Here is a 142,664-nt window from a genome sequence, read left to right on the forward strand (position 1 = left end):
GCGTGGATGCCGATTGTGCACTCGCCGGAAACCGACACCGGAAGGGAATGATGGAAGCTCGACATGGTGGGGACGCGGAAAAAGCCCAAAACAGTGGATGGAGGGTGGCGAAACCGATCGCTAGCTGGCTGGAGAACCATCGCAGCAGGGGACGTTGAAGCTCATCACTGGAGGGGCACGAGGAAAGACCCAACAGCGGACGGTTAACGGCAGAGCGGGCGGAGGAGATCGGCAACGAATACAAAACAAAAACTGTGGGGAGTTTGAAAGAAACTCTCAAAATCAGCACCCACATCGAATGGCACACAAGCAAGCCTACAAGAACATCACACCAAAAACACAGCAAAAAAACAAAAAGGAAATGAGCATAAACAACTAGAGAGCCCCGCCAAGGACAAAAGCGGAACAAAGAGGAAGGGGCGGCAGAGAAAGGGTAAGTAGGAGGCAACCCGGGCCAGGGACATCAAGTAATTACTAGCACCCGGTGCAAGGGTAGGCGAGGGGGAGGAGGGAGGCAGCAAATGGCCATCCCTCCTCCCCTCACCATGGGGGAGGGGGCTTACCTGTGGCTGCGGCGCTAGAGAGAATTTCCCGCAAATACCAAGAAAGGTTTTCTGGTGTGAAAAAACTGTAATCTGACTTTACAAAAAAGGAAATTGGTTGCAGTGCGCCGCCTTGTCAGAGTATAGGTGTATCATGTTACTAGAATAGGCTTGATCTTGGGCTTGGCAGACAGGACTTTAAGCAGATGGGTTTTATGTGCTCATCGATAGTGGAGGGTCCAGTTACGCTTGAGCCCAAAGGGCCCTTGGATAGACCGGACAGGCCTTATGGCCTAGCGAGAGGTCCGTAAAATTAATGTAATTGAATTAAACTTTGGTCCAAATGCTCTGCAAAAGGCCCCTTTTCTAGCCCCCAATCAACAATTGTCACATCAGTTAAATCACAACAATTGCATATAGTTAAAATGGAACCACATTCACTGGATGATGAAAAAAGAAAGAAGAAAATAGGGTCTTGCACAAACGGCCATGGCTGTGGGTCATGGGTCTGGCCGTGACCCATGGCTGGCCAGGCTAGCCACCCACGGCGTGGCTCACCTCTCTTCGGCGCCGGTTTCCGGCCTTTAGGGTGATAAAATCCATAAGGGTTAACTTTTCATCTCTAAGTTTTAGTTTTGAATAAAAAAATGAGTTTTTAGGCACTAAAAACGAGTTTTGAAGCATTAAAAACGGATTTTGAGGCATTAAAAACGAATTTTGGAGTATTAAATACGGGTTTTGAGGCGGGTCATTGCAGATTTGAATCGGGTCACGGCAGATTTGAGGCTCAGACCAGTGGGTCATGCCCCACGACATGGGTTTCTATCGTCGTGGTGTGGGTCTTTGGGTTTGCCGAGTATGATTTTTTTTTTAGAAATGCTATAATCTAATAAAAACTCCACATTTTGTCCATAAAAGTCCACGTGACAAAATGCCACATCATATTTTTGGTGGAGGGAAAAAGACAACTAAAAGAAGATGTGGGATCTTGCCACGTTGACTTTTATAAACAAAATGTGGAGTTTTTATTAGATTCTAGTATATCTTTTTTTATTATTATTCTTCTTTTTTTTTTTCGTTTTGATTCGGTGCAGATGATCTCAATTTTATTTTTTGCATTTTTGTTAAATGGATGATGTGGCAATTGTTGATTGGGGGCGTAAAGGGGGCTTTTTGCATAGCATATGGACCATATGGGCTCTCAATGTAATTAGTTGGCCGTCTGTACATCATTCTTTAAGTAAAAACCATTATGTATTTGGAAACTTGGCACCCTTCTACGCAAAAAGGACTATATATATATATATATAATAGTATTTCTAGTACTTCAAAGTTACCCCATTTTGTGAAGTGGGGACGGATATGACTATGAGAAATGGACAAAGGAAGAGCAACTCGTGAGGAAAACTAAGATGTGATAGATATTGGGTGGCTATGAGAATTAATGCATATATAGGGATATTAGTTATAAGCTTCGATGTTACGAAATATAATGAAATGGAAAAACTCATTTTCACACGAAAAATCATGGGAAAATTAAATCATTGTCCCATTAGCTTGAGCAATGGCCTTCCAAGCTAGAAAAGACAGTTAGCTTGGAAGAGAAGTCTTGGTAACTATCTCCCCCGCAAGAAAGGTACCCCGGCCCACGAGAGCTGCGTAGAAGGTCCTCGATCGTATAACGCCATCGATCGCCAACTTCTCTTAAAATTCCAAGGATACCCTATCTTGTGTTTTGCGTTAATTAACATAGAACAAGTACCATCCACAATTAACCTTATTATCTTCTTAGACAGAATATTAAGAATACTCCACTACTCTTATAAATTCCTAGATCGATTTATCCGGTGTTTATGTGAGCTAGGAACAGTTCAAGTATGCACTCGGGATTTACTTGTGCCTTAATTAGCATGATGCAAATTTAATTAAACTGATTATATTAATTAAGGCCTAATTTATGTACTTTTGTCACTTGTGTTGCAGCTCCTGACATATATATATATATATATAAGCATTATAATTTTATCATATATATGATAAAATACTGAGCATATGAGCTTTCTCTCCCCCCCAAGTAGGCAGAAATCTCTCTTTGTCAAAATTTGACAATAAAAACTTAATTTTGTAACTAAAAACTAGAAAAGATGATCAATAGTATAAGCAGTAACCTCCTTATTATCGATCTTATATTTCTACACATTGGAGATCAAGTGAAAACTATATTAATAATTTAATACCAATAAAAATAAACACACCCTAATGACCACATAATGAAAATTGAAGAGAATCTTTTTTCCTCTTCAATATTTCTTTTTCCTTACTAAGAAAGAAATAAGAATAAAAAATATTATAAATTGAAAATCCTTGTACACAATCACAAACCAAGTTAACGGAGTTAATATTTAGTGAAATAGATTTCAGGTCAACCTACTTAACTCACTGTCTCACGGATAGCCGGCATAACCCGTATAAAGTAAAACATTTTTATTTTTACCATTTCATTTTCATGTTCTAGCTATAATTATGTTTATATAAAAATGACATTGTCATAGTTTTGAGGGTCATGCCCCAAGCCTCCCTTCGGCTCCGCCATTGTGCCCCAAATACTAGGTTTGTTGTAAGACAATCGAACCTCCACAACTAGGGAACATTCCCGGCCAGTTGGCCTCCCAGAAGAGGCCACCACCTTCAGGCTTCAGGTTCAACTACCTTCATCATCATTCTCACATGCACACCTACATGTACATACACGCATACATGCAAGCCCATGCGAGCATTGGCTTTCTATTACACAAGCCACTCCCCCGCGCTTCTTCAACAGTCAGCTAGCTTTCACTATAAGAAAGGTGCTGCGCGCGTTTCATGCATGTATGTAGTTAAAGCCAAAAACATTCATACATACATAAATTAAGAAATAACACCACAAAAGAAAAGGCCATATAAGCTACGATGAACAAGAAAGCATTAAAGGATTTCGATCTCATGGGGTTTTTCTCCAAAGTTACATACTGCAGTTTAAACTGCAACAGAGATACAAAACTAACACACAAGGGGAGAGAGAGAGAGAGAGAGAGAGAGAGAGAGAGAGAACGACGTCGGACTATAACAACATTCCAAGATTCCCGGAAACTTAATGCTTTCACCGGGTTTTGGTGCCGACACAGGACTCACCCCCACCTCCAGATAGAAGACGCAAAGTACATTCACGCGCTTAAGGCATGAACTTCCTCTGACGTGGACGATACTGTGCCGCCAATCAAAGGTTGACACGTCCGCGAACCCACGTAGCCGCACCCATCGCGGGTCACATCTGAATCCACCGAGCGAGTTGAGTGGGGTTGACAATCCCTGGAATGTGGGCCCCATCCGTCTTCAGTACGCTCGCCACCACAGCGTAGCTCTGGTGCTCCTTCTTGACGCTCAGCTCGGCTTCCGGCTTCGACCTCTTCGACTCGGCTGAGGAGCTCGCCAGGGGCTCGGCCGAGGCTCGATCCGGGTCGTACTTCTGCCCAAATAGGGTACCCTTGGTCAAGAATTCGTACGCCATGTACCCGGCTAACAGCCGGTTTGACGAGAGCGGTTCATCGGGCTTCGGAGCTGTTGTTGGAGCAGCGGCTTGAGCCGAAGCGGGAGCAGCCGACGATTTTTTTGAGAATAAAGATTCTCTCTCTTTACGCTTTCTTGACGCGCCAGGCGTCAAAATCCGACGGGGATTGAAACTCATCCTAGCCTTTAAAGTTTAAATCATACCACGTCACCAGCCAAAGCAACTTCCACAATGGGGGGTAAAAACTAAACAAGTTGGTTTCTAATGGGGGGCAAAAGCGTCTAGTAGTTTCGGTTTCGCAAGGCTAAAAGCGTGAAAGAAAATTGTTGATGATTTGGGTAAAAGTGTCAAATCAGTTTCATCGGGGGGATAAGCAGAAGAAAAAGGTCGATAAAAGAGGCTAAAAAGACTCATTGGTTGGTTGGGTTAAATGGTAAATGAAAACAAGTAACGTAGGGATGACAAAAAAAGGCAAAATGACGAAAATGGAAAAACATTTTTAATAGAATAAAAGACAAAGAGAAAAGGAAAAAAGAAAAAGAAAAAGAAAAAGAAAAAGTGGGGTGCGTTAGGTTGGGGGTGGTTTAAATCGTATCCAAGGAGCGGTGGGCGAAGGCAGACGAGATGGAGAGATCTAGGTCTAGAGAGGTGGCCTGAAAGAGCCCGCCGCGAATCCAGTCGTCGGTGAGATAGGGAGGGAGTGTGTGTGTGAGGGATTAGATTGAAGAAATGACTTTGCAGAGAGAGAGAGAGAGAGAGAAGACAGAGAGAGAGAGAGATTTCTAGGGATATATACAGGTTGGGGAGGAATGAGCAAGCGGCGTGGTTCGTTTATTTAAAGGATAGGTTGTTTCTAATAGAACCCCTTCTGTTTAGAAAAATATCTGGAATGCCATCCTTATCAGCAAATTACGAAACTACCCTTTTTGTTATCTTTATTTCACTCTAATTTCAGTATTTCACTGAATCGATGCCACAGTTGTCCAACTCTTGTTAAAAAAAAAGTTGATCAGTACTGTAATAGCATAATAGGATTGACCTTATATGCTGGTATTAAGATTCAATCTTGACCGTTAATTAAATTACAGTATATATGTTATTTTTAAAATAACAACATGTAAGCCAAATTTGTGTAATAAGTATTAATAATGTATTGTTATATCATTACAGTAAATTAAAGGTAAAATAAAGATGTAATATGTAATATGAGATAAACTTGTATATGCAAAGGAGGCAAATTTATTGGCTAGTTTAGTTTAGTTCTGCCTTATACATTACTGTACTTTTATTTTACTGTCATTTTATTGGGACGATGTGTTGATAGGTTTGGTCATATTACCTCCGATAGAATAGGATGAGATGAAAATATGTATAATGTTATAAGTTATTTTTGTATTATTCTAAAAATAATGTGGCTGTTAAAATTACCATTGGGTTTGTGATCGATCACTATTGAATTTTGATCAAATGATAATTTTAAAAGTCATCTCATTTTTTGAATGACACAAAAGAGATTTTTAGAATTACTTTGAAAATATAGTGTGTGCTATTACTCTATAAAATATGCGAGCAATATTTAATTGAAATGATAAGTGAATTAAGAAGAGAGGGTTCGAACTCAAAAACCTTTGCTCCCATATTATGTTAAATCATCATTTATCATAAAAAAAATTATTTAATCTAAACTGATAAAAAAATTATTTATTAATATTATGACATGTAAAGTATGGTTTTATCATATTTTCAACAGTGATATGAGAGGGACTCAACTAAACTCCATCTAAAACCCAACTTTTACTTATGTGACACAGAGTTACATAAGAGTTGTGTCGTTCAAAATTAAAGAGGTATGCTACAGTGCAATATAATGCTCACATTTGGCTCATATTTAGTGAGGAAGAGAGAATTGAGATTGAAATTTTCCTCTCTTTCATGTGATTGTTCATCTGTCACGTCACTAAAAATAGGCCAAATGTGAGTAGTATATTGCACTAAAACATTTCTCAAAATTAAAATTTCAAGAAAGAGACAAAAATCAAAACATATGTCTACAAAAGTTAGGTCTTAGATAGAGCTCAATTGAGCTCTTATCATATCTCTTTTGAAAATTTTTCTATTTCAAGACAAATACGACCAAACTTTGTAATCTAAACACACCTATTTGTATAATGAGTATGAATATAGTTCACTTCATAAAATTTGTTGTGTATTAAAAATAAATAAATAAATAAAAACTGGGATTATAATGTACTCTGTTCTTAGTAAATAAAAACAGGGTTGATCTACATTGCATTTTCTTTTTTTTTTTCTTTTTTCTGAGCACATTGCTTGTTATTTAGATATGAAATAAATTGGAGCTTAATATTTCTCATTTTAAATTATATTTTCAATGTAACGTTTCTTTCAGTTTACTTCATCTTTCTCATTTGTGAGTCACGTTTCTTTCAATTTCAAAGTCATTTTTGAAGAGCTTTTGGGCTGGGTAGAAGAAATGAGAGTCACGCCCAATAATGCTTGTCTTTTAGGTGGAGCCCAGAATGGACGTTGTGGGAAATGACAGGGTCCATATGTGATATATGTCCCCAACTCGGGTGAGATTTGGAAGTACTGTTTCAATGACAAAAATCCTTCAAAACCACCCAAATGGATATTGTACTTCCTTAAAACATGACAGTCTTCTGCTCCACTATATTCGTGTTCACCCGAATGGAAAGTTTTTCTGTTTTTGATATTATGTGAAATTATTATTTATCTTGAAAGTATGGATGCTAATTTGTATTTGTGTGCCGGGTTCGAGTCGTGTAAATACTAAATGCATATGTACAAGACTCCATATATTAACCATAATACGACCCATTAATCAAACGGGTAAAATTCTTCAACCATAACCTCCTAATTTTGAATTGAATTCGTATTAGATTCGCGGGTCATATTAAAAATTATTTGTCATTATGTTGCATGTCGAGTTCGGGTTGCGTCAAAACATAGGTATAAAACTATACAGATCAACCGTAACCTAACACATTTAATTAAATTGGTCAAACTCTTTAACCTAAATCATTTAATTTCGTGTTGGGTTCATGTCGGATTTACGGGTTATGTCAAGAATTGACAATCCTACCTGAAAGTTTAAGTTGATAGAAAATGTAAATTTAATTATTTAATCAACATTTGAACATAGTATAAGACTATATATGTCAACCCTAATCATTCACGTATATAAAACAATCTTGTAAATGGTGTGATTCAAAAGTATTGTTGATATTTTCAAAACAAATCAAAACTTTATGCAAGCGATTTGATACCAATCTTTGAATACGAAATGTCATGCATCCAATTTTAGCAATTGTGCTATTAATCGTTAGTGGGAATAAAGCTTTGGAGATTCCTATATATCTTCGCAAAATCAGCCCATTGAAGAATAAAGGCATGGTGAAGCCTAGCAGCACCTACCATATATGTGAATTTAGATTCACCCAATTTCTTTCACTAACCTTTTCCTTGATATAATGAGATTTAAACTTACAAATTTACATAAATCCCCACCTAAAATTTACACACACACACACTATATATATATATATATATATATATATATATATATATATATATATATATATTTCACATATCTGTATTATTACACAAGTAGTAGCTAAAAATTGTATGATTTCTTAATGGTATCTGAACTTATATATATAAAGATCCGCAGATTCGAGAGAGTTGACAAAATCAATTAATACAGAAACACATAGAGCTCTTTGAATTGTAGAATCCATGCGGTTCAAAGCACTCTGATATCTCACTGCATGTTTCTATGGTTTGAAGAAGTTTGTTGGAAGGAAATGAAAATCACGTACTTGAACTCTATTATTCCCATGATTTTGACCAAAGTCTTCACGTGTTAATTAGACTAAAAAGCAACATTAGAAGCAACAATTGTCTAAGAGGGTGTTGCATCTGAGGGTCATTTCACATGTCTGCTGCATATTATATTATTTTGTCTTTTTGATGATGAAATGATTCATTTATGTGGACAACTTCTCGATCGGACTTCCATGGTTCCCTGCCCTACAAGGCTACAATATTCCCTTTGTTAGATTGTTTTTTTTTACATGAGATGAAACCATAAACATTAGAGATATATGTACATAATAACTAGAAATGTTCCTGATAAACCATAACAGTAAAAACACAAGAAAATCCTGTAATGTCCAATTCTTTTTGCATCCTCAAAAGAATTTAGAAAACAATTGAAATTAAGTACAATTATTCATCTGTATTATTAACAATTCGAACAGTAAATCGAGATTTTTAATAGGACAAAACTGATAAGACCTGTTAAATGTAATTGGCGCTGTATATGTGGTTTTATTACATGTAGGTAGATGTGAGTTGTCCCCCTCAAGTGCTTTTCTCACAGGTTGGAATTTTGGAAATAAACAAAACATTAATGTATTTATTTATTTCCTTTTGCTAGTCAAAGTATTATTGTAATTTGCACATCACGGTTAGGTTTGCAGTCCATATCAGTGCCAGGACTGGAAAAAAAAAAAAAAAAAAAAAAAAATTCTATCCCTTCATATAATTATTTTGACTAGGGAAGAAGTGGACCCATTGATACAAGACTAGAGGTGATATTCCACGTAGGTGATGATGATCATGGAAAATGTTAGCGAACTTTTTTTCAAAAAGCTGCTCATTGCTACTCGAATTGTTAAGTATTTCTGTTGGTGACGCAACAAAAAATTAAATTAAATTAAATAAAAAATTATTTTTCTTGCAAAAAAGCAAATTTGCAGGGTACGAAAATACTTTTTAATGTTTTAATATATATATATATATAAGACATTTTTTTAAAAATAAAAATGTAAGACGTTTTTTGTTAGAAAGCTATCTGTCTATGTGGGCAGCCCAAATTTGAGTAGGGTTTGAGTTTGGACTGTTGGCCCATTGATCAGGTTGATGTCTAAGCAACAGGCCTTGTCAGTGTTCTCGGCCGAGGTACGACCAAAACTACTTGCTCGCTTAAATATCTTCCAACTTTTACGTATGTACAAGTTTTTAGGGGACATCATGATAGAAGAGTATTTGCAATATAATTGTAAAAGTGGGCGGCAATTAACCGCGGTTGCATATGGATGTGGTTACTAAAAATCACTAATCGTCTATGTAGATGTTGTTAGCAATTTTAAGGTAAGCGGATGTGGTTAATAACTTCATCTGTATGCCTTTACATGTATATCAAAACAACGTCATATATATACCTAAAAAATTAAAACAGGCTTAAAGCAATTTCAAAATCGTTTAAAATATGCCTTTAAAAGAAGTTTAGTAAAGGCTCAAAACACTCAAATAAGCCCCTAAAAGCTCATTACTTGATAGGCGGTTAGCAGTGTGATTTTTCATTTAATTACCGCACAAATAACAGCTAGTAACCGCATACCTAGATAGGAGATGTAGTTACTTAAAGATGATAACTGCATAATGCGAATTCGGATTTGGTTATAGGTAATCCGCATGGAAAACCCAAATTTGCAAGAAACATTATAAGTTATTGCTATTTAAAAGAGGACGAAAAGTACAGTAATATCATAGTATAAGGTTTAATGGAGTGTGAAAACTCTACGTATTGATGTCAATGATGTGCCTTTTTTTTTTGTTTTTTTGAAATGGAATTCCAGGCTTATATTAAACAAACTGACTTTTGCTTAGCAAGTACAACCTCCTGGATACAGGGAGGGCAATCAACAAGCCACGTACACTTAGAGTTACAACTCAATGCATATCTGGCTAGGCGGTGAGCTGCTTCATTCCCAGTTCTTTTGACATGGCTTGCCTCTCAATTGCATGAGCTATTCAGGATGCTTCTCGTGTCGTCCACTAGGTGCCTGTAGTTACTCTTGCACACTTCCTTGTTGTAAAATTAAATGGATGGTGCAAAAATTCTTATTGATGCTAAATAATATTAATCCAAATAATTAACAATAAGATAAATATAATACAATAAATAAATAAAATAGAGCAAGGAAAAATCTCACAAAGCTATAGAATCACGCAAGAGCGTTGTCCTTAAAGGTTGATTTCGTGCCTCCCGGAGTGTATAACTCGGTGCGATCGGATTTCTTGACACGCAACCTCCCAGGATTAGACTATAGCGTCTACCTTCGTTAAGAACGCACTTTCAAGTAACGAAGATCAAATGAACAACCCTTTCTCAAGTTGAAGAGGATGAAAAATTGAGTAGCAAATAACTCTAATTTTTCTCTTTGGTAACAAAGAAAAAATTCTGGAGCATGAAAATGAAATCTCACTAAAAGTAATATTTTTGATGATATATTTTTTGTCAAATGAAGACTTGCTTATATAGACATGGGGAAACTTTTTTCTTTTAAAACACATTATTATGCAATCTATTTATTAAAGAACAAACGGTCATGAGATTAATGTATAAAAGCAACGGTCAACATATTTAAGATAAACGGTCAACAAATCATCAAACGGTCAAAAAGGCTTAAAGACAAATGGGTTATAATCTAAGAAAACCAATGGTAAAGAATTAAAGCCAACAGCTAAAAGAATTGTAAATATTGAAGACAAATGCTTTTAACAAAATAAAACCAACGGGTAAAGGAATTAAAACCAATAGTTAAAAACTTGTAAAAGGTTTTATTACCCAACGGTCAAAACTCATGAATATATTTTATGTTGAATGGTCAAAAATTAATAGGTAAATAAAATCAATATTTGTAACATTACAACAATCCCCCACATGTTACAAATATTAGAATAGAAGGAGATTGAAAGCATGCATCGATGTGGTACCCGAAAGTTTTAACCACAACTAGGATAAATAAGTAGGAACTTAATGAACTGTGGTAGAGTTAGACTCTTTTAACCAAATTCATAAAGTAAGCAAACTTATCACCCACATAACTTTCTCCAAAAGAAAATTGATAAATAAATAAGAATTAACAAAAAATAAAAAATCGGGTTGTTCTGCGGGTTGGCGCCTTATACAGGCCATGCGCCCCTGGGTTTCATGAGTGCTCTAGAGACCTACCCAAGTCTCATAGGAAGCGGCACCACCTCCACACTCACATAGGTGGTATCCATCAAGAGTGTGTGCAGGTACACCCCATCCCAACAGGTAGGGACTATGGAACCATTAAGAGTTTTAAACTCATCCTTAATCACCCTGCATCTTTGTACTGTCTTACACCATAGGGATGGACTCATCAACAATCTTATCAACAAGATAGTGAAATAACATAGAATGACAGTACCACACCATGATCACTTGTGACTTCGTTTCCCATTAAACCTCATTCATGGGATCTCCAATCACAGAGGTTGGGTATCCATCACAGTGTCATCATTTGGGTATCAGTCCTATCCCCCTCGATGTTTCACTCACCAGCCTTCTTGCTAGTGGCTTGGTCAAAAGATCTGCCAAATTCCTTTCTGACCTCACAAAATCCATGGATATTACACCGGTCTCAATAAGCTGCCTCACAATATTGTGCCTTAATCGGATATGTCAACTTTTCCCATTATAGATCTTGCTCTTGGCTCGAGCTATGGCAGCCTGACAATCACAATGAATACAAACAGGTGGAACTGGGTTAGCATATAAAGGCAAATCAATCAAAAGGCTCCTTAGCCATTCAGCTTCAGTTCCAGCCTTCTCCAAGGCAACTAACTCTGCCTCCATTGTGGATCTTGCTATGCAAGTTTGTTTGGAGGACTTCCAAGATATAGCTCCTCCTGCTAATGTGAACACATAGCCACTGGTAGGCTTTAGTTCATCTGAATCAGAAATCCAGTTAGCATCACAATATCCTTCTAATATAGCAGGAAAACCATAATATGACAAACCATAATTAATTGTGCCCTTTAAATATCTCAACAATTTAGAGATTGCATCCCAATGCTCAATACTAGGATTATGAGTATATCTACTCAATCTACCGACAGCATATGCAATATCAGGGCGTGTACAGTTTGTCAAGAACATTAAACTACCAATGATTTGTGCATATTTCTCTTGTGAAACACTATCACCATGATTCTTAACCAAATGTATTTTAGAATCATATGGTGTAGACATAGGTGAATAATCAAAGTGCTCAAATCTTTTTAGCATCTTTTCAACATAATGTGACTGAGATAAAGTAATACAATTATTATCTCTAAGAACTTTAATGCCCAATATAACATTAGCTTCACCCATGTCTTTCATATCAAAATTAGATGAAAGAAATCTTTTAGCTTCATGCACAACATTCATGTTGGTTCCAAAAATAAGCAAATCATCAACATATAAACAAATAATGACACCTTCATTATTACTAAACTTGCTATAAATGCATTTATCTCCACCATTAATAGAATAAGCATTAGACAACATCACTTTGTCAAATTTTTCATGCCATTGTTTAGGAGCTTGTTTTAATCCATACAAAGATTTCACCAATTTACAAACTTTGTGTTCTTGACCGGGGATTACAAGTCCCTCGGGTTGTTCCATATAAATTTCTTCTTCTAAATCACCATTTAAAAAGGCAGTCTTGACATCCATTTGATGTACCACAAGTTTATAAATAGAAGCAATAGCAAACAATATTCTAATAGATGCAATTCTAGTAACCGGAGAATAAGTGTCAAAATAATCAATATTTTGTTTTTGCTTGTAGCCTTTAGCCACCAAGCGTGCCTTGTATTTATCTATTGTACCATCTGGTTTGAGTTTCTTCTTGAACACCCACTTACAACCAATTGGTTTGGTCTTAGGAGGTAACTCAACAAGTTCCCATGTATGGTTAGACATAATTGAATCTAATTCATTATTAATAGCTTCTAACCAAAAAGGTGCATCAATAGATTTGATTGCTTCATTATAACATATCGGATCATCATCAACAATATAAGTAATAAAATCATTACCGAAATTCCTTTCCGTTCTAGCTCGCTTGCTCCTCCTCAATTCTTGCACATCATCAACAATTTCATTAGAAGTAAAAGAAGGTTCATGCAATAATTTTTCCTTATTTTTCAAAGGAAACACATTCTCAAAGAAAATAGCATTTTCAGATTCAATAATAGTATTGTAATCTAAAACATCACTCTTAATAACAAGAAATCTATAACATGAACTATTGCAAGCATAACCAATAAAAACACAATCACAAGTTCTAGAGCCAAGTTTCCTCTTTTTAGGCTCGGGTAGCATAACCTTTGCCAAACACCCCCACACTTTGAGGTATTTCAAACTAGGCTTACGACCTTCCCAAAGTTCGTAAGGAGTTTTACAGGTTTTCTTATGAGGCACTTTATTTTGAATGTGACAAGCCGAAAGAATGGCTTCCCCCCACATGTTAGTGGGTAGCCCAGAACTAACAAGCATAGCATTCATCATTTCTTTCAAAGTTTTATTCTTTCTTTCGGCTACTCCATTAGATTCCGGTGAATAAGGAGGTGTAACTTCATGTATTATGCTATTTTGTTCACAAAATTCCTTAAAAGGATTAGACTCATATTCACCACCCCAATCGGTCCTTAGTCTTTTAATCCTTTTATTCTTTTGATTTTCAATTTCAATTTTGTATTTTATGAACATTTCTAAGGCTTCATCTTTGGATCTTAATAAATAAAGTTTAGTAAATCTAGAGTAATCATCAACAAATATCACATAATATTTTTTACCACCTCTAGTCATTGTGTGCTTTAAATCACCCAAATCACTATGTATTAACCCAAGAAGTTCAGTTTCTCTTGTAATAGATTTACAAGGTTTTTTTAGTGATTTTAGTCTCAGAACATACTTCACATTTATTCATATTGGTTTTACTTAGTGAATTAATAATTCCAGTTTCTTTCATTTTCTTGATGTACCCAAGATTTACATGTCCAAGTCTACCATGCCAAATATAAATAGAATCAACCAAGTAAGCACAAGAAGATGAATTTTCATTAATAATATTAGCAACATTTAATACAAAAAGACCTTGATCTTCATAGCCTTTACCAACAAATGCATCATGCTTAGTTAATGTAACAATGCCACCATCAAATAAAACCTTAAGTCCTGCCTTACCAAGCAAGTGTACCGAAACAAGATTGTGTCGGAAATGAGGAACATGTAGAACATCGGAGAGTGAAAGGGTTTTACCCGAAGTCAGCTTTAAGAGAGCTTTCCCTTTGCCTACCACAGGCACAGATCTATTGTCTCCAACAATTACCCGCTCAGTATTTTCCTTTATTGGTGTCACTACAAAAAAAAAGGGGTTTTCTGACGTGTGCTACAGTATAATTTTTTTGCCACCTCAGCAATTTTCTGTCGTGTTATATATAAAACGTCAGAAAAATTTTTCCTGACGTGTGAATAGTAACACGTCAGAATTTTCTGACGTGTCTGTTCAGACACGTCAGAAAATTCTGACGTTTTAAATGTTGGAGCGTCAGAAAAATATTACAAATTTGAAAAATTTAAAAATAATATAATTTCTGACGTTGCAAAATTTGCCACGTCAGAAATTTTCTGACGTGGCAGATCGCCACGTCAGAATTTTCTGACGTGGCAGACCGCCACGTCAGAATTTTCTGACGTTGCAGACCGCCACGTCAGAATTTTCTGACGTGGCAAACTGCCACGTCAGAATGCTATATATATGTATATATATATATATATATATATAATCAGATATGTATATTTATAAATATAAACTAATATATATATATATATATTTTTATATTTTTTTTCTGACGTGCGACACCTGGCACGTCAGGAAATTACCTCGATCGGCCCCCTTTGGGCGGGATTTTGAACTTCTTTCCCTCTTTTTATTTTCCCCCTCAACTTTTTCCCACTTATTATTTTTTACCTCTTCATTTTTTTTTCCCAGCACATTCGATCTCTCTCTTGTCTCAATCTCCCTGCAGATTTTTTTTTCCCAGCTGCTTCTCTGCATTCGATCTCTCTCCTGTCTCAATCTCCCTGCAGATTTTTTTTTCCCAGCTGCTTCTCTGCAGTCTGCACGCGCAGCAGATGGAAATGATGAGAAGCAAAAGGTGAAGGGGAAATGATGAGAAGCATGCGCGCAGCAGATGGAAGAAAAAGAAAAGGAGAAGAGAAGAAGAAGAAAAAAAAAGAAAAAAAAAAAAGGAGAAGAGAAGAAGAAGAAGAAGAGGAGAAGATCGATTTTGAAGAGAGAGAGAGAAAAATGAGAGCTGGAGAAAATTTTCTCCAGCTCTCACCATGGTGCAGTGGTGCAGATCTGCACGTACGGCAGCGTGAGGGAGCTGCCGTACGTGCAGAGGAATTCAAAAGAAAAAAAAAAAATAATTTAATTAATTAATAATTAAAAATTCCAGAAAAAAATTAAAAAAAAAAGTATTTAATTTTTATTTAATTTTTTAATTTTCTGACGTGTGTCAGAACTACCACGTCAGAAAATTTTCTGACGTGGCAGAAATGACACGTCAGAAAATTTTCTGACGTGTTACCCACTCACACGTCAGAAAATTTTTGACGTGTCTAAAATGCAACGTCAGAAAAAATTTACTGACGTGTTAGTGGGTAACACGTCAGAATTTTCTGACGTGTTGCCTAGTCACACGTCAGGAAATTTTTTTTCCTGACACCTACGTTTCTGACACTCGACACGCGTCAGAAACGACCCATCAGAAAAATTTTCTGACGTGTCGGCCACTAGAACACGTCAGGAAACTCATGTCAGGAAAAAATGGTTTTTTTGTAGTGTGTGTAGGAGGATAAGTCTTCTTTATTTCCACAAATGTGCCTAGTAGATGCGGAATCAATCACCCATCCTTTTACTTCCGTGGTCATGTTAGCTTCAGATACGACAGCTGCAATGATCTCTTCCACTTCCGTCACATTTGCCTTGTTTTTTGATATTGATCCTTTGTAGTTGTTGGTGGTCCTCTGTTTACATGCCGCTGCATAATGACCTGATTTGCCACAAGCAAAACAAATGACCTTTTTCTTTTGTATTAGAGAATGAGATGTGTTGAATCTTTTCTTATCATTCCAAAGTTTTCTTTTTGGCTTATGGTCAAATTTCTTGTAGTGTTGTGGAGGCCTAATAGATCTCTCTTCTACTAAATTAGCTTTGGAAATAATTTCCTTAGCTTTGTTAACCTTTTCCAAAGACCTATTCCTTTCTTCTATTTTAATATGCACTATGGTTTGTTGAAGACTCATGAAAGTCTTCTTTTGTTTGAAATGGAGTTTATACTCCTTCCAAGAGTCGGGTAATTTTCAACAAGACACTGAGTCATAAAACTTTCGGGTAGACCATTACCCTCTTTGGTTAATTCAGCAACTATGTTATGAAACTCATGAATTTGAGAAGTAATACTCTTTTCATCAGTCATTTGAAAATGTAAGAAATTGCTTGCAGCAAATTTCTTAGTACCCTCATCCTCAATCACATATCTACCAACTAATTCATCCCATAAATCTCTAGCAATAGTAAAATGGCAATAAACATCAAACAATTCATTAGATAAAGAATTTAATATAGTATTCACACATAATGTATTAGCCATTTCCCAATCTCTTAATTCTTTGGATTGTTCTTCAGATTCCTCATCCGGTCTAGGCTCAGTTAGAACACTAGAAATTTTTGTAAAATCTAAAACTGCAAGAACCTTTTGTTGCCAACGTTTAAAATTATTTCCATCAAAAGATTCAATTTTTGTAGCATCTGGAAGAACTTTAGCAGCAGCAAGAATTTGTGCATCCATAGTCAACCTTTAAGATTGTTGTAAAATTAAATGGATGGTGCAAAAATTCTTATTGATGCTAAATAATATTAATCCAAACAATTAACAATAAGATAAATATAATACAATAAATAAATAAAATAGAGCAAGGAAAAATCTCACAAAGCTATAGAATCACGCAAGAGCGTTGTCCTTAAAGGTTGATTTCGTGCCTCCCGGAGTGTATAACTCGGTGCGATCGGATTTCTTGACACGCAACCTCCCAGGATTAGACTATAGCGTCTACCTTCGTTAAGAACGCACTTTCAAGTAACGAAGATCAAATGAACAACCCTTTCTCAAGTTGAAGAGGATGAAAAATTGAGTAGCAAATAACTCTAATTTTTCTCTTTGGTAACAAAGAAAAAATTCTGGAGCATGAAAATGAAATCTCACTAAAAGTAATATTTTTGATGATATATTTTTTGTCAAATGAAGACTTGCTTATATAGACATGGGGAAACTTTTTTCTTTTAAAACACATTATTATGCAATCTATTTATTAAAGAACAAACGGTCATGAGATTAATGTATAAAAGCAACGGTCAACATATTTAAGATAAACGGTCAACAAATCATCAAACGGTCAAAAAGGCTTAAAGACAAATGGGTTATAATCTAAGAAAACCAATGGTAAAGAATTAAAGCCAACAGCTAAAAGAATTGTAAATATTGAAGACAAATGCTTTTAACAAAAGAAAACCAACGGGTAAAGGAATTAAAACCAATAGTTAAAAACTTGTAAAAGGTTTTATTACCCAACGGTCAAAACTCATGAATATATTTTATGTTGAATGGTCAAAAATTAATAGGTAAATAAAATCAATATTTGTAACATTACAACATTCCTCTCTCCAAAGAGCTTTTATAATCTCCAGAGAATCACCTTCCACTATTATGTTACGGAAACCCATCTTCATATTGAAATCTATCATCTTCCATGTTGCGTACGCTTCTGCTGAGGTAGAGTCCAGATTAGCGAATAATGAACAATTAAGTGTCGCTATTAGTGAGCCCTCATGGTCACGAACAATGATCCCAATGCCCACTATTCCCCTGTCTCTGTCAATTCCCGCGTCCCAATTGATCTTTAGCAAACCCAAAGCTAGCAGCTTCCAACTAACATCCACCACCACTCGGGATTTGAGCAACTGAGCTCTACATGCTTGGTCCGTTGATAGATAAGCTTTTAGTTGATCTTTTGCTTTTCTAACAATTGACGAAGGGGCTAAGAATTCTCCTCAAAAAACAACCGCATTACGCCTCAACCAAATAGATCTTGCAGTTATGGCAACTAGAAGCATCTCCTCCTCCTCCAGTCTCTCCTGCAGCTTCATGAAAATATTCACGAAGTTATCATCATCCACGGTACACTTACGTATTCTCGCTGAACAATCGTGCCAGACATCCCTGGTGGCCAGACAAGTCCACAAAGAGTGTTCCACTGTCTCATGTACCAAACCCCATATAGGGCACAAGGGGTCTTGTGTGATTCCTCTCTTAAGCTAGGATATTATTGCATGATTTCCACAAAAAAGAATTAACCACTTTAGGTCCCTTCAACTTCTAAAACCTTGCTCCATACCCTAGCCTTGAACTAGAATCCATATTTGAGCAACTCCCCTTTGACTCCTCCATCATGCCTTTTGCAAGGTGATAGTCACTCCGAACGGAAAAATCACCATTCTTGGTACCTGTCCATACCAACCGGTCACTCTCTAATCTTGGACAAATAGCCATATTATAGATAAGATCAGCTTCCTCCTTCCTAAAAATAGCCTCGATCAACTGTGTATTCCACCATTTGGAGTCATCATCTATGAGGGAGCAAACTCGAGCCTCAGTACTCTAGTATGCTAACTGCGGATTGAACAGCATATGTGGAAAAAGATGGAATCCACTTATTATGCCATATTTTAATATTCTGTCCGTTTCCCACCTGCCACATCCTACTTGCCTGTAATAATTTTTTGACATTCATACACTCCTCTACGCATAAAATGGGCGGCTACCGAGATTTGAAAAGATAAAATCTGCATCAAGGTACGTAATACTTCTCTTTAAAAATTCTTGCCATTAGAGTATCAGGATTGGAGTCAATGATGTGCCTTAGACGCATTACATTGAATACATTTTTGGTTATTACGTGTAGTGTATAGATATAATCCTTAATGCTATATGAGATAATGAAATAACTGAAATTGAAATCTAAACAAATATTTTTGTCAAGGATATCTCATCTGAAAAAATGTTCATGATATTACCAAGTTAACTATAATAAGCATACAAATTGAAATGACAAGCCTCCATGTCACATCCTTTATAGGATTTTTATTTTATTTTTTGGGAAATTAAAACCCGTAATGCTCTTAACAGTACCCTTCAACCTCTCCTTATCAAAGATGAGAAATGAGACATACCACTTTTTTTTTTTTTTACATGTCTGCATAAGAGGAAAAGGGAGATTCGAACTAATAATTTTTACTTTATTAGGCATAGTCTCAACCGATTAAACTACCTCTAGTTAACAGACATTCCACATTTTTAACCTATAATGTAAGACGTTTTGGTCTCAACCGACTTTTAAATTTTGTTTTTTAAAAGGTTGATCATTTAGTGGTTGCTTGGAAGTTGGATCTACCATTCCAACATTTTGTTGAGCCAATTAATGTGAGTGCTCTTAATTACTGACATTTGATTTTGACATTTGATTTTTATATGATTTAAAATTGAGCGGTACTTTTTGATTTACATTTGATTTTTTTTTTTTTTTTTTAATGAGATTTACTTAAGAAAAATGATTGGTGAACTTTTTTAAAAGTGAATTATATTTTCAAAGAAATAAATACTAAAAAAAATGTTTTTTTTTTTTAAAAAAAAAAAGATAAACAGATGTAGAACTAAATTATTATTTAACAAATTTTAAAATGGGAAATCTAATTCTGAAAAAAATATATTTGATTTTAAAAAGAGGAAAAACGTTTTGAAACGGGTACCAAAGCGGGTCGTTGTGTTGTGTTCTTTTCTCTTTCTTTAGAAAAATGGAAGGGGTTGGTATTGGGTTGTTGGATGGGACTTTAAGACTTGTACTCTCTAATTAAACTAGGAGGGACTTGGTCTACTCTTCATTCTCCTCATATTATTCAAAATGACTGACTAAGGCAAAATTGTCCTTTTTTTTCTTAGATATATTTTTGAGTGAGGTTAGGACTATCTTTTTTTTTTTTTTTTTTTATCTTTTTATAGTTGATGTGATTTTTAAAATCACCATTAAATTTCAAATGAATCATACTTAAATTTGATTAAATGATAATTTTGAAAACTACATAAGCTTTAGGAAGATAAAAAGATAGTCCCTAGTATTACTCTATATTTTTTAGGGTATTTGCTGTGGCAATTAGCGGTTATTGTTTATAATTGTTAATTGCACCGCTTTAAACAATTAGTAATTTTGAGTAACTACCAATTAACGATTATTTTTGCTAACATCACACCGTGTCAAGTATATATTGTTTTTTTGGGTATATTTTTGTGTTTTTAGCCTTTCTAAGATGGTTTTTGGTATGCATTTGAATTTTGGTATGAAACCCTAAACCAAAGCGACATCGTTTTGGTATTAAACCACAAAACCATGCTGTTTTGCTCTACTATTTATATATATAAAGGTTATTAATCGCCTCCGTCTATCCTACCTCCGCTAATTAACCACACCACCCTAGGCGATTAGTTATAAAAATTCATCGCTAACCACACTGTTCTAGACAAACTAAGGTGAAACAAGCTATAGCCACCGAGAATTCAAGAGAGAAAATTCCACAAATTGCGATTCCACACTTACCAATGTTGGCTAAGTTGATAGTTGAAATATAAAAATCATTCATTATCACATTATATATTTTCATATGTTATCTTGTGGAGCAGTCTAAGAGTAATACAAATATAAGCTTTGCAATAGGTAGAAAAGATTCACTACAAAAAAAAAAGGTAGAAAATATATGAATATGGCTGAGAACCCACTTTATTCAATTACTGGTTAGATCTACAGCTAGTCATGATTGACCCTTATCAGCAAGTCATTATCAACTGGGGTGGCACCTCTACATAAAGCACCATATACATATATAGGGCTGTGCTTTCAAGCTTATCTCTATTAAGATGATAAGAAAAACCAAATCCAAAGTATCTCAATCGAGGAACATTGCATGTTCTCACATAATATAAAACAGATAGTTTCCAGAAATTAGGCCACAGCTGGTTTGATGGGAATTGAATGCCAAACAAATTAATCTACCAGTTTTTCAACATACATTTAAAGTCTTTATCTACCGACCACGTGAAATCGTGCAAGAAGGACCATCTCTTGAAGAACATCATAAATCCCTTGCATTTTTTTTCTTCTTCATCTCCGAATTGGTTGCACCATGGATGGCCCATGTGCACATTGCAATACTAGAATTGTTTATCAAGGGCCAGAGATTATATTATTTTTCTTAATTAATTAATGCCATTGTGCATGCATGCCCTTAGATCTTAAACATATATTTTTATTTTCTAGTGACAAGCAAGATGTGCTTACCATTCCTTGAGGTAGGATTTGATGAGTTTTCGGTGGTTGCTATAATCGGAAAAGAAAAACGAGGAAAAAAAGGACTTTTCATTAATTATTTGTCGGCCATATATAAAATTTGAGTACTGCCAACTATTTAGCATATTGTTATACGATTGTTATACAATTTGAATGATGAATAGTGAAAATCAACTGTTGATTCTTCTTTTTAGAAGATCTGATTCAATAACTGATTTTCACATCCCATCAACAAGTTGTATAGCAGTGGTATAACAATTTACTAAATAACATTACTCATAAAATTTTGCAAAATCGTACTTTAATTAATCGAGGGAGAGAGAGAGAGAGAAGATATATATATGTATAGGCCGGCCAAGATTAGACCTACGTACCCCAATGCATCTCTCTAAACTATATATCACGTAGTTTGCTTTGAATTTCCTATAACATGCTAATCATTTTACTTACAAGCCTTTATTGATCCAATTGTGTAGTAGTCCATTAAATAACATTTATTTTTCTTTATATGTCATGCAATGCTTAAATATCTAACAAATTTGAGTCAATGTATGCTTGAATGCTTCATATCATGGTGGCCGGTCCTCACAATATGTCTTTAATTACATCTTTTTCTCTAGCCTCTAGCAAATAGGACTTCGGTTATGGCCAGCTAGCTCTTCTATTAGGCGACTTAGGCAGTTGCTTAAGACCCTCAATGAAATAAAGCCCCTTAAATAGTACCAGTATAATTAAGGCCCCCATCTTTTTTTAAGGCCTCAGTTATGGTAAAAATATTAGCCAATATCTCTAATTAAGGCCCTAATTATGACCCCAGTTATAGTAAAAATGTTAATCAATGATATCTAATTAATAACCCAATTGTGATAAACTTATTTATTACTTTCAAGAAATTAAAATCACGATGATAGTTTGCAAAAAAATTGCCCTAATCTTGAATTTTTTCTTAAAAAGAGAATTAAAATACTCAAATTGATGTACAAAAGTATATAAACATACTAGATTCTTTTTCAAATGCATGTATCACTTACAAAATTTTATTGACAATACTTGTTATTTACCGTTGTTTCTACATAAAGAATTTTTTCAAAATTAAAATTGACAAAATCCTACCTATAAGATAGACGTACAATATACTATCACATAAAAGAGTAAGTGAACTAGGCACATTACAAATTGAACATAAAAACTTAATTAATAATTATGTATCCTATATATATATATATATATTATCAGATGAAAAAGATATATGTTTACCTATTTATTTTTTTATTTTTCTGAGTTTGCATGTGTTCGCCTAGACTGGACGATCGGAGTGCATGTATGGTGTATATCAGATGGACAAGATCCAAATATTCCAGTAGTTTGATTTGTACCTTTCTAGAAAGTAGGAAGATTGTATTGTACCTTATGTGATGCACCCAGAGCCAGAGGCCGCATGTGGTGGGGTGCTGCAAATGGGTGCATTTGTCAGAGTTGCGCACCTACAGGATTTGCATGTTAGGGTTTTCTTTATGTGAATGGCAGTGAGAAGAAAAAAGTGTAGGCGTAAAAGACAAATGCACCAAAAGCATGGTGATACGTGTGGGGTGCATTTATCCATTATTGTGGCGATCGGTTAGTAGTTGAAAGGCATTTAATACAAAGACAAACGGATCCCTCTAATATAAAAACCCTTGTGCCTGTAAAGCTTTCATCAACAAAGAGTTTACACTCCTAGCTAGAGAAACTGCTGATCGAGATGGGTCGAGGCCCTAGGAGAGTTGCTCTATTATCCCTACTTTGTCTTTATGTTCTTGTAGTTAGTGTGGTTGCTCGGAATGTGGTGAGCGTGGAGAAGAATGAGGAAGAACAGAAGTTTTTAAGTGGAGGGAAGGGAGGAGGGTTTGGAGGTGGGTTTGGTGGGGGAGGTGGAGCTGGTGGTGGTGGTGGTGTTGGCGGGGGTGCTGGTGGCGGATTTGGTGGTGGTGCTGGTGGTGGTGCTGGAGGTGGTGGAGGTTTAGGTGGTGGGCATGGGATTGGTGGTGGTGTTGGCGGGGGCGCTGGCGGTGGAGCTGGTGGTGGTGCTGGAGGTGGTGGAGGTTTAGGTGGTGGGCATGGGATTGGTGGTGGTGTTGGCGGGGGCGCTGGCGGTGGTGGAGGTTTAGGTGGTGGGCATGGAATTGGTGGTGGTGCTGGTGGGGGATTTGGTGGTGGAGCTGGTGGTGGTGGAGGCTTAGGTGGCGGGCATGGGATTGGTGGTGGTGCTGGTGGAGGGTTTGGCAAGGGTGGTGGCATTGGCGGTGGGATTGGTAAAGGTGGTGGAGTAGGAGGTGGTGCTGGTGGTGGTTTCGGCAAGGGTGGTGGGCATGGAATTGGTGGAGGTGCTGGTGGAGGTTTTGGTAAGGGCGGTGGAATTGGTGGTGGGATTGGTAAAGGTGGTGGAGTAGGAGGTGGTGCTGGTGGTGGCTTCGGCAAGGGTGGTGGGCATGGGATTGGTGGTGGTGCTGGTGGAGGGTTTGGCAAGGGTGGTGGCATTGGTGGTGGCATTGGTAAAGGTGGAGGAGTAGGAGGTGGAGCTGGTGGAGGCATCGGCAAGGGTGGTGGTGTTGGTGGTGGTGCCGGTGGTGGTCATGGTGGCGGATTTGGAAAAGGTGGTGGAGTAGGTGGTGGGATTGGTAAAGGCGGTGGAGTTGGAGGGGGAGCTGGTGGAGGCTTTGGGAAAGGTGGCGGTGTTGGAGGTGGTATTGGTAAAGGAGGCGGGGGAGGCTTTGGTGGAGGCATTGGGAAAGGTGGTGGCATTGGAGGCGGGATTGGCAAAGGTGGTGGATTTGGTGGCGGAGTTGGAGGTGGATCAGGTGGTGGTGTTGGTGGGGGATACGGCTCAGGTGGTGGCGTTGGGGGAGGGGTAGGAGGAGGCTCCGGAGGCGGGTTTGGTGGTGGATTTGGTGGAGGAGGAGGAGGAGGCGGAGGGGGTGGATTTGGCGGTGGTAGCGGCGGCGGCTTTGGCGGGGGAGGCGGTGGTGGTATTGGACACCACTAAGCTTCACGTTGCATGGGGTCTCGTCCTAAGAATGAAACAAAATAATCATCAATTAAAGTCATGTATTTCTATCATTATAATCTATATATAGAAGTGTTTTTGTGGAAGATTTTATTGTTATGTTAATTACAGTAATCTATTACCGATGATGGTAAGTCTGTTTTCTCTTGCTAGCGGATGAGTTATTTTGGCTCAAATGTTAAAAAAAATTAAAAATTAAAAATTATTAAAAAGGAGTATTATTCGCACGCTTTATTCACGTATCTTTAACGAATATATTTATGTATACTTATTATTAATATTATATTCAGTTATCGTATTTAATAATTTCAATTTTTTTTTTTTTTTGGTATGTCCACATAAGAGAGGGGATTCGAACTAGTGATCTCCGCTTCATAAGGCGTGGTCCCTAGCCGATTGAGTTACTCCTTAGGGACTTAATAATTTCAATATTAACTACATATAAAAGATGTAGAAATTAATTAACGATGATGGATAGCAATTAATATAACAAAATATTAAATCTTTGTATTGAGTCTATTGACCAATTTAACTTATACAAAGGCTACGTCGATCTTTTAATTAATGCATTATATATGCTTATATACTCATAAAAAATAAAAATAAAAAAGAAAAAAGAAAAAAAACATCGATGCCTCAATGCCAGATGGCTATATATGCTATTACATGCAATATTGTTTTTTAGTGCAAATATAATATAATCAGACGTGATAGAAATTAAAATCCATTATTTTGGGATCGATTGTCACGTAATTATCATATCTTTTAAGACTTTTATAACAAGAAACCAATTTCGCCTACTTATCAGTCAATTCTTTAATGAACCATAAGTTGACAGCGCGCTAGCTAGCCAGTACTATTATTTAGACGACTCAGAAGCTACTAAAATCAAACTCCTCGTAGGACTAGGACAAGGATCATAAATGGGTCTTTCAACTGTAGTTCTAGGCTTCTAGCCCAAGTATAATTAAGTTTTAATAAAGATTTGTATTATTTAGTATTATAAGTGACGATGTCGGATCTATGCTTGAATCATGTGGAGCATGCAGCAGTTGGCCAACCATGGCCAGCTTTTTAATTTTAAGCGTTTGTTGAAGCAGCTAGACGAATTCACTACTAGCTAGATCTCTAATGGTGCATGCATGCATGGCAGCCTATCACTTGGAGGAGGCCAGGGGGTGACATACATGGGATGGTTTCAAATTAATGTGCCCTCAAAGTCAGAGACGGATTTAGGAGGGGACCGGCAGTGATTTTAGTTTTTCCCCAAATGACAAGAAAAAAAAAAATCAAGGCAAAAAAATAAACAATTTTAAGGTTAAAAACCATAATAATTTAAGGTATTTTTTGTTAATTGATCTCTCTACAAAATTTTTTTTGACTCTGAGTCCCTTTCAAATTTAAAGCTGACTCTATCCCTGCTAAAGGTACAATATAGGCCAACATTGTTTGAATTGGCATGTGCAATTGGTGTATCCCAGTTATTAGTTGTCTCAACTCTAAAGGAGCTAGAATATCCGAGTGGATGTGCTGGCAGTACACACCCAACATGTCTCACTGATGCCATGGGGCTAGCTTGCTAGCCGGCTTAATTATAGGAAGCTAGAAATGGGGCCTCAATTAAGCCTAAAAGAGTCGGTAGATCGAGGATGAACATAAGTTTTCTCCATCATCAGTCCATCTCGAGCAAAGGATCCAGTATACTGAGAAGTTATAGGTTATGTCTCTCCTATTACGCTAATTAATTAATACGAAAATGGATTTAATTTTAAAGAGAATAAGCGTAATTTAACAGAAAATTCATGTTTTAATACATGCATAAACCAGGTTAACACGATATTTAAAACATAATCATATAGTGTAATCATAACTTTTTTTCATATGGTCTATCCGAGATTTTAACTCATTTGTCAACAAGGTTGGCATTATCTCGAGAGATACGTAGTACAACATTAGTACCTCAATAGTGCTACATACTGTCCATCAAAACCTGCTTGACTGTGTTCTATTCCATGTGATTTGCATCACTAATGGCATCCGTCCGTAGTGACCGTCAATCAAACATGGTTGTACATGTCATAGTATAAACCATTGGTACAAAGGCAACTTCGAACTGAATTTGACCATAGAGTAAAGTGTATATATTGTATCAGTACCCGCCACCCGTGCATGAAGATCCACAGTATATTGCCCAACTATCCAAAATAAAATTATATCATTCGATGGAAACGTTAAGCTCATAACATAAATCAATTAGATATTTTAGAAACATTTCATCATTTATATATGACTGAAAAATATCACATATGCATAAGTAAAGAGTTTATCTGTTTCGTAAGCATTTACTTATCTTGGTCGATTATTCACATTCTCAGATATTTCAACTCCTCAATATATACTGCAATCACACACTAATATAGCAGACACATTATACTCTACAATATTGTCTAATCCTACGCGTAAAACCTTATCATGCGAATAACATTCTAATTAAACCCTTATTGCCAATGTCGATCATTTGGTGCTCGAAAACTGAATGCTCGGGCCTCTACGACAACAATTAAAACTTAGATTTAATTATAAATCATAATCTCATGCAATAATCTAACTCTTAACCTTTACAGAAATCCTAAAATCACATTATCTAGCATACGTGCATGTTTAAACCAAGCATATTCAATCATAACCCTGATTTGTATTTAAAACGCTCAAAGATGATAGATTTATGTTTCCAGAATAACAACCCATTGTTAATCGATCGGCTAATAGAAATTAAACTCATTGTAATTGTTCAAGGAGACACATTGCAATGGTTAAAACAATGGGAAAGATCGGAAAAAGGTAAGCAACAAAAGGTATACAACAAAATATATTGTGAATTTGCACAGAGAAAATCACATGAGAAGAAAAGATTTAAATGGAAACCATGGAAAAATTTAAAAGGATCTTTTTCCCCAAAGAAAAAGTATAGTATATTAGAAAAAGAAGGAATAAGAACTACACAAATAGGAGAAAAACTTGGAAGTGTTATATTAGTAACGAAGAAGACCATTATGCTCCTCAATGCCCTAGAAAAGGAAAAGAATGAAAGAAAATGAAAAAATTTATTGAAGAACAAGAATTTAAAGAATTAACTTTCATGGTATAAGAAAAATAGTCTATTGATCGAATCACGATCTTTGTACAAGAAATATAAAATTTAAAATTAATAGACGTTCAAAATTCAAAATTTCTTAGCAAGAGTTTTTGAACAATTCAGTAGAAACACCACAACAAAACTATCAAGTGAATGAAAGGTAGATCTTACTTTCTTTGATAAAGTTAAAAGTAGCTAGATGGGAGAAGAAAAATCATGAAACTGGCCTACTTCCAATAGGAATTATGTCACTTTTTAGAGAAAGAATAGATTTTCCAATTTTTGGAGTGGTCTTAGACAAAATGTGACCTTTTTTAAGCAATAATTTTTTTTTTTTTTTTTTTTGAAGCAAATATGGGAAAAATGATATCATACTCAAAATACCGAAAAATGGGTGGATTTCTTAACAACATATCCAAAACGAAAATTATAATGTAAAAAAATCTAAGATAATCTAGAAGAAGGGTCCAAAGGTTAGATTCTACCGAAGCCTAATGTTAGATTCTGGGGAGCCTAATGTAAGAGCTTGATAAGTGCTAAATTTTGTGTTTAATCAGAATGGACCCATTGACCCAAGTTGGTTCATGACAACATTGACAAATAATAATAATAATAAAACTATTTAAAAATAAAGGGTCCAACAGTTTTGTATTACATTAGCATCTCTCACCCTTTCCAGCAGGAAAAGCCGAAAAGTCTTGGATTTGATTCTTTTATTTTATTTTTTATTTTTTGAGAGAGAGAGATTTGATTCCTTGATGAATGAAGATTCGTGGGTTTAGGACCTATAAAACTTCAAAATAAAAAAACATGGCTTTAAAAATAGGACAAAAATTTTCTCGAAGTGGGATTGAAAGAACTTTCTCAAACTTAATTTGTAAAAGTATTATGTATTTTTTTAATATCTAAAAAATTACATATGTTTTTAATAACATGAACAAATTTTTTTATATACTATTAAAATAATTTATTTCTCACATTATATTTTATAAATTTGGTTGGAACTTGGAAGAACCCACGAAGGAAATCTTTTATCCTTAAAAATAAATATATTTTGAGAGAGAGAGAGAGAGAGAGAGAGAGAGAGTTTAGGGATTACCTTAAATGGAGTGGCCAGCAGTTGACCAAAAGGGAGGGGGTAGATTTCAAACTGGGCCAGGGACATTCTTTCCAGTAATATCACAATATTTTAATATTAAAAATGCCAGCAAATATTAGAATAAGGAAAGTGTCACATACCCATTCGATTTAGTCTTTAAGAAGGATTAAACAAATAAACAAAATCTTGCTTCTGTTCCCACCTTGACTGTTCACACCTTGGAAGGAAGGCAGGACAAGAAAGTAGATCATAATTTAATGCACGAACTCTGACTTCCCCATATTGTTTGTTTGAACCTTCAACAACAGTGGCGCAGAAGCAAAATAGCAGTGACTTCCGGGGAAAACACGGAAGGCATGAAAAAGAGAGGAAAAAGGTTATTGCAGCTTTGGATTCTTGTTTAGCAAGAGAATATCAAGGGACCTTTTTTGTTTTTTTTTGGAGGAATTAGAGAAATGCACGGTGGAGTTGATGGCTTGTGGGCTCGGTCAATGCTTTTTTTCAACCAAAAGGTACTTTCTTGAGAAGGTGTTTTGATCTCATTTGCGCTTTCTCCCTCAATGCTGTAATGGGTTTCTTTTTCTTTCACTTTAGCTTCCAAAATCATACTACTTAGCTGTCTAGTGGTCTGGCTTGTGTTTAATTCATCTGGGTTGTTGAACTATCTTGTTCTCTTCATCTTTGATGGGCTATTGGGGTTGCTTTGGGCTGCTTGTAGGTGGATTGGGATGGATATTGAAGTAAAATGTGCCTATAGCATAACAAAATTTAAAAAGCAAAAACTTTTCGAAAATTGGAAGTTTGGGATAGCATTTTTAATTTCGGTTTTTTACTTCTTAAACGTATGGAATCTAATAGTCAAAGAATTTCACTGGTTGAGCACTCCACATTTTTCCCATGATCTAAGAAATTAAGAGCACTTATATGAGCTGGGGTGTTGTGTTATCTATGTTCTTAGAGGGGTTCTGATTTTGAAGTTTCTGTGGTTGATGCTAATTTAGAAGAAGTTCAATTGGATTGATCCGGTATGAGAACTAAGAATTGGCTGATTAAGCGAGTATTCAGCTTTCGAGAGAAGTGGAGGAAGATGATGAAGTGTATTTGCTCTGGGGAGCAATTGAGGGTAGATGAAATGGTTCATTCATCGGACTCACTGGCAACTCGTGACTATTCAGCAAGTGGCTATTCATCCCGAGCTGGTGAGAAAGAAACAAAGGTGGACAATAGCAACATTGAAGAAGCAGAGTCGTCTCTTCGTGAGAGTGGTTATCTGAACTATGAGGTTAGTTGCATCTGATTTGTGCTGATCTCTTGCATTTTATTGCAACTTTTTGTTTATCTGTTATACATAAATTGATGTTTACTTATTTTACTAGCAAATGTTGACTACTTGAACAAATCTGAACTTCTTTATCATGTTGTCATACATAATCTACTAGTACATAAGTGCAGCAAGGACCTGTATTTGAATAGATGCTTCTACATAGAAGACAAATGTGAATGTCTTAAAATATTTGATTGCTTGATGGTGGAGCTGTGCTTGAGTGGTTTAAAAACTTGTGGTAAAGTAAGCGCCGGTTTGGTCGCCCCACAAAATTTGATGGGTCCGTATGCATTTCATATAGTTTTCAATGAACAAAACCAACAATAAGAACAGGACAATTTGAAAATAGCAAAAGTTGAGATGAGGGTATTTCATGAATTGATAAAAGTGATGTATCCCACCCATTATAGTGATGGCTCCAACTTTTTGTGATTCTCCCATTTAGGACGATGGAATTTTGTTAAATGCTAATAAAAAATAGGGATTGGCTAGGCATAACCAAACAGGCCCTAGGTCTTTGTTTTGCGGTTATTTAGCTCTAGTCATTTCCAGGGGGGAGTGGCTTTGGCAATGGGAATGCCTTTGTTGGTTTACTCTACTTACTAATAGACTCCTTTCTTTCTGGATGGTCATTGGTTATAAGTATATTAAGGGCAGTATCTTCTGCTACTAAACCTAATTAATTTGTTTATTTTATTTGGTAATTTCAATATAGCTCTCCAACAATGCTTCAGACTGTACTACATGCCTATTTTAAAAAGGCTATGAACACCAAAGTCTGTAACTCTGATGGAAACTTTATTAAATGATTGAAAAATGGGTTTATTCTGCTCCATGAATGTCACGCTTTTTCCATCACTACAACACGTTGAACGCTTAGAACCCTGCTCCTTTGCTACTCAACCAACTGCCAAAATTCTTGCATCAGTACTTTTGGCTGTTGGTTGAGTTGCACGAGAGAGTGGTTTGGGATTCCACTAATTCAAGACGTGCTATTTTTCCTTGTAATTTATCTGAATTGATAAATGTCCTTTTGCCAAATTGCTCGTGGATGTAGCCAAAGCTAGGTGGTGGAATGTGTTACAATTGTGATGTACCCTAAAGAGTATGCAACAAACAATTGAATATTTTCCATGAGATTTACTTCCACACAATTTATTCTTGGTAAAACAGATCAAACTGATTATTATCAAAATGATTTGAACATTTTCACACGGGTTACCATACTGAGGAACTAGTTATTTAGGGTATTTTAGTTCCCTAGAACCAGGACTTACGAGTGGACTGGTGTTGCTGTAAGTAATTTCTTTAACTGATACTGATCATGTAACAAGTTAGTTTTCAACAAATTCTTCTAACAGCCATTCATACACAACAGGGATGTGAAAGTATTTGACTAAATTTCTCATGTTAATTGATTGAGGTACATTGTATTTATCAAGGATCTACCAATGTTTATATGTTTTTCTTTGAGACTCATTTTAAGGCTCCCCGCAACTGAACAATTATGGTGCAATCTGGGGTTTCCTTGAAGCTTTCTCAAAATCTTCTTCACAAATGTTATAAAGCTAAGAGAAAGTTTAATTTTTTAGGAAGCAAGAGCTTTATTAGGAAGGCTTGAGTATCAAAAAGGAAACACAGAAGCTGCTCTTCATGTATTTGAAGGAATAGACATTGTTGCTGTGACCCCAAAGATGAAAGTGTCAATTTCTAGACGATGTGAACACAATAGACGCCATTCACAAAGTGATGCCGCCCCGCCCATGTCTATGCATGCTGTTAGTTTACTCCTTGAAGCTATTTTCCTCAAAGCAAAATCATTGCAGGGTCTTGGGAGGTTTGGAGGTATTCCCTCCAACTCAATTGCACTTCCCAATCTTGTTTGTCTTATATCTGTTTGTATTGTTTCAGTTATCTTTCAAGGTCTCTTGTATGCTTTTGTCGTCATGAGCTTGTTTGAAACACTATAAATTATGAAACATTTAAGGTTTCTGGATAGTGTACTTATAACATTGCTGCATGACTAATCTTCCTTCCTGACACATTTTTGCAGAAGCTGCTCAATCTTGCAAAGTTATTTTGGACACTGTTGAATCTGCATTACCAGAAGGCTTGTCTGAAAACTTTGGATCAGATTGTAAATTACAAGAGACTCTAATGAAGGCTGTTGAATTGCTTCCGGAGCTATGGAAGCTTGCTGGGGCTCCCCAAGAAGCTATCTTATCATACCGACGGGCCCTCCTTTATCACTGGAATCTTGACACAGAAACTACTGCAAGAATAGAAAAGGATTTTGCCATTTTTCTTCTGTATAGCGGTTGTGATGCAAACCCTCCTAATCTTCGTTCACAGATGGAAGGCTCCTTTGTGCCAAGAAACAATATAGAAGAGGCTGTTCTTCTGTTACTGATTCTACTTAAAAAATATGTTCTTAAAAGGGTTGGATGGGACCCATCAATCATTGATCACCTTTCTTTTGCCCTCTCTATTTCGGGAGGATTAAGGGCCCTAGCCCATCAGGTTGAAGAATTGGTTCCTAGAATCTTGGATAGAAAAGAAAGATATTGCACTCTTGCTCTCTGTTACTATGCAGAAGGTGAGGATCAGGTTGCTTTGAATCTTCTGAGGAATTTTTTGCATAATAGGGAGAACCATGACTCCTCCATATTGGAACTATTACTGGCTTCAAAACTTTGTGTAGAGAATTTGGTTTGCATTGACGAAGGGATTGATTATGCTTGCAAAGCGCTTTCTGAATTGCATGGAAAATGCAGCCAAGTGGCAGGTGTTGCAAACTTCTTACTGGGTGTTTTACAGTCAGCTAAATCCAGATTGGTTGCTTCTGATTCTGAGAGGATTTTGAAGCAGTCTGATGCACTTGAGGCACTAGAAACTGCTGAGAGAACAATGAGAGAAAGAGATCCACAAATTGTTTTTCATCTTTGCCTAGAATATGCTGAGCAACGAAAGTTGGATATTGCACTTCATTATGCAAAGCAGCTGTTGAAACTTGAGGCTGGGTCTAGTGTTAAAGGGTATATCCTTTTGGCACGAATATTGTCTGCTCAAAAACGTTTTATTGATGCAGAGACTGTAATTAATGCTGCTTTGGATCAGACTGGGAAGTGGGACCAAGGAGAACTCTTGCGAACTAAAGCTAAACTCCAGATTGCACAAGGTCGGTTAAAGAATGCTGTAGAGACATATACTCATCTTCTTGCAGTTCTTCAAGTTCGTACTAAAAGTTTTGGTGCTCGGAAGAAACTTCTAAAGGTATGGTGCTTAATGGGCAAGCATTTTAGATTTGTTCTTATGGCATTGTAATTATGAGTCAAAATGGACAAATATGTTTTGAAAATGTGTCTATCTGAAACTTCTTTTGCACAATTGAAGCAAGATTGCTCGATTTCCTTTCGTAACTGATTATTATTATCCTGGTTCGACGGCAAAGGTGGTTTGAACATAAATTTTAAAGCATTTATAACCTATCAATTTTAAAGCATATTATTGTTGTAGATGTTATATTATTGTTATCATCATAATCATAATAAATTAGGAATTTTGGACAAATTTTAAAGCATATTATTGTTATAGATGTTATTATTTTTGTTATCATCATAATTTACTATTCGTCCCTTCTTTTTTGGTTATGAATTTTGTTTTGCTATTCAGAATACATTAGGAGTATGTTATGGTGAAGCTTAAAAGCTTTCTTTCTAAAAAGAATAGTTGACTGGGTTAACTTTGAGCCATGCGCCCAATTAGTATTTCCAGAAGACTCTTTTGAGGCAACAAATGGCCTACTTTAGTTACATTTTCCTCTTACAGAATAGGAGAAACCATGACAGAAGCTTGGAAATGGAAACATGGCATGATTTAGCTAATGTATATACAAGCTTATCACAGTGGCGGGATGCTGAGGTTTGTCTTTCAAAATCCCAGGCAATCAATCCTTATTCTGCTTCTAGATGGCATGCTACAGGTATACTCTGCTTCATGCATTGCTTTTATGTCCTTGCAGAATTAGAACCTTACTTCTTAAAAAGTTTATGGCTTTGTTTATCTTGCTTGTTTAAAATTAATCATGTCTTGACACCTACTTGAGGAAACACTTTTTATATCCACTAGATTAGTCCTCCCCCTCTCTTCCAGATATGTCAACTATAATGGAAGATTGTCCAGAGTCAAACTGGGATACTTCACTATGTAACTTCTGGAAGCATTTCTCTGGGATACTTCCCTGTGTAACTTCTGGAAGGTATTTTTTCTGGATAAGTGATAATCTATTGAAAAAGAAGAAAGAACGAATACAATAGCTCAGGGGCATACCCCAGAATAAAAACCACTTTAAAAACAAAGCGGGAGGAGGAGGAAACAACAAAACAAGAGCTAAGATTTTAGGATGGACTCAGAGAAGCCTCACATCCTAAAGAGCTGCCTGTTCTGGTCAAAGTGTAAACGTAACTTTTCTGTCAGCCTCTAAAGTGCACTGTGGGCCTTTCTAAACCTCTATAAAACATGTGGCCGTTCCTTCGTTCCTTCGATTCATAATGGAACCAAAAACTGAAGTGAATGTATTTTAATCTATATCTCATGAATACCTAGCGTCAAAATTTGTTTGAGTCTCTCTTCCTTGAGTCATTTTACACACACCTCCCAGTATTTTAAAAATTTTGTCTATGTTGCAAGGTCATGAAATTTTTTCTACCCAGATCTAAGGAACTGAAAACTTGGTGACTTGTTAGGTTTACTCTATGAAGCTAAGGGTCTCCACCAAGAAGCCCTGAAAGCATTCAGAAAAGCATTAGATGTTGAACCCAACCATGTCCCAAGCTTGATATCCACTGCCTGTGTGCTCCGAGATCTCGGCGGCCAATCATTGCCAATTGTGAGAAGCCTTCTCACTGATGCACTTCGACTCGACAAAACAAACCCTTCTGCTTGGTACAATCTTGGGCTGCTCTACAAAGCTGATGTTGGAGCAACAGAACTAGAGGCTGCTGAATGCTTTGAGGCTGCAGCTGTTCTTGAAGAATCTTCACCTGTTGAACCCTACAGATGATCAACCCTACATGCACACTTCGTCTCTTTGTATGAGCCTTGTGATTGTAGATTACAAATGTCCTTGTTAATGTGCACTTTTTGGACATAAATGTAAATTGATGACCCTCTCCCACTGAAAAAAAAAAAAAAAGTTTTGAGAGAGAAGAAAATAGAAGATGATGCATAATTTATTTGCTTCACTTTGAATGCTATTTACATCTTTTTACCTAGCTTCTTTTCAAGTTTTATTGATGAACAGACTAATGGATTTTGTATAATTAATATTATATCAAGGACATTTAGGAGTGAATATTTTTGCATGTCCACATTCTGGGGTTGAGGGAATTGGTGGACACAGTTCCAATGGATCTTATATCACTTTAACCAGATTCTTCTAATTGGCCAATGCAATACAGCTTCGTGGCACTGGCATCTAACAGTTTTCGGCCCATTCAATAAAATTACAATGGAAGAAAAAACCAGGAAATTCCACCTGCACTAGATGATTTCTAACCAACAGAAGCTATAATATCAATCAAACTTGGCCCCTCTACGGCCAAATTAAAGGTGATCAGTCTAGAGGCAGGATTTATGCATCCCTCTCATAATTGGTGAGTTCTTAAAATAAATTTCTACAGGATCCACACCAATAGATTAGAACAGTCCAACAAGCCAAGGCTTGCCTTTGTGAGCCTAATACGGTCTTGGGCAAATATCACCAAATTAAGATCAATAAAATTGGATTAATATCTATCATTAATCCAAAGGTCAGTTGAGAATGGCGCATCAATCTTGTTGGATGAATGTTAAATAGAATTAGAGTATAGCATTTATCTTTCTATCAAGTTTAACCTAAACAGTCCACACCAATAAAATTCTAGTAAAATTTTACACAATCTTTCAACAATTTTCATGGAGTGATGATGTAATTAAGATCATTCACAACTTCTTTCAACAATTCATATATAGGTGTATTTGTGGCGTTTTTAAAATGCCAGGAATCACTTAATAAAAGCCAAAAAATATGATCATGGAGTTTATTTCCTTAGTTTATTCTTTGTGCTTGCAATTTAGTATCCAGAAATTTTTACTAATAGATTTATCTTTCCGCCATTAAGTTTAACACGCGCCAGAAAATTGAAACTTTAATGGCACATGCTCATGCGCTAGGAAGAGTGCGCTAGGAAGACACTTTTGCTAGCACAAGAGCATGCGCAAGGAAGAGTCCATCTTCCCTGGCACATGAGGCATATGATTAAATTTTTCATCTCCTATTAGTTAAACTTTTAGGATAAGTAGTAATTTAACAATAACCACCAAAAGCTCTTAATCGGGCTTCAACCAAGTAATTAATCATTCTCAATATCTTATTTTCAATCTGGTCCCAATTGTTGCATAGCATAGCATGATAAGAGAGAGAGAGAGAGATGATGTAACTAAGATAATAGAGGATATGAACTTCTATATAACTAGGTAAGGAGAGGTAGAAAATACAAAGTACTTCCAATACTCTTCTATTCCGAAGCTCAAGTATAGGACTCCCATCGGATACACGTTACTTATATTCTATATACCACAAGTCCTTAAAAGAGTAAAAAACACACACACAAAATACATCAAACAGACTAGTAATTAATAGATACGAACCATACATCTTCACTAACCCACCACACAGAAATGGGGTGTCACGTTTCGTAGAAAAAACGACCCTCTTCATCCATGATAGTAGTACTTGACTTCTGATCTGTAGATGACACGGAAAGTTTGGGCCGCAATGTTGCTGCTTGGCTGCATGTTGCTTTTGTTAATACTTTCTTTCATTTGAGGAACCTCGCTCTCCTGATAAATTATTTTGTTACCATGCCTCTTGGGTCGCCCAAAGCATTTGTCTATGATGCCAAAACCTTCCTTCCCAATCTTCTGGAGCTCCGCCGGCTGATAATATGCCATGCTCGAATGATCAATACCACAACAAATCTACAAATCAATTACCTTTCTCTTCCCTTCTTGCTACAAAACTTACAACCCAAGCCCCATTATATAGCACAGGAATCACGGGATATGCCATCTAGCTTTCCCCCCCTCATGATATGCATGGATGGACCCAAATAGTTTGGCCGGTGATTCTTTATAGATTTTTATTTTCTGATCAGATTTCTTTCAAGAGCCAATGGCTAGCTAGTACTCTTTTTCTTTCTGCCCCGAATATATGTTACGATCCTAAGTATTATACATTACTCAAGTATAATTTTAACTACGTATATATAAACTCATGTTGAGCAAGTAATCAATCAAATGTAGTAAAGGGATTGCGATCAATACCTTGGTACTATATAGGAGCATAGTGAAAATGGCTATTTTTGGGTTAGTATCTATACAGTAAGCCGCTGTGGATATTGGTTCCAAAATATGATAATATGTGATTATTGTTAGAACAGTTTTAATATGATAATATGTGATTATTGTTAGAACAGTTTTTAACACGGTGGACGCGCTTTCTTCGGGATCTTCAATACGTCGTCGTGCACTCCAAATCACTACAAAACTGGGGACACTCCGATGCCAAAGTCAGAAAATTCCTTAGAGAAATATTATGCTTCGGCGCACAATAATTCAATACATTTATAGGCTTGAGGAGCTGAAATAGACTTAGACTGGATCTTCTTATTTGAATTGGTTTGAGAGTCCAGAGTTGACATAGAACTCAACAGCTATCATGTAGAGATAAACCTTCAACAGATATCATGTAGAGATAATTTTGAGTAGTCATCTTGTAGAGATAAGTATGACGTCTTTATTCCAGTATTATCCTAATTGGAATATAAGACTATTAATTAATTAAATAATCCTTGTTATTTAATCAATATCTTCATAGGCCTATCTTTGGCTATTGGGCCTAAAATTTGATGGGCTTGTAGTGTGAATTTATTTCCAACAATTATAATTGTCTCACATTGCTTAAGTACAATCTTAACAAATCTTTTAGCCGATTTTTAAGAGTGTATTCTAGCCGAAGTCTATATCGGTATTTTATTTTCTTGGGGGACAATCTAGCCATGATAATCGCAAGTGGATCTTTTCACGCCTAGCATACGTAATGCTGCTGAGCTCATGCTTCTGATACTGAGCTTAATTAAGAAGCAAAAATATTCGAGTCTATGGCTATAGGCCGCAAGGGTAGGCAGTGTTCGATGCGTATTTAGGTAAAAATCAGAAACGAAAAGAGAAGAGGTGGCATGATAAGACGTTTATTAATGCGCTAGTCCAAGCCAAATTGGAAGCATATTCACCCCAATTATCGAGATTCAGAATATGAATAAAGGATGCTTGAATGCCCTAGGCTCCTAGCCCACTGCCCACATGGTATATCATGTCTTTTCTGGACTCAATAATGATCAGAGCAAAATATTCCTGCTTTTGCTTTCTTATCTAGCTGGCCTGGCAGAGTATATTTTCTCCTAGTGGGTTTAGCAAGTTAACACGTCGCCTAATTTTGTCCTGATCTATCCAATTGCTAGAAAGTTTAAATCCTTGTACTCTTTAATCATATTATACAATGAAACCAGAAAGTTTTGTGCATACAAATCGTATCTCTATCGTTAATTTTAGACCATAATTTTGTTCGAGAATTTTCAAAATCAGTATCTATGTATATATTAATATATATCTACTTCGTGGTTTAAAAACGTTTTTAATGGAATGTTTGAAAGAGTCTTGAAAGAAAGAGAGTTTCACACCCAACTCACACCAAGCATGTGTAAGTGTACACACTTGTATGTATGCTCTAATATAGTGCGAAGCCTCAAGCGTGCACTTATGTGTATGTTGGTTAGATTAGCGGCTTTTGTAGCCGGTGCATACCAATTCGCTCCTTAGAAGCATTTCATTGCCAATTTTATCTTTTATGTTCTTTGATTACCTCATTGATAATACTGATTACGATTCGAGATTACTTCAAACCTGTTCAATTCTTCCCGTGTGACAATAGATTAGAGTAGTTGCCCATTTTATGTATTATTTTAAGATACTAGAATATGGTTTGCAAAGGAAAATAACAAATAAAATGGAAAAACAATCATGAATGACATGGCTTCTTTCCCGCTTTGTTTTGGGTTTCCAAAACAGAGCTTCTTTCCATGTGTGAAGAAACAGGACTTAACATTTCCGGCCATGGTTGCCAAAACGGGACTTAACATACATGTTAAAAGCAGAGATGTTAATGGAAATTGATTTTATTGTCAATGTGTTGAACTGAGATTTTACTCCTGCGTGCAATTGCTTATTTATGAAATATTAGCTTCGGCTTCTTTGGTTTTTTGGGTGTCAAGTTGTAGTCATGAATACTTTTGCAGGAATGAGTGGTAGCATGTCCATATGTTCAATGAAACGACAATTTTACATTCACAATAAACATGCTATTTTCCAATGTCATGCAATTTAAAGAAACCCACAAAGGATGTCATCCATGACAGAAGAATTTCTTTTGAAATCAGGGGAAGCTAATATCCCTAAACTTTTTTTTGTTTCTTACAATTTCCATTTTCTCCACTATCTTGGTTTGGCATCAGCAACAAGGGGAAATTCAAGAGGGCATTACCAATAAAAAAATCTTCACAGGAAACAAATAAACTTGTAGGCTTATAGCAATGAAACTTTCATTTAAACAGAAGATCCAACAGGAAAGAAACACAAAATTAAAAAAGTATAACAAGGATGAAGTAACTAAACATGCTTTACCAACACATCCAAAGGCTTGTACCAATGGCCGCTTTACTCCTTGCGGAGATCTATCCCTGCCTTCTTAGCAACAGCATCCAGACCATTCTTCTCTATGGTCTTCAATGCCTTGGTTGATAACCGCAGTTTGACATAGCGCTTACCAGCCTCCCACCAAATCCTCTTGTATTGTAGGTTCACAAACTGCAACTTCTTGGTCTTATGGGCTGAGAAAGAAATTTTGTTTGCTCTGTTCGCCTTCTTCCCAGTGAAGGGACAGATCCTACCTGAAAAAACAAACCATATTATGAGATTAGTTCTAACAAAAGCCACTGCAATGGTTATCAATGGTACCAACCAATCACTTTATAAAGCATAGGAAGCTAGATAAGCAAGGACAACAATCATTGGAAAGAAAGCAAAGAGGGCAACAACTGCTCACACATTTAAATATTACGTCTTCAATTAACGTTAAAATGAACATTCCTCATGTTTCTTCATTGGATCAATTTGTAGACTTATGTTCTTCTTTTTATCTTTAAAGGGGTGCCTTTGTATACTTCCTGTGTACTTGGGTTACGTTCCTCTGCGCTTTTCAATGATATTCTTGATTATTTATCAAAAAAAAAAAAAAATGAAGTTACCCAACTCATCTCAACCTCAATCCCAGCCAAATCAGGGTTGGCTTCATGTATCCTTTTTTAACTAATAAGGGTAGACTTATACCCTTTTCGCCATTCTATCGTATCTAAGATTACACTCTCCATCACCTCTTAGTCAATTGTATCCTTTTCACCACTTCCCTATGTTATTTCACCCTCTAGCCTCTTTCCACTCCAATTAAAATTAGATCACTTTTTTCCAGTGCCACATTCATCGGTCTTTCTTGCAATTATTCAAACAACTCTCCCTTATTTTTCTTTAAAAAGAGGCCACCCCATCCCACCTCTGAACAAATAATTAGTTCCTTATCTTTCCCAGCATTTACATTTATCGAAAATCTAATATGGTAACAAAATGATGCAATGCACGCTACAAACATATACTAGAGCACTAATTTTACATAAAAACTACTTTCAGCACAACACCCTCAAGCTCACACATTTTCCCATTTTCACAATTAACCCATAAACTATCAGCTCATACATGAACTGACAAACACAGGGCTTATTCAAATTTACCCTTCAATCTGACCCACAACAAGTAGATATTATTCCAACCCACATTCCAGCACATATATTTGTATACTAAAAACATGGAAACAAAGAAAGAGAAATTTTTTATTACGGGCAACAATAGGCTGAATACGAGGAGTGAGTGGGGCAGAGAGGGCTCCGATAACATCACATTGGTTGCAGGAGATTTTGATGCCGCTCAATTGCGAGGTCACGAACCCTAGCTCCGACACGGCCCTGGTCCTCAACGACGATCTCTTTGAGAAATCTGTATTGCGGAAGCACAGACTGGAAGCGTTTGTCAAAAACACTCCCGAAGTTGCGGACGCTGCCATTGCTGCTTCACTGTCCCTTCAAAACAATTTCTGATTGTTTTTGTGTTCGAAGAAAATGTTTTCGGGGAATAAGAGGTGAGTGCCGTTGTTGGATAACGACTGTCAGATTACATTGTGGCCTCTGGTTTTTTCTCCGCTTGAGTGCTGACTAGGGCACTGCATTTTACTGCGTCTACTTCCAAACAGACGTGGCACTGCCACGTGGCAATTACTACAACTTAAAAATTAAACTTACGACTAGCGGTGCAAAGATGATGGGAAGTTTTTCTTAGGTTTTGGGAGTTTGGTTTCTTTGTGGTACTGTGTTTTGTTCTTGTAGTGTAGACCAGTGTTACCGGAGATAATACACCTTCATTCTTTAGTGTTTCAATTTTTTTAACAGTGTCTTTTAAGTTTCAGCTACCTTTTCGATATTTGTTACAGTCTATTAACCAAAATTCGAAAGGGGTTTTTGTCCATTTTTGTGTTCATTTTGTTCCAGTAACCACTCAAGATGATTCTTTAGAGAGGACTGGACCATTTGTTTAGTCTATTTCTTACTATTTGTTTGTATATTCCCACGTTTTGACTATGTTGTTGAAAATCCATCCTTTTTTTGGTATTTTTGATTCACTTTTCTAATTTGCTTAGAAAAAGAGAAGATGAAGAGTTATCATAGAATGAATGTATTGGTCAATGCAAGTCAAAAAGCAGAACCAATATTCTTAAGCTAAAATCAATGGTGAGAATGGGGTGCAAAACCAAGATTAATGCACTAATGTCCTGATAGAAGAAGGTTTACATTGCCCTTTCGTTGTACTTGACCGTAACATGCTTTAATCCCACACAAAACAAGATATTATTATTATATTTCAGTCTCATTTCCATCAAACCAGCGAAAACCCCCCAACAAATTATCCTTTGAACCAACTGAAAGGTTGAGCATGATGCTCTTACAATGGCAGGAAGCCTTTAGATTTAACCCAAGTACATTACACTGTTGGTTGCCACGCAAACAAGCAAAATGGCCATTCCCTCAACACAAGTCATGCAAAAATCCAAATTAAATTGAAGTTTCCAAAAGCATCAAGGAAGTGGGTTTTCTTTTATCAAGAAAATATGATGTCATTTTTGCACTGGAAGACAACCAAGATAATTGGGTGTAAAATCGCACCTACGCTCATTGAAAGTAGTGCAATTAAAATTAAATAAATCCCAGGATCCACATCGTTTCATTTGGATTACAATATCCCAAATCCAACATGATCATCCTTTCTAAATGGTAACAAAGAAACTCAGCATGTAAATCATCTCAGATTCTCAGATGCTCAAGCAGCATCCAGCAACTAGCTAAAGCCAAGCACCCCACTAGACAAGGCCAATATGAAGCATTTTCATAAGATTTCACTTGATTGGCATTCCTATGCATGTGCTTGGGGCCACGGTCAAGATTTACATGTCTAAGTAGCTGGCTTCCAAAATTTTGAAATTGTTTTATAAACTGAAACCAATGACTGAGCCCTACCCCGAATCATTAACAAATGTGTGCTGAGGACCCAGTTGTCAGATTCGTATTTTTGTGGAAATTTAAGGCACTGGAAATCGTAACCAGTACCAGCTATTCAAATGGATTCATTTCGGGAACTTTCCCCAGTAAAGATCAAGAGAAACATACTCCACCGTCACAATCCGGTTATCAAAAAGGCGCCCATGCAGACAATGTGCTGCTGTGCAAGCGGCTTCTGTTCTTCCAAACTCCACAAAAACACACAATGGCTCAAACACATGTCCAAGATCACAATCCTGTTTCTCATTGTCACCCCTCACCGTAACATCTGATTCCATAGCCAAATTGACATCCAATCCAGCAGAAGCCTCCTTCGACTTGCTATCAGCTTCCTCCAAAGTTGACCAATCTTCGCCCATCAACTCGTTATCCAAAGTTATGACCTTCGCTTGAATAATATCAGCAACCTTGTGGCATTCCGATTGATCTTTCTGACCGCCGTTCAGCTGGTTCGGGAGTTCTTCGGAGACACTCTCTAATACATTCTCACAGCCTAGATCTTCAACAACCATGTTACTATCAAGCTGACCCATTTGGCATGACTTATCCTCTCCAAGATCATCAGCAGGTTTATTATCACTAAAGCAATTCTCCTTCACAGCTTCATATTCTTTAAGTTCTTTGACATCACTTGGAAAATCTACGTCGCTAATATGCCTGGGCTCATAGTCAACATCTTTTCTTGAAGAAGCATCCGTCTCTGCCCTTTTGTCATCACACGGCAAGTCTTGCCAGGTCCCAGCAGATTCCAAATTGTTGATAACTTCACATGCTTCTGATGTGGTGATATGACTGTTGCTGTGCTTGACAACATTAACAGATTTAACAGTGCCAAATCTGCAGGACAGTTAAATTTGACATAAATATGAGTCTATCTAAAAAACCAAAAGAAAAGGAAGTGTTTCATGGTAAAGAAGAAAAACTAGAAACATTGCTTTGGGCTTTCCCTAAACGGAGAAGAATAGCCAGCAATTGATAACATCATTTTGATATTATCTGAAAGTATGCTGTTCTGAAGGAACTCTCTGAAATCTTAAGCCACTTCAGCACTACTTTCTGTGGTATGAATCTGATAATAGAAGACTGTTTTTGAAAAATAACCGAACAGGCCCTAAATTCAAATAAAAAAAAAGTTTTCTCAAAGACCTTGCACACTCCAACCGTATATCTTCCAGAACTTCTTCCACATCTTGCTCGGACAGTGGTAACAGACCATCTGGATTGAACTGAATCATATAGAAAAAAATGATAATTAATTTGACCCAGAATAAATTTGTTTGAAAGATATTTGGCAAAAGATAACAGATTAGATTAGATTAGACAACACCTCACCCAAACCCCCCCCCCCCCCCCCCAAAAAAAAAAAAAAATGTTGACTCAACCACAAATGCCATACCACGTTTTTAAGCTTTAGGACTTGTGTGGGCTGTTTGAGAAGTGGCAATGCATGCTCGGGGATTCCATAGCAAAGAGAATATCCAGCATTTTCCTGGTAACACATCTCAAGGTAGAATATTGTAAATAGAAAATATACTGGGAGTGGACTAGCTCAGGAGAAGAAAGGGTGGTGATAAAGTACCGAGAATGATGCATTAGGAATAGCTTGAACTACAGTCAGTACTCGCCCTCCCAACTTCATACCACTCAAACCGGCACAAGCTTTGAGAGTAACTGATTGGTCTACATACTGATACAGTATAAACAAGTCATAAGAAACTGAAAAGGTCAGAAGAGAAGGTTTTTTTACTAATATAAAGGAAAGCCAAAACTTGAAGAGAGTAATTATAACAAAAAGAGTATAACGGTCAATTTTTGACATACATCAAGTTTCTAGTGGTCCTGATGCTCAACTAGCATATGTTTGTCATAGACATGAAACCCAATGTACTAAATATAGACTCAAGTGATGAAGAGTTAATTCAAGCTTAAATACAGTTCATATAATATTGAGTGAATTCCTTCATCAGACTTACCAACAAGTGAAGTAAAGGACAGTATATAACAAGCACATGAAGTCACTGACATGGACATTGAAAAGAGAGACCATGGCAAATTCAAAATTTAAAAAAAAAAAATTGAAACTTGAACAATAAAGAAGAAAAAAAAACCTTCAATGCAGGTTCTGCAGCTTAAAACTATCTCTAATGAGCATGCATATCAGTGTTTGACACACAAAATGGAAGTGTACTTGTTACATAGACAGGACACAAAGAACAGAGATCAAAATAATTATTTTCCGAGTGAAAAGGCAACCATTCTTTTTTTGATGATGGGGAACCTCGATAAGGCAAGGCTCTTTAGACCTACCCCTGCAGAGTAAACCTCGGACCCGTGCACCGCACCCTCAGAAGTTTCCCTACACGAAGAGTTTGCACGTTGCAAGTCTCGAACTTGAGATCTATGGAGTGATACTCCTTAAGACCACAAGCCTCAACCACTAGGCAACCATTCTTATGGGCAATCAACCAGAGATAGAATTAAGATGAATGCCAACTCTTTTGATGGGTAAATAACACATACAAGCATAATGACACATCCAACAAACATACTAACAGATTTTCATAAAGGCAAGTAGGCAACACCACTTCACATAATTTTCGAGTCTAAAGACGCTATTAGCTCTTTTTTTCCAATAAATATGAGCTCTTCTGGAGGTATTACAGCTTATCAGGAACTAGTACAAGATCTCTTTGTAAGATCTAGAATGATGAATTTAGAAGTACTCTAGAGGTCACCGGTTTTGAGATATTTCAATCCAAATGTCACTCAGGTCTAAACTAAAATTCGGACTTAGTTATTCACTTTAACAAGAAACACTATTTGATAACAACTTATCTATCCTGCCCCTTCTGTTGCGGTGACAGAGTTGGCCTAGTCCCAAAAGTGGCCAATTGGATGCAGTCTGCCTTCGGAGTTGGTGGATAGTGAAAAGGAGGACAGAGATTTTTGGGGTGGGAAAGACGGAGAATTTCCTTACCCTTTGGCTGATTTCACCCCTGCCACCCTTTTGGACTGGCTTTGATGGGGGATCCATGTGAGGGTCTGTTGATACCTTAGAGGATATTCCTCAGAAGGTAAAGAGTAGAAGGGAGCTTTTGAATTTAGAATGCTCCATCAACTATGATGCTAAGGGAGCATCCTCTAGGAGGAGGAAAGACAAGACTCACACTCTCTAGCATTGAGTGCCCAGGGGCTTTGTTGTTTGGTGGGTTTTGGGTTTGAGGGCTTTTTGGGTTGTGTGGGTTATGGGTGTTCCTTGCTGTCTCGTTTGGTTTCTTTTGCTTGTTAGGAGCCTCTTATGTATACTCCTAGAGGAGGAAAGGCAAGACTCACACTCTCTAGCGTTGAGTGCCTGGGGGCTTTGTTGTTTGGTGGGTTTTGGGTTTGAGGGCTTTTTGGGTTGTGTGGGTTATGGGTGTTCCTTGCTGTCTTGTTTGGTTTCTTTTGCTTGTTAGGAGCCTCTTATGTATACTGCCAGTATACTTAGGGGCGCCTTATGCTTTTCTAATAAATTACATTACTTATCAAAAATAACGTCTCTATCCTAACCATAATAATAATAATAGTAATAATGATGATGATAACTTCTCTTCCTGAAAGTCAACTATAAAATGAGATTTGACCAGGTTGGGCACCCTAAATCATAGGCCTTTTGCATAATTAGCCCTCTCACAAATGGCATTGCAACATAAAAAGGGGGAAGGGATGGGGGGACAAAGAGAGCACAATGTTAAATCAAAGGATTGAGCTATCATATAGTTGTAAATGTAGAAAATATCAAATAATTCAGAACAATTTTCAATAGTTATAGTAAATACTGGACATGTCAATTTATTCAGAAACAATGATTATAGATAATCAATCATCAAGATCCAATTTACATTATGAGAAACTCGACTAAATGGTATTATAGCATGTCTGCAATACACCACAAGGACAAACAAATCTCATTCAAAGTAAGAAACAAATTTGTGCAAGCAAACACTAGCTTAACCTCTTATTGCAAAGCATTTATCAGAAACAAAACTATAGAGGTACATGCTGATGCTGGCTGTATTACCTCCAGAAAAGCACACGGTTCACCAAGCTCTTCTTTTACCTCAAAGTGGTAGGCCTTCAAAGGTCCAAAGGCACTAACAATGTCCATAAGCTGGAAAGCAGGATAAAGGCCCAATCACTAAAGGGATCCCATTTATAAAGGAAAATGAAAACCAAAAAAGGAACAAAGAAAGAGGGCTTGATTGGAAGTGAGGATATAAAAAAGAGCATGTATATAAGGAAATGCTATCTATAATGAATCAAAGATACAAATATTTGAAACATATTACCATTTTTGATGAAATAGCCTTTGAAATTCCACTAATGAATATCTGTAGCAACACAAAAAAGAAAAAGGATAGTAAGAAACATATCAACAATATTAACCAGGGAAAGTAGCATATCACACCATGAAACAAAAAGTTCAGATTCAGACAAATTAAGGGCAAAAAAAAAAAATGAAACTAAGTGAAATCCCAAGGAAACTAAGACATAAAATGGAAAGTAGAACAGATTAAAAAAATTAAGATAAGCGATTCCCTCTTGAAATTTAAAACATGTATATCATTGTCAACTAAAAACCTTAGTTGTAATTTGGGCAACAGGTAATGCTATTAATACTTTTCCCAATTCTAATGATAATGGTGACGACCCTAGGTAAAACTGACATGTGTGAAGAGATAAAGAAAAGACATCACCTACCTTCAAATTACAGGGAAAGGAGTCTGCTCTTGGGTAGAAACATAAATCATTAGAGTACCTTGGACAACTACATCAAGCAGAATCATTCCACAACAAATACGTGACCCCAAAAATACACAGAGAAAGAGGATAAAAGTCCCAACTCAAACTATAAAGTAACAGGATTCATTTGAAGGTGACTATTTATTGAATTACATTTATTTAGTGCCAATGATATGGGCAAACAAAAAACAAAAATACATACACAAAAGTTAAACCAAGGAAAATTTCGGTTCAAAACTTTGAAAAAAGACATTACGCAATTACATCACTTCAGTATGAAAGTCTCAACTGTGACCCTCAGGTATATTAACATTAATTTATTATTAACACATGTTGGCATATACAAACTGGACTATGTGATATGAAGTTGGTAACCAATACTTCACCGCACATATATACATAATAGCTGTTCACAATAATAAGGTCAGAAAAGAATTAAAAAAAATAAAAACCTACAGACAGAACCAAGTTACGAAACTCTTCTGGTTCAGAACCAAAAGCTTCACTAAAAATGAAACTTTGTGCAATGACTCCAATGGATTCCCATATTATTTTGCATGCACTTTTAGAAAAGTAGTTCACAAGTATCCATCACCCTTAAGCCTGCTTGGTCCAGCAAACATCTGGCTTGTCTATCATTTTTTGTCTTATGTCTGTTTACTACAGTAACACTAGATTAAACTTCCTCTTGCTCAAAACCCTAGTGAGGCTCTGATGCACTCCATCTTGGAAAAATCCCCAAAGAAACGAAGATATGTGGTCAAAATCCAAAATACTTCATTAGTGTAAACAAAGCCCCCACAAACAAAGGGCCTATAGACTCGGTCTGACCCACCTCATTTAACCCTTCATCAAAGACTGAAAAATCATCTCACTATCTCCTAAAGAAAGAGCGAAAGAGCAGTTTCTTTTTTTTGGTATTTAAGAAATTCTTAAAAAGTGGGGAGGGGTAGCCTTTGTAACATGGGAAATATACAAAGAGAAACCAAAAAGAAACAACCGGAACGCTCAACCTAACTTCCAAAATCCAGAATGTCTAAGAAATCAATCAATAATGTGAAGGCAAGCAGTCAGTCACAGCCATCTCATACTTCAGCTTTATTCATTTTTCCATCATGAACATCCTGAATAATAGAATGGAAAATATGAAGAAGAACTCAAGCACTAGAATAGAATTTGTGAAAATACATATTTTTTAATAAGCAGAATGTGTGAAAATATATATTTTTTAATAAGTAGAATTTGTGAAAACACATATTTTTTTAATAAGTATAACTTGTGAAAATACATATAATCTCTTAAGTGGAAGAGGATCCAAATTAAAACTACAAAAACAGACGAAACAAGGCCTGGAAGATACTGGCGAGGACAAATGCACTACTTACCAGGAAAATGACGCCTACAGTGACATGAGATCGTGAGGAAATGCAAGCAGGTCTTTTTCATGTGCAAGCAAAGTAATAGACAAAACTGTACACACAACAATTTAAACAGTAATCTTCCCAAAATGCCCTTAGCTCTAGATTAACAGTAGGCATGATTTTTAATGAAAATCTCGTTTGATTCTTTTAAAGACAACGGTAATATAGGAAAATTAAGAAGTGCTTCCACTTTTGGAAAGTGGAAACTTACTTTTAGACATCCCAAAAAAAGAAAGGAAGAAGCTTATCTTGGCATGGAGTGAATAATATATTTTTTTTAATGAATAATTGAAATATCATTAAAAGCGTAAGGTGCTCCAAGCATGCGGAAAGTATACAATAGAAAACACCTAGCTAACAAGAAGGATAAATAAGAACAAGAAAATCATGATAACTAAGCACTAAGGGAGAAATAAATGAAGTCCAAAGAAAAATAGTATAGAAGAAAAAGGATTCAAGCTCCTCCAACGTTCTTTTGCCTCAAAATTTCTATTGTTTATTTCCCTTCAAAAGCACCTTCTTCCACACAATAGCACTCCGAGTTCTACCAACAGTCTACCAAGCAAGCAAGTCAACTACTCGGCTAGGTATAACCCAAGACAACCCAAAGTACCTGAAGAAAAAAAAATTCCATAAGGCACAAGCACCCTCACAATGAAGAAGATGGTCCACATACTCCCCATTCCTCATACACATACAACACCATTTTTTGGAGGGAGTCCACCAGAGCTTGTCTTCACCTACCCATCTCCTGCTAGCTAAAGAACAAGACAAAGATATCCACCTCCCAATGACTGATTGGAGCCACCAGAAAGCTCCAGGTGGGCCACTACAAAGGCATCCTTCTGCAAGCAATACCATATAAATTTGGAAATGCTTCCTTTAGGGCCTTATCCCCACACCACAGGTCATGCTAGTCTTGCTAGAATCTAATCTTGGGGCCAACTCCCACTTCAAATCTAGTATGAGTAGAAAACTTCCCCCAACCCTTCATAATATTCTTCTATAACCCCACTCCATACACCCCAACAGGCTCATTTGAACACCACCCACTCTACGCACATCCAAATTTAATATCCACCACAACTCTCTACCAAGCCTCTCTCTAATGTGCATAGCACCATAACCATTCCCCCTAGGAGAGCACAGTTGAACATCTGCAAGTTATGAACCCCCAATCCTCCTTCAAAGATCAAAGAGCAAGCCTTGAACCAACTTAAGCAAATTGGAAAGGGTGCTCTTGATAAGGGTAATCATGCCCCCCTTAGACAAGTACATCATTTTCCAACTAGCCAGCAGCCACTCTATCTTTTCAATAAAACCATCCCAAATAAACTTGGTTTTAAAGGAGGCCCCCAACAAGAGACCAAGATACTTCATAGGTAAAGAAGAAACCCCATAGCCCAAAATGCCAGCCAACCCATCTACATTCTCAACATTACCCATGGGAACCAATTCCAATTTAGCTAGATTAATCTTCAATCCGGAGACAACTTCGAAGCATAAAATTAATGCAGATACTCCATCTGAAAAGAAGGGCATAGACACTCTCCCACTATCTAACAAAAAGCTAATTAACACCAAAAGATAGTAAGTACAGCCAGAATGGGAAACAAAAGAAATCCTAAAAGAGACAATGATATTTAGGCAGTGAATCAATATAAAGTAACATAAAGATGCCTTACTTTACAGCTGTCTTAATACAAAAGCAGTTATTTTGAAATTACTAGCATCATACTCATACCTTGTTAGGTGAATCCTTCACAGCATCACTTATTGCCTCAACTGCAGCCACTGATTTCTCCAGGTGACCAGTCTGCATAAAATAGCAACTGTCTGAAAACCTGCTACATGGATAATAAGCACAATATACCTCAGAAACTGTAAAGCAGCAGTAGAAAGTGCTAGTTGAACCAATAATAGCTTCTGTTTATGGAATAGAATAACTTAATCATATACAATCATGCTAAATTTATGAAGATTGAAAAGAAAAGGAAGAGTAATAAAATCTGAAACAGTTAGCACGATGTGTTGATTTAAAGTTTAAGGAGGGAGGGGACCCTACTATGGTAATCTCATAGTACAGATTCCATGATGAAATGTTATGAATTAACACCTAAAACTTAAAATAAAATGGTGAAAATGGGTGTTTGATGTCCAAAATCTGCCCTTTTATTTAAGGGCTTCCCTTATTCGTATTATTCAATACCATGATTTCATCAATCATCCTATGTATTTAAGAGTATGTCCAACAAGGATAAAAAACCAACAACATATCATGGTTATTATTTGAAGCAAATATGACAGAAATGAAGCTGTGGAAAAGAAAAAATAAAAGAATACTAATAAATTAAGAAAGATTGAAAGGTTGGTACACATGTTAAAAACTAACTGTCAACTTCCAAAAATTAAAATGACAACTAAAAGCATGAATCTTGTGACAGATTCCCTAAATAATGAAATGCATGTACAACCGGATGAACGCATTGAAACATTCTGTACCAATCAGCACTATGGCAATAGAGCAATAATTATGGTAACATAAGGTCCCTGATTAGCATATGGAGTTATGAATGTTACTTGTCTATACCGATCATCAAGTCAATGCATTACACTACGAATATTTACTCTGAGCAGAACTAGAAGAAAACTACCATTTCTCACTACATTACATTGACGAATCATTTTGCTCCATTTAAATGTTTCCAAGCATCATTATAATTTGATATGAAGCTTCTTCATCAAAGTTGACAGATATGGGGCTAGCTTCTCTATAATAAGTGCCAGGCCACATTTTGCAGCAGGGTAAACTGAAATCCAATATCTGCCATTAGGAAGTTTAAATATCTGAAGTAAGAGAAGTTACCGAAACATATAGAATAAGCTTTATGGGATAAGGTATTCCCACAAAAACTTAGCATATTGGCAGTGATGGTGCAATCCAGTTAACAATATTGTTCCACAAGAACATATGAACAAAATTCAAATGAACATGGAATAAAAGGGGGTAGGTGCCAAGTACTTACAAGTAGTTCAGTGGCTTATCAAAATCAAAAGGAGAATCAACCACATATATTGACATGAAGAAGAGCATTTAAATGGAGTGGTCAGGGGTGTATGAACAGAAACAGAGGAGAATTGTAACCGGAATCGCGAAATGGTGTGGGAAAAGTTACATAGAAAGAGTTCTGGATTATAATAGGCATGTATTAAATATTGAAGGTGAGTGTTAACCAGTAAGGCTATAATTGTATTCACAGATAAACTAATTGACCATGGTCCAAAAGAAACCCAAAGGTGCCTAAAATTCGTAGAAGACTATGCTTAGGCAGCAAAACTAAAGTAAATTTAACCTAGTACTGATGGAGGATGCATTAAAGTCTGATGAAGGAAAGCCAAGAAATGAAACCACAAATGATGAAAGCAGCTATTCTGAAAAGAAAACAAAGCCATTTTTTTTCCTTCAGGTTCCGGTTAGCTAGTGGTAGACTTGGGTTAGATAACAGTAAGCTATGGGTTAGGGGTTCAAACCAAGGAACAGATAACAACACCAAAACAAACAAAGAACTGGAGGAACAACTAATGCATCTCAAGTCATTCAAACAAGGAGTCATACTTCTTGGTCTAGGTTTAGTTGGCATCTCACCATATTACTGAGGTACTTCACCTCACATAAAGCAAATTGGCTGCAACACATTCCTTCAAATTCATTCCTCAGACAAAGACCCTATAAATATCCTCACTAGGGATTATAAGGGCTACATAAGAAGGTTGCTTTAATGCATTCATGAGATATAGAGGAGACACCATATCATGAAACAACAAATCTCGTCAAGATGGTTTGTTAACATGCAAGCATGCTACAAATACAGTAGACAGCAGAAACAAGGACAAGTGATTTGGTTAAAATTGAAGGCAGTACAAGAACAAGAGAAATGACACCAGAATTTAGGTTGAGCCTGAGAAAACAGAAAGGCCTGCAATTGATTCATTTGTAAAAATTGAATGGAGTTACACAGAGTTGAATACATAGAATAGTTTATCTGGACTACCTTGTGCAGTTAGGGTAAGGCTTCATTGACCAGAGAACATTGGATCACTTCCATCTTTTCATCTTAAACACATTAATGTGAGATGAAAAAGGAGGTCATCATTAAATTTCGTTCAGGCCATTAATATGCCAACTAAACAAGAGAAGGATATAAAGAACCTAGCCTCCTTTCCTAGGACTTCCATTATGCATTTAATTTCCTTTTGTGCTATGCTCCTTCTAGATAGGTGCTTCCTTTTGTGTACTTCCTATGTACCTAAGGGCAGCTTACGCTTTTGCTGATATGCGTCGATTACTTATCAAAAAAAATATATATTCTTGGGTGCTATGTGGAGAAGAATATTCCACCCACATAACAGATATTTCAAGAAAAATAGAAGATTACAAGGTTTGTAAAAGGGAGGCTAACTTATAAACTTTGGGTGCAACCACATAACTGCCAGAAGGATGATAACCTATGGGCACACAACAGTCACTGGTGTTAGCAAAAAGGGGAACTAGAAGTCACACACCGCAATGCAGAAATTCAGAGTGCAGATATCTCCACTGAGAATGAGAGCAGATACCCTAAAAGAACTATATCTCATAAGCAAAATTGTATTGCAAGTTACTAATTTAATAGCTGAGATTAATTACCCAACCAACCAGAAAAGAAAAGGCTGCAAGCACATCAAATTTGTCACTACACCTGGAAATCTTCTTATTTAGGAGTCAGCTTCATCACCATCCTGAACGTGAATTACGATATACGCAACATAAACACCCTATTTAAGAGATTCCAACATGGCAGTCAGAAAAGGCTTACATAACGGGAGAAATAGATCATTCCATGTGCAATAGAAAACTCTTGAAGCTACAGTAACAGTTCCTAGTGTTAAATTTTACAAGCAATCTGAATTTGCTTACAAGATGCAAGCATAAATAAGGAACCTATCAAAATTAACCATGCATCATATAAAAAGTCAAAATGATCAGACCTTTCCCTAGTTTCAAGGATCAGTAATTAACCCCCCTCCCCAAACACATAAAAGGCCACTAGCCGGGTCTTAGGTGAGGAGATTTCAATAAGCTTTGGCATTTTGCACGAAATTGCTGTACTGTCGTCGACAGCTTTGCCCATTTGCATCATCTGTGGATCAATCTTTCACACATCCAGAAAGAGGAGGGGAAAGAGACAGACAGAGAGAGAGAGAGAGATGGTGAGAGACCTTTATGTTAAAGTTCCAAAGTTAGACAGTCTTGATATGTTTCTATTTGGCTCCTAAGGAATAAGATACAAAATGAAGTTATACCTAATCATACATGACATTCTGATCTTGAACTTTCAAATTTTCAAACACAACAAATCGTAGCAGCTAAGGTTACTGGAAGTGATATAAGTGAGGATGATGCTGGGGTCAAAGTTTCATACACCATTGACCAAAAAAAATAAAAAATTTGCCAGGCAAAATAGTCAAAGAAGCTCGTAAGGGATCATAATTCTATAATGATGAAAACAGTTCACTATCTTATGAAACTTCTTCTAAACTTGTTAGTAAGAAAAAATTTTGCTTGTGCTCGAAAAAAGAAAATTTTTTGCTAACACTTGAGGTTCACACCTTAAAGTAGCTTAAAGTCGCAATCAGATATAGTGCACATTGCTGCAAGAGGCAGTGGTACAACCTATTTCTAGGTAATGGTTTCCTCAATTAATTGATAGCTAACAATATACATTTTTAGCCCCAAAGGTTACATGCAGTACAAATGCATACATACCTGCATACATGAGCTGTATATTGTTTAGTGTCAAGAACACCAATATACGCAGAAAGACATGAATTATGCAATATATGTTTTTTTATAAGCAATAAATGGAATAACGCAATATTATGAATTTATAAGAAAGATTAATGAATACTATATCCCTATGTCTGGTAGACATGCACCACATCAACAAGACCATTCCACCAATGCACAAGATCTAAGAAACTGACTAATGGTAACATTGTGAACCGCCCATGGAAATGTTACAGCCCTATATTCCAAATAATTTGCCTTTTGAATCAGTTATGTAATGAATAACAATTTTTCTTTATTTGGTGAATATTTGACATCATAACACTCGCATACCAGTGTCATTCACAGACATGACTTTGTCATCAGATATTTTTCCTTATACACATATTGGCACTAATTTCCACTCAGTTTCTGACAAATGTATTTTTCAATTAAAAAAAAAAAAAAAAAAAATTGAGTCCTTCACTACCAAATATTCCAGCCTAAATTTTGGCTAAAAAAGGCAAGAACCACAGGTAATTAATTCCTATTCAGTTAGTTCTCAAAAGTCTTTGAAAAAAGCAATTGTGGTTCACTGCAAAATACATCAGGCTGAAGGGCCAGACGCCAAAACTTAGTACACAGTTGAGTTGCTTACAAGGCTGTAGACTTACAATTAGCCTTTGACCCTTCTTCCAAGCTCCATGTCAGTTTGGCTTAAGCTCAAGATTGATTGATTAGACATTGCCAAGCCTCCTCCAAACAACCACACCACACCACAATTCTAATGCTTGGGTGTGCTTGGCTCAGTTTTGGACTTTTGGTCATCCTTGAGCTCACGCTTTTTTAAAATTAGAGATGAACTTGGTTGTTAAATTGGCTTCTCTTCCCTTGCAGCCATTGAAGATTATAGTTCAACCAACAATAGTGGGTCCACACCTCGTTAAGCATTGGCATGCTCTTAGATTAGGGAATGTTAAAATGTAAGATTCGCAAATAAGAAAACTCCGATATAGCTCACATAACCATCCAGAGGACATTTATGAGGCCAATAAACAATGCTTTAGCAAGAACAATTGACAATACGCAACAATGAATTAGAAAACTTCTTCTAAGTAAAACCATCAAGCAATTATTTACACTTCAATAGATTCAACAGATAAGATAAAACAAGCAACCAAAAGAAAAAGGCGAGGAAAATGAGAAAGAGATGGTAGGATAGTCATTCTTACTGCCACTTCAACATAATCTTTGGGGCGTCTAATTTTTAGAATGGAGCCAGAGAAGGAACTGCCATCAAAATAAAGGGCTGCAGAGGCATCCTCAGGTGTAAGAAACTCCACAAGAGCTTGGCCTTTCTCTTTGTTTATCTGCAATTAAATATGGTAAGGCAAGAGTTCTTTATCATAAAAACCTGCATGAAATGTTATATCCAAAAAATATATATATATAGTGACACTTACAACACAATTGAAACATGGCTGGGTTCCTTGGACACGATTAGCACCATAAGACAGCAAAAAATTATTAAAGCATTCCATTACAGCTTTCTCAGAGGCTGAAGATGGTATATTATCTACATAAAGCCTCCTCATAGGCCGTGTAGCTTGAGTTAGTTGAACAGAGTCAATGGAGACATTTGTCTTTGTTGGCAAAGCAGTAGACACCCCAGAAAGAGACAACATTGCCGTTGAAGAAACAGAAACAGAAACAGCACTGGCAATCTCATTTACAGTTGACACTACATCCTGGCTTGATGACTGAAAATTAGAAGTAACTGGACCAGAAAAAACGGTAGCTGCTCCCACCGGTTGGAGATCCCATCCAGCACTTTTCTTCTCTGGTGAACGACTAGATGGGGAAGAAGTCTTAACAGCAGACTCAATTCTTCTCTTCCTTGGTGAATAGCCACCAAGCCTACCTGTATATCCTCCATGTCGTTGATAATGGCTACTCGAACCATTACTTGATACTCTGTTTCTGTCAATATCAGAATGCTGTCTTCCAGACCTATCCTTAAGAGAATGTGAGGAAAACTCTCTGTGCTCCCCACCATGATGAGATTTAGGCTTGTGTGCCCCTGGTGATATTGAAATGGACCTTCTACTTTTGGCCCCACGTTCTTGACTCCTTGAACGTCTCCTTTTCAACCTTGATTCTTCAAAGCGTGATTTTGATAATTCCTTCCTCTCCTTTCTCTCCGAAACACCCAAATCACGCTGTTTCCCTTGATCATGTTTCTTCACAGTATTCCAGTCTCTATTTTTGTCATCATCCCCATTTCTATATTTTCTCTTGCTTTCTCGTTCAGGCTTTCCTCTACTTCTATCTGCATGTCTATCTTTAGAGGCCAAATCTCTTGAATGCTTCTTTTCAGCTTCATTTGCAGAATCGTCAGTTAACCACTCACTATCTTTTCTTCTACCATGTATTTTTCTGTCATTTTTTCCTAGTTTAGCTTCATGGCTCAAACCTTTGTTCTTTTTATCCTTCAGTTTGGTATCTGACTCATAGCTTTCTGTGTCCTTCCCCTTAACTACAGCATCTTTCTTCATGGAACTATTCTCTTCTTTCTTTCTGGAACTTACCTTCACTGATTTCTCAGAAACGTGCTTTTCCACTATAGGGAAAGCGTCTTTATTTTCTTTGTAACCCCTTTCAGATTCAAAACAATCAGAAACATCCTTGATAATTTCTTCCCTTGATATGTTCCCTACTTCAGCAGCTACCTCTTTCACATTTTCTGACAATTTCTTGTTTTCCCTTCTAAGCATAATCTCTTCAAAGCTGAAAGGCCTTGTTCGAGCAGCACTTCCTTCATCACAATTGTGCCTACTACCCTTTTCATCCTTTACTTTTAGCCAATTAGATCTGCTCATCCTGGTTACAGTAAAAATTCCAGTGCTCAAATACAGTATGGAGTATGTTCAGCTTGATAACCAAACAGGAAAAGGTAAACATAAATGTCAGCTCCTGCAACCTTGGAATCTTTAAAGCTGTCTCTAAGTGAATATCACTGCAACCCCAAGACCAAAGCTGTGATTTGTCAATGTCAAGCAAGTTTTCAGCCACTGATCCACATGGCTTTAGAAGTTTCAGGCCCTCTAACTACTGTACAGAACACAATGGTTGAAAAATTACAATCAAGTGCTAGACCAAAAAAAAAATGATTGTAAGAGGCAAAAGAGACGGCGCCATCAAAGGAGATCTCAAAGACTTTAAAGCCATTAGTGCATCAATCAGCTAACTATATAACGTATAAACAACATCAAATTCATCCCATGTTCAGTTTTATAAGCAGAAAATTATTTAAAAAGAAAGAGACTCAGGTACACACAGCATGAGTAAAAGCATCCCTAAAGATTTCCAATTTAAAGTTAATAGAATCAAGTATATCCAAAAATGAAGATAAGGAAGTGGAAGGGACACTGCCTATGCAAACATCCAATCATATAATGCCCTCAAAAATAAAGACTTGATCAGTGAGAAGAGGTGCACAACAGCACTGAAAATCTGACTACTCCGTTCCATCCAAAGAAATCCGCATAAGATCAGTTTAGCAGTCCAAATAACACTAATTCTTTGACAACTAAACCCACCATTCCAACACAGGGGCAACTCAAAAACCTTCTTCGGAATACCCCACTGAAATATAAATAATTTTTTTTTTTATAAGTAAACGCAATTCATTATAAAGTGCAAAAGGTGCAATCCAAGTACACAAGAAGTATACAAGAGAAACACCTAACTAGTAGAAGAAAAAAATCAAGAAAAACATGAAAGCTAGAAATGTTTAAGTCCATGGCAGCTGTCCAATGACAGAGAGTCTTAAAGAAAAAATCCTTAAGTTCCTCTACCATTCGTTCACTATCTTCAAAGTTTCGATCATTTCTCTCACTCAAATACACCCCATAGGACAAGACAAAACCATCTTCCATATAAATTTTTTTTTTTTAATAAGTAATGTAATGTATATCAAAAAGTACAGAGGGATGCAACCCTAGTACATAGGAAGCATACAAGAAAGCATACAAGAGTACGCCTAAATAGTGAAGAAAAAAGTATCCATCTTCCATATAATATTGTCCCGAGTTCTACCAAAAAACACTATCCAGCAAGCAAAAAGATCTACCACTCAACGAGGCATAACCCATGGCAACCCTACAAGGCTAAATATGGTATTCCCAAGGGCATTAGCTATCTCACAATGTACTAAAAGGTGATCCACCGACTCCCCACTCTTCTTACACGAATAACATCAATCAATCACAATGACATGCCGTTTTCTAAGATTATCCACGGTTAAAAATTTTCCTGAGGCAGCCAACCAATAAAAGAAAACCACACTTAGGGAGCCTTATTCCACCAAATACTCCTCCAAGGGAAACGAATGCTATTGTGAGGAACAAGGACAATGTAGTATGATTTAACATCAAACAACCCTATCTTGGAAGGTGTCCAACAAAGCTTAGCTTCACCAACCCGTCTCAATCTAAGGGGATATAACAAATTGAAGAACAAGGTGAAGAGATCCACCTCCCAGTTTTGAGCCACTCTAAGAAAGCTAACAGTCCATTGATAAGTCACTATAAAACTCCAAAAGATCTGCCACTACAGCATCCTTACAACAGGCTAAACTGAACAAGTCTAGAAAAGCTACCTTGAGGGCTTGATCCCCACACCACACATCATACTATAATCTAATTTTAGAGCCATCACCAACCTCAAATCTACTGTGACTAGAAAACTCCCCCCAACCCCCTCCTGATATTCTTCCAAAGCCCCATGAGCCTCATTAGAACTCCACTCACCCCACGCATGGCCATATTTAGAATCCACAACCACCTTTATCTCATAAACATAACATCAAAGCCACTTCCTGAACAGCACTCGGTTGAATGAAAGTAAATTACGGAGCCCCCAACCCTCCTTAGATATCGGAGAACACACTTTAGGTCAACTAACCAAATAAAATTTGAACTCATCACCAATACCACCCCACAAGAAGTCTTGCTACAACTTCTCTATGGCATTGGCACCACCAACCTGGATGGCATTGTCACCACCAACCCGGATGGCAAAAACAAACATGAAGTGAGTAGGCAAATTAGATAAAGTACTTTTGATCAAGGTCACCCTCCTACCCTTTGATAAATGCATCATCTTTCATCCTGCCAAACAACGCTCTATCTTCTCAATAATGTCATCCCAAACAACGCTCTTCAATAAGATTGGTTATTACTTATCAAAAAATATATATATTTGGCCTTAAATGAAGCTCCCGTAGAAGGCCTAGATATTGCAAGGTAAAGAAGAGACCCTACAACCCAAAACGTTAGCTAAACCTTCCACATTGTTGACGTTGTCAATGGAGACCGACTCTAATTTAGCCAGATTAATTCTCAACCCTAAAATCGCTTCAAAGCATAAACAATGCAAATTGCAAAGATGATCTAGATAAGCCCCGCAAAACATCAAACTACCGTCCACAAACAAGAGGTGGGAAATGTTGAGGGCACCAAGAAAACACTAAATACCACAATGCTCTCGCCACCAAAGAGTAAAGAAGGAGAGGTGATCAACAAATTCACCAGAATTTTTCCACATATGACACCAATCCACTATAATTATTTTCCTATTAATAGATTACCCTCAGTTTGGTTTTCTCAATGCAGTAACCCATACCAAAAAAAACAAAAGAACTTTCGAGGAACTTCCTTACAGATACACTCCTAACTAATAACTGAAAACCAACCGCCAAATTCTGCTATGCTCTTCCGTAGGGGCAGAACCAGGACTTTTGGTATGAGGGGAGGAACTTATATAAATAATTAAGCACATATGGTCTCTATATATGTTTGTGCCATTCGAAATCTTAATCTGCCTTACAAACACACATTAGTATAAACTACTAGAAAAATAAACTAAGCACCATCTATCGGGTCCAAGAAAAAATAGTATCTTTGAGAGTGGACTCGTTCTCCTAACAAGATTCCCTGAAGCCCCAACAAAAACAATGCTGAGAGTCAAGACAAAACAATGCTGCAATCATAAATGATTAATCCATTTAGCTTGTGAAGCCAAAAACAAATATTGCGAACTCAAAACAGTAAAAATAAAAAAAGACTGGAAAACAATATCTAAATTGGAAAACCATCCACTTTCAAGCAAGATAATATAAAAAAAATTCTTCAAAACAGTAACTAAATTGATTTTGGACCATCTATTCTCCGCGGAAACTAAGTAATAACTAAGCAAAAAACTTTCTCAAAAAAAAAAAAAAAATCCAAAAAACTTACATAAAAAGACACAAGTACATAACTTCCAAAAAAACCCGAAAAAAAAAAAAATCAAGAACAAGATTTTCCTCAAATTTAAGGTGAAATGGGAAGTGGGTGTGGATTGAAATTGAATATTGATTACCTTGGAGACTTGGACTGTTGGACCTTGAAGTAGGTCTTCAACTTGCGGGGTGCTTTTTGCCTTGCCAAATCCTGGAAAGCTGAACACTAAAACCTAAATGTTGCGACTTTTTATGGCAAATTACAGGGAATCCCAAGTACACAGAGAGAGAGAGAGAGAGAGAGAGAGCCTCAAGAGTCAAGGCCAAGAGGCAAGAGGCAGGACGAAGAGGCCCAAGACTTTTGAGGCGCAAGAGGCAGTCAGGCGGAGAAGTTGGGCTGAGAGAGGTGTACGGAACGCCGAATTGGGCGCTAGAACAAGAGAAGCTGCGATAGCTGTACTGACGTGGAAGTTCCGTCGCTAAGTGGCTCGTATAGGGAAACCTACAGGGGAAGAGCAAGCCAAGCCAGACTCGTTATAAATTAAATGACACGTAGATTTTTTTTCTTTTTCATTTTTTAAAGATATTTAACTTTAGTTTTTATTTTTTATTTATTTATTTATTTTTAATTCACAAGGTTGTCTCTTTGCCGTTCCCGTATGTTATAACATTGTGTTTCAACTAAGAATTTTATAAATTCTCAAGAGGTAGCTCAATCGCTGAGATCACGCTTAATGAAATTGATGTCACTAGTTCGAATCTCCATCGTATGAACATGTAAAAAAAAAAAAAAAAAAAATTAGAGATTTTATAACAAATAGAAAGAAAGAAAAAAAAAAACTAGGGATTTTATAATAATGTGTATGTGGGTTTATCTATAATGGGCATAATATTAATATTTGGACTTCTCCAACCCCTGGATAGATGCTATAATTCCTATTTGCTGAATGATCCCAACAAATTCAAAACATTCATATCCCTCAATGAAGCTCTCAAGATAGATGGACTTGGGTCCCTTCACCCTTTGGACAATTTTCTACCACATTTTTCCATGAAGTTGCTTTCCAAGACTCTTTTAGCAGATCTCCTCGATCGTCCCATTGCACTTGAAGATTGGAACTGTCTTTGGGGCTTAAGACTTCAACATAGGTTAAAGCATTTTTCTTTTGAAGATTGCTTGGAACTTGGTCCCTGTGAGAGCCAATCTTTGAAGGTTTATCCATTTTGATGATCCTGAGGCTTGGATCTGCACCTTTTACAAACCCCTTAGAATCTTTACAGCATATATTCCTAGATTGCCATTTGCTATAATCCTCTGAAGAAACTTTTATTGGCCTTTGAATGCTTAGGGTTTCAACAATCAATATCTCTAAATAGATTAATCATCTATAGTGTGTTTGTTAGAGATACTGTAGCAAAAAATTGATAGATGTTAAAAAAAAAAAAAAAGTAAGAATGTTTGGTATGAAAAAATAAAAAAAATAAAAAATGTTTTGTAGTGATTTTTTTATTTTAATAGTAATAAAAAGTGATTGATATGATGTAAAAAGTAAGAAAATGTTGAAAAAATGCAAAAATGAGATGAATAGTATTGAACCAAAATCGTTTAGCAACCGAGCCCCTAAAGCCTCACAAGCTTCTTTCCATTCCAAGGAAGGACACTTGGGAATTCCAAATTCATGCTGCTGTTACTATGGACCACATTTATCAACTCATCCACAATGTAGTGCAACCCATGATCGATACCTCAATTAAACCCTTTCTTCTAGAGCTCACATGCTGGTTTGGCAAGACTCCTCAATTTCTTACATCTTGTCTTCCCCTCCTCACAATATTTAGGCTAATTTGATGTAGCTATTTGATCAGATTATGTTCTGGCAGCTGTTGTTTTTAGTGATTATGATGGGAATATCATTTTAGTTGCCACCAAGCACCTACTTATTGCTTATGCTTCTATGTGAAGCTCAAGCTGCATTGTTAGCTGCTCAACTTGCAACTTCTAGTAAGTGAAACTCTCTTATTATTGAAGGAGATGCTCTTACTCTCATCCTTACTATCAACAGTTAACTTGTTCACAAATTAGAACTTTTTTAGCATTTACATTTACTTTTTTGGCATTCACTAATTTTATAGCACATTGTGTTTGAAAAAAAATTCTAATTGGTCTCTTTTTTCTTCCTGTTCGGAGATTGCTTATTCAATTAACCAATTATGCAATTTATGCACTCTCTAAATCCTTCCCATTGGACTAACGCAAAGCGTGTTCTAAGCTATCTTAAAAGGCTATGTTGATCATGGCTTATTTTATTCTAAGGGTTGTTTATCTCTTCAGGCAACTCTACCATAGGATTTGGTGTTTATCTTTGTCCTTGTTTAGTTTCTTGATGTGCCAAGAAACAATATATTATTGTTTCTAAATCTAGCTTTGAGGCTTAGTATAGAGCAATGGCAATTACTATATAGCTGAATTATATTGGATCCGTATGATAGTAAAGGATTCGGTCTTTCCTCTCCAACTAAACTATTTGGTGTGACAACATTGGAGCAATGGCCTCCAATCATGTCTTCTACGCCCGCACCAAACACATTAAAGTGGACTTTCATTTTATTAGTGAAAAAGTGCTTAACAGAAAAAATAGAGTACTTAGATAGAATAATGAAAAAAGATAGTTAAAATACAGAAGTTCTGAAAAGTAGGTAGTTAAAATAAAAGGTAATCCTTCAGCTAAATTTTAGCTAAAAAAGAATGTGAATATGAATGCACATGTTTTTGGGCTGCATCATTTGCTGCGGCATAGCTCTACTTAATGGACCAATATAACATCCGATGGCAACACTTGGTTCATGCCGGCACAGCTCTACATTTCAGATTCCTGCCAATTCTTTTTGCTACTTGCATCCAAATAACTCTTAAATGCACCAGTGTCAAGTTTGGCAGCCAAGAAAAGTTGTCAATGCTTCAATCCTCCATCGTTATATGATGACTAAACATAGCATATATCACCGTTATTCCGTAGGAGCGTACCATTAAATAAAAATATTAAATTGTCACAATAAAAGGAAGTATACATATAACGAGAGAAAAACTTCAGAACAGTCATCACACAGCATCCAGAAAATGGACTGAACCACGACATCAATTGCTATAAGTTAAAGTTCAACTAGCCTGGATTGCGACTTTCAGGGACCAAGCATGACATGACATTTATATAGGTTCCCAAAATCCACACTTTTAAAAAGACGCTCAGCTATTCCCTTTTTGCCAAGATATCTACACAGCTAATCTTCCCATTCATTGTCACACCGCGATGACTGAGCACATTACAATCCATTTTCACCTCATATTTTCTCTGCGACGCACATACCGAGTTCTGTCATTGTATCTCGGTCTGTCTTGAGCTCTCTGTGGCTGTGGCTCCACCCTCCTCTGTCTCTCAGGGGACCTTTGAACAATCTCCCCATTCACAAACAGTTCAGCTGCGACATAACAAAAGGTTTGCATAATTTTGATTATTAAACCTCACAAATAAGAGTAGTGTATTTGAATATATCAAATTAAACGAGAAACAAGCAACAAATTATAGCATGGCTCCCTTTCCAAGAAGAGGTGAATAACAAAGTTGGGAAACAAACCTTCAACCCAAAAAAAGATCAAGAAGTAAACGAATTAGGTTATACATAATTGTAATGTATGGAAATGTTACAATACCAAGCACAAAAGGGAGAAAAATAATAAGGAAAATTTATCCTGAGAAAAATTCAAGGTATATGATACTTCGGATGATAATAAAATTGATCCGGATGTTTGAATGTCAAAACTCACCTCTAGAAAGACATGAATAAGTAAAAAACGAACATCCATGGACGTTATGGGGAGGAGGGACATAAACTTCTATCAAGCTAACAAAGATATTATCAATGAAAAAAAATGAGGACTTTTTTATTACTGCCGATCAGCAATATATGCACCGCAAGAAGGAAAAAATACAATCAATGTATCATCTCTAATGATCTGTAACTCCACAAGTGTATAAAAAAAGCACAGAACAAGAATGAGAGGAGATTTGCTGCAAGTCCATTAGCATTCAAAGCTTAGACATTACCCCTTCGAGGCTATTAGCTTTGCCAAGATGGACTAGCAAATATGCACCACAAAGATCCTATGGGCAGGAAGGACACAAACTTCTATCAAGTTAACAAAGATATTATCAATGAACAAAATGAGCACTTTTTATTACTGCTGATCAGCTATCTATGGGCGGGGGTACATAACCTTCTATCAAGTTAACAAAGATATTATCAATGAACAAAATGAGCACTTGTTATTACTGCTGCTCAGCAATCTATGCACCACTAGAAGGAACAAATACAATCAATGTATCATCTCAAATGGTTCTGTAACCCCACGTGTGTATAAAAAGCACAGAACAAGAATGAGAGGAAATTCGATGTAAGTCCATTAGCATTCAAAGCTAGACATTACCCCTTCAAGGCTATTAGCTTTGCCAAGATGGACTGGAAAATATGCACCACAAAGATATTATGGGCAGGGGGGACCTGAACTTCTATCAAGTTAACAAAGATATTATCAATGAACAAAATGAATAGCAATTTTTATTACTGATGATCAGCAATCTATGCATCACAAGAAGCAACAAATACAATCAATGTATCATCTCTAATGGTTCTGTAACTCTAAGTGTGTATAAAAAGCACAGAACAAGAATGAGAGGAAATTCAATGTAAGTCCATTAGCATTCAAAGCTAGACAATTACCCCTTCGAGGCTATCAGCTTTGCCAAGATGGTCTACTAAAAGTTGCAATATCAAGAAAAGCAATCACTAACAATGGTGTTGTTTGGTAAACAACAATGGCTTTACAATGCACTGTTCACGATTGGTGAGAAAAAATATGAGTGTAATAATTAGTATAAAAAAGTGAAAAAGTTGTATTGAAAAGTAAGAAAATTTTGTTTTGTACTGATTTTTTTATTTAAATAGTAGTAAAAAGTGAATGATGTGAAATAAAAAGTAAATGATGCGATATAAAAAGTGAGAATGTTTTGATGTTGATTTTTTAAAACAATGAGATGAAAAATGTGGGGGAATGTGATGTTGTTTAACAAACAACACCAATATGTTTATCATGAAAAATGTTTGTTGCGCCTTGCCGGACTTGCACCCAATTTCCTTTATACTTTTGAAAATAAATATTACCATGAACATTGGTAACGTCAAAAGCCTGAATACACAACTTTAAACTGGTATGAAGGCCAGTCATGTCAAGGTTTTGGATGCTAATTTTATACAGGATGCGCATGTGGCAGGAATTTTTTTTTAAAAAAAGGGTATGTTTCATCTTCCCTGTCTGCATCTCAACCACGTATACAAAGCGCAAAATAGTTACGAGAGACATTTGATATAAGTCCATTACATTCAAAGCTAAGCATTGCCTACAAGATTCATTAGCTCCTCCAAAAGATGGATTAGACGACATTTTTTTTTTAATAAGTAATAAACCAATCTCATTAAAAGCGTAAGGCGCCCCTAAGTAAGACAAGAACACATTACCAGATTAGTATGTTAACACAAACCACCACCAGTAATATGTTGTCCACATAAAAACTATTAACATGCACTACGTTTGCAAACACATTCACACCTCATGTTAGGCACTTTATTTATGTAAAGAGTGACCAAATCATAAATACAAGGCCGCTTTATCCTTGGTATCCCTTAGCTGAACCTCATGATGTATAAAAAACTGGAAAACACTTGAAATCCATTCACATCCGGTAAAATTCAAATGAAGACCTTGCTTATTACAGGACTCTAAGCTTCTTAAAAAATGGTGTAAGCAAATTTAAATAATAACCTGTATCAATATTCTTCGATTTTGAGGTCATGCTTCACCCATACAAATTTTCAGATATGGGTAAAAGATGCACATCAACCATAAAAACTATTCCCATTGAAGATGCCACATGAACCATATGGGTGATCCACATGCCCATCAGAACGTATTTTCACAGAAGAGCCACACCAACCCTTTCATTGAATTACGGAGGCAGTGGCTCAAAAATCACAGACGCGAGCCAAAGTCATAAACTCGATGACTTCAAGAAAGGTAAATGCCAGAAACCAGAGTTGAAATATGCATATACGTGTACTGAATGCCAACATTACACGTTCACTCCAAAACTACAAGCAAGACATACCATCATATACTCAATAACACTAACAAAGTAAAGCAGCATAGTCATCAAAATCTCAAATTCACGCGTAAAAGACTCACCCCCATAGTCTTTGTATTCAGGATCCACATAAGAATCTGGAAGCACAAACAAAACTCCGGGCAAGCCTGTCACAACAATAAGAAAAAAAAATCCATAACATCCACGATACATTAATGTACGCGTGAATATATATATATATATATATATATATATATATATATATATATATATATATATATATATATATATATAGATAAGAAAATGAATTGTAGCAAAGTTAAGACAGACCTTCAAGCTTGTTAGAGGTCTCCTCGTCAATCTCACAGCCAAATCCAAAATACCTCTCACAAGAAACATTGTAAATCTTCTTCTTCGCTTCCTCCTCACTGCTCACGACCCCAAAAAGCACTTAGTAGATAACAAAATCAACACTACCAATAAAAGATAAAAAATGTCCGATTTTTTCCTTTTCCCTTTTCCTACACTTTCTCGGAAAACAAACAGAAGAGAAAAAATAAAATACCTGCCGAGGACTTTGGCTAGGGTTTGAATGTAGCAGTCGATCATCTGGTGCTTGGTGGCGCCATCGCCGCCGGGCTTGTCCATGACGATGAGCCAGTGCTCGTAGTCGCAGCCGGGGAAGAGCGGGGCCATCTCGGTTGGAGGCCGGTCACTGAAGTTGGACCCGGAGTTGAGAGGCGAGTAGGCCGAGCCGCCGGACCGGTTCACGCGGCAACGCACCGGGGTGAACCGGGGTGCGGACGGAACGCATCGTACGGGGGCGAGGGCTCGGCGCGAGTGGAAGAGGAGAGCGGGGATGGGAGGCTGGCTGGTGATGGTGGAGAGGAGGCGCCTGGAGAGCGCCGCTGGGCGTCGGAGAGTGGCGATTGAGAGGGCTCGGCCTAGTGTTAGGGTTAGAGCCATTTGCTTTCTTTGGAAGTGAGGGAGTGAGTGAGGCAAACGAGGGTTTTGTGTGGGCTTAAGGGGTATATATCGTTGATTCTTTCTCGGGAACTGGAAGTGAGGTGTGTGAGGTTGGATTATCTGAATTTTTTGTTGGGTTTGGGCCCAGGATCCCATTAGCACAAAAGGCAGCCTAAAATAGGGGCTATGGACCTGTCTCGATTAGTTTGGGCCCAATATTCCATTAACACAAAAGCAGACTAAGAGTCTGTTCGAAATTGCGATTTAAAAAAATATAATTTAAAAAATAGCGATTTTAAAATGTGCAATTTAAAAATATGATTTTTAAAAACACAATTAAGCGGTCAGCAAAATTGCGATTTGACATTTAAAATTGCAATTTTAACCCTAAAAATTGTGCGCTTTTATGCATTTTCAAATTGTAATTTTTTTAAAAATGTAATAACAATCAATCAATTTTCTGCGATTTGGTTTAAAATCGCATTATGTGTCTATGAAATCGCAATGCCAAACTCGCCCTAAGAGTGTATAGGAATTGTGATTTTTCATATCAATCCGATTTTAAATCAAATCGTAGAAAATGTATTGTTTGAGAGTACATTTTTAAAAATTAAGATTAAAAAAATTTACGTTTTTAAAAATGCACGATTTTAAAGGTTAAACTACGATTTTACCAAACAATTAGTAAAACAATTGTGAAAAATTTATTGCAGATGATTGATCAAAACTTTATGAGAAATTCAAAAGAAGCTTAATTGCTTGAATGAGAAAAACTCCCAAATTTGTTATGCATTAGAGGAGGCACTAGTTTGCTTATAAGGTTGTAATTGAACTGAGTATTAAATGTTCAAGCTCTATTCATTTATCATATTTCAAACACGAGCTGAACTCGAGCATATCATCGAGCAAGATAATTTATTCAAGCTTAGTTCATCATTTATTTTTCGAGCGAACTCAAACTTATTTATAAACTACTCAGTTAACTTATTTATTCATTATATAAAGTAAATAGCATTATTTTTTTCTTCATAAATCTATACTAATTATTAGTTGATTAATTATCGTTAAGATTTTATTATTTGAGTTAATTAAATAAATTAACTTGAATTTTAAATAATCCAATATTGAGTTTATATGTATAGTTTATAGTATATATATAAATTTATTACGCGCACACGCACATATTTATATATACACACAAACACACACATATATCTATATATATCAAGACTCACAATTACAATAATTCAATTCATTTCTACTATATTAGGAAGAGAATTTATCATATGAGTTTATACGAGCTTATATGAGTCGAGCTGAGTTTATACGAGTATAGATCGTTTAATAATCGAGCATAATCTTGTGTTCACGATTGGCTAATTTATTAGATGAACCGCTTGTGCATTTACATCCCTACATTCTTCAATTTATAGGCCATTTCATCATTTGCCACAATTCTGTTTACTTACCTTGAGAGAGTTGAGAAGTGCCACTGAATTTGGTGTTCACTTATTTATGTTACCAAACCCTCCATTAGTTTGTTCTGAAATGGTCTGTCTGGATACTATTTTTATGCTGCTCATAACTGATGAGACAAAAATAGATGCAATAGTAGGTTTCTGGCCAACTAGCCCTACTAATTACTACCAAAAGAAACAACAAATTTTTTTTTTTTGTTAAATGCCATGGTAGACGAGGTCAAGATTCAAAGCAGCTTTATTTGGAGATAGCATCAGATTTCAGCAAAGATGGAGAAATTCCTTCATCTTCTTTGTCTTCCATTTATTTTGTGTTCCCTTGAGTCGACTCAAGCTCAGTTGCTGGCTGCTGCTAAAGGAGTGCAGGCCTTGTATGTATTTGGGGACTCCATTGTTGACAGTGGCAACAGTTTAAATACCTTAGTGAATGCAACCTATTTGCCCTACGGATGTGATTTCCCTTCCCCTGCCTCAGGCAGATTCACAAATGGCAAAACAATAGCCGATATTCTGAGTAAGAAGAAACATATAGAATTTGTCCTTTTCTTAACCTTAATCAAATAGCTAGGCAGTAGTTAATCTGTGGTCTTTGAAGGCATGCTGCAGGTTTGTCTCTCAATGTGTCAGTACTCTCAATTCCATTATGGGCTTCTGAAAAAGACAAGAGAGGTACAACCATAGCCGGTTTCAACTATGCTTCTGCTACCGCCGGTCTTCTTCCCGAGACTGGACGCACATTTGTAAGTGTTAAAGTATTGCTTAAATGATTAAATATATTTTTTATTATCAGCTTAAGTGTTACGATATTTGTGTCCCACATGAGTAAAGTTTAATTTTAACCAGATGTATATAAGCTCTTGGATACCCTGCCTTGCAAGTGGGTTTTCAAGGGTGAGATTTGTGGCATTTGATATCAAAGCCAAACACCACGCCACTTCTGACTCCGACGCCTTATTTTTATGAGTTTGTATGGATCATCTTTTTATCCTCATAAAATTGATGTGACTTTCAAATCACCATTAAATTTTAGATAAGTAACGGTAGGGACCATCTTTTGATCCAAATGGTAATTTTGAAAGTCACATCAACTTTAGGAAGATAAAAAGAAAATAAAAAGATGGTCCATAATATTACTCTATTTTAATTTATTGTTATCATGCGTGCATGTAGGGGGCAAACGTCGTGGGCATGAAAGAACAGATTGATTTGTTTAATGAGACAGTTGAAAACTACTTGCCACGGCAAATCAATAATGCAGAGGTGCTCTCCAAATACTTGTCGAAATCTATTTTTGTAATTTCCATCGGCAGCAATGACTATTTGTACAATTATCTTCAGCCACAATATTACACTACTAGTAGACAGTATGACATGGACGAATTTGGCGACCTTCTCATGTTGGAATTGGAAAAACATTTGAAGGTACCTTATTTTGTCACATTTGTTGTCTTATTATTAGTCGAAATCAAACAATTGTTGATCACATATTTGAAAATAAGGAGAGCAATGCTACAAATACAACCCTAAGCAGCAGGAGCGGCTACAGGTAGCATCGTTATATATATTTTTATTAAATCAGACATGTATCACCTTCTGATTATTATGACGTGAGAGCGTCGTTAAAATTCAACAAAATTAAAAACAGTTGAAATCTTTCAATAAAATTGATAAAAAATGCCTACTTCAATACGTCAGAAACATTTTCCCCTTAAAAAAATTAGCGTGGGGTGAATATGTTTTCGTATGTTGCTGTAAAAGCTAAATACATGGTATAAATATGCAGGCTTTATACAGTTTAGGTGCTAGGAAGATGGTGTTTTTTGAACTTGGCCCCATTGGTTGTTATCCATTAGTTGTGAAGAGGGGAGAACAAAATGGAAAATGTCTACAACAATTAAATACCATGCTGGCCGTCTTCAATGCCAAGCTATATTATATGCTCACTGATATTGCCTCTTCCCTTGAGGGGACAACATTCATTGTCGCACAAACTTTCAAGCTTATTTACGACATGGTGGAAAATCCTTCTAAATATGGTAAGCCTCTGCCTTACTAATCTGAGAGCTGGAAAATTGTGAATAGGTATATGCTCGGCTTCGATCTTATTCGGGCAGGCAGGTGGATTATGCATGGAATCTCTCACATTCTCTGTCCAGATAATTACAATTCAAGCGGGTAATTGCAGTGAATCTTTATCCGAAATTTTTTGTGTTGCAGGGCTAAATGATACAACAAATTCATGTTGTGCTGTTGAACAGAAGGGAGGGAGACTATTGTGTGTTCCAGAGACAAATCCATGTGACGAGAGGAAGTCGACTCTGTTTTGGGATAAATTTCATCTGACAGAGGCCGCATACAACATTGTTGCGTACAAATGTTTGAATGAGTCGAGTGTTTGCACGTCATTGGAGACCTTTGAACCTGAGGGTAAAGCTGTATCAGGACAACCTGGCCGGTTGTCAAAACCAATCTTTAGTGGTTTTAATACACTGGTGTTGGCAATTATGATCTCAGTTTCTTATTTTGTAGCAAATTTTTGTTCATAGATTATTACCATTTTTGCAATCGCCTCTTGGGTGATCAGTTCAAACAAGTAATAGACATTACTCATAAAAATTCATCCAGAATGAGTGAAACTAAAACAGGTTTTGCATTTTGAAAATCTGAACCTATAAAATTTCTTGTTTAATTTCATAACGTTAAGTTAGAGAATTATGAAACTTGCTTGGAAACAAATTCTAATAATGACCATGAATTTCACGTTTCCTTTATATAAAAGCAATACATGTAATTGTTCCATTCAATATCATAGAGCCAAACAAGTACAGAGAGTTGAGCACTCAAATTTATTCAACAAAGCCTGATGGCACTCTCAAATACAGGTATATTGACACAAAGCAAAGGAGACAAGCAAAAGCATTTTAAGGTTATCTTTTTGCTTTTTAGGAAAAAAGCATAACCATTAACAAACAACTCAAAATATAAAACATTCACAAAACAATCTAAAACTACTTTTACCTTTATATCACGTCACAATAAAAATGCAAAAAGCACTTTCTATAACGAACCCAAAAAGTTCGCAGCACCTGCCTCAGCAGTCAGCATGAGGATATTCATAAACTTCACTGTAGTCTCTGCCTCGAAACCATGTGCTCCGATTTCTGCGCAAAATAGTTGGAAAACTTTTAAGTAGTATACAGACATGAAGGACTACAAAGCATGTTAATTACCTAAATGAATATACTGACGATGTAAGGTCATGAAGGACTACAAAGCATGTTACTTATCTTCAATGTCTTCTAAATAGTAAGGTCATTTGAGTTTGTGGGTAGGAATTTATTAGAAGAGAACAAAAGGGGAAGGGAGAAAGTAGGATTAAGAGGAATCTTCAGAATGGATGCTTCAATTACAATTGCAAGGAGAAATAAAGTTACACATAAATACAGGAGAAAATGTAGAAACAATTCAATTCCACTGCAAGGTTGTGATTTGCTATTAAATAACTTTAATAATTCCCTATGAGGCTATGACATTATGAAGAAAAATGTTCATGTGCTAAAGAGTTGTTAGACAGTAAAAACCGAGGCATTAGGAAGAATTCCACATATATGTGAGAGAGAGAGAGAGAGAGAGAGAAGAGAACAATTAGAACAAGAGCATAGCCACTCTAGGGTTTCAAGGAACTTCCTGAAGACTATGGAGATTAATTTGGATAAGCACTCTCATCCAAATAATCTCCCAGAGCAGAGACGTGAGTCATGACACTCCCTCTTTTCATAAAGGGAACAGCAACTTTTGACAGCAAAAGTTGACCCATTACCATACCATGGATCAATCTAGGAAATCAACAAAATTCAGTGGGTTTTGACTCTGCTGGTGGTCCAACTTGTGATCCAATAGCAGGTTAAAATGGTTGGAGGAGAAGGTGGTGGTGGGGGGTGTTGCGCAAGAAAAGGTCAATTATTATGTGAGTGGAATACCATGTCAAGCTGAGCTACTGCCAAAGTTAATTGTATGTTGGATAAAGCCATCTGATGCTTAAAGTAGACATTTCCTCTCAAGAGAAACTTCAAGTTCTAATGCTGTATCGATTACTGCAAATGTTTTTTTAACTCTTTTTATTTAATAACTACTTTAACATTGATTCTAAGTGAACAAGACATAATCATACTAAGGCATTCAAGCACTGACCTGCTCAGAGTGAGGCAAATACTTCCCATCAAATGTCAGAACTACACGATCCTTCCCATCCACACCTTTAATTTTGTCGACTGAGCAAAAGAAATCTATAGCTGACATGCTAAAAAGAAAAAAAGAAGAAGAAGTATAAATTGCATGGTTAATAATCGAATGAGATCAAGTTAAATTTTCCAGGCAACATGTTTAATTCAATGGGAGATGAGATTGCATGTCCAGTTCGCTGCATTTGGCATGTTACCATATCTACTGTCAGTAAGGACTATCAGTATCATCCTACATATCAGTGGGAAGAGGCATTTCAAGATAGACCACCCCTGCCCTTGCAACAAATTTATGGACCCAAGAATATGAAGATTCAAGAACGTCAAATCCAAAGAGAAATGATAATATATGATTAGGAAATTGGAAATCTTCTAGTACATATTACTTGATACTTGATACTTGATATCCATTCTATGATGTATTCAACTGATAGTAACTGCTTTATTTGCCCTGAATCTAGTCTTAACCACACATAGGCATTACAATACACAAAAGCCACATAACAATTGCAACATGGAAAATCCCTTCTAGCTTAAGATTGAAAAGAAAACACCCAATGGAGATAAATATATATAACCAACTTCCCAATCACAATTTTTTTCTTTAAATACAAGCAATCTGAGAAGCTGTTAGCATACTAGTTAAATTGCCAAGTCAATCCTTTCTTATCAAATAAAGTTGTTGAAATAAATATATTAGTGTCAGAGCATTCACTGAGTTCAAACCCTGTCTTCACTTTATACCTCCCATTTTAGAGTTGTTAGGTTTTATGATGTTGGCAAATTCAGTGTCAAAAGTGATTGTGTTGTAAGTTTAAGTTTAGTGGTTAAGTTGTTTTTAAGTTGAGGTTCAAATTGAAGATCATAGCAGGCCGTTTGCAACCAATGAGACAATTTTACAAGGTTCAGAAATTCAAAGCAGAATGCTCCGTTTGCAAGCCCATTTGAAAGGTGTTTGCATTTCAAGAATTCAATTCCAGAATGTACTGATCGCAGGCACAATCGCAAGACTTTCGAACGGAGAACTTTAAGGTTAATTTCAAGCTCCCAAGAGGCTCAATTGCAAGGGCAATCACAACAGGTTTGAACAAGGCTGAATCATTGTGTTGCACAAGATACCATCGAAAGCTCCAATCACAAGAATGTTCAAAGCAAGTTCGTACGCAATGGTCATAAAGCTAGATCCGAGACACTTGATTGCTGATAGAAGAGGCTAGTGACTCCTCTAATGAGGAATCCATGAATGATGCGGACTTGGCATTGATTGCCAAGCAGTTTAGAAAAAATTTTAGACCTAGAAAATGTGAGTTTAGGAGACCCTTCAAAGTGGCTGAAAAATCCAAGGATGACTCAAGTGGAGCTTCCCCAAAACAGAAGAACAAGGACAATAAAGACAAGAACTCTCAAGGCATTCAGTGTCGTGAGTGTTCAAGGTTTGGTCAAATTAGGGCTAAGTGTCCTAATTGAAAGAAGTCCAAAGGTAAGGGTATGAATGTTACCTTGAGTGATGAGTCAGATTCTGATGACTTATGGAAATTACATAACTTCTACCGCTTCAATGAGAAGTGGTAGTGGGTCTAGTATGCATGACACACTTGACCATGAAGAGTCGTCTCAAGATGATTCTGATGAAGAAGTTGATTTTGCAAGTTGCATACAAAAAGCTTTTTAAAGAGTGCACACAACTGAAGAAATTGAATAAAAGAAGCTTTAAAAAGCTTAATGAAGTTGAACTTGAAAAAGAAAATTTGCTTGCAAAGTTGGATGACTCACATGCATTGTTTGATAAGCTGAAACATGAAAATATTGTGCTTAATGAACAAATCAAATCACTTGATAATGAGCTTGAAGAATCTAAACATCATTTGAAAAAAACTCTAGTGATAAGCTTGATAAAATGTTGAATGTTCAAAAGCATAACTGTGATAAAATTAGTTTGAGTTTTGTTGATAGTTGTCCATCTTTGCCTTCTACTTCTTAAGATAATTCTGTTTCTAAAGGTAAGGTTGCTCTTGTTCGTGCTGTTTTTGATAAAGGCAAAAGGTTCTTGGTGATAATGTGTCTAAACCTAAGTCAGTACCTCCTCCCTCCTAGGAGACAACCCACTTCTAGGTTTGTCCCTACTTGTCACCATTGTGGCAAAGTTGGACATTCAACCACACTGTTTCATGTTGAGACTCTGTGAGCATGTGAACGATAATTCCTTTCAAAAAAAGGATTGTTCAAGATGATTAGCGATGTGTTAACTAGGTTAGATGTGTTGGACAAACAAAGGGTTCAAAGTCATAAGTCACCACAAATTGTCAAGCAAGCTTGGGTAAGAAAAGTTGACTACATCCACCTTTGAAAAGAGAGTAGTGGGGTAAGAAAAGTAGACTACATCCACCTTTGAAAAGAGAGTAGTGGTAGTCCTGCATTGACTTAGGTCGTTGCATTGCATGCCTAGGATTGCATTTAGTGTCATTTTCATCAACCTAGAGCATGTCATTTGCATTTTGCATTTTTATATTTCATTGCATTGCATTTGTTTTGGTATGCTGTTTTGTTGTTGTTTCAAATTTTTTTTTAATACAAAAATGTGGGTTCCTACTTGGGTGTTCATGTGGGTGCATCATATCCTTGTTTGTGCTTAATGGTTTTGAATCACATATGAGCACATTTTTATGTGAATTATGCAAGAGGATTAATATTTATGATGGAAAATGTGCATCTATGTGCATAAATGGTGTTGAATGTTTTTATAATGCTTGCAATTTTTGTGCACATTTTGATTCCACAAGTTGAGTTTGACCACATGTGTGAGTGTTTGGTAAGCAATCATTAATGCATTTTAAGGACCAAATTGACCTTAAACTAGTTACACCTATGTCTTAATTTCTCTTTCATAATCTCACCCTAATAACTATAGCACATGTGCACTATATAAAAAGCGATGTTCTTAGATATAACAAAAGGTGAACATTGCATGTTCAAAATTGGGATCGTTGTGTCCTTATAGAAAAAGCCAATGTTCACTTATTGCAGAAAAAGGTGAACATTCAAAATGGGTTCTGATGACAATTTAGTGCTTCTTGTATGTTGGAAGTGTTCCTAGTCCTAGTAGTTTGGTTTGACTTTTGGCCCTTTGAATATGTGTATGCTACATTTATGGTTTCAATTTTAAGCTAAACCTTTTCACAAAATTAAGGTTTAAGCTCGCTTGTTGGAATTTCATCACACACTTCACGCAAGCATTGTCTGAATGTAACATGCCATGACTGCATTTTTATGGGAATTGATATCCATCAATTTTTGGACCCTTATTGTATTTGATACACAATTTGACTTTACATATATATGATTTAACTTCATCAAGGGTCAAGTGTTATTGGTGCATTCCATGGGATTTGGGAATATTTTTTGGTATGTCAGTAAGGGGGAGAATGGTTTTTGGTGCTTAAAATTTTTGAAAAGTTCAATCTTTTCTTACTTTTCTGGGCCTCGAATTCGAACGACAATATTGTCGTTCGAACGGGATCAAAAAGTCACGCCCAATTCCAAGTTTTAAAGCCTCGATCGTGCCTTTCCCTTTCCCACTGTTAGCACCCAAAACCTAGAACTCTTCGAATAACCCTCAAGTCACTTCATTTTCTTTGTTTTGCCCTATTTCAAATCATCATTTGCATTCAAGTGTTCACTAACCCATATCAAGAGGTAAGAAAATTTTCGGTTTTTTTATTGTTGTTTCATTGAGTTTTTGTCTCAATATTTTCATGATTTCCTTTACTTTTCTTGCATTTTAGTTCATTTCACTACTGGGTTGTGTGGCATTATCCATTTTCATCATGTAGTTAGGCACGGATTTTGGATCTCCCATCATTTTGGGGTACAAGTCAAGTTTTTACTACAAAGGTTTCGTAAATATAAACTGATTGTAATTTGATTCTTCTATGGTGGATAAGTTTCCAGGAGTTATTGCCCCAGAGTGGTTTTATTTTTGAGTAGTTCTTTTAAAGGTTTAGAATTTGTCAACAAAATTGCGGTGTTTGAACTCTTTACTGTTTTATTTAATTTTGGTGATAATCTACGTGGTTGCAAAATTTTTGTTGGTTTTGAGCAAATACTATTCGACAAATATTAGAATATTGATTAAACGATCAAATTTACTTTCTTTTTCTACCATAATCTTTTGGTATAAGCGGTAATTATCAGAATCAAAGAAATAGACACTGAGTGAAACTTACATGCCATCACCAAACTCCTCATTGATTATCTCCTTGATGCTCTCACCAAAATGCATAACCGCTTCATTCAACCTACAAAATCGGAAATTGACGCGAAAAACAAAACCCCAATAAAAGATAAAACCTTGCTTGCATGAAGAAACAGCGATGAGGATGGGTAAATTGGAAGAGCGAAATACCTGTAGATAGTGGGTTCTTGGATCAAGCTGGGGTCGTAGGAGCGCATGGGTGGCCTCATCATCTCTTGGAGGAGGTCGTCGGTCAGGTCGGGCAGCGCCGCCCGTAGCACAAGGGCGGTGTCGGGCTTGAGCTGGGCTTGGCGCCTCAGCAGCTGGGCTACGTAGACGTTGGTGAGGCCCGTCTCTTCGGCTATCTGGCTATACGACTTGCCGGATTTGCGCTTCACCGCCAGTAGCCGGTTCGCTGTGATTGTTTTGCCCTCTTCCATTTCAAGCAAACGACTCCTCGTGTTTTGAGTGGGCGAGAGAGAGATAAAGAGGGAAAGTGGGAAACACAAGTCCTTGGGCTTTATAATTGTATGGATGGAAATAAACCAAAAACAAGTATTATTTACTTTAGGGATGCTTATCTATAGATCTATCTATAGACAAAGCAATCCTGAAAGCAATCCTGATTGGATATATATATATATATATATATATATATATATATAAAATGTATTTGCCATTGCGATTTTTGTAGATAAAAACTTCCTAGAAAATAAATCATTTTAGAGTGCGTTTTTTAAAATTGTGTAAAAAATTTTGCATTTTCCAATCATAAGTAAACGCATGACTTTAAAGTCCAAACTATAATTTTATCAAACGTTTAATTGTGTTTTTAAAATTTACATTTCCAAAATGCACATTTTAAATTTATTATTTTGAAATCGTAAATTCAAACGAACCTTAGTATCTAAAATGGTTTATCAAGAGCTACTTATATTTATTTTAGCTAAAATAGCTTGTCAACTGCCCTGTAGATTTGATTATTTAAATATTTTTTTATTCCTTTAAAAAATGTACATTTACTCTCTCTAAACTACAACTAATCTTAAACCCGTGAATATTTAACATAAATAAAGAGAGAAGAAATGAGAAACACACCAAAAAAAAAAAGAAAAAAAAAAAGAAGATTATGCATTGATGAATAGGGTCAACCTACATGTATTGTAGAAAAAAAATGCATTTTGCATTGGGCTGGTTTTTTGAAGGTTTGTTAGGCATTTTATATATCAATCCAAAATACATAACCCATTAGAGATGCTCCAAGTGTTTATCTGGTCCAGATGGAGATGGATCAAAGTGTTATATGTTACCTAATGGTGTATACAAATTTGACACATTCTCAAAACTAAATGGTAGAAATGCAATGCTACATTTGATGAATAAACAAGCACTTGTCTAGAATGATCATTAAAACCTATGAAATTGAGAGTAATTACGTAATTTCATAAGTTTTAATGAGGATAAAATTGAAATAGAGAGCATCAAAATTTTACGTGAAATTAGTAACGGAAGATCTAAATTGAAAATTTTTGAAATATTAGGAGGGTACATTGTCAATTTTTAAACATTGTGATTCAAATTAAAAAACCACTAAAATTTCAAGAGATAAAGTGAATTTAACCAAATTTTCTTTCCCCTTTTGGGTTGGAAGTTTAACGGTGAAGAGCATTAGAATGCACAAGTTGGGTTCAATTTATTAGGCCCAAGATGTTTGAAAATTTGCGTTTGAATAGATAATTATAGACCTGGGCCTCAGCTACGCTGGGCTTTTATAAGGCCTGAATCATATTCTTCCTTTTTGGTTAGACATTTAAATTTTATCTGTAAACAATACACGTATGTATAATGTATCTGTAAAGAATACTCGGATGCTTCCTATAACTGTTGGAGGTGTATATTGAAAGCAATACCAGAAAAACTTTGTTTAGATTGTGAGAATCCAACTCAACAAAATCATGTAGGAGTAAGAGCTAAAAGAAAAAAAGAAAAAGAAAAAGAAAAAGCTATTAAATTAGCAATAACAAGTTTTATGGATAAAGAAAACGTGAGAAATTTGGCGCAACAATTATAGAGAAGTTTTCTTAGCAAGCAAGAATTATATATAGAGATAAAGTGAGCAAAAAACATGGTGGAATATGAGATATGGCAAAGAAATACTCTTTGTCAAAAAGACTATAAGAGAAAAAGGTAGCTTTGTCATGTAAGCTAGTTATTTATCTTAATATTATGTAAGCTCTTACGTATATATAGAAGGAAATGTTAAGTGTTCACTAGGTGTTTTTAGGATTCTAGGTGAGTATTATTTTCTAAAAAAAAAAAAAGTTATTATTTCTTTCACTCAATTTTTAGAAAATAATAGCCACCTAAGACCAAAAAAACACTATAAGAATATCAAGAGAACACATAGCATTCCCCATCTTTTATATAGTGTCAATTAACTCTTAGATTAGTCATTAATGCATGTTAAAAGAAAAAAATAGTTGATATATGAACACTACAATATTAACCCATTAAAATAAAAATAAGATGAAATTGTAGTATATTCTGTTAGAACAGTTTTCTTCACGGTGGAGGACCCCTTCACTCCGATGTCAAAGTTAGACAGTTTTTAGGAGAAAGATTGTCTTCGGTGCACAATCATTCAATATGCTCAAAAAACAACCATTCAATAGACTCAAAGAGACTAATTAAGCTTTGAGAGAGAATATTTAGAGGGTATGAGAAGATGAGAGAACATGTTTTTGTACATGGTGTAGGGCGCCTATTTATAAGCTTGGGGAGTTAAAGTAGACTTGGATTGGGTCTTCTTATTGGAGTTAAATTAGGATTCCTAGAGCTTGAGTTGAAATTGTGGTTTTATTATTGGCTCTTATTTAATGAAGACTTTGAATAGGACTCATTTATTCTAATATTATCTTAATTGGAATATATCTTTATATTTAATTAATAGTCCTTGCTTATTTAATTAATATCTTCGTGAGCTTATGTTTGGCTATTGAGTCCAGAATTTGATAAACTTGTAATGTGAATTTATTTCCAGCATATTCTACTACTTTTATATTATTTGAGATTGTGATAAGAAAGGCAAATAAGTGCCTCAAAAAAAAAAGATAAAAAAAAAAAAGAAAAAAGAAAAGCAAATAAGACTTTTCACATATCCACTTTGTTGACTACTAAGAATAACTCCAAAAATAAAATAAAATAAATAATAATAATAATAATAAAAATAACTCCAAGAAAAGAACATTAACTATGGGTTTAGAAGTTTCTCTCGAATCTTTATCCAATTGCATAAGTCAATTATATAGGTAGCAACCAACTATGATGTCAATCAATACATAAGCTAGTCAATTAGGCTCAGTTTAATTTGATTTTTGATTTGAAATTGATTGACGTGATATAAAATAAATAGAAGTTTATAATTTTATATATATATATATATATATATATATATTAAGTGTATTTTTTTTTATCTAATAGTAAAAATTATTATTAAATTTTGGATAGATTTGGTATGAACTCATAGATTCCCAAGATTTGTCTTTCTCCAAAAGTGATTAAATGTAAATATGACTTATCAAATAAAGCAATGAATTCATACGACAATTATAAATAAAGTAATGAATATTGGGCGAATAACCTCAGGCTCAATAATTATTGTCATACAATAATGCAAGATTCCTTTGCAGCGAGTCAACTTCTAGAGCTTTGAATATGGAGAAGATGGTGGGGAGATGGTCCACAGAATGCATTGAAGCATTTCACTCCATAAACTCCTCTGCCACAAAATCAACTTCTAGATCGATCGAGCTTTGAATATCAACCACACCTTTCACACTTGCTCTCTTATATAGACAGTGCAGTTCATTAAAATTGAAGTCACCATTAATTGGACCATATGAGGCTTTGAACGTGGCTTTCACTAATTACACTTTTTTGAAAAATAAAATGCAAAGTACAAAATATCTTTTTTTTTATAAATATAACACAATATTTCTCAATATTCACTTTTTTCAGGCGTGGAGACTGGCCCTATTACTCATAAAAATAAAATAAAAAATTGAAGGCTTGCTTCCACTGATGGAGCTGAGGCTGCTCTTTCACCGGAGGTGGATGTATCTCATCAATCTCCTACACTGCAAAGTCTTGTCCATCTCTTTCAACTTCTTTCTTAAATCATTCAAAGTTTATACGAGCAAGTCAAGGATATACAATGATGTTTTGAATGGCTCCCCCCCCTTTTTTTTGTGCTGTCCATCTCCATCGTGCTGGCATGAGACTGCAACCTATAACTACCATTCATGAGTTGTACGTTTGACTGGTTCTTCTAATGTAGAACCCAAAATATCTTTGCCTTCAATTCTTGTTTTCAATTCTATATATGTAAACTATCAAAAGTGAAAACATTTGATAGATATATAGTTACCAGAAGTTATTGTCATTGGACAGAGAATTGCCCCTTCTAACAAAAATAAATTTAAAATATGATGGTGTGTATTGTTAAACCACCAGTTATTTCAAAAGTTTAAGATGATAGGAAGAAATAAATTTAATCACTTAACTATTACTTTAACACTTTTCATCACGTGTAGATTTAAACTCCTTTTTAATAGGTGAGGCCCAGCATATAAAATATTTAATTGAAAACCATTACTTTAACATGTATGACCGATTCAACTCATTCAACAAGTTTAGATTAACATTCATAGTGAGTTCTTTCAAAATTTTCTAAATTAGTTTTTTTTTTTACGTTGTTTAGAAAATTAAAGAATGACGATTAAAGTCACCTAGCATTACGTCATTTTCTATTAAAAGACACCAATTTAGTTCATGTATACTAAATTGGCGTAGTTTATTTTTTCAAATTTTGATTTGCACTATGTGTTGTCATATCGGGTCTCTTCCTCTCAGAAGCAAGTGTCATGTCTTTTAGAAAAAGCAGTCATGCGTAAGAAAGTCCTTGAAAAAATGATAAATCAAGACTGGCATATTGAAAGAGTTATAGCTGACTCTTTATCTCTTCTTCCAATTGGGAGGTCAAGAAGAAGATTAACAGAAGTGTAAAATATTTTTGCATCTATAATATGGTATATTGGGCCACAACAAGAATTTATTCGGACCGTATTTTCACTTATTTTTCTCCCCTCTTCCTATTCCTAATTGTAGTGACTTAGATTCACCTTCTGTTTTCTTTCCCCATTGAGGAGATGTATTGCATGTTCTCTTGTTCTTAATGCAATGTTTGTTAAAAAAAGAAAAAAGAAAAAAAGAAAAAAAAGAGGTGATTTTTGTGCTTTTACGAAACTTTTGTTTGGTAAAGGTTTTAGAGGATATATTTTTTTTAGTAGAAAATGATTGATGAGCTGGAGTTGAGACTTCGTCGAGAAGTTTGACGACATCTCGCCAGAGGAGCCGGTCGAGGATAAATCCAGGTACCTGAGACTCCACAACACGTCGTCAGGGACTTTCCCAGATCGAGAGGAGGTTGTGAGTGAAGTTGAGGACTTGGAGATTGGTGAGGTTGAAAATGGAGGGGATTGTACTTTGTGGGTTGTTGAATCTCTGGGTATTCAGGAGGATTTTGAGTGGTTTTGTTTCGTTTATGATGTTTTTCTTATTAGAGTTACTTCGTAACCGTTTGTTAGACACTTTTCTTCTCCTCCGATCCCCCTTTGTTAATGTAGTCTATAGAGATTGATCATTTGGTATAAAATTTTATATTTTTTTTAATTGAAAAGTGACAAAATTTTGTGCAAAACTTTGATTATTGTCTCTAATCGGTTACCCACAAATCAACCCAACTAAACTCATCAACAAATTAATCAAACTCCAAAAGGAAAGACCCACACCCGCCAAAAGGTCAATACAACCCATCAAATCTTTGTACGTCTACAACAGCATGGCCTCCAAGGTCAACGAGATCGTCCATCGTGCCTGCCAAAAGGCCACGTTGGTTAGTACAACCATCAAACGGCCCGGATCGATCATCATCCTTGTCAAGGCCAGCTCATCCGTGATCAAACCATCGTCCCCCTCTCCTCCCACATGGACCCTGGGGACCCCGTCACCGACGGCGACAACGAGTGGTATGAGAACACAGAATGGTATGCCTTCTCCCCAGGGCCCCCAATTTAATAGAGCCCAAAAAAAATATTTTTGAGTTAAAAAAAAATTTTTTTAAAAAAATTATTTTGGACCAAAACAAAAAATTGAAGGCCCAAATTTTTTTTAATATGGCCTAAAATTTTTTTTTATCAAAATTTAAGGCCTCAATTTAATAAGACCCTAATTAATAAGCTCATTATAAATTTTAAAAATAATTCAAAAAATAAATTAAAAAAGGACAAAGCATTAAAGCCTTGTACATCATTACACCAATTCCTTCGAGCTCTTGACGCTATAGTACACGCCTACATCATTCACTCATCCTCTTGGCCTCTTTCTAGAAATTTTTTGTTTTTGATGGGAAAATATATACGTTAGAAATAAAATATTACCATTTATTTTCTATTTATTATTTAGCCATCTAGGGAAAGCCGGCCAAGAGCCAAAAATATAAACTGCTGTCAACCATGAGTATTTTAAATATCAGTCTCTATATTTGCCACTTTACCTCTCCTCTTTGTTTGCTCTTTTTTGAGTTTTTCTTCTCTCCCTATTTCATTATTTTCTCTTCCTCTCTGACTCCGAGTGACTAAGTCTCTTGTCTTATCTCCAAGAACTACTTTATAATTCCTTTGCCAAATCAGGTTTTATTGTTCTATTTTTGTCATTTATTTTATTATAGTCATAATTTTTTTATTTTTTTTTATATTTTTTATTTTATAAATCGTGTTTGTTTAATTTGTTAGTATTTTTAATTAAACATGTCGACTAGAAAATATGCATTTGGATATGAAAAACTTAAAAAAAAAAAAAAAAAGAAGAAAAGTAGACAAATTGATTGAATCTCAAAGAGGAGCTCTAAATAAATTTGTTATTAGCAATAAACAAAATATTAAGGATAATTTAGGTGAAAAACTCATAAATGAATAAAAAACTCATCAAAAAGAATTAGAAGATAATGAAAATGTTATTGATGTATCTAAATCTATTGCTACAAATATTTATGACCTTGGCCAATGGAAAAATATTGATGCAAAATTAAGGGATTTGTTAGTAGAAAATGGTCCAATAAGATACAATATTATAGATTTTCCTAAAGATGAGAACTCTAGGCATTTTTCTAATACATATTATATATGAAAATTATCAAATGGGGAGCAACATAATAAAAAATGGCTAGTTTATTCAAAAGATGTAGATAGAGTATTTTGTTTTTGTTGTAAGTTGTTTAATTCAAAACCTAATAGAATGCAACTAGCTGATGGAGGGATTGGTTGATAAAAAATTGAATCTAAAAAATAAAAAATTGTTACTTAAAAAAAAAAAAAAATTAGGCCCAATTTCAAAGTTTTGCCTAAAGCCCCAAAATATGTTGAGCCGGCCCTGCTTCTCCCTCCCTCTCTCTCTCTCTCTCCCTCTCCTTAGCTGTGTGACGAGGTGTTAAGGAAAGGTGGTAGAAGTGAAGCTAGGGTTTTTCTTTTGTTATATTTTTAGTGGATGCCTTTTTTTATTTCTTAATTAGCGTTTTTATGCGTTAAAAAGATAAAAATAATTTTAAATATTTTGTGCTTATTAATTGGCAATATTGTGGTGTATAATATTTTGTTGTATGGTGTATATTAGCACACTCGTCACCTTTATTTATTTATTATTATTATTTTTGTGTGTGTGTGAACAAAGACACTACTCAAAAATTTTGATAAAATTAACTCACAAAACGTAATTTAACAAACTCTCCATTAATTTAACGTTTATTGGCGCCACATATTTCGTTAACGTCTCGGACTCACGTACATGTCCTTCATTCACTTCTCCCATGCACATTCTCCCTCTTTCTTGCGTTTTGTCGCCAAGGCAAATGTCGGTAACATTATAAACCTCTTGCTCTATCTTCCCATTCCCCTTTAAAAAAAAAAAAATACATACTCGTCACTTTTACAATCATATCTTTAAACTTTAAAAATTGTCAATTTATGATTATTTTCTTTAAGAAGTTTACAATGTCAATCATCCCGTCAAACGGTTGATGAATAAAATTAATTCTTAAAATACCATTAAAATATTTATAAAATTATAAAAACACCTTAAATTTGGACATGAGAACTGTTTTGGAGATTTCACTTCCTTCGTTGAATTTGCATGGAAGAGTTGATATTGTAAACTTCTGAAAGATAATAGTTTTAAATTGACATTTTTTTTTAAATTTAAGGGTACTTACAAAAATAATGAAAAATTAAAGATGGTAAGTGAATTTTTTTTTCTTAAAAGAAATGAAGAGGGGAAAAAGTTTCAGGCGTTCGATCTATGTCTCCAAAATAGTTCAAAACAGAAGCTAAAAAAATAAAAAATAAAAATAAAAATAAAATTTTGTGAGGGCATATCCGTCATTTGAATGCGAAACTTAATTGCAGGTCAAATTAAGCTGCAACCCAAGACGCGGACTATAGTGCTGACAAAAAATGTTGTCCCGAGTCCCTGTTGGTGTTGGGTATACAAAGACACCAAGAAGTAGACGAAGTCCTGAAACAGAAGAAAAAGGTGAGGCTGCAGCGTCACTCCTAAGTCTTCAAAGCAAAACAAGCTGTATGGCTGGTCAGGAAGAAGCACTTGATGAATACACGCAGGATGGGAGTGTGGATCTCAAAGGAAACCCCGTCCGGAGATCCAACACTGGTGGATGGAGAGCTTGCTCCTTCATCGTCGGTAAACCCTCTCTCTCTCTCTCTCTCTCCCTCTGTCTCTCTCTCTTTCTCTCTCTATGAAGCTTTAGATTTGCTTAATTACCCACAACCCCACTTCGTAAATCATCCCCTTTAGGATACAAGTACTGTTAAACATCGTGAAACTTGGGAGCCAAATCTACAAGGGTGCTCAACGTTTAAGTAGTAACAAGCATCATTCATAGCCAAAAAAAAAAAAAAAAAAAAAAAAAAAAAAAAAAAAAGCATCATTCATAGCCGACTTATTCTATTCATCTGAGGAAGACATATATGATCACTTTGGATGTAGTAAATTGTTATTGCAAGTATATATATCAGTTTAATTACACGAAATTTATGTTTATATTCATAGCTGTGCTGTGGATGGAAGCAGTTTTCTTACTTAATTTGAGACAATTTGGAAGCGATTCAGGCCTGAACCATAATTTTCTTCAAGCTCAGTTTTCTAAATATTTTAATATTCTTCTCACGTGAAACACTGTAATCTTTGTCTCTCTCTCTCTGTCTCTCTCCAATTATCCAAACTTGAAATGAATTGACATAAACGGATTACCGCAGGCAGTAAGCCAAAGTAGTATTTGATCATCATACGGCCGCGGAAATTGTTGACTGTGTTTTTTCCAACTATTTCCTTCTTTTGGCTTCTGCAGTGTACGAGGTTTTCGAACGCATGGCATATTATGGGATATCCTCCAATCTGATTCTATATTTAACGAAGAAGCTCCACCAGGGCACCGTCACCTCTGCCAACCATGTCACCAATTGGGTCGGAACCATTTGGATCACTCCAATCTTGGGCGCTTACATTGCCGATGCTCATCTCGGCCGTTACTGGACGTTTGTCATTGCGTCCGTCATTTATATCTCGGTACGCCTCCAAGCACTATATCATCCCCATCAATTATTTTTAATTTATGTCGTGTTCTTTGTCTTATTTATTGGATAACGATTGTTGGAGGAGTAATAGTCACTTGATCGAATATTTCTTTTTAACATTTTTCAATAACATATATTATATATGTACATGCATGCATGTATAATTACTACTTGCTCACTTAAACAGAAACCCTAACACCTACTTAATTAATTTATATGTTTGACCAAGTCAACTATGACAAAAGTAGTCTTATTTTTCTCTGCTTTTTAGAGTGAGTAATAACGTTTGACTTGGAAATTATGTTTTGTAAGGCAGCAATTAAAACTGATCGGATAAGAAAATGATAGAATTATTCATAAAAAAGAAAAAGAAAAAGAAAAGGATAGATCGAACGTGGTATTCATATATAATGCAAGCTAGTAGTTTATACATACTGGTGGCTAGGGGACCAAGGTATTTATATCACAATTTCAATGTTGCCTGGTCCTGTACGTCTAGCTAGGTCCAAATTACGGAAAAGGGTCTTTTATCATAGGTATCTTGAGTCAATTTTTTTTTTTTTTTTTCATAAATATTTATTTTCTCGATCTCAAAGTATTATATATTTTCTTTAGGGTGATATGATTATAAAAAAGAAAAAAGAAAAATTATTTTGAAATATCTTTTAGTTTATATTAAAAAAAGACACGATTTAAATAAAAATTATGTGTTTATTAAAAAAAGATGATGATAAAATAAGAAATTAAAGAAATAAAAACTTTTATAATTCTTAGGAAGTGGCTGTGTAATTTGAGACTAGCTAGTCAATGATAAAGGACTTATTAATTACTATATTTCTTGAGGATAGCGACATGCGAATAGCCAGACCAGAAGGGATCAAAAAGAAAGCTAGCTCGCTGAGTTGGTTGGAATCTAATAAAAAAAAAAAAAAAAAACAGGACAAATGGGTTTTTGTTATCTAATTACAAGAGATTTAATTAGTGACAAACATTAAGGTGGGTCTTGACCCCTTGGCTTAATTTTAGGTCCGACCTTGGTGGTAGTCATGAACATACACCAGGATTGAAAGCCTGTATATTCCTGTTATGATTGTCACACCAACACATAATATTTTTTAAGCAACTACTGAAATTTTTTTATTATATCTTATTACATTATCTTCTCAGAGCATTCCCAATGGAAGAGCCATATTTTTATGTAAAATGACTCTTCAAAACTCACTTTTATCTAGTTTAGCTAAGCCATTTTTAAGTGTTTCCACATCCGATTAGCTATATTTCTTAAAAAAAGGTGGAAAAAGATTTGGGAAAATGATAAAGCAGGAGAGAGAAACACTAAAAAATAAAATGGCTCCCTTAAAAAGTGTTGCTACATTTAACTTTTTTTTTAGCTCTTCTAATCAAATATCTATTTTACATATATTTTTGGCTCATCCAATGTGGGAGGTTTTTTGAACATTTGAAGAGCCATTCTAAATAAAAGTAACATTTGGCTCTTCCATTGGGAATGCTCTCACTGTCGAACGACCAACCGCAACATGCTCAGAAAAAAAAAAAAAAGAAAAAAAAAGGCAAAGAACAACCAACCGCAATTACGCAATTAGGAACAAGAAAATACTAGTATGTTTTACTATGTTGGCATGCAGGGAATGTCATTACTAACATTGACGGTTTCACTCCCGAGCTTAAGACCGCCTAGCTGCTCACAGACAAATATGGAGAACTGTAAGAATGCTTCAACATTACAGCTAGCAGTGTTTTATGGTGCACTCTATACCTTAGCCGTCGGAACAGGTGGAACCAAGCCAAACATCTCCACCATCGGAGCAGACCAATTTGATGATTTCAACCCCAAGGAGAAGGCTCACAAGCTGTCCTTCTTCAATTGGTGGTTTTTCAGCATCTTCCTTGGGATATTCTTTGCGAATACAGTACTTGTTTGGATACAAGACAACATAGGATGGACGTTAGGATATGCGCTTCCGACTCTTGGACTTGCAATATCCATTGCCATCTTCTTGGCAGGCACGCCCTTTTATAGACATAAGGTGCCCGCGGGCAGCCCCTTCACGAGGATGGCGAAGGTAATAGTGGCTGCTATAAGGAAATGGAGGGTGCGTATTCCCAATGACCCCAAAGAGCTCTATGAGCTTGACTTGGAAGAGTATGCAAAGAAAGGAAAGTTCAGAATTGATTTCACACCCACATTGAGGTATATAATATATATACATATGTTATTTACAATGTTGAAAAATTAGAGGCATTTGTGCTCAGAAGAAAACTACACTTAACCCTCATAACTATCAATCGTTTTGTGATGTTCTTTCAGTTACCATTTCATTAGGGTTTTCTGTTAAATATTAATAACTGATGAGAGCAATATGAACTACCATAGTTGATTAGCCTTCTCAAGTCTTAATCATGTTGTGTGGAAGCAGGTTCCTTACCAAAGCGTCTGTGAAAACAGGCTCAACTAATGAGTGGATGTTGTGCTCAGTTACACAAGTAGAAGAGACTAAACAAATGGTACGAATGATCCCAATATGGGTTGCCACGGTTGTACCGAGCATAATGATCGCCCAGATCAATACTCTTTTTGTTAAGCAAGGCGCCACACTTGATAGAGGCATTGGGAGCTTCAACATTCCCCCGGCAAGTTTAGCAGCATTTGTAACCATATCCTTGCTTGTCTCTGTCATGCTCTATGATCGGTTTTTTGTTAAGATTATGCGAAGGTGGACTAAAAACCCTAGAGGGATCAGTCTTCTTCAAAGAATGGGAGTTGGGCTTTTTATGCACATTTTGATTATGATAATTGCATCTCTAACAGAGAGATATAGACTGAGAGTGGCCAAGGAACATGGGTTGGTTGAACATGGAGGACAAGTTCCCTTAACCATATTTATTCTACTTCCACAATTCGTGCTTATGGGAATCGCAGATGCATTTTTAGATGTTGCAAAGATTGAGTTCTTCTATGACCAGGCGCCAGAAAACATGAAAAGTCTTGGGACTTCCTATTCCATGACCACTTTTGGAGCTGGAAACTTTCTGAGTAGTTTTCTTCTTTCCACAGTTTCTCACATCACCAAGAAGCATGGTCACCGAGGATGGATTCTAAACAACCTTAATGCTTCCCATCTTGATTATTATTATGCATTTTTCGTGATACTAAACTTCCTCAATTTCATCTTCTTCTTGATTGTGATTAAGTTCTACGTGTATAAGGCTGAAGTTTCGGATTCAATAAAAGTGCTGACAGAAGAATTGAAGGGGATGACAGTAAAGGTATCTAACCAAGAGGAATCCAGGAGGTAGCTAGGCAGGGGACTTACTGATGGGAAACAACGAAAGGCCATACAGAAATCAAATATGAAATTCTTTGAGATGGTAAAGGCTTTCTTTATGGATAGGCATTTCATAGCTTTGGGTTTAAGATAGTGCATCTTTGATTTTGCTTTACTGCAATGAGGAGAATATGATGTTTATACTTTGGTAACTGGTAAGGAACGCAATATAGTTGTATAGGTGTGTGAATGCCAAGAAGAGTTTGTCTTGGACTTCTCGATCTGTAATATAAATTTACGTACTATTTTATAATTCTCAAGATCTTTAGCTATGATGATTTTTCACAATAAATTAATAATACGTACTTAAAAAAAAAAAAAAAAAAAACCCATAATCCATAGCGATAAAAAACTTTGCATCTTGATCCGAAAGCGTAAACACAAAAAAAAAACAATTTATGTGGAGCGAAAACACCAAAAAAATAAATTTTCTCACATACTAATGATGTCGTGGTTGTGTAATAACGTTTGACTTGGAAATAATTATGTTTGGTAAGGCAGCAATTGAAACCGATCGGATAAGAAAATGATAGAATTATTCATAAAAAAGAAAAACAAAAATAAAAGGATAGAACCTGGTATTCATTTATAATGCTAGCTAGTAGTTTATATATACCGGTGGCTAGTGGACCAAGGTATTTATATCACAATTTCAATGTTGCCTGGTCCTGTCTAGCTAGCTAGGTCCAAATTACGGAAAAGGGCCTTTTATCATAGGTATCTTGAGTCAATTTTTTTTTTTTTTTCATAAATATTTATTTTCTCGATCTCAAAGTATTATATATTTTTCTTTAGGGTGATATGATTATAAAAAATAAAAAAGAAAAATTATTTTGAAATATCTTTTAGTAATTTAGTTTATATTAAAAAAAAAAGACACGATTTAAATAAAAATTATGTGTTTATTAAAAAGATGATGATAAAATAAGAAATTAAAGAAATAAAAAACTTTTATAATTCTTAGGAAGTGGCCGTGTGATTTGAGACTAGCTAGTCAATGATAAAGGACTTATTAATTACTATATTTCTTGAGGATAGCGACATGCGAACAGCCAGACCAGAAGGGATCAAAAAGAAAGCAAGCTGGCTGAGTTGGTTGGAATCTAAAAAAAATAAAAAATAAAAATAACAGGACAAATGGATTTTTGTTATCTAATTACAAGAGATGTAATTAGTGACAAACATTAAGGTGGGTGTTGACCCCTTGGCTTAATTTTAGGTCCGACCTTGGTGGTAGTGATCATGAACACCAGGATTGAAAGCCTCTATATATAATATACCTGTTATGATTGTCACACCAACGCAATCTTTTTTAATCAACTACTGAAATTTTTTTATTATATCTTATTACATTATCTTCTCACTGTCGAACGACCAACCGCAACATGCTCAGAAAAAAAAAAAAAAGAAAAGAAAAAGAACAACCAACAGCAATTACGCAATTAGGAACAAGAAAATAGTTGTTGAAATTGGGCAAATCTTTTGTGTCATTACTAACTAAACTAGTATGTTTTACTATGTTGGCATGCAGGGAATGTCATTACTAACATTTACGGTTTCACTCCCGAGCTTAAGACCGCCTAGCTGCTCACAGACAAATATGGAGAACTGTAAGAATGCTTCAACATTACAGCTAGCAGTGTTCTATGGTGCACTCTATACCTTAGCCGTCGGAACAGGTGGAACCAAGCCGAACATCTCCACCATCGGAGCAGACCAATTTGATGATTTCAACCCCAAGGAGAAGGCTCACAAGCTGTCCTTCTTCAATTGGTGGTTTTTCAGCATCTTTCTTGGGACATTCTTTGCCAATACAGTACTTGTTTGGATACAAGACAACATAGGATGGACGTTAGGATATGCGCTTCCCACTCTTGGACTTGCAATATCCATTGCCATCTTCTTGGCAGGCACTCCCTTTTATAGACATAAGGTGCCCGCGGGCAGCCCCTCCTTCACGAGGATGGCGAAGGTAATAGTGGCTGCTATAAGGAAATGGAGGGTGCGTATTCCTGATGACCCCAAAGAGCTCTATGAGCTTGACTTGGAAGAGTATGCAAAGAAAGGAAAGTTCAGAATTGATTTCACACCCACATTGAGGTATATAATATATATACATATGTTATTTACAATGTTGAAAAATTAGAGGCGTTTGTGCTCAGAAGAAAACTACACTTAACCCTCATAACTATCAATCATATCGTTTTGCGATGTTCTTTCAGTTACCAATTCATTAGGGTTTTCTGTTAAATCTTAATAACTGATGAGAGCAATATGAACTACCATAGTTGATTAGCCTTCTCAAGTCTTTATCTTACTTAATTATGTTGTGTGGAAGCAGGTTCCTTACCAAAGCGTCTGTGAAAACAGGCTCAACTAATGAGTGGATGTTGTGCTCAGTTACACAAGTAGAAGAGACTAAACAAATGGTACGAATGATCCCAATATGGGTTGCCACGGTTGTACCGTGCATAATGATCGCCCAGATCAATACTCTTTTTGTTAAGCAAGGCGCCACACTTGATAGAGGCATTGGGAGCTTCAAAATTCCCTCGGCAAGTTTAGCTGCATTTGTAACCATATCCATGCTTGTCTCTGTCATGCTCTATGATCGGTTTTTTGTTAAGATTATGCGAAGGTGGACTAAAAACCCTAGAGGGATCAGTCTTCTTCAAAGAATGGGAGTTGGGCTTTTTATGCACATTTTGATTATGATAATGCATCTCTAACAGAGAGATATAGACTGAGAGTGGCCAAGGAACATGGGTTGGTTGAACATGGAGGACAAGTTCCCTTAACCATATTTATTCTTCTTCCACAATTCGTGCTTATGGGAATCGCAGATGCATTTTTAGATGTTGCAAAGATTGAGTTCTTCTATGACCAGGCGCCAGAAAACATGAAAAGTCTTGGGACTTCCTATTCCATGACCACTCTAGGAGCTGGAAACTTTCTGAGTAGTTTTCTTCTTTCCACAGTTTCTCACATCACCAAGAAGCATGGTCACCGAGGATGGATTCTAAACAACCTCAATGCTTCCCATCTTGATTATTATTATGCATTTTTCGTGATACTAAACTTTCTCAATTTCATCTTCTTCTTGATTGTGATTAAGTTCTACGTGTATAAGGCTGAAGTTTCGGATTCAATAAAAGTGCTGACAGAAGAATTGAAGGGGATGACAGTAAAGGTATCTAACCAAGAGGAATCCAGGAGGTAGATAGGCAGGGGACTTACTGATGGGAAACAACAAAAGGCCATACAGAAATCAAATATGAAATTCTTTGAGATGGTAAAAGCTCTCTTTATGGATAGGCATTTCATAGCTTTGGGTTCATGGTGGTTTTAGATAGTGCATCTTTGATTTTGCTTTACTGCAATGAGGAGAATATAATGTTTTTACTTTGGTAACTGGCAAGGAACGCAATATAGTTGTATAGGTGTGTGAATGCCAAGAAGTGTTTGTCTTGGACTTCTCGATCTGTAATATAAATTTACGTACTATTTTATAATTCTCAAGATCTTTAGCTATGATGATTTTTCACAATAAATTAATAATACGTACTTATAAAAAAAAAACAAAAAAAAAAACCATAATCTATAGCGATAAAAAACTTTGCATCTTGATCTGAAAGCGTAAACACTAAAAAAACAATTTATGTGGAGCGTAAACACCAAAAAAAAACAATTTTTCTCACATATATATTAATGATGTCGTAGTTGTGACCCTATCCGTACATGGTGCACCGATCATCCATAAACCATTGGATCACCTATAAACTATTGGATCTAAGGCCAAATATAAAAATAAATCTTTTTAACCATAAGGTCAAGCTAATATAAAAATATGTGCCCGCCATCTGTACATTATAATCTACATTATATGTTCAATTATTATAAACCTAATAATTAGAAAATATTCGTTTGAATCATTTATAAACATTTGATAAATTTAATAGGCTCATGACATAATTTGTTTATTGAAACTTGTTTAATTTATTTGAAAATAATTAACTTTAGGCAACAAAATATATATGGTTATTAATTAATAATAAAAATTATGCAATGTTTTTACTATATGATGACTTTCTTGACGTGTCACATGTGGCGCGTCAAGAATTTTTTGACGTGACACGTCAATAATTTATTAATGCGTCCATTGTGGACACGTCAAGAAACCTCATTGAGAAGGCGCGAGCCCAGTTGGACTCCTTTTTTTTTTCTTTTTTTTTTTTTGCCCTTTTCCCTCCTCTCTTTCTTTCTCTTTCCGCGTGCACCCACAACCTTCCTATATATATATATATATTATTCTTCTTCTTCTCATGCCCACCTCCATTGTTTGTAGCTTAAACAAAAGAAAAGAAAAGAAGAGAAGGAACCTGTGAGAGGAGAAAAGGTCATGAAGAAGAAAGAGAAATGGAGAGAGAAGGGAAGGAGTCTGAATATTTGGAAATTTTGAGGTATAAATGCTTGAATTTTAGTTATTCTAGATCTATTAGTATCTAATATAGATCCTTTCAAATATATATATATATATATATATATAGAAGTTTTTTTTTTTGTTAAATTTGCTAACCCACTTTTAGATTTGTTCTTCCACATCATTTGCGGGTTTTAAGTATTTTAGCAATTTCTACCGGATGTTTAGAGATTAGAGTTGCGTAGTGAATTCATGATGAGATTTTGGAAATTTTTCTTCAATAGTTAGATATATATGGGTGTTGTTTTCAAAAGAAATATATGGGTGTTCAACGTTTGTAGGGATTTATATGGGTTTTAAGTTGCAACTGGATTTTTGATGATAAATTAAACATGAAATAAATTTAATTTTAAAAAAAAACTTTCGATTTTTTTTTTTAATAATTTTTTAAAGAATTACTTCAGGTTGATTTTTTAGGTTGTTATATTTGAAGAGTTGAGAGAGAGAGAGAGAGAGACGTGGGAAGAGAGAGAAAAAAAGAAAAAAAGAAAAAAAGAAGGTTAAATGGGTGAGAGAGAGAAAAAAAAAAATCCGAAATAATTGGAAGATCTTTATTTTGTAGATAATCTATTATTAATCAAGTTGTTTTTCAATAGCTTATTATTTAGACAAAAACAATTCTTATTTTATAAGTTATTTTTGTTTTTTTTTTTTTTTTGAGAAAAACATAACATTTCATTCAATAATACCACGAGCATAACACTCTTACATCACAGAGCAAAGCTCTGAAGAAACCATAGCATAAAGCTACAAGATTACTAGGTTTAGTACAAGATTCGAGACCAATCCGCTAACACATGACTAAAATCAGATTTAGTACTAGATCTGTGATAGACAGACTCAATCAAACGAATGGATAGCAATTATTTCTCGACCCTGAGAGCGGAAAGACTCTCATGCCGAAACTCTTCCTCCTCGATCTGAAGGCTAGGATAATGATCACATCCACAACCCAAAGATCTGGACCAAAACTAATTAACCCGAATGCGAGCCTTATTACAAGCCTAACAGAACAGGAAAATTAAACAATACAGGGAAAAAATGCACGCCAAAACACAAATACATCTTAAAGAAACAACAGAACAGGAAAATAAAACAAGAAAAGAAATAGCACACTCCGATCACGCACACGCCGAGAACCAAAAACCGAAGGGGTGTTGGAAGCTCATCGCGGCGGGGACTCGTCGAAAGGTCCAACAGTGAACGGTGGGCAGTGAACAGGCACAGAGAAGACCAGCAAAGCAGGACCTGAAAACAACTACAAACAAGAAAAAAAGGGAAAAAACAACAAGGAACCACCAAAACAGGAAAAAAAACAAGGAAAATGAGCACAAAGTGGGAAGATGGTAGTCGGAAGGGGGTCGGACCTGTGCAGGCCGAAAACCGCCGTGTAAGGGGCGTGGGAGCTCGACGCGGTGGGGACGCATGAAAGAAAACCCTAATAGCGAGCAGCGAAGCGACGACACAGGTTGGCGGTGACCACAGACAAAACTCGAACCCACAAAGAGCCAAAAGCAAGGTCAAGGAGCCCGCTGCAGAAAATGAAGGCGGGGGAAGAAAAGCGGCAGGGAAGGGGCAAAAACGGAGAAAAACAGAGGGAGAAAGGAGCAACAAGAAAGGGAAAGAGAGGAGGCACCGGGACTAGAGCATCAGGTAAATAACTAGCACCGGAGCAAGGAGAATGACGGGAGGAGGGAGGCAGCCAAACGGCCAACCCTCCTCCCTTATGTGGCTGAAGAGTTTCGCTTTTCTCTCTGGTGGCTAGAAGTTATCTATTATTACATGCACAAAGTATATGTAGAAAAAAAATTGTATTCTCTATCCTTTTCTAAATTTGAATTAAAAATATTAAAGTGGCTAAAAGTATTAATACATAATAATTTGATTTGTATTATTTGTTTCCTTATTTGATTTTGACATTAATAATATTTAATATTGTGCATTAAATGCTTGAATTTAATGAAATTACATAAAAGGAAAATTATTGAAATATAATTAAATGCCTTTAATGAAGCTAATTTAATGACTGGTTCACTATTGAAAAACCAGTTCACTCTTAAAAAATCGGTTAAAAAAATATGCCTTAAAAAACCGGTTCAGTATCAAAAAACCGGTTAAAAAATTATGCCTTAAAAAATCGGTTTATCTTACGGTTCATGCCATATGTCGCAATATTAAGGCACTTTTGAGAGTGATTCGTCTCATATATATATATGGTTATTTTTACATTCTTTAATTTTTGGTTATTAATTAATAGTAGGTAACAAAATATATATGGTTATTAATTAATAATAAAAACTATGCAATGCTTTTACTATATATGGTTATTATATATATGTGCTTAATTTGTATTCTTCAATTTATTTGGAAATAATTAATAGTAGGTAACAAAATATATATGGTTATTAATTAATAATAAAAACTATGCAATGCTTTCACTATATATGGTTATTATATATATGTGCTTAATTTGTATTCTTCAATTTATTTGGAAATAATTAATAGTAGGTAACAAAATATATATGGTTATTAATTAATAATAAAAATTATGCAATGCTTTCACTATATATGGTTATTATATATATCTGCTTTATATTCTTTAATTTATGGTTATTAATTAATAGTAGGTAACAATATATATATGGTTATTAATTAATAATAAAAATTATGCAATGCTTTTACTATATATGATTATTATATATATGTGCTTAATTTGTATTCTTTAATTTATTTGGAAATAATTAATATTAGGTAACAAAGTATATATTGTTATCAATTAATAATAAAAATTATGCAATGCTTTCACTATATATGGTTATTATATATATGTGCTTTATATTCTTTAATTTATGGTTATTAATTAATAGTAGGTAACAAAATATATATGGTTATTAATTAATAATAAAAATTATGCAAAACTTTTACTATATATGGTTATTATATATATGTGCTTAATGCAAAAAATGTGTTACTGTTTGTCACGTCAAAAAACACCTTGTTTTTTGTAGTGATGCATCAACACGATCTAAGGGTGCGTTTGGGAGTGCGTTTTTTTAAAAATAATCTGCGATTTTAAACCAAATCGCAACTTTAGGGTGTTTGAGATTGCGATTTTAAAAATGCAAATTTTAAAATCACAAAAAAATCTGCGATTTCCATAAGCTGATTAGAGGGTGCTTATTTGAAAAAGTTTGAATTTAAAACAAAATCACGATTTCTATTAAAAAGATATTTGGCGCAATAGTTACCTTTTTTAGAACGGGAATGAAAAAAATACCAAGAATACCGACCTAAAATATATTAAAACCCTTATTTTCTCTCTTTTTTTTTCTTCGTCCTCTCTGTCTTGTTCAACCTTATTGGTAATTTGGTCATGAAACTGCAATTATATGCTAATGTTATCCAAACATCCAATTGATAAAAAAATACTTTTTAGTATGTTTTACCAAACGCCTGTGCGATTTTAAAAAGTAGCGATTTTAAAAACGCAATTTTTAAAATCGCACTTATTGAAATCGCACTCCCAAACGGGCCATAAATCCGACATGTGACACTAAAGCTGATCAACACGAAATTAGTAAATTAAAATTGATAAATTTAATTCATTTAATTGAATAAATCAAATTAATGTTAACTCATATAGTCTTATATATACTCATATTTTACTTTTAACACAATTTAAACTCAACACATAACACGAATGATCACTACCCGTAGTCACAACTCCCAACTGCCTTAGGTTAACCAAAAAAGAAAACTGTCTCGAGTAAAATAAAATAAATTAAGGTATAAAAGGCGGTTGGGTTAGGCACTGGACAAAGGTTGTCAAACGAAGGAGAAAGGTGAAGGAAAAGAATGGCTCTGGTGGGAGAAGCAGTTGGTGATGAATACACGCAGGATGGGACAGTGAACCTGAAAGGGAAACCAGTCCGTAGATCCAAGAGTGGCGGATGGACTGCTTGCTGGTTTATTGTTGGTATGACTCTTTATTTATTCTCTATCTCTCTCTAAGGGATATTCCAGCCTTAATTAAGGATGGATTTGATAGCCAGGCTCCTTGAATAGATTCAAGGCGTTGAACATGTATTGGTGAGGTGACTAACAACATATTCTTAAATAGATTTATATATATCTCTAGCAATCAAGAGATGACTTTTATAATGTTCATTTATCCCAACAGATTTTGGGTTGTTTGAGCACTTGCATGAACATGTGGGTTTCATATGGGTTGTCTTGCAATTGACTGTCCAGATTGTTAGCAATTTGGACATGTATTTGCTAGTAGGGATGCAACTAGAATTTATTTATTATTTTTTTTTTCTGTGGGGAACTAAGCCTGCATAAATAAATAAGCATGCGTATTTTTTGAGGAAAATAGTAGTGTAGTATATATCCTTATAAAAATGAAAGTAGCACAGTTATTCAAATGTGGGATGATTTTTGTGCTATGGGTCAAATATTGACCAAAAAATCATTTGACTGGTCATCTAAAACTGGTACTCTAAGCGGTCTAAACTATTGTAAAAGAAGATTTTTTTGCTCCGTTTACTTCGACCTAAAATGGTTTCCATCGGAAAATATTTTCAGGAAAGTCATTTTTTACGGCGTTTACTGCGCGTACAAAAAATCACGTACAAAAAATCAAAATTATATATATATATATATATTAAACTATTACGAAAATGTTATGACCAAGTGTTAAGAGGTGTCCGAATCGAGTCCCGTAAGGACCCTATTTCGACTCACCCGGGACCTGCTCGGACCCACCTAGCCCCTATCAGGACCCTGTCGGGATCAACCCTAGACCTAGTAGGATCCGTCCTCTCAATAGGGACATTTTCGTAATTTAGTGTTTAATATGATTTTGCGTACACACCAAATATCGGAAAATGTTTTCTAGGAAAATGTTCTCTAAGAAATCATTTTCAAGGAAAATGTTAACTAAGAAATCATTTTCAAGGAAAATCATTTTCGCCGAAAATATTTTCCGACGAGTCCCGACGGGGTCCCGGGCAAGTTTCGAGCAGGTCCCGGTCGAGTCCTATGCAAGTCCGGGGCGGGTCCTGGCCAGACAAGTCTCTGTCAAGTCTTGGGCGGGTCTGGGTGAAGTCCCAGACAAGTCCCAGGCGGGTCCTAGGCAGGTCAAGACGGGGTCCTGGGCAAGTTTCGGGCGGGTTTCGGTTAGGTCCCAGGTCCCAGTCAAGTCTCAATCGGGTCCCGAACAGGTCCTGGGCGAGTCCCAGTGAAATCCTGGGCGGGTCCTGGTGAGGTCGTGGGCGGGTCTTGGTAGGGTCCGTCGATTTGAGAATGAGATGCTTAAGTCAAAAAATAGTTTACGTTTTTCAAAACCGTAAACTATTTTTTAAAAATTAAAGAAGAATTTTCGATCAAAAAGAAAATATTTTTAATTAACCACTATTTTACGTTGCAGCAAATATCATAAAATAGCGAAATCATTTTCTGAAAACTATTTTACGTGTAAGTAAACGGAGCCTTTGTTTCGGCTTTGCTTTTTAATTTCCTTTTTTGCTTTGTAGTTTTTTCACTTATAATTAATGCAAATCATATGGGCACAGGTATAATTAAATTTGTTTTGGCTTATGTATGCAGTGTTTGAACGCATGGCGTATTATGAAATATCTGTTAAGAATATAATAGATATTATTCTAAGGTTATTTACTTCCTTATGGATTCTAAGGTTTTTTAGTCAACTAGGTTTACCTTTCCTTAGTCTACTAGGTTACTTGACTATCACTCATAACCTCTCTATAAATAGAGGCATCTGTAATACTTTTTAATAATTAGTCTCAATTTAATATATATATAAACATGGTATCAAAGCCATTGGCTTACACCAGTCAAACCAATGGTCCTGTGCGACGTCCACCTTCTCCTTCCATAGCCCACTGCCAGCCGAGCCTCGTGACAGAACCATCGTGTCGTCCCTGTTGGCCGTCGTCCATCAACCCACCACTGCCGGCTCCATACAAATCCACTGCAATCTATCCACCTCATCTCCAGCAATCCAAAACCTTCGCACAATCATTGTGCTCTTCTCCTCCATCAGGTCGCGACCTAGAAACGCCAATCAGACCGCACCACTCAGCCACGTCTTCTTCTCCTTTTTCTATATTTTACATGTTTTTCTATAAATAGCACCATCAACAAACATCTCTACAAACACGCCTCCAGATTCATGCACCGAAGATCTAATTTGTTTAGCTCCATTGCACCTCCATCAGACGTTCTTGGAGTACCTTGTGCTGGTGTCGTTACCTCCATCGGTCGTTCTTGGACTACCTTGTGCCGGCGTCCTTTCCCTGTACTAGAGACCTTCCCTCCATCGGACGTTCCCAGACTACCTTATGCCGGCGTCCTCTCCTCCATCGGGACTACCTTGTGCTGGCGTCTTTCCTTCAAGCCACCTTCGTTGCAGCACAAAACGCATATTTGCCAATATGTAAAGAGAGATAAGAAAGTAGAAGAGAATTGCCGGGCATGCAAGACAATAATGCAAGAAAAGAGGAAGAAAGAGAAAGTGGTATGTGTTTGCACATGATAGCCGAAAGGTGAGTTAAAAGTGAGAAGAGAAGTGATGGGAGTCGTCAGAAAGAAAAGAAAAGAAGTGAAAAAAAAAAAAAAATCCATCTTTTTGACCTTGAGGTAATATCCAAAACTCAAGGTTCATTTCAACCCATAGTTTGACAATTTCAATATGGCCCATAGTTGGCCTATGCCGACAATTTTAAGAGCCACCGATGCTTCCTTCAGTTTTAATATGGCCCATAATTGGCCCATTTCGGCCAAACATTGCCGATGTTCAAGAGCTGCTGATTCTTCCTTCAGTTTCTTTTAGTGCTGTGATCAAGAAGCAAATTCAAGATTTCACAAGTTTTTACCTTGAGTTTGAAGGGGGATGTTAAGAATATAATAAACATTATTCTAAGGTTATTTATTTCTTTATGGATTCTAGGGTTTCTTTAGTCAACTAGATTTACCTTTTCTTAGTCTACTAGGTTACTTGACTATCATTCATAGCCTCTCTATAAATAGATGCTTCTGTAATACTTTTTAATAAATAGTCTCAATTCAATGTAGTCCATTACATATTTTCGCTCTCTCTCTCTCTCCTTCTACGATATATATATATATTTTCTGAAAACAATTTTACATGGAAGTAAACGGAGTCTTTGTTTCGGTTTTGCCTTTTCTTTTCCTTTTTGCTTTGTAGTTTTTTCACTTATAATTAATGCAGATCATATGGGCGCAGGTATAATTAAATTTGTTTTGGCTTATGTATGCAGTGTACGAAGTGTTTGAACGCATGGCGTATTATGGAATATCCTCCAATCTGATTTTGTATTTAACAAAGAAGCTCCATGAGGGCACCGTCTCCGCTGCTAACAATGTCACCAATTGGGTTGGAACCATTTGGTTGACTCCAATCTTGGGTGCCTACGTGGCTGATGCTCATCTTGGCCGTTACTGGACCTTTATCATTGCCTGCTTCATTTATTTCTTAGTACGTCTCAACCCCACTATATCATCACCACCAAATATATAATTAACAAGATTCATTATTTATTTTGAAAATCTTAAGAACACGCTAAAGAAAAAAGAATTAAGTCAAAAATCTTATTGGCAGGGAATGTCACTGATCACATTGGCCGTTTCACTCCCTAGCTTAAAACCGCCTGGCTGCTCAAAGACAGATATCGAGAACTGTAAGAAGGCCTCGACATTACAACTAGCCGTATTTTATGGTGCACTCTATACCTTAGCTGTCGGAACAGGTGGAACCAAGCCAAACATCTCCACCATGGGGGCAGACCAATTTGACGATTTTGACCCCAAAGAGAAGGCTCACAAGCTGTCCTTCTTCAATTGGTGGTATTTCAGCGTCTTCATCGGGACACTCTTTGCCAATACATTTCTTGTTTGGGTACAAGACAATGTAGGATGGACTTTAGGATATGCTCTTCCCACTCTTGGACTTGTAATATCCATTTCCATCTTCTTGGCAGGCACACCCTTCTATAGACACAAAGTGCCCGCAGGCAGCCCCTTCACGAGGATGGCAAAGGTCATTGTGGCTGCTATAAGGAAATGGAGGGTGCGTATTCCTAATGATCCCAAAGAGCTCTATGAGCTTGACTTGGAAGAGTATGCAAAGAAAGGAAAGTTCAGAATTGATTCCACACCCACCTTGAAGTATGTATATCAGCTATAAATTTGCTTTTGTATCCTAATTATTGTCCTAATTTAAAGGCATTTTTGTCCTAATTTTACTTAATGTTGCATGCATGGAAGCAGGTTCCTTACCAAAGCATCTGTGAAAACAGGCTCGACTAATCCATGGATGTTGTGCTCAGTTACACAAGTAGAGGAGACAAAACAAATGTTACGAGTGATCCCAATCTGGGTTTCCATGTTTGTACCGAGCGCAATGATCGCCCAGACCAATACTCTCTTCGTCAAGCAAGGTACTGTAAAATTGTCACTTTTCTCATAAATTTAAACCGATAGAAAAAGGTAAATTTAATCACTTAACACTACAAAAAAAGAATTTTTTGCTGACATGCGTTTTCTGACGTGTTAGGTGGTCTGACATGTCAGAAAATTTTCTTGACGGGGCATTTTTTACGTATTTCAGGCGTTAAAATTTTGGGTGTCAGAAACGAAAAATTTCTGACGTGTCAGATGTAACACGTCAGAATTTTCTGACGTATCAAAATTGGCACGTCAGAAAATTTTTCTAACTTGTCACTTTCTGACACGTCAAAAATTTAAAAATTATTAAAAAACAATAATTTTTCTTTTTTCAAATTTTTTCTGGATATTTTTTTTTTCAATTAAAAAATTATTAATTTAAATTATTTTGCAATTAAAATAATATATATATTTTTAATTCTTTTCACCACCATACCTTTCTCCCCCAGCTCTCTCCATGATCCCTTCTTTCTTCCATTTTCACTCACTCTCTTCTTTCCTCAATTTTCAAAAACCCAAACCCAAAAAATATTAAAAAAATCAAAAACCCAAATCAAAAAATCAACCTGAAAAATTAATAACCCAAACGTCAAACCCAAAAAATCTTCAAAAACCCAAAAAATCTTCTTATCTTCTCTTCTTCTTCTTCTCTTCAATTTTTTTTTTTTCTTGTGCTTATCTTCTTCTTCTCTTCTCCTTTTCTTTTTCTTCTTCTTGATCTGCTTTTCTTCTAGCGCTGCTGTCGTGTAGAGAGATTGAGAGAGAAGAGGGAGATTCAGAGAGATTGAGAGGAGAAGAGGGAGCTTTTGCTACGTGCAAAGAGAAGAGGGAGAATGAGAGAGGGAAAGAAGATCTGGCATAAAGAATAAATAATAAAAGAGGAAAAGAAGAGAGAAAATTAAAGTTGAATGTCCCGCTATTTTTTTTTTGACGTGCTGGACTAGCATGTCATAAAAAAATAGTGTTTTCATACATGCAGATAAATAGTGTTTTTGCGTGAAAAAAGAAGAAGAAGAAAGAAATAGAGCAGAAAACATAATTTTTTTTATTAAAAAAAATTATGTTTTCTATTTCTTTTTCTTTTTTTTTACACAAAAACACTATTTATTAAAAAAACAAAAATTATATGAAATATATATAATATAAATAAACCTGATATTAAAAAAAGAAAAAGAAATTATTGACATGTCAAAGTGACACGTCAAGAAATCAAAGTGACACGTCAAGAAATCAAAGTGACACGTCAATAAATATTGACATGTCAAAGTGACACGTCAATAAATAATGACGTGCCAAAATGACACGTCAATATTTCTTGACGTGTATAATTTTAGCACGTCAATAAATATTTAAATATTAAGTTATTTAAATAAAATTTTTAAAAATTTAATTTAATTTAAATTTCCTGACGTGTTGAATGTAACGTCAATAAATATTGACGTGGCATATTCAACACATCAAAAAAAAATTTGTTGACGTGCCACTTTTGGCATGTCAATAATTACTGACGTGGCAAAATTTGGTTACTGTTTGTCACGTCAGAAACAATTCGGTTTTTTGTAGTGTAATCATTACTTTAACACTAATCTACGTTTGTATCGAGAGCAATGATCGCCCAGACTAATACTCTTTTTGTCAAGCAAAGTAGTATTAAATTACGATCTATAAGCTTAAGTTGATAGGAAGAGGTAAATTTAGTCACTTAATCATTACTTTAACACTAACCCACGTTTGTACCAAGCGCAATGATCTCCCAAACCAATATTCTCTTTGTCAAGCAATGTACTGTTAAATTACCACTTTTCTCATAAGTTTAAGCTGATAGGAAGAAATAAATTTAATCACTTAATCATTACTTTAACATTTATCCTCACATGTAGACACATGGAATATTTAATTTAAATTGGAGTAAATAAGGTTCAATCATAGAACTTTTGGCTCTAATACCATGTTAAATTACCATTTTTTCTATACGCTTAAACTGATAAAAAGAGATAAATTTAATCATTTAATCATTTAATCATTACTTTAACAGGTACTACTCTTGATAGAAGCTTTATTGGGAACTTCAAAATCCCCCCGGCAAGTTTATCTGCATTTGTAACCATATCCATGCTTGTCTCTGTCTTGCTCTATGATCGGTTTTTTGTCAAGATTATGCAAAGGTGGACTAAAAACCCTAGAGGGATCACTATCCTTCAAAGAATGGGAATTGGGCTTTTTATCTACATTATTATGATGATAATTGCATCTCTAACAGAGAGATATAGACTGAGGGTGGCCAAGGAACATGGGTTGGTTGAAAATGGAGGACAAGTTCCTCTAACCATATTTATTTTACTCCCTCAATTTGCACTTGTGGGAATCGGAGAGGCATTTTTAGATGCTGCAAAGATGGAGTTCTGCTACGACCAGGCGCCGGAAAACATGAAAAGTCTTGGGAGTTCGTATTCCTTGACCTCTTTTGGAGTGGGAAACTTTCTGAGTAGTTTCCTTCTTTCAACAGTTTCTCACATAACAATGAAGCATGGTCACCAAGGATGGATTCAAAACAACCTCAATGCTTCTCATCTTGATTATTATTATGCATTTTTTGTCGTACTAAACTTCCTCAACTTCGTCTTCTTCTTGATTGTGGTTAAGTTCTATACGTATAAGGCTGAAATTTCGGATTCAATAAAAGTGCTGACAGAAGAATTGAGGAATATGGCAGCCGTGGTTTCTAATCCGGAGGAATGAAATCAAAGCTGATATTCAACTTGGCAATGATTTTGGTTGACCTCAATGATCAGGAAAAAACTGTAGGCTTCGACCGTATATATCCAACTTGCGCTTGCATGTTCGTTGTTTCATTATACCAAGATGGCATGGGTAGTTGCCAATGCTGACTTGTGAATCTTTCTTGGATTTTTCCCTCGCCCTTTTGATGATGCTATTTATTTTCTTCAGTGTCAAGACAGAAAAAGGGTCACAATGCTATTATATATTGATCCACAAGAAAGAAAAACTAGGCAACGACAAAAAAGACCATGCTCTTACCAATATTGAGGCTGGTACTATATATAGCCTGATCCCACCCTCACACACCTAGACAGAGATTAAAAAAAAAAAAAAAGGAGTCCAACTCTAATTAATTTATCCAAAAATTGTATACCTAAATACTAAGAATGATTGAAGGATAAGGATAGGGATAATGAAAAGTCTAAACAGAGATATTTTTAAGGGATAAGAAACCTTAAGGGCGGCATATTGTCCAACTCTGCACAACCGGAGGCATACTCAAACATCAACCTAGCTAGCAAGATCATCTAATTAATGAAATGCTCATACTCGGGCGCCCAAGTACCATCCTCTAGGGGTGCAAAGACGGTTACGGTTAGCGGTTAGTGGCAATAACCGCTAACCGTAACCGCCCTAGCGGTTAGTAAATTTCACTAACCGCAACCGCTAACCGCCTAACGGTTAGCGGTTAGCGGTTAGTGGCCGGTTAGCGGTTAGTGAAATAGATAACCGCCCGCTAACCGTTTTTTTAAAATTGGGCTTTTTTTTGGGCTTTTTGGGCTTATTTTTTTGGGCTTTTTTTTACCCTCATTTTTTTTTCTTGTATTTTTAATATCTTCTTGGGCCCAATTGCTATAAATATTTGAATTGTCATTGGATCATATGATTAAGTGTTGATCTTATAAACTTACAAACAAACAAAAATACTTCAATTGTAGTTATAAGTAACACATTGTTTAATCCAATGTCAATTACTTAATTTGATATTATATGAATCACATTGTCATTGTCATTGTACATGAATAATTGATTAAGTATTGGAATTGTAATTGGATCATATAGTTAAATATTTATCTTATACATTTATATTATTCAATATGCATATAATATAACTATAAGCAATTATATATATATATATATATATATAAAATTCAAAATTGTTCAAAATTGTTAATTTTCTTTTTTTTTTGTTTCTTTCAAAAAATGGTTAAATTTCTTTTTCTAAAAAATGTTCAAAAAATACATTAATACTTCAATTGTGATTATAAGTAACACATTGTTGAATCTAATGTCAATTACTTAATTTGATATTATATAATCATATAGTCTCATTAAATTATATCATATGATTCATATGATTAATTATTTAAATTCTTATCGTATTTACTTATAATCTTTTTTCTTTGAATTGAACTTAATATCTAATGGTAAATGGCAATGTTCAAACTCCTAAATCCTAAATTCCTAAAGTATCTAATAATGCTTTAATTAAATTGTAGACTTGTAGTTATAAGTAACATATTGTTTAATTCAATTGAATCAATTGTGATTATCATTGTACATGAATCATATGATTAACTTGTAGACTTATGACTTATGAGTTATGTCATATTATATATGTATTATTTATTATTATATAATCATATGATTTAATGATCAAGTCATCATGTGATATAATCATATCAATTATAGTGATAATATATAAATTACTAAAATTATAATGATAATACATTAGTACTTAAATTATGTTTATAAGTAACACATTGGTCATTGTTTAATCCAATGTCAATTACTTAATTTGATCTTATACGAATCATATCATCATTGTACATTAATAATATGATTCACTTGAAGTCTTGAATAAAGTATTTGAATTGTCATTGAATCATATGATTAACTATTGATATTATACATTTATATTATTCATATACATATGTAGACTTATATAGACTTATAGGTTTATAACATACATTGGAAATAAGTCTCTAGATATTTAATTGTTGTATTAGTATGAATTAGTATACTTATGAGTTATGTCATATTATATATGTATAATTTGTTATTACATAATCAAATGATTTAATAATCAATCTCATGTGATATAATCATATAAATTATAGTGATAATATATTAATACTCAAATTGTGATTTAATTATTTTTTAAAAAAATTGTGATTTAATGATCAAGTGATTATGTTATATGTATAAATATTTTTATAATTATAATTATAAAAATATATTATATAAAAAGGCGGTTAGCGGTTAGCGGTTACGGTTAGTAGACCTAATAACCGCTAACCGCTAACCGCTAGGCGGTTATGGCGGTTAGGCGGTTAGCGGTTAATGCGGTTAGGCGGTTAGGCGGTTGGCGGTTATAGCGGTTAGCGGTTAGCGGTTAGCGGGCGGTTAAAAACCGCCCGCCTTTGCACCCCTACCATCCTCAAAAGAACATCAGCTATAAAACAACACATGCTTTACGGGTGAAAAAGATATATAAAAGTGTAAGTTCACGACTTATTGAGTAAAAATACACAAATAAAGTCAATTGTTTTAGCAATATATTTATGGTTTGTAATCACAAGTAGGAACAAAAAATGCAGTCCAATATTGTTAAATGACAAGAGTATCATGATGATGCATTATGAATATAGTACATAATAATTTAAATTGAACATATTATAGTTTAACTTTATATGTAATTAAGTTCACGATTATTTAGTTGAATATTGCTAATAACCGTATCCGTCCAAAAGACAGCCAATATTCATCAATCTTTGAAAAAGGTTTGGTTGAAAATTTTTCTTGAATTTATTTACGAGACGTTGTACTTGCTTAGCAAGATGATTATTCATGTTTTAGTAATGATGAGAATCTACAGTATTCCTTAAAAAAATATAAAAAGTTACTGGATTATTCCTTGTGACAAATCAACTTCTAGAACTTTAAATATGTGACATGATTCATAAATTCGTGAAAATTTTAGGATATCTATCAACCATACCCTTGACACTTGTACTCCTATGGACTGAAGTCCATTAAAAATTTAGTCACCATTGGACCAATAATAAACTTTTTTTTTTTTTTTTTTTTTTTTTTTTTTTTGTAATTTGTAATCTTTCTATAATTTATTTTTAAACAATATATAGTTTCTAGTCCCTTTCTGTACCTTTGGTCTCTCTTATCCATTTCTTTTAATTTCTTTCTTGTCTTATTCAAATTTTCTTTGAGCAAGAAAATGATATTTTGAGAATAGACTAGCTTTTTTTTTTTTTCTTTTTTTTTTTCTTTTTTTTTTTTCTGAGCAAGAAAGAAAATGATATTTTCTTTCTTGTCGTTATCGTACATCCATGAGATTGCAACCTTTAACTACCATTTACTAATCCTTTGTCTCTAGAACCCAAAATATATTTGCTTTCAAAATATTCAATGTAAACTATCAAAAATGAAAATATTGTACTAATCCTTTTGGAAGGTGAACTGTTCACGTCTCTAATTTTAAATTCAGTCACTGTAGTTAAGGTTATTTGCAAAATGTCACTATTCGAACGTCACTAATTCAACAATGAGCAGCTTAAAACATCACCTTTTATGTGTCACTAATTTGTCAATTTTTTTTTGTAGTGGATGGTCCATGGTACAATGTTTTGTTGGGAATTTTATTCCAAATATTCCATGATAATCAATTAATTTATTGCTACACGCACATGATGAATGGGGAAGGGAATTCTGTATTCTCAGATCTTCTTTTCATGAAAAATAATAAGATCATTTTCTAGATCTTCTTTTTCGTAAATAGATCTTTGATGTAATTAATCAGGATGAAATGTTTAGTACACTAGTATATTAAAGAAAAGGAATAGATGAATTACTAAAATAGAAAAGTATTATATATATATATATATATATATATATATATATATATATATATATATATCTGTGCTCCATCTTGTTAATTCTTTTTACAAATTCAACATTAAATCTGTGATATCTACAAGTGGTTTGTGAAATTCAATGATAAATTTATTCATCTTTTATATGAAGATGGACAAAATGTGGGCTAGAGATTGAAACAACTTATTATGTATGTTTGGAGCATTTATTATGATTTTTTTTTTCTTTTTAAAGAAAAAAAATAGAGAAAATGAACGAATCAATTACAACAAAGAAGTTCTTTCGTTCAATCCTTATCAAGAACACCATTTTCAATAGAATGGTTGTCATTCGCCAATTGTTTACTTCCTTTTTTTTTGGGTGAGAAGAATTGAGTAGATTATTATTGGTCAATCAAAGACAGCTAAATTTTCTGTCAAAATAATATCATAAATACATTGGGGAGTTTCCTCTAACCAAATCTTATCTATGAAGTGCAAAGCAAGTGAACCAATTGTTTACGTCTAATTCTCAGACTTTGGCTATGATATGATCTTTGAACATAAAACGATCTTTGAACATAAAACAGTTTTTCTTTTGCGTTAACTACACTTTCACACTTCATTTTCAGCTCCCTATTTCTGTCACTATTTCTATCATTTTCTATTCTATTCTATAATTAATATAATCAATGATAGAAGAAAAAAACAAATATTGTATCAATCTCTTGGTTTTGTCCTATTATCAAAGAACTTCGGGGTTCAAAATTGATCAAATCGATCCTTAATTAAAAGTTTTATTCGTTATCAAATCATTCATTCCGTCCCACTTCTGTTACCTTTTCCAACAAAATGCCACTTGTATCCAATAGTTTTGCAACACGTATATACTTTGCACAGCCAGTTTCACCATGTTAGATGCATACCACAATAGATCGCCACATTGATCATGACACGTCATAAAATGTCAAGTTAAAAATGCACCATCAACAAATGATTAAGAGAAAAATGCAAAATCAATCCATATGATTTCACTTATTTGCAATAAGCTTACTATGGTTGAAAAATGTTTTGAGAGCTTCACGTGGTATGCAAAAACAACAAAATTATGAAAAATAGGCCAATGACTCTTAATAACACAGAATGAGGGTTGAATATGCTTTTACAAAATTAGTGCGGAATTTAAAAATCATTCACCACACAATCAATCACATATGAATTTTGTGACGAAGTAAAAACCTTTTAAAAAAACTCCTCAAATTCAAGAAACTCATCAACAATAAAAGAATTCAATTACAAGCATGATATACTTTGTTTTTTATTGGGCCTATAAAAAGGAAAGCTCATGTAAGCCAGGTGTAAGCAAAGGAGCTTTCCAGTGTGAGCCGGTGGGAGATAGGTGCTTATAAGGAATATAAGCACCTATTTCTTGTCGGAGAGTCCAAGCTGAACATACCTAATTGGAGTCCCCTTTATATAGCCTTTGGTCTTATCAAGTAGAATCGTCTTTGACCTAGGAATCATACCCGTAATTGACTCCCATATATTATGAGATTGCTAGTTAATTGCAAAAACCCATTGATCTCTAGAGATACGGGACCTCATAGGTAATTGTAGATTGATTTGGATTCAATGTGTTGGCGAGATTGTTTCATTGATTAGGAATAATAATGCTTAATGCCCTTCCGCTTAAAGATTGCATGAGCAACTTACCAGAGGTTGGTCGATCAACATGATACTCAGAAGACAGATTGGGAGAAGCGTAGAAGTCTATAATGAAACTTTTCAATATTTTGTATATTTAATATAAAAAAATGTATATTATTATACTAAAATTATAAAAACTCCATTTAAACTTTTTGTCTTTGACTCCAACTTTTTGTCTATAAAAACTTCAAGAAGTAACTCAATTAATTGAGACTAGGTCTAATGAAACGGATATCACTAATTCGAATTTTCCTTCCTCCTCTTGTGCAGACATGTCAAACAAAATATTAGTCAGGCCGCCAGCCCTGCTATGAGGTCTAGCTAACTAAATGGGTCCAAATAAATGCCCCAAACTATTATTTCGTTTATCCTTCAATGATATGCTTTAGTTTATGCTTATTTGATTAAACAAAAGAGATATGTTATATATTAAAGTTGGCTACTATCAGTACACATCGATATGTAATAGGCACACAACATGCATGCACGTCAGCAAGATAAAAGCTTAGCTCATTAAAAAGAAAGTAAATAGGGGGTCTTAATCATTCTGGATTCTACTTTGAAGTTGTTTGTAGAGAAGAGTTGCTTTGAAAAAAGGTACTTTGAAGAATTGTCACTTTTATGCCTCTAGAAGCTTTGGATAGTCCAACGGGAGGAACAGTAACTTATTACAAGGGGACAAAGAAATATTAGTCGACGGGTGACGGGTCAAGGTGGCAGGCCGGTGTGAATATGCTCAGTCAGCAAAGGCATATATATGGATTCTTTTTCTTTGCCATCGTTCAAAACTGCCCCCACTTTGAAAACTAAACACACTAATTAATATATTTACTACCATTTTTTCAAAAGTTTTTTTATTTTTTTCTTTAAATACGGGAAGCATTTATTTGACACATACTCTTTTTTACTTTTTATTTTATAGATTATTAATTAGACACATACTTATTCATATATACAAGTTTTTAGATTTCGCTTTTGTTTTTAAAATATATTCTCAACTTTTCAAAATAAGTGAAAAACAATACTTAGTCTCTCCCTTCACCACATCCCTCGGCCACTACTTAATAGGTACTAGGTAGCCAGCCTTTTGGGAAAATAGAGGTGGCTCGCCGTTATCCACAAGGACCACAACATCTATAGGAGTGGCTTGTGGCTACCCCTATATATTAATGTAAGCCATTGGTCTCCCCCACATCATCTACCCTTGTTAAAACAAAAAAAAAAAAAGAAAAAAAAAAAATCTTTCATCAGTCTCACCTCTCTACCTTATCCTAACACTCCTCTCTTCTCCTTTTTTTTTTTTTTTTTTTTTTTTTTTTTTTCATTAGAGTTCCGTCATCCACAACGATCTAAGGTGGTCTGGTCACCTAGGGGGTGTTCGACTATTCTCTATTTTTTTTCTTTTAGGTAATTGATTACTTCCAACGAACTCTTTAATTAGGAGGTAAGTGACTAACCCCGAATAAACTTTTGGGCCAGGAGACCTTGTGTGAGGAGACGAGAGGGCGGTGAGAGAGGATTCCCCCTGTGGTAATGAGGCAGCGGATAAGCAAAAAGAGAAACAAAAAAGTCGCTTTGTTTGATAAAACCTTTTTTTTTTTTTTATATATTGTAATTGATGTAAATTTGATGTGAAAAAAAAATTAAAAATATAAATTTCATATAAAAAAGTGAAAAAGGTAGTATAGAAAGTAAAAAAATTTTGTTTTATTATGATTTTTTTATTTGAATAATAATAAAAAAATAATAATATAATATGCAAAGTAAAAAAAAAGTTAGTATGTTTTGTTATTAATTTTTTTTAGAAAAATGTGTATGAACAGTAATAAAAGAAAATGAAGGCTTTGCCGAACAAAGCTCTGATCTGGGGAATGGAAGTCGTGCACAGCATTGCTCCGAGTCTGCCAAAGTGTATATCCATGTCCATGCCTGCAGAAACAAGGATAGAGTCAGCAACTTGGGTGGATAAGTTGAGGTGGAGCATGAGATTGAGCAGCAGCTGTAGGAGAGCCACCCATTTTTAGGTGCCGAGGTGGGAACACCTGTTAGACGGATGAGAGAGAGAGAGAGAGAGAGAGAGAGAGAGAGACCACATAAACTGGGAAAAGTGACAATGGAGAAACACGTTTTCAATGGTTTCACAAACAGGAGATATAAAGAGGACAAAGGAGGAAGGGAGGGATCATCGTCGGCAACAAAATTTAAATATGATATCATGTTAAATTAATAAAAATAAAGAATATAATAACTGAATTTAGTTTTAAGCTAAACCGTCATGAATTTTGGCTTTACAGATCGGAGCTGGGAGCAGATCGAGTACAATCAAAGCGACGTATTTGGCTCAGGTGAGAGAGAGAGAGAGAGAGAGAGAGAGGCATAGCTGACAGTGAAGCTGCCTTTGGGAAAAAGTCGCTGAAGAGAGTTTACTACAAATTTAATATTCGAAGAATTACGGACACATGTTTTACAGACTCGAAATTTGTGCATACAGATTTTAATTCAATTTGGCCCGCTAGACGTAACAAAACATATATAACTCCGCTCCGTCACATTTTCCTATCCAAAATATCTTCCGATTAAAGAAGATTCCATGAGGGCATATGCGTCATATATATATATAGAAGGTGGGTCGAAGCAAATACAGTTGGCAGGTTGGGGTCCCACCTGCAGCGAAAAGTAAATTAAGCAATAGAAAAAACAAGAGGGTGGGACACCAAACAAGTGGACAAAAGTTATATATATATATATATATATATATATGTGTGTGTGTGTATAAAAGTAGTGTGGGAGTGAATGTTGTTGTGAGCAAAAGAGTGGAGGCGATTGGTGCCTGCAACTCTGTAACCAAAAGCATGGCTACGGAAGAAGAAGCTTTCGATGATTACACTAAGGATGGGACGGTGGATCTGAGAGGGAATCCGGTCCGTAGATCCAAGCGCGGTGGATGGACTGCTTGCTCCTTTATTGTTGGTAATCTAATATCTCTCTCTTTCTCTGCTACCTCCTTCTTTTGTCTCTCAAGAGGTTGAAATAATGTCCATCCAGCCTTGAGGATTTGGTTACCCACACACAACTCACTTGATTCGTGTATCCTTTTTAGGATTATACACATGTTTGGGCTCCTCAAAACTTGAAAGCCAATTAATTTACTTTTAAGTAGTGACAATTAGATTAGATTAATTATTTTGTTATTGTTATGGCAAATGTATATAGCAGCTTAATTATATGAAATGTGTCTTTATATATATTCATTTTCTTCAATTCACGAAGCCAGCTTGCAGCTCAGCTGTAATAAGTTTTTGCAAATTTTTAGTGTCAGTACTTTCTTCATTAATGCTAATTATCAATAAATGAAAGGTGGTTTGTGCCCATGTGTTAGTTGGCTCATGCCCATCTTCTCTTCACTTTTTTTTTTTTTTTTTTTTTTTTTTTTTTTTTTTTTTTTTATGCAAGCTCAAATTGTCCACAATTGCATTGACAGAAAAACACTTTGCGGCTGTAGGCTTGTAGCTATAATTAATTAGACACGTATATATAACTATTTTACAGTACGTTAGTTGTTCTATTAAATAGTCTATTAAGTAGAAGAAATTATTGCTTAAAAATAATTCTCATCGATCTTAAGGCTAAAAGAATAGTTTTATTTATTTATTTATTTTATATATATATGCTTGAACCCAAGTCTAAAGTAGAAGGAAGCTCCAATATTTTGATATATAATTGTAACGCAGCTATATATGTATTTGTGGAGGTCATGTTGAAAAATGGTGATATATATGCATGTGCAGTGTACGAGGTTTTCGAACGCATGGCGTATTATGGAATATCTTCCAATCTGATTTTGTATTTAACAAAGAAGCTCCACCAGGGCACCGTCTCCGCTTCCAACAATGTCACCAATTGGGTTGGAACTGTTTGGATCACTCCGATCTTGGGTGCTTACGTCGCCGACGCTCATCTCGGCCGTTACTGGACGTTTGTCATTGCCAGCATTATTTATATCTCGGTACGTCTCAACCACTAATAATATCTCATGATCTCCCACCCCCATATCTTTCATATATGTTCATGCCTTAATTTATCCTTTTTATCCTATAATAATATAAATCTTCTTTTATATATATATATGACACATATGCCCTCAGACCGAAACCCTAACACTTGCTTTAGATGTTTAACAAAGTCAAACATAATAAAGATTGATATTCTTCTTTGTCCATGCATAAGTATGTACGTTTGACTACAAACTTTTGTTTTATAAGGCTGTAGTAGTTGAAAGATACAGGATAAGGAGAAAAAGAAGAGTGATACATATCTGTATCACAACTTGAAGTAGAACGTTCTTCTGTCCTGTTTAGGTCCAATTTACACAACATGGTCTTTGTCTTTTTTTAGGTACCTTTGAGTCAACTTGTTGAAATTATATTATGCTTTTTGGATAAGGTGGTATATAATAATATAAGATATTGAAGACAGAAGCTTTAATTGTTTTCAGAAATTGCCCCTATGTAATTCGGGTGTACTCAAGCATAAATTAAGGACTTACTATATTTCTTGAGATATAATACGACCAAGTAGGCCGTATGGAAGAAAAATAAAATAAGTTGGATGAGTAGGTTGGAATTTGAAATTCAACCAAGTGGAAAATAAAAACAATAAAGAAAGCATTCTTAATCTTATACCAACTTTCTCGATCATGAGTCATGACTCCCGGGAGAGGGGGGAGCCAGGATATGGCGTGGTTAAGAGTTAATCAGAAAGTCCTAAGTAGGTCAATATATAAAATTTTAGTACTAGGATATATGTATAAAGTATTGTTACGTAAATTATGGATTTCAATAGGCTGGAAAAAAGGGTGTAATCCTAGGAAATGCACGTGCGTGACCAATGGTTCTTATTATAAAAGTACAAGAGATTACTGATAAATTTTGTGCTTTTATTAAAAATAATAGGATTTTACTGTCATAAAATAATATATAATAAATAATAAGGGGGTACAGCCAATGATATATGTAAAGGCTTTTATTATAAAGAACAACCTTAAAGATTTTTCAAACATTAAAAGACACTTAGATTGAAATTAGGTATATGAGCTTTGTTTGCTAAAATTAATTTAGTTTTCTTTTTCTCAAAATAATTTTTTTTTTCTTTTGGCTAAATTGGCATGTACGTTTACCTATATACATTGGCAGGGAATGTCAGTATTAACGTTGGCCGTCTCACTCCAAGGCTTAAAACCGCCTAGCTGCTCAGACACCAATATCGAGAACTGTAAGAAGGCTTCAACATTACAGCTAGCAGTGTTTTATGGTGCACTCTATACCTTAGCCGTTGGAACAGGCGGAACCAAGCCGAACATCTCCACCATCGGTGCCGACCAATTCGATGATTTCCACCCCAAGGAGAAGTCTCACAAGTTGTCCTTCTTCAATTGGTGGATGTTCAGCATCTTCTTCGGGACACTCTTTGCCAACACAGTTCTTGTTTGGATACAAGACAATGTAGGATGGACTTTAGGATATGCTCTTCCCACTCTTGGACTTGCAATATCCATTTCCATCTTCTTGGCAGGCACACCCTTCTATAGACACAAGGTGCCCGCAGGCAGCCCCTTCACGAGGATGGCAAAGGTCATTGTGGCTGCTATAAGGAAATGGAGGGTGCATATCCCTAATGATCCCAAAGAGCTCTATGAGCTTGACTTGGAAGAGTATGCAAAGAAAGGAAAGTTCAGAATTGATTCCACACCCACCTTGAGGTATATATATACATATATCAGCTAGAAATTTACTTTTGTATCCTAATTATTGTCCTAATTTTACTTAATATTGCATGGAAGCAGGTTCCTTACGAAAGCATCTGTGAAAACTAGCTCGACAAATCCATGGATGCTTTGCTCAGTTACACAAGTAGAAGAGACAAAACAAATGTTACGAATGATCCCAATCTTGGCTGCCACGTTTGTACCGAGCACAATGATCGCCCAGACCAATACTCTTTTTGTTAAGCAAGGCACCACTCTTGAAAGAAGCATCGGCAGCTTCAAAATCCCCCCGGCAAGTTTAGCAGGATTTATAACCATATCCATGCTTATCTCTGTGGTGCTCTACGATCGGTTTCTTGTCAAGGGCATGCAGAGGTGGACGAAAAACCCCAGAGGCATAACTCTACTTCAAAGAATGGGAGTTGGGCTTGTTATCCACATTATAATTATGACAATTGCATCCCTAACAGAGAGATATAGACTTAGTGTGGCCAAGGAACATGGGTTGGTTGAAAATGGAGGACAAGTTCCTTTAACCATATTTATTTTACTTCCTCAATTCTTGCTTATGGGCACGGCAGATGCATTTTTAGAGGTTGCAAAGATTGAGTTCTTCTATGACCAGGCGCCAGAAAGCATGAAGAGTCTTGGGACTTCCTATTCCATGACTACTCTAGGAGTTGGAAACTTTCTGAGTAGTTTCCTTCTTTCCACAGTTTCTCACATCACCAAGGAGCATGCTCACCGCGGATGGATTCTAAACAACCTCAATGCTTCTCATCTTGATTATTATTATGCATTTTTTGCTGTACTAAACGTCTTGAACTTGGTCTTCTTCTTGATTGTGATTAAGTTCTATGTGTATAAGGCTGAAATTTCGGATTCAATACAAGTGCTTACAGAAGAATTGAAGGGGATGACAGTACAGGTATCAAACCATGAGGAATCCATGGCCAGGACGTAGATTGGAAACTGACCAATGGGAAAGAATAAACGCCATGCAGAAATCACAGCTGATCTTCAACTCCGTGATGGTCGTTATGGTATGTAAACGGGCCTTTTCATAGAGCACGAAGTATTGCTATAGGCTTAATTATAGCTTTGGGTTCATGTTGTTATTTTGCTTTAATTTACCTCAAGATATATGAGAATGTAATGTTTAATTACAGTTGTTTAATAGAGAAGGAAAGCAATATAGTTGTGTCTAGGCCAGTGGCGGAGCCAACCATTTTATATTGGGGGCGCCGCTAAAATTTTTCTCCACCCTAAAAATTTGGTAATTCATATAATATATGCATCATAAAAAATATCTATATAAGTTTATAAATATGTGCTCAAATTGATATATTAAAATGTAACATGTCGACACTATATCAAAAAGACAAAAATACAAAAAAAAAAAAAAAAAAAGTGTCTAGAACTGCACTTTACGAAGAGACTAGAGAGAGTTTGAGAGAGAGCGTCTTAAAGATTTTTTTTTTTTAGGGGTGTGGGAGAAGGGTTGCTATGTCTTGGTAATGGGTAGGTAAAATTGTAAAAAGAATTTTTTTTTTTTTTTTTTTTGAGGGTGCCGTAGGTTACCAAAAAAAAAAAAAATTTTAAATCCCTGGGGGCGTTACCCCCAACGGGTAATGTGGCTCCGCCACTGGCCCAGGCCAATCAGAGTTTGGCATGTCACCAATGTAGTGACGTGTCACTTTGACACTTTACTAATTGGTGACGTGTGATTGTGCACACGTGACTAATCGGTGATATGTTAAAAACAACACTTCACAATTTATTTTAATTTCAATTTTTTTTTTCATTTTTTCCCTTTTCGAAATATTTTTGATGTTTTTTATTTTTTATTTTTTTTGAATTGGGGACTTGTTAATATCTAACAAGTTATTATTTAGTGACTTGTCAAATATGACACATCATTAAAAACAATGGTGACGTATGGGGGGAAAAAAAAAAAAAAGAAGCACTATAGATACTTTACTATTCTTTTTTTTTTAGAGAGTATTCATTTAGTACATTTAGGCGGACAAATTTGTCCAAAAAAATAAATTTACCTCCAAAAGAGAAATACAATATTGCCCTCCAAAATGTACTAAAATGGATCATGTTTTCGTGTTTGTCTTGGATGCCATGACAATTAAGTAGAAAAAAAAAAACAATAAAAAAAATTCAATCATATATAACACTAAAATTTACGTGATTTGTCTAAACAAACTTATGTTTACCGGAAAAGATAATCAGAAATAAATATACTATCAAAAGATAAAGTACAAAAAATAGCATAAAAAAAAAATTTTTTTTTTTAAAAAAACCACTCAAACTCTCAATACATACAAAATAACTCCCATAATATATATATATATATATATATGAAAAAAAATAGAACTTTCACTATATATTACGTTTCCGCGTGATGCTACTTTTTACCGGTGCAAAACGAGGCCGACAAGGTCTTTTTCCGGCAATTGTTTTATACCCCAATAATAGATATCGGCATGCCCCCCAATCATAAATGAATTTAATGCATATGATAAAATGCAGATTGGCCATTCAATAAAGAAGAACAAGTGGGTTGACAAATCAACTTCTAGAGCTTGAAATGTTTGACGTAATTCATAGACTCCGTAAAGCTTTAGGATATATATCTAACCGTCAAAGCCATGACACCTGCGCACCAATGGGGTCTGATAGTCCATTACAAATTTTGGTCACCATTGGTAGCAATAATTAATAATAACGACTTCTTTTGTCCATGTGTAATGTTCATATATATAATTGATTTTAATTTAGACCATAGTTGTCAGTACGTCCCTTTCCGTATATATCTTTGGTCTATATATCTTGCCCATCGATCTCTGCCAAAGATATTTTCAATCCACTCTTTTCTTTTCTTTTCTATTTTCCTTCATTGTCTCCGTCATGCTCGGTGAGATGGCAACCTGTCACTACCAGTCTACCAGTCTACAACCCAAAAATATCTTTGCTTTCAATCATTCTTTCAAGTTGTATATAATTAAGCTAATAACAACAAATTTAAAAGGTGATTTGTGGTGGATTTTACTCGAATTCAAAGATAATCAAATTTATTTCTACACACCCATGTGCCTTGAGAATGGAGAAGCTAGGGAGAGGGAGTTCCTAACCCCATGGTGCGAATTGGCTCACAAATAAGTAAATAAATAAATAAAAGGTGAGGGTGCTGATTGATAAGAGTACTCCAATAATACTCCATATATACCTACACATTATTATCCATCATATGATTCATATCACACCACCTTAGTCAACCGTATCGATATAATCCATACAAAAAATTATACATTATTCATCATATCCCATCTAACTTAGTCAACCAAGATCCTCCACTCATTTTATTCCCCCACTCGATCATTACATGTTCACATTCTGATGCACATGTGTATTCCAAGCAGTACTTTCATGGTATGTGAATCACATGTGAATAATGTCATTAAATCTCTTTTCCTATCTTACCCTCACCAGCTCCCAAAAAAAAAAAAAAAAAAATTATTAAGATATCAAAAAGTAATAATAAAAAAAGGTTTGGTAATTGAGAAATAAAAGTGTTAAATATATTGGATAATATATTAGAAGCGGAAGAAAGAGAGAGAAGAGAGAGGAGAGAGAGAGAGCGAAAGCACACAATGAACTACATTGTATTGACACCGATCTTATAATAATAATGAATACAGAAGCCTCTATTTATAGAGAGGCAAGTAACCTAATAGATTAAGGAAAAGTAAACCTAGTAGAATAAGGAAAGGTAAACCTAGTAGAATAAGAAAACCTAAAGAAGTAAATAACAAGTAATATTCTTAACATCCCCCCTCAAACTCAATGTGTAAACTTGAGTTTGGATAAACGAAAAGGGAAAGAAAAAGGAATTCGCCGAAAAAGCTGCTTGTGCCGAAACAATTGCCGAAGTAACGCCATAAAAGTTGTTAAGGACCCGTGGATTCTGCCTGAATTTGAGCAATGCATTTAAGCTGGAGCTTGGTTCACTTAGTGGATTCTGCCTGAATTTGAAAACCATATACTAGTAATGAAGAAGCTTGCCTAGTCGGCTTAGAAAAGCAAGGCCGGTTAAAAGGGGCTTGTTTGGCCCGTAACCCTTGGACTGTCTCGCCTGATCGGCTGAGCTAAAGTCTGACCCAAAAATTCTAGCTAGTAGATCGTCTCGCCTGGTCGGCTGAGATAAGTAGGGCCGGTTGAAAAGGCTAATCATGTCTGAAACCCTTGGACCGTCTCGCCTAGTCGGCTGAGATAAGTAGGCCCGATTGAAGAGGCTAATCATGTCTGAAACCCTTGGACCGTCTCACCTTGTCGGCTGAACTAAAGTCTGACTAGTGGACCGTCTCGCCTGATCGGCTGAGATAAGCAGGGCCGGTTGAAGAGGCTAATCATGCCTGAAACCCTTGAACCGTCTCGCCTTGTCGGCTGAACTAAAGTCTGGCCCATCTAACTAGTAGACCGTCTCGCCTATTCGGCTGAGCTAAGTAAGGAGAAAAATGGCCGGTTGAAGAGGCTATTCAGTGACCGGTGATGGCGGCATTTGACAAGGCATAAGTGGGCCGGTTGAAAGGGGCTTCTTTGGCCCGAAAACCCATGGACCTAAGGAAAGATTGGTCTGACCCGAGAGTGCCATCCGCAAGAAGAATGAACCGGATTGAATTGCGCCAAGGAATAGGCTATAAAACCGAATTGAACAAGCATAAACCAACTTGAACCGCATAAAACAAACGCCTAAATTTGAAGAAGAGTTTTGTTTTCTGCCATATAGAGATGCCAAAAGCAAAAATAGACCACAAATTTGAAATCAGGACGAAAAATTGAGTAGGAAACACCTGGTCAACTTTTTCAGTGGTCAAAGTCAACGGTCAACAGTCAAGTCAATACTACAAAAGTCAACCATGTCAAGGTGCTGACGTGGCAGATAGGGCTGACGTGGTGCATAGAGCTGACGTGGCTCTGATGACGTGGCACATATGATGGCGTGGCACTGATGACGTGGCATTGATGACGTGGCAATTAGGACTGACGTGGCAATTAGTGCTGACATGGCTATGATGACGTGGCAATTAGGGCTGACGTGGCAATGATGATGTGGCAATTAGGGCTGACGCGTGGCACGTGGGTGCGATGGCGCGTGTGGCACACGCGTGAACGGAGGAGGCTTGTCCTGGCGCGTGGATCTAACGCGCGGAACTTCTGGGGGCGCGTGGAGGCGCGTGCAGCGTCGTATGGAGGATATGGGACTTGTTCTGGAATCACCGAGATGAAAGATATCGATCGGTGGCCTTGGAGAAGTGATCGGACCACCGTGGCGGCTGGTGGCGGAAGGGCAGTGGTGGAATTGCCAAAAATTTGGGCGGCGTGTGAGGGCGCGTGGAAGCTCCGATGGGGCTGTGTGCGGCGGATCTGGGACGGTTGTCTTCCGGGTTTTCAAGCGGTATAGTGATACACTGAAAACCTCGAGGAAAAGATAAAGAACCGTGAGGAGCAGAGAGAATGATTCGCCGTATAACACTGGCGGCGCCGGAAAACGTCAAAGACGTTTATTGGAGGCCACAGAAAGGTGGCTCTGATACCATGTTAAATATATTGGATAATATATTAGAAGTGGAAGAAAGAGAAAGAAGAGAGAGGAGAGAGAGAGAGCGAAAGCACACAATGAACTACATTGTATTGACACCGATCTTATAATAATAATGAATACAGAAGCCTCTATTTATAGAGAGGCAAGTAACCTAATAGATTAAGGAAAGGTAAACCTAGTAGAATAAGGAAAGGTAAACCTAGTAGAATAAGAAAACCTAAAAAAGTAAATAACAAGTAATATTCTTAACAAAACGAACTTTATTCTTAACAACAATATAAAGCAAATCCTTTCGAATCCGATGCAATTAATACGCTAGATATTCAAGTGAATTGAATCTCAATCCATCCCTTCTAGTCTAATGCATATTATGAATGTTAATATAGGACGGCATCTTATTCAAGCTCGCCTCTCATTAATTACAAACGTGGAGACAGATAGAGGTCGGTTGTCTTGGCATCATCACATTCAAAGGAATCTCGTATCTTTTTTAGAATGTTGGAAAATGTCATTGATCAAGACAAAAAATCCTCAACTACTTTATATCACTACTCCAAATAAATAAATTGAGCCAATGAGTGAGGGAGTTGCCGCCACGTACCCCTTCTCAGCTCCCATGCCTTTTAAATGTATTTTCGGGTTTCGGGTTTCGGAACAGTAAACCTTGTCTAAACTCTAAAGTGCTGGAGTATTATCAAAAGATATTATTTATTTTGTAATGTTTTGGATTTGGCATGTGCATGCATGCATGGCAGCTTCATCATATATATATATATATAAAAGGATTACTATTTAATGCAGGGACATTATATATCGAGAATAATTTATTTAATATAAATTATAAAGATTGGATATGAGATACGTGTACGTATAACATTACCATTAAAATTATGACAGGAAAGCAATATTATCAACGTTGAATGGGTCAAAATATATGTCTTAAAGGAAAAAACAAAAATCGTACGTGTAATGGATAATAGAAAAAAACCATATTTTTACAATAAATAAAAAAAAAAAAAATCATTACACCGGTTTTTCAGAAATTGTTGTAGTAAGTATGTTTAATTATTATGGTAAAAAAAAAAAAAAAAAGTTCGTAATAGAATAATATCCTGCAATAATATGCTTAATTAGTTTATACGGAATTTATTAAAAAAAATAAAAATAAAAATAAAATAAAATAAAATAAACAAGAGAGAAGTATCACGTAACTTCAAAATTTTTTTATTTTTTTTATTTTTTTTATATGTCCGCGCACAAAGAAAGAAAAAATGGAAAGTAAATTCGAAACTGATGTCATAATTCTTGTATTTTACACCTTATAGGACAAGGTATGTTAAGAAATTTAAAATTTATCTCTTGTATTTTATTTATTACAGTTAAAAAGCAAGTAATTAGGGTCTATAATTCTTGATTCTGGTTTGATTGTAACATAATTGTCACTTATATTTACATCTAGAAGCTTTGAATATAAAAGTACGTAGTCCAAAAAGAGAGTGACCTAACATTTAGTCGTGTTTGAAAATATGCTAATCCAGCCAAGGCTTAATTATGGATTCTTATTCTGCGCCAACCTTCAAAACTGGCCCCCATTTGGAAAACTAAAGCCACAAAAGTGCCTCGGACTTTTTTAGATCTTGTTTGGGTAGCAATGATTCGAAGCATCTTTTTTTCTTTTTTTTACACTATCTCAATCGTATGAATATTTAAAAGTGAAATGCTACAGTTTTTTCTGGTATTTTTCTATTGTTCTCTTGGTATTACGTAGATATTGATTTTTAAAAAAGTAGAAGAAAAAAATTACCTTACTAGTCCCTCAAAAAAAAGGCAAAAAATAATATTCGCGTATAATTAAGAAAATATTAAGAAGAACTGTAGCATTCCTCTATATAAAATATACTGGATTTCCAACAGTTGACTACATATATAATCAATCTAAACACGAAAACTGCTTTCTTATCCCTAAAGTACCCTTGTTTTATTTACAAATTACAATCACTTCAAATGACAAGTTCAAAAATGGGTTTTCTATTATATAGGTGGAAAGGGAGATGAAAGATCTAGAGTCTACAACTATTGATGTGTTCATCAGCTCATATATATACAACCATTGGTTACTTCTAATCCGACCCTACGGCTCTGTTTGGTAGAGGATTGTGTATTAGATTTTTTGTTTGAATAGTAATAAAAAATAGTAATGTGATATAAAGTAGAAAATATTTTGAATTTTTTTGCTAGGAAAGTAAAAAAGTTATATTTTGTAATGGGTTTTTTGTTTGAATAGTAATAAAAATAATTGATGTGATATAAAAAGTAAGAATGTTTTGGAGTTAACTTTTAAGCAAAATGTTTTAGTGAAATCTTGGGTTGTTTGCTAAACAAGCCATCTCCATTGTTTTTGGGATCTGCCTTGTCATCAAGTGCATGTGCACGGTTCCAAACTCAAATGTGCTGAAGTAAACCATAATCGAGATTAAAGAAGCAAAATTAATCTTTTTCTTTTCTTTTAATTGTAACTTGGTAACTATTAACATTAATCATTACAACTGAAATATCTACCAAGTACTTATTACATTAATTGTAATTGTAATTATTACATGATATTTATCACCTTGATAAAGTAGATTTAAGGTATATCTTAATACACAAAATCATCTTAAATCATTAAGTTTGTAACTTCACTCAAATGCACTAATTACCATGAGTGGTCTATAAGTCCTATATATATAACAAGAAGCCACATCTATCTCGAGATTATCATTAGTGCTGGCTAATTCTTTGTAGTAGTGCTGCTCAAATTGTTTTACAAGTAGAAACATATATAGGAATTGAATGATAAATGTAGCAATGTTTCTTGATATGGAAAGACAAAATCATGCTTATCATGCACGAGGCTTATACTTGTATATTTTGTATGCTAGCATACAAAATATACAAGTATATCACTTGGGTTTCTAATTCATTTTGCCCTTATCGATCAATCAGTTACTTTTGGGTGACCGATCAATTACTTTTCTTTGAACTCTAAATTAAAGTGTAAGTTCACTTTGGTGAACAGTTGATCACTTTGTCAAATCAATCGCTCACTCATGTCCGCCGATAGATTGGTTCGAGCCAAAATTTTCTCTAGGTGTTTTCTGGGCCTATTTTTCTAATTTTAAGTCATGCTTTATTATTTATAAATCTCTAAGACTTCATTAAGAAGGCCGATTACATAAAATCTATTAAATATGCTTCCTTCAAAAGGTTTTAAGGGCAATCGCTATATCTCCCCTTTCCCCCTTCCCCGCATTGAGCAGAGGAAGATGTTTGGTCGTCATGTTTATTGGATAATTTTCTGTTACAATTTCTTTTGACTTAATTTGCAATGGTGCTTTGAGATATAATCCTCGAAATAAAGTGATACCTAACACCAATAAGTTTACTTTTTCATGATATATATTAGATATTCGACCACATGATCTATAGCACTATCACTATTGCAACATCATAGAACAGAAATACACACCCTATTAATAAACCCAAGACCCACTTAGACTTAATCAAGAAGATCCAATACTTAATCGAATAAAAGACCCACTAATTATTACTAAAGTCCAAAGGAAGGCTTGTTGCAAGCCCCTGACCACCATGGCTCGAGAGATCGGACCTACTAACAACCAATCTTTCCCTTTTACAAGTTTTGGAGAAGACACAGTCCAGACGTGCAAATACTAGGTCATTTCGGATGCAACACAATACATAACATTATTTTAAGGAATATCTCTATGATATTCATTATTCCTAAGAACTTGTTGATCTCTTATCGTGGCATCAAAGAGTAGTGAGATAAGAACACAGTCACGTACACTCAAAGTTGGTCAAAGCTAACCATATACGAAAAAGGCTATATGCTATGCTATGCAGCTATGGTATGGGGTATGGGGTATGGGGTATGGTGCATGATGCTATATATATACACCTCCTAAGAATTCAACCAATATATATCACATCAAATCTCCACGATCACGTTGCACAAACAAATTCTCTCCTCCATATCGTTGTGGATAACTTGATGTAACTCTCAATTTTGAAAGCAACGGGCAAATTATCTTTTGAAGAAATTAATTCCAGTACTTACAAATTTGAAGTATGGTAATGGCAAATATCTTTTAGTCCCAAGAAAAGGTCCAAAAAAAAAAAAAAAAAATTTAAAGAAAAAGTTGTGAGGGTATATCCGTCACATGCAGTTGGCCCAGGCCCACCATGTAGAAGAAGTTTTATATATAAAAAGTAGTGGAGCAAAGTTGTGGAAGTGAGGAAAAAGGTGGAAGTGGTGGTCACTGTAGAAAGTCTGTAAGCAAAAGTATGGCTGTGGAAGATCAAGAAGCTCTTGATGAATACACGCAGGATGGGACAGTGGATCTAAAAGGCAACCCGGCCCGTAGATCCAAGCGTGGTGGATGGACTGCTTGCTCCTTTATTGTTGGTAATCTCTCTATCTCTCAAATCTATCACAACCCACATTTCATATATATATATATATATCCCTCTCTGGCTCTTAGGATACACGTACGTGTTAGGCTTCTTTTTGCATACTAATTTGCTCCAATGTTTGAGGAAAATATCACTTTGGGTGGTGTAAATTTTTGTTGCAAAAAGCAGCTTAACTTCTTAAATAAGTTGAAATTCAGGGCTGTAGTTGTGCATGGAAGCAGTTTTGTTAGTGAATATGAGGCAATCTGGAAGCTAGTGATAAATGTCTGATCCATCATTATTCTCTTCACGCACGAGTTGTTGCAAATTCAATGAACGAAAGGAGGTTAATTTTTTGCCCATGTGGTCGTTGGCTCATGCCCATCATCATTTTCTTCTTCTTTTTATTTTTTATTTTTTAAACCAAAAAAAAAAAAAAAAATGGTCTTGTCTGAGACAGACAGTAATTCTAACAGTCACTCGTCTGTAATCATGCAAACTCACACCGCGTAAACTATTTGCATCGACTCGCTTTCCCCACACCCAATAAAATAACCTGTAAATTAAACAAACTATTTTTTAAGATGATTCTCTGATATTTGTAAGCGTAAAAGAAGATTTTTTTTTTTTTTTTCTACGGGTTTGCGTTTTCTTTTCCATTATGCTTTGACCTAAAATTTTTGGATAATGTTAGATATTTCAACAATTTTATTATTATTATTATTTTTTTTGAATAATGGTCCATTCAATAAATAAATAGGTTTATATTATTTTTTTTTTCTTAAATGCACGTGAGGCCCAGATGGAAAGAGAATTTGAAAAAAAAAAATTTGGAAATTTTATGCTTTAATTTGTGGACCTCACGTTGCAAATTGGTGGTTAAAAAAAATCCCCATCAACTTACTCTTTTATGATCTTGTCGCTTATGGTGAATATCTGACGGCCGCAGATATTGATGACCATTTTTTCCCATTATTTGTTTTGACTTGTGCAGTCTACGAGATCTTTGAACGTATGGCGTATTATGGAATATCTTCCAATCTTGTTGTGTATCTAACAAAGAAGCTCCACCAGGGCACTGTCACCTCTGCCAACAACGTCACCAATTGGCTCGGAACTATCTGGGTCACTCCAATCTTGGGTGCTTATGTTGCTGATGCTCATCTCGGCCGTTACTGGACGTTCGTCATTGCCTCCATCATTTATATCTCCGTACGTCTCAATCTAAATAGTAAATATCATCGTCTCCACACTTTCTTTGAAAGAATCTTCACTGTTCAGTTTATGTGCATGCACGCCATGTCTTTTTTATTGTATAATTATATTTATGAATTGATGTGGCAATGTTCATTGTAATTATAAATATTCAACTCCTATTTTATTAGGTTAATTCTAATTAATGCTGAATTAGCCAATTTAAAGTAATATATAGTAGATGATAGGTTTTTTAGTTAATAGCTAGAAGAAAAGTTTGAAATCTTAGGCCCTAAGGAATGTGCATGACAAAGGGGTTTTATTATTGAAGTCATATATAAATTAAACTATATTAATAATAGATGAATGATTCTGTTCCTTCTGGTGTTTTCCTGATCCTACGAGAATATTATTTTTTCACCTTTTGTTTGTTTTTTTATTTTTTTCTTTTATTGTAAGTTTTTTTTTTTTGCATTTTTTAGAAAACAATATCAACGTAGAATCAAAAGAACATTAAGAGAACAGCAGAAGAATTGTAGCATTTCTCTTAATAATAAGGGAGTGGCATAGATATTACAAGATGTAAAGGTGCTGATTATAAAAAAGAATTGTAAAGATATATATTGCGGTTAATCTGGCATCTTCAACTATATATATTGGCAGGGAATGTCACTTCTAACGTTGGCCGTCTCACTCCCTGGCTTAAAACCGCCTAGCTGTTCAGACACCAATATCGAAAACTGTAAGAAGGCTTCGACATTACAGCTAGCTGTGTTTTTTGGTGCACTCTATACCTTAGCTGTCGGAACAGGCGGAACCAAGCCGAACATCTCCACCATTGGTGCCGACCAATTTGACGATTTCCACCCCAAGGAGAAGTCTCACAAGTTGTCCTTCTTCAATTGGTGGATGTTCAGCATCTTCTTCGGGACACTCTTTGCCAACACAGTACTTGTTTGGATACAAGACAATGTAGGATGGACTTTAGGATATGCTCTTCCCACTCTTGGACTTGCAATATCCATTTCCATCTTCTTGGCAGGCACACCCTTCTATAGACACAAAGTGCTCGCAGGCAGCCCCTTCACGAGGATGGCAAAGGTCATTGTGGCTGCTATAAGGAAATGGAGGGTGCCTATCCCTAATAATCCCAAAGAGCTCTATGAGCTTGACTTGGAAGAGTACGCAAAGAAAGGAAAGTTCAGAATTGATTCCACACCCACCTTGAGGTATAAATGTTTATATTTGCTGAAAATATACTTGTTTCAATTACAAGTATAAAGGCATTTTTGTCCTAAGTTTACTTAATGTTGTTGCATGGAATTAGGTTCCTCAGCAAAGCGGCTGTGAAAACTGGTGCAACTAATCCATGGATGCTTTGCTCAGTCACGCAAGTAGAAGAGACAAAACAAATGTTACGAATGATCCCAATCTTGGTTGCCACGTTCGTACCGAGCACAACGGGCGCCCAGATCAATACCCTTTTCGTTAAGCAAGGGACCACTCTTGATAGAGGCATTGGCAGCTTCAAAATCCCCCCAGCAAGTTTTGGTGCATTTGTAACCATATCCATGCTTGTCTCCGTTGTGCTCTACGATCGGTTTTTTGTCAAGATTATGCAAAGGTGGACTAAGAACCCTAGAGGCATCACTCTCCTCCAAAGAATGGGAGTAGGTCTTTTTATCCACATTATAATTATGATAATTGCATCCCTAACCGAGAGTTATAGACTTAGTGTGGCCAAGAAACATGGGTTGGTTGAAAATGGAGGACAAGTTCCTTTAACCATATTTGTTTTACTTCCACAATTCGTGCTTATGGGAACCGCTGATGCATTTTTAGAGGTAGCCAAGATTGAGTTCTTCTATGACCAGGCGCCAGAAAACATGAAAAGTCTTGGGACTTCCTATTCCATGACCACTCTAGGAGTTGGAAACTTTCTGAGTAGTTTCCTTCTTTCAACAGTTTCTCACATAACCAAGGAGCATGCTCACCGCGGATGGATTCTAAACAACCTCAATGCTTCCCATCTTGATTATTATTATGCATTTTTCGCCATACTAACCTTTTTGAACTTCATCTTCTTCTTGATTGTGATTAAGTTTTATGTGTATAAGGCTGAAATTTCGGATTCAATAAAAGTGCTTACAGAAGAATTGAATGGGATGAGTATCAAGGTATCTGACCAAGAGGACTCCAGAAGGCTGACTGATGGGAAAGAGTAAAGGCCATAATTAATATTCAACTTTGTATCTTTGATTTTGCTTTTCCCTCAGTCTGGTGAATGTAATGTTTCTACTTTTTTTAATAGAAAAAGAATGCGACTTGTGCGAATGTCCACAAGTTTGTCTAAAAAAGGTAGCTCAATCGGCTAGAAACTACGCCTTATGAAACAATGGTCATTAGTTCGAATCTCCTCTCTCTCCTCTTATGTGGACATGTTAAAAAAAAAAAAACACTTAACTAACCAATGGTCTTGTAGCTTTTGTAATACTTGTGCCTTCGGACAACCCCAAATCTAGTTGCAGTTCATGTTTTGGCGTCTACCAAGCTTTTCCTCCAAGGTACGTCTCTCACAGAACAGAAATACACCCCCTATTAATAAACCCAAGACCCACTTAGACTTAGAGTATGTTTGGGTCTGCAAAGCGCTTTTAAGGCAAGAGAAGTCCGTTTAAGAAAAAATAATCGTTTGGGTCAAATATTGTCAAAGCGCTTTTGAGGTTTCAAACGCTCAAAACCACGTTTGAGCCAAAGCTGAAAAATAAGGCTTCCCCTCAAACGGACTTCTCGAAGAAAGGCGCGCCGCAGTTTTCATGTAATGAAATATATGAACAAACAGAAATACATACCAATTTCAATAAATGACAACCATACTCATACATAAACATCTCATCCCAAGCGGTTGGATCTGCTCCAAAGCGAGGGAGATCCAAGTTGAGGTTCTTGCTTGGTATGTAAAATCTGGGTTTGAGGGCCTTTCATATAGAGATCTGAAGTTTTCAAGATGTAAGAGAGAGACCTCAGAAAAGAGAATTAAAAAAAATAGAGAAAAAAATATAGCCGAAGATGGCATGTTAGGGAGACTTGTAGAAAAGAGGCTTAAAGAAAAAAATAGAGAGAAAAATGCAACCGAAAATGGCATGTGAGAAAGACCTGCAGATGGCGTGTGAAGGGGAAAAATATAGACGAAGATGGCATATAAGGGGGTGTTTCCCCACTGCAACAGGTGTGCTGTTACCTACAGGAGCATGTTCAGGCTTGCACATGCCATGTGCAGTGTGCAGCAAGCGTGAATAGATTTATTTAATTATTTTATTTATTTATTTACTTCTTTTCTTTTTTTTTTTGTATTTTTTATGTTTATATCAAGGAGCATCACGTGGGTTCTACCAAAGCTTACACCCTACAACAAAGACAAATACCCACAATCTCTCCTCCCAATGGAACAAAGACAAAGACCCAATACTTAATAGAATAAAAGACCCACTAATTATTACTAAAGTCCAAAGGAAGGCTTGTTGCAAGCCCCTGACCACCATGGCTCGAGAGATCGAACGCTACAAAAAAAAAATGCAGAATTAGTGGCGTGTCTACAGTGTACTAATTTTTCACACGTCATATAGTGACATGGCAATTTCTCACACATTACTAAAGAATTTTGTAACGTGTCAACAATTAGCACGTTACTAATTCGAAATTAGAAAGCAAAAAGAAAAAAAATTGAAATTAAATTAATTTGTGACGTGTCGTTTTTAACACGTCATCATGTCGAGACATCTCAAGTTTGGCATGTTAAAAAAAGGTGATGCGTCAAAGTCGCACGTTATAAGGTCCCTTCTCCTAGCTCCTCACTCAGGTAACAGTACCATTCATTCTCTATCCTCTAAAGTGCTTATTTTGAGAGAAGAAGCTCTTCTCTCCTCATTTCTCCCTTCCCATATAAAATGATTGATTTTGGCGTCGGAGTGCTTACAGTCAAAGGACCTATAGCCTACTAACAACTCATCTTTCTCTTTTACAAGTTTTGGAGAAGAGTCAGTCCAGACGTGCGAGTACTAGGCCATTTCGGATGCAACACAATACATAACATTATTTTAAGGAATATCTTTAAGATATTCATAATTATTCCTAAGAACTTGTTGATCTCTTATCGTGGCATCAAAGAATGAGATAAGAACAGTCACACTCAAAGTTGGTCAAAGCTAACCATATACGAAAAAGGTTATATGCTATGCTATGCAGCTATGGTATGGGGTATGGGGTATGGGGTATGGTGCATGATGCTATATGCACCTACTACGAATTCAACCCATATCACATCAAATCTCTTTGCACAAACAAATTTTCTCCTCCATATCGTTGCGGATAACTTGATCTAATTACTCTCAATTTTGAAAGCAATGGGCAAATTATCTTTTGAAGAAATTAATTCCAGTACTTACAAATTTGGAGTATGGTAATGGCAAATATCTTTTAAGAACAAGAAAAGGTCAAAAAAAAAAAAAAAAGATTTAAAGAAAAAGTTGTGAGGGTATGTCCGTCACATGCAGTTGGCCCAGGCCCACGATGTAGAAGAACTTTTATATATAAGAAGTAGTGGAGCAAAGTTGTGGAAGTGAGGAAAAAGGTGGAAGGGGTGGTCACTGTAGAAAGTCTGTAAGCAGAAGTATGGCTGTGGAAGATCAAGAAGCTCTTGATGAATACACGCAGGATGGGACAGTGGATCTCAAAGGCAACCCGGCCCGTAGATCCAAGCGAGGTGGATGGACTGCTTGCTCCTTTATTGTTGGTAATCTCTCTCCATCTCTCAAATCTATCACAACCCATTTCATATATATATATATATGATATATCCCTCTCTGCCTCTTAGGATACACGTGCTAGGCTTCTTTTTGCATACGAATTTGCTCCAATATTTGAGGAAAAGAGCAGCCTAGATAAGTTTAAATTCATAGCTCATAGCTGTTGTTGTGCATGGAAGCTGTTTTGTTATAGTGAATATGAGGCAATCTGGAATTAAGTGATAAATGTCTGATCCATCATTATTCTCTTCACGAGTTGTTGCAAATTATAGAGGAAAACATTTGTTGCAAATTCAATAAAAGAAAGGAGGTTAATTTTTTTTTCCTTTACTGTCTGATCCATCATTATTCTCTTCTTCTTTTTATGGTTTTTTTTTTTGTCTGAGACAGACAGTAATTCTGATAGTCACTCGTCTGTAATTATGCAAACTCACACCGCGTATACTATTTGCATTGACTCGCTATTCCCACACCCAATAAAAGAAACTGTAAATTAAAAAAATATATATTTTTTTAAGATGATTCTCTGATCAATATAAGAGTAAAAGAAGGGTTTTTTTTTTCCTACGGGTTTGCGTTTTCTTTTCCATTATGCTTTGATTTGATCTCTGTTAGAGAATATATCTTTTGTCGTTCTCACGTTGGAAATTGATGGTTAAAAGAATTAAACATCCCCATCGATCAGCTTGCTCTTTTATTTTTTGTCGCTTATGAGGAATATCGGACGGCCGCAGATATTGGTGACCATTTTTCCAATTATATTTCTTTTGACTTGTGCAGTCTACGAGATCTTTGAACGTATGGCGTATTATGGAATATCTTCCAATCTGATTGTGTATTTAACAAAGAAGCTCCACCAGGGCACTGTCACCTCGGCCAACAACGTCACCAATTGGGTCGGAACTATTTGGCTCACTCCAATCTTGGGTGCTTATGTTGCTGATGCTCATCTCGGCCGTTACTGGACCTTCGTTATTGCCTCCATCATTTATATCTCCGTACGTCTCAATCACAATATCATCTCCACCCTTTCTTTGAAAGAATCTTCACTGTTCAGTTTATGTGCATGCCATGCCTTATTTCTTGTATAATTATTATCCAATCATTATATATATATGAACGTTCATCATCAAGTAATTATAAATATGTAACTCCCATTTTATTAGGTTAATTCTAATTAATGCTGAATTAGCTAATTTAAAGTAATAGTAGATGATGGGTTTTTTAATTAATAGCCAGAAAAAAAGTTTGAATGTGCATGACAATGGGGTTTTATTATTGAAGTCATATATAAATTAAGCTATATTAATAATAGATTAATGCTACGGTTCTTTCTGGTCCTAAGTGGTTTTATTATTTTTTGCCTTTTTTTTTTTTTATTAGTTTCTTCTTTATAGGGACCGGTAGCTAGGGTAAATTTTTTTTTTTTTTTTTTCTGCTTTTTTTAGAAAACAATATCAAGTTAACGTACACCAGAAGATCGAAAATGTAACATTTCTTTTAATAACAAGGGGGTGCCACGGATATTATCAGATGTAAAGGTGCTGATTATAAAAAAGAATTGTAAAGATTTTTGTGGCTAAACTGGCATCTTCAACTATATATATTGGCAGGGAATGTCACTTCTAACGTTGGCCGTCTCACTCCCGACCTTAAAACCACCTAGCTGCTTAGAGACAGATATCGAGAACTGTAAGAAGGCTTCGACATTACAGCTAGCAGTGTTTTATGGTGCACTCTATACCTTAGCCGTCGGAACTGGTGGAACCAAGCCGAACATCTCCACCATCGGAGCAGACCAATTTGATGATTTCAACCCCAAGGAGAAGGCTCACAAGCTGTCCTTCTTCAATTGGTGGTTTTCCAGCATCTTCTTCGGGACACTCTTTGCCAATACGGTTCTTGTTTGGATACAAGACAATGTAGGATGGACTTTAGGATATGCGCTTCCCACTCTTGGACTTGCAATATCCATTTCCATCTTCTTGGCCGGCACACCCTTCTATAGACACAAAGTGCTCGCAGGCAGCCCCTTCACGAGGATGGCAAAGGTCATTGTGGCTGCTATAAGGAAATGGATGGTGCGTATTCCTAATGATCCCAAAGAGCTATATGAGCTTGACTTGGAAGAGTATGCTAAGAAAGGAAAGTTCAGGATTGATTCCACACCCACCTTGAGGTATATATGTTTATATTTGCTCAAAATATACTTAATTGTTTCAAGGCATTTTTGTCCTAAGTTTACTTAATATTGTTGCATGGAATTAGGTTCCTCAGCAAAGCGGCTGTGAAAACTGGTGCAACTAATCCATGGATGCTTTGCTCAGTTACGCAAGTAGAAGAGACAAAACAAATGTTAAGAATGATCCCAATCTGGGTTGCCACGTTCGTACCGAGCACAACGGCCGCCCAGATCAATACCCTTTTCGTCAAGCAAGGGACCACTCTTGATAGAGGCATTGGCAGCTTCAAAATCCCCCCAGCAAGTTTTGGTGCATTTGTAACCATATCCATGCTTGTCTCCGTTGTGCTCTACGATCGGTTTTTTGTCAAGATTATGCAAAGGTGGACTAAGAACCCTAGAGGCATCACTCTCCTTCAAAGAATGGGAATTGGTCTTTTTATCCACATTATAATTATGATAATTGCATCCCTAACCGAGAGTTATAGACTTAGTGTGGCCAAGAAACATGGGTTGGTTGAAAATGGAGGACAGGTTCCTCTAACCATATTTGTTTTGCTTCCCCAGTTCGTGCTTATGGGAACCTCAGAAGCATTTTTAGAGGTTGCCAAGATTGAGTTCTTCTATGACCAGGCGCCAGAAAACATGAAAAGTCTTGGGACTTCCTATTCCATGACCACTTTTGGAGTTGGAAACTTTCTGAGTAGTTTCCTGCTTTCAACAGTGTCTCACATAACCAAGGAGCATGCTCACCGCGGATGGATTCTAAACAACCTGAATGCTTCCCATCTTGATTATTATTATGCATTTTTGGCAATACTAACATTTTTGAACTTCATCTTCTTCTTGGTTGTGATTAAGTTTTATGTGTATAAGGCTGAAATTTCGGATTCAATCGAAGTGCTTACAGAAGAATTGAATGGGATGCGTATCAAGGTATCTGACCAAGAGGAATCCAGAAGGCTAGCTGACTGATGGGAAAGAGTAAAGGCCATAATATTCAACTTTGTATTTTTTATTTTGATTTACCCTCCCTCAGTCAGGTGAATGTTAAGTTTTTCTTAAAACTTAACTAACCAATGGTCTTGTAGCTTTTGTAATACTTGTGCCTTCGGACAACCCCAAATCTAGTTGGGGTTCATGTTTTGGTGTCTACCAAGCTTTTCCTACAAGGTACGTCCCTCATCAGAAACCATGCATGGTGCAACTTCTCTTCGGCGGCTTCGATCCAACCTCATCAGAAACCATGTAGTAAATTTTCTCTCTCACTCAGACTATATATAGACATAGACAATCTTGTTGATCCATGTAAATTCATGGCTTTTTTTATTTTTTATTTTTTATTTTTATTAAGTGTGTTTGCATAATAAGCTCAAAGAGAATCGACTAAAAGACGAGTAAAGAATGGAAATTGAACTTAATTGGTGCTGTTAAGCAAAAGACGATGAAAATAGTTCAAAAGAAGATTGTCCAAAATATAATGAAAAAATATATTCCTTAAACATATGAATATATAGTACACTCCAAATTTTTAATACGATCATTAATTAAACTTAGTTTTCAACAACTAAAAACTATTTGTTACCAGTACAAAACATATATATATATATATGCTCAAATCATGCATCTCCTAGGTTGAAGGAATTCAACAAATGTGAAAAAAGCATACACATTTCCTAAAACCCCAGTGATGGCCCTTACACTATCCAAACAAGGCTTTCTCGAATGTCTGACATTGATGATTACAACGCGATAACCAATTATTAATGCAAATCCCAGGGAACGTTTTACTATCTCGCTTACAGAGCACCTCAAAGTCTTCTATTGATGCTAACAAATGAACAAATTATAAAATTGTTAGATATTGAATATATATAAATGCTAATTTAACAATATAATTAGCAGCGGAAATTTAATATATATATGTATATGTACCTCCAGCCATTGCTTTGCTCAAGCAGCTTGAAGAACGACTCCACAGCAATCAAACTAAAAACAATTTTATTGAGAGGTTCTTCTGACCTATGCCTACCAGTGAGTGCCAATTGATGGAATACACAGGCCTTATTTATAGGTAGGTCAGGGGACCCTCAATTAGAGCTGTTACCTTAATTATTCCTCCCATCAAGGAATAAAAAATCAATCAATACAGCTAATTGATTCCACAAACATTAAATCATTAATTAAATCAAATACTTGTTCCACAAGAATTAAATCAGTGATTTAATTCAGAATATTTGATTGAAATCAAATACTTGTTCCACAAGAATTAAATCAGTCATTTAATTCATAATATTTGATTTACATAATAAGCTTCAAATTGAAATAGAATATTGAACACCGTAATTTTATAATTACAATAATATATGTGACATAAGGGACATACTTAAATGGAATTTCTTACATTCTCCCACTTGGCCCTTATGACACATAAATTCCTTATGGTGTTCAGTTCTATGATTTGGCCAATACTTTATCTATTCCAACCATTCATGGAATCCTCCCACTCATTCAAGGAATACCACACACGAATCATGGCGGTAAAGCTTTTATGTAATAAGCCGTCCCTTCCATGTATCACGATGTGCAATATCTCCTTAAATGAGTACTTTATGAATGAACTTCCTATAAGTCATTCGGGTCCAACTTTAATTTTATCCCCACGGATAAGAATATTATATGTGTGCACAAAAAAAAAAAAATCTTTATAACATAACCTTTATGTCTATAGACCAATTAAAGAGAAACTAAGCACAAATAAATTAATGAATCTCATATATTCCACATGACTTTATACTTTCTTTCACCTGTAAACCTTTAGTCATGGGATCCGTAATCATTAATTCAACACTTATATGCTTAATAGACACTTATTGTCACTTAATGTTCTCTTTCATAGTGATACCTTATGTCGATATGCATACTTCTGCTTCTACTCAGTTTATTCTTAGAAAAATAACTGTAGTAGAATTAACTCAGAAGATCTTTATGGGTCTAACTATAAAATCGACAAGTTTGAGACCTTAACAAAAATGTCTCAACCATAATGCCTGTGTAATTAATTCACAGCATGTAATGACTTTTGCTTTCATGGTAGATGTAGCAACTGTAGTTTGCTTACTGCATCTTCAGTACATATATACTGAAGTTGATTATCTACTATCTACAGATTTAGCAAAAATCAAACCTGAATAAACACCACCAAATGGTAAGTGTATCTGTAGTTCTTGGTTCATTGCATATTCCACAATACTATATTGACCCAATAGTCCAACTGCTATTTCAATGCCAGGTCTAATGTAGACCTGTGCATACACATGGAATATCTGCCTTTGTTCCAATACATTTTGGGACATTATCCCCCTTAATAATAGGTGCTACTGAAGATTCATAGTTCTTCATTCTGAATCTCTCCCAAAAACTTTAGTGAGATGAACTTTATGTAGCAAACCTAAATTAATGCTTGCAAGCAAAATATTATCTATATACAGGACTAAAAGAAATGTAACTTTACTCCCACTGACCTTAAGGTATATTCAATGATTAACAAGGTTCTCAATAAACCCATGTGAGGTAATAACCTTGTAAAAATTTTGTATGCCATTGATGAGAGACATATCTTAGTCTATTAATAGATATCCTTAATTTGCAAGCTTTCTGACTGTTATTAATAAAACCCCTTAAGTTGTCTTATGTACACCTCCTCCTTAAGATCCTTATTCAGGAAAATTGTTTTTCACATCCTTTTGATATAGCTCTAAAACAAAATGAGCTACTCATACCATGATAATCAATGCTTTCCTTTTGAGTAAGATCATTGGCTACAAGTCTAACTTTATATCGTTCAACATTACCCGGAAGCATCCTTTTAGGTTTTATAAACCCATTTGCAGCCTATGGCTACAACTCCCTTTGGTAAGTCAACAAGATTCAGACTTGAATTTTAGCCAAAGATTTCATCTCCTCCTTCATGGCATTGAAACACAATGTGAAGTTATCTCCACCCAAAAAGATGTGAAAACAAATTTTGGATCGTCCTTAGGTCCGACATAAAAATCGACTCCTAGAAGTATACAACATAATCACTAGAGATTGTTGGTCGCCTTATTCTAGAGAATCATCTTAATCCTACTTCATTTACTTTTGACAAAGTCTGAGTAGGTTCATTCTGAACTTGTTCCTTATGAGTTGACTGTTCTGAAACCGATTGTGCTTGAAGATAATCAATTTGATTTTTCTTAAGCACAATCAAACACCCTTCATGTGAAGGGGCTTCAGTCAACTCTTGTGCTTCCTCTAATTTAATCCCTTAAGGATAAGCACTCCCATTAAGTTCAGCGTTCTCTAGAAATTTTTAATATTAGACTCAACAATTCTAGGACTAAATGAAGAACAGTAAAGCCTAAACCCCTTGGAGTTTACTATATAACCTATAAAATTCCGCTAGTTGTCCTTGAAGCTAATTACCTTAGGTGTGGATTATAAATCCTCACTATAGCAAGACAACCCCATATGTGTAAACAATTTGAACTTGGTTCCATTCATTCCTTTATTTAGGTGTCTTATGTACAACTATGAATGGAATCGAGTTAAATGTATACACAGCGGTTTTCAAGGCTTCACTCCATTAGGAGAATAGAACATTACCTTTCATGTCCCATTTTCGTGTACCTACCATAATTCTATCTGCCTCTATCAGATCTTACGATCTTGATTTTATTTTGTTTTTGTTTCTCTACTTCTACCTTATAGGTACTGGAAGCATTAATGCCCAAACCTTATGATTTAGAAGATAGAGATACATAAACCTTATATGGTTATTACCGGAAGAGATAGGATATCTCTAACCATTGAGGCAAGAAGTATGGAAAAGGTTACACTTGTACATGATCTCAAGAATTTAAAAAATCCTTTTGTTGGCACCTTTATTGGTATAGTTGGTCTGCTTTTCCTTAATGCAATCCACATAAATACCAAAGGTAATAAATTTCAAGAGTCATAAAAACTCTATCATTTATCGACCTTTTATTCTTTATAGAGATATATTCCAATCTCCAATGCCATAACATAGAGGATTTTCTCATTCATAAGACTCTGTTTTATGTCAACATTTATATGCAGGGATTAATTTTCCAAAAATTGGGATCTAGATCAATTTTAAATAGACCATTAATATTCCACCCAAAAAATTTTAACAATATTCAAATTTGATTTTAACAAACTAAAATAGAAATTAAATTTCTAAAAGAATTGTGGAATATATAAAAACATTATTAAGGTCAAAATGACATAACTGAATTTTTAAAATTAATCTATGGATCCCAACAACCTCCAATTGTAAATAAGTATTATTTAGAAAACCCTGCATTATGTTGACAACGTGGACCGCTAAACCAAATTCAATCCATATAGTCCTTAGGAGAGTCAATAAAAGAGATTCATGACACACTAGGTGTATGAGATTACCTTTATTTCAAGTCATTTATGATACTTTATGCAATCATTCTTTATATGCCCATAATTTTCCTTAGTGTAAGAAAACAAGTATCATAATTGCCATAACACTTTGTTGGCACCTTGTTCTCATTTATCAACTATTGGACATGATTGCCTATAAAGGTCTTTCCCTTAACATGAATAACCTTTATGGATTCTCATGTCTTAATCTCTCATCTTCTTGAACACACATGATCAGAAATTCCTTAATTGATCAATTATCCTTATGTGTGCCACAAGATATTTGAAAAAAATATCATATTTAGATGAGAGAATAAAATTGACCATAATGACTCAAAAAACTCAACCTTTAGGGACTTTGTAATGAGCTGTTATGTCCTTCATTTCCATAATGTGCTCAAGCACATTTTGAAACTATAAAAGGTTTTACTTTAAAGCTTTTCTATTAGGGTGCAGGCCAAAGCCTTATTGGAACTCACTAAATGTTCCTCAATGACCTTTCTTTGGCCCTAAAACACTAAGGAATAAAACCCTAATGCTTT

At 35.6% G+C, this 142,664-nt stretch overlaps 14 protein-coding genes across 20 annotated transcripts; 9 read left to right on the forward strand and 5 right to left on the reverse strand.

Moving 5' to 3' along the window:
* Positions 1-3,492: 3,492 nt before the first annotated feature.
* EDA6 (embryo sac development arrest 6) lies at positions 3,493-4,882 on the reverse strand. Its single transcript, XM_059591369.2, has one exon. The coding sequence runs from the start codon at positions 4,264-4,266 to the stop codon at positions 3,847-3,849; it is 420 nt and encodes a 139-aa protein (XP_059447352.2). The 5' UTR covers positions 4,267-4,882; the 3' UTR covers positions 3,493-3,846.
* An 18,275-nt stretch (positions 4,883-23,157) lies between these two features.
* On the forward strand, positions 23,158-24,652 carry LOC132179186 (uncharacterized). The gene has a single exon (XM_059591850.2). It carries the CDS (start codon positions 23,199-23,201, stop codon positions 24,477-24,479), a length of 1,281 nt encoding a protein of 426 aa, XP_059447833.2. The 5' UTR covers positions 23,158-23,198; the 3' UTR covers positions 24,480-24,652.
* A 4,272-nt stretch (positions 24,653-28,924) lies between these two features.
* Positions 28,925-35,408, forward strand: LOC132178903 (protein NPGR2). 3 transcript variants are annotated; one of them, XM_059591479.2, is made up of 6 exons: positions 28,925-29,247; positions 29,737-30,017; positions 31,652-31,904; positions 32,113-33,332; positions 33,888-34,041; positions 34,805-35,408. In XM_059591479.2, exons 2-6 carry the CDS (start codon positions 29,763-29,765, stop codon positions 35,119-35,121), a joined length of 2,199 nt encoding a protein of 732 aa, XP_059447462.1. In that variant the 5' UTR covers positions 28,925-29,247; positions 29,737-29,762; the 3' UTR covers positions 35,122-35,408. The 3 variants fall into 3 exon arrangements, with proteins under 3 accessions (XP_059447462.1, XP_059447463.1, XP_059447464.1); XM_059591480.2 differs by having other exon boundaries at positions 29,740-30,017; XM_059591481.2 differs by having other exon boundaries at positions 29,743-30,017.
* Positions 35,409-39,740: 4,332 nt separating this feature from the next.
* On the reverse strand, positions 39,741-41,462 carry PRPL28 (Ribosomal L28 family). Its single transcript, XM_059591446.2, has 2 exons — positions 41,106-41,462; positions 39,741-40,105 (listed from the first exon to the last, which is right to left on the reverse strand). Exons 1-2 carry the CDS (start codon positions 41,326-41,328, stop codon positions 39,873-39,875), a joined length of 456 nt encoding a protein of 151 aa, XP_059447429.2. The 5' UTR covers positions 41,329-41,462; the 3' UTR covers positions 39,741-39,872.
* An 894-nt stretch (positions 41,463-42,356) lies between these two features.
* Positions 42,357-61,654, reverse strand: LOC132177208 (RNA-binding (RRM/RBD/RNP motifs) family protein). Of its 3 annotated transcripts, none has more exons than XM_059589459.2 (11): positions 61,307-61,654; positions 57,864-57,994; positions 56,347-57,763; positions 56,116-56,253; positions 50,822-50,893; positions 47,203-47,244; positions 46,935-47,024; positions 44,454-44,561; positions 44,271-44,363; positions 44,021-44,100; positions 42,357-43,711 (listed from the first exon to the last, which is right to left on the reverse strand). In XM_059589459.2, the coding sequence occupies exons 3-11, from the start codon at positions 57,760-57,762 to the stop codon at positions 42,940-42,942; spliced, it is 2,811 nt and encodes a 936-aa protein (XP_059445442.2). In that variant the 5' UTR covers position 57,763; positions 57,864-57,994; positions 61,307-61,654; the 3' UTR covers positions 42,357-42,939. The 3 variants fall into 3 exon arrangements, with proteins under 3 accessions (XP_059445442.2, XP_059445443.2, XP_059445441.2); XM_059589460.2 differs by having other exon boundaries at positions 57,864-57,991; positions 61,307-61,396; XM_059589458.2 differs by having other exon boundaries at positions 56,347-57,994.
* Positions 61,655-64,193: 2,539 nt separating this feature from the next.
* On the reverse strand, positions 64,194-68,358 carry LOC132179273 (multiple organellar RNA editing factor 2, chloroplastic). Its single transcript, XM_059591973.2, has 4 exons — positions 67,926-68,358; positions 67,691-67,788; positions 67,462-67,527; positions 64,194-64,643 (listed from the first exon to the last, which is right to left on the reverse strand). The coding sequence occupies exons 1-4, from the start codon at positions 68,324-68,326 to the stop codon at positions 64,501-64,503; spliced, it is 708 nt and encodes a 235-aa protein (XP_059447956.1). The 5' UTR covers positions 68,327-68,358; the 3' UTR covers positions 64,194-64,500.
* A 1,716-nt stretch (positions 68,359-70,074) lies between these two features.
* Positions 70,075-72,350, forward strand: LOC132178304 (GDSL esterase/lipase 7-like). Its single transcript, XM_088515677.1, has 6 exons — positions 70,075-70,318; positions 70,411-70,544; positions 70,975-71,226; positions 71,588-71,840; positions 71,887-71,979; positions 72,022-72,350. Exons 1-6 carry the CDS (start codon positions 70,075-70,077, stop codon positions 72,348-72,350), a joined length of 1,305 nt encoding a protein of 434 aa, XP_088371803.1.
* Positions 72,351-72,549: 199 nt separating this feature from the next.
* Positions 72,550-78,787, reverse strand: CYN (cyanase). The gene is made up of 4 exons (XM_059591217.2): positions 78,448-78,787; positions 78,269-78,340; positions 73,996-74,104; positions 72,550-72,965 (listed from the first exon to the last, which is right to left on the reverse strand). The coding sequence occupies exons 1-4, from the start codon at positions 78,714-78,716 to the stop codon at positions 72,927-72,929; spliced, it is 489 nt and encodes a 162-aa protein (XP_059447200.1). The 5' UTR covers positions 78,717-78,787; the 3' UTR covers positions 72,550-72,926.
* An 8,082-nt stretch (positions 78,788-86,869) lies between these two features.
* On the forward strand, positions 86,870-91,584 carry LOC132180050 (protein NRT1/ PTR FAMILY 5.2). Its single transcript, XM_059592893.2, has 4 exons — positions 86,870-87,084; positions 87,752-87,969; positions 89,624-90,189; positions 90,416-91,584. Exons 1-4 carry the CDS (start codon positions 86,967-86,969, stop codon positions 91,293-91,295), a joined length of 1,782 nt encoding a protein of 593 aa, XP_059448876.2. The 5' UTR covers positions 86,870-86,966; the 3' UTR covers positions 91,296-91,584.
* A 1,274-nt stretch (positions 91,585-92,858) lies between these two features.
* LOC132179229 (protein NRT1/ PTR FAMILY 5.2) lies at positions 92,859-94,843 on the forward strand. Its single transcript, XM_088515390.1, is given in 3 exon segments — positions 92,859-93,424; positions 93,666-94,039; positions 94,042-94,843. Coding segments are annotated over 3 exon segments (1,443 nt in total). The 3' UTR covers positions 94,545-94,843.
* A 4,816-nt stretch (positions 94,844-99,659) lies between these two features.
* Positions 99,660-107,033, forward strand: LOC132178305 (protein NRT1/ PTR FAMILY 5.2-like). Of its 3 annotated transcripts, none has more exons than XM_088515923.1 (5): positions 99,660-99,780; positions 103,109-103,326; positions 103,450-104,015; positions 104,115-104,287; positions 106,330-107,033. In XM_088515923.1, exons 1-5 carry the CDS (start codon positions 99,660-99,662, stop codon positions 107,031-107,033), a joined length of 1,782 nt encoding a protein of 593 aa, XP_088372049.1. The 3 variants fall into 3 exon arrangements, with proteins under 3 accessions (XP_088372049.1, XP_059446733.2, XP_088372051.1); XM_059590750.2 differs by having other exon boundaries at positions 104,118-104,287; XM_088515925.1 differs by lacking the exon at positions 99,660-99,780 and adding an exon at positions 101,671-101,686 and having other exon boundaries at positions 103,103-103,326; positions 104,118-104,287.
* An 8,404-nt stretch (positions 107,034-115,437) lies between these two features.
* On the forward strand, positions 115,438-119,608 carry LOC132179315 (protein NRT1/ PTR FAMILY 5.2). The gene is made up of 4 exons (XM_059592018.2): positions 115,438-115,621; positions 116,440-116,657; positions 117,844-118,409; positions 118,494-119,608. The coding sequence occupies exons 1-4, from the start codon at positions 115,504-115,506 to the stop codon at positions 119,377-119,379; spliced, it is 1,788 nt and encodes a 595-aa protein (XP_059448001.2). The 5' UTR covers positions 115,438-115,503; the 3' UTR covers positions 119,380-119,608.
* An 8,740-nt stretch (positions 119,609-128,348) lies between these two features.
* On the forward strand, positions 128,349-132,051 carry LOC132178850 (protein NRT1/ PTR FAMILY 5.2). Its single transcript, XM_059591418.2, has 4 exons — positions 128,349-128,497; positions 129,479-129,696; positions 130,342-130,907; positions 131,006-132,051. Exons 1-4 carry the CDS (start codon positions 128,377-128,379, stop codon positions 131,901-131,903), a joined length of 1,803 nt encoding a protein of 600 aa, XP_059447401.1. The 5' UTR covers positions 128,349-128,376; the 3' UTR covers positions 131,904-132,051.
* Positions 132,052-134,320: 2,269 nt separating this feature from the next.
* LOC132179393 (protein NRT1/ PTR FAMILY 5.2-like) lies at positions 134,321-137,649 on the forward strand. The gene is made up of 4 exons (XM_059592117.2): positions 134,321-134,470; positions 135,264-135,481; positions 136,097-136,662; positions 136,752-137,649. The coding sequence occupies exons 1-4, from the start codon at positions 134,350-134,352 to the stop codon at positions 137,638-137,640; spliced, it is 1,794 nt and encodes a 597-aa protein (XP_059448100.2). The 5' UTR covers positions 134,321-134,349; the 3' UTR covers positions 137,641-137,649.
* The last annotated feature ends 5,015 nt before the right edge of the window (positions 137,650-142,664 follow it).

This window comes from Corylus avellana, chromosome 4, assembly GCF_965113065.1.
Source record: "Corylus avellana chromosome 4, dhCorAvel1.hap1.2, whole genome shotgun sequence".
In the NCBI taxonomy this organism is placed as follows: Eukaryota; Viridiplantae; Streptophyta; class Magnoliopsida; order Fagales; family Betulaceae; genus Corylus; species Corylus avellana.

Excerpts from the sequence above, each read along its gene's own strand:
- EDA6 (XM_059591369.2), bottom strand. The coding sequence starts at position 4,266 with ATGAGTTTCAATCCCCGTCGGATTTTGACGCCTGGCGCGTCAAGAAAG.
- LOC132179186 (XM_059591850.2), top strand. The coding sequence starts at position 23,199 with ATGGGTCGAGGCCCTAGGAGAGTTGCTCTATTATCCCTACTTTGTCTT.
- LOC132178903 (XM_059591479.2), top strand. The coding sequence starts at position 29,763 with ATGAGAACTAAGAATTGGCTGATTAAGCGAGTATTCAGCTTTCGAGAG. Across the intron at positions 30,018-31,651 it reads GTGGTTATCTGAACTATGAG|GAAGCAAGAGCTTTATTAGG; the intron begins GTTAGTTGCATC and ends TTAATTTTTTAG. Across the intron at positions 34,042-34,804 it reads TTCTAGATGGCATGCTACAG|GTTTACTCTATGAAGCTAAG; the intron begins GTATACTCTGCT and ends GTGACTTGTTAG.
- PRPL28 (XM_059591446.2), bottom strand. The coding sequence starts at position 41,328 with ATGGCAGCGTCCGCAACTTCGGGAGTGTTTTTGACAAACGCTTCCAGT. Across the intron at positions 40,106-41,105 it reads TATTCAGCCTATTGTTGCCC|GTAGGATCTGTCCCTTCACT; the intron begins GTAATAAAAAAT and ends TTGTTTTTTCAG.
- LOC132177208 (XM_059589459.2), bottom strand. The coding sequence starts at position 57,762 with ATGAGCAGATCTAATTGGCTAAAAGTAAAGGATGAAAAGGGTAGTAGG. Across the intron at positions 47,245-50,821 it reads TGAAGGATTCACCTAACAAG|ATATTCATTAGTGGAATTTC; the intron begins GTATGAGTATGA and ends GTGTTGCTACAG. Across the intron at positions 47,025-47,202 it reads AGGCTATTTCATCAAAAATG|CTTATGGACATTGTTAGTGC; the intron begins GTAATATGTTTC and ends CCTGCTTTCCAG.
- LOC132179273 (XM_059591973.2), bottom strand. The coding sequence starts at position 68,326 with ATGGCTCTAACCCTAACACTAGGCCGAGCCCTCTCAATCGCCACTCTC. Across the intron at positions 67,789-67,925 it reads CTAGCCAAAGTCCTCGGCAG|TGAGGAGGAAGCGAAGAAGA; the intron begins GTATTTTATTTT and ends GGTCGTGAGCAG. Across the intron at positions 67,528-67,690 it reads GACCTCTAACAAGCTTGAAG|GCTTGCCCGGAGTTTTGTTT; the intron begins GTCTGTCTTAAC and ends TTGTTGTGACAG.
- LOC132178304 (XM_088515677.1), top strand. The coding sequence starts at position 70,075 with ATGGAGAAATTCCTTCATCTTCTTTGTCTTCCATTTATTTTGTGTTCC. Across the intron at positions 71,227-71,587 it reads AATTGGAAAAACATTTGAAG|GCTTTATACAGTTTAGGTGC; the intron begins GTACCTTATTTT and ends ATAAATATGCAG. Across the intron at positions 71,841-71,886 it reads GGAAAATCCTTCTAAATATG|GTATATGCTCGGCTTCGATC; the intron begins GTAAGCCTCTGC and ends AATTGTGAATAG.
- CYN (XM_059591217.2), bottom strand. The coding sequence starts at position 78,716 with ATGGAAGAGGGCAAAACAATCACAGCGAACCGGCTACTGGCGGTGAAG. Across the intron at positions 78,341-78,447 it reads CAAGAACCCACTATCTACAG|GTTGAATGAAGCGGTTATGC; the intron begins GTATTTCGCTCT and ends CCGATTTTGTAG. Across the intron at positions 74,105-78,268 it reads GAGGAGTTTGGTGATGGCAT|CATGTCAGCTATAGATTTCT; the intron begins GTAAGTTTCACT and ends TTTTCTTTTTAG.
- LOC132180050 (XM_059592893.2), top strand. The coding sequence starts at position 86,967 with ATGGCTGGTCAGGAAGAAGCACTTGATGAATACACGCAGGATGGGAGT. Across the intron at positions 87,970-89,623 it reads CGTCCGTCATTTATATCTCG|GGAATGTCATTACTAACATT; the intron begins GTACGCCTCCAA and ends GTTGGCATGCAG. Across the intron at positions 90,190-90,415 it reads GATTTCACACCCACATTGAG|GTTCCTTACCAAAGCGTCTG; the intron begins GTATATAATATA and ends GTGTGGAAGCAG.
- LOC132178305 (XM_088515923.1), top strand. The coding sequence starts at position 99,660 with ATGGCTCTGGTGGGAGAAGCAGTTGGTGATGAATACACGCAGGATGGG. Across the intron at positions 104,016-104,114 it reads GATTCCACACCCACCTTGAA|CAGGTTCCTTACCAAAGCAT; the intron begins GTATGTATATCA and ends CATGCATGGAAG. Across the intron at positions 104,288-106,329 it reads TACTCTCTTCGTCAAGCAAG|GTACTACTCTTGATAGAAGC; the intron begins GTACTGTAAAAT and ends TTACTTTAACAG.
- LOC132179315 (XM_059592018.2), top strand. The coding sequence starts at position 115,504 with ATGGCTACGGAAGAAGAAGCTTTCGATGATTACACTAAGGATGGGACG. Across the intron at positions 115,622-116,439 it reads TGCTTGCTCCTTTATTGTTG|TGTACGAGGTTTTCGAACGC; the intron begins GTAATCTAATAT and ends ATGCATGTGCAG. Across the intron at positions 118,410-118,493 it reads GATTCCACACCCACCTTGAG|GTTCCTTACGAAAGCATCTG; the intron begins GTATATATATAC and ends GCATGGAAGCAG.
- LOC132178850 (XM_059591418.2), top strand. The coding sequence starts at position 128,377 with ATGGCTGTGGAAGATCAAGAAGCTCTTGATGAATACACGCAGGATGGG. Across the intron at positions 129,697-130,341 it reads CCTCCATCATTTATATCTCC|GGAATGTCACTTCTAACGTT; the intron begins GTACGTCTCAAT and ends ATATATTGGCAG. Across the intron at positions 130,908-131,005 it reads GATTCCACACCCACCTTGAG|GTTCCTCAGCAAAGCGGCTG; the intron begins GTATAAATGTTT and ends GCATGGAATTAG.
- LOC132179393 (XM_059592117.2), top strand. The coding sequence starts at position 134,350 with ATGGCTGTGGAAGATCAAGAAGCTCTTGATGAATACACGCAGGATGGG. Across the intron at positions 135,482-136,096 it reads CCTCCATCATTTATATCTCC|GGAATGTCACTTCTAACGTT; the intron begins GTACGTCTCAAT and ends ATATATTGGCAG. Across the intron at positions 136,663-136,751 it reads GATTCCACACCCACCTTGAG|GTTCCTCAGCAAAGCGGCTG; the intron begins GTATATATGTTT and ends GCATGGAATTAG.